This window comes from Myotis yumanensis, unplaced genomic scaffold, assembly GCF_028538775.1.
Source record: "Myotis yumanensis isolate MYYU_CA2020_CCGP unplaced genomic scaffold, mMyoYum1.0.hap1 SCAF_8, whole genome shotgun sequence".
Taxonomy (NCBI): domain Eukaryota; kingdom Metazoa; phylum Chordata; class Mammalia; order Chiroptera; family Vespertilionidae; genus Myotis; species Myotis yumanensis.
The window spans coordinates 13,849,960-13,994,138 of NW_027223759.1; the positions used below are offsets into that span (position 1 = coordinate 13,849,960).

General features: G+C 42.1%; 1 protein-coding gene across 4 annotated transcripts; it reads right to left on the reverse strand.

Moving 5' to 3' along the window:
- Positions 1–5,950: 5,950 nt before the first annotated feature.
- KLF7 (KLF transcription factor 7) lies at positions 5,951–100,889 on the reverse strand. 4 transcript variants are annotated; one of them, XM_070421968.1, is made up of 5 exons: positions 100,786–100,889; positions 100,333–100,572; positions 52,713–53,346; positions 17,049–17,172; positions 5,951–12,265 (listed from the first exon to the last, which is right to left on the reverse strand). In XM_070421968.1, the coding sequence occupies exons 2-5, from the start codon at positions 100,432–100,434 to the stop codon at positions 12,214–12,216; spliced, it is 912 nt and encodes a 303-aa protein (XP_070278069.1). In that variant the 5' UTR covers positions 100,435–100,572; positions 100,786–100,889; the 3' UTR covers positions 5,951–12,213. The 4 variants fall into 4 exon arrangements, with proteins under 4 accessions (XP_070278069.1, XP_070278071.1, XP_070278070.1 ...); XM_070421970.1 differs by having other exon boundaries at positions 52,918–53,346; positions 100,333–100,889; XM_070421969.1 differs by having other exon boundaries at positions 52,716–53,346; positions 100,333–100,889.
- Positions 100,890–144,179: the final 43,290 nt, after the last annotated feature.

Genomic DNA, 144,179 nt, shown 5'->3' on the forward strand with positions numbered 1-144,179 from the left:
TTTGTGCCCCAGGCTTCTAGTACACACACACACACACACACACACACACACACACCCAGGGAAGGTTAATGTCAGCACACTTTGCAAAGAGAATTCCTGGGACTTCACTGGCCAGCTAGCTCCTGTAGGAACTGGTGATAGAGCAGTTCACATTGTGACAGATCCCACACAAAAGCAGTCTGACATTCCACACTCTAAGCAGATCATAAGCACATCTGAGAATCCACATTTTCACAGAGTAAAAATCAGAGAAAGCTTATTTGCATTTTAAAATGTTACTTTGTTTTATGTATGAGTGTTTTTCACACTATGAGGTGCTCTGAAAATGCCCCCAAGAAAACCTGCTAAATGCAGACGTCTAGTTCTTACTCCCAACGAATGAGACTCAGAAAACTGCAGTTTTAAAAAGAACTCAGTGATTCTGATGCATGTGGTCGCTGGTCCGCACCCTGAGAAACACTCCACACTGCATGCATGTAAACGGAAGTCACTGTCAATTTGGGGGATGATAATGTTGCATAAACCAAAACCCACCTGTATTGTGATGGACAGGACTGTGAGCTGAGAGAGAACATTTATATTTGAGACCTCACAAGTTACCTGGGATTAAGATTCACCAAGCAGTTATTTTATTATTGCTTATGGGTCTTGACAAGAAACATTCATATGGGTACGTATGTGGCTGACACATTGTACATGACATGCACATCCCAGTGACTGACCACTCAAGCCTGGCATATGACAGTGTTTAACACACAAGGCTGTGCTGGGAGCCTGCCCGTCACCTGCTATTTTCTGTTTCTAACTGTACCTAAGAAAACCAGGGAAACAACCAAAACCATTCTCTTAGCAGCACCATTTTAAATAATGTTGAAAAATTTACACCCTCCAACTGGGAGACAGTGACATTTAAAGGTATAGAGGAGGCGGAGAGGAGGAAGGAGCACCTGGGGCAGGTCACTGAGGCAACACCCGGGAGGGAAGTCCAACATGGGCTTTGGAGCCAGTTCCTCGCAGTGTTTTTTGCAGATATCAGGAGGCAGGAAGGGAGAAAAGAAAGAAAAAAGAGTGTAAATGGGAAGAAAAATGAAAACAACAAAAAAAGACTGAGAACAGAAAGGTGTAAAAAGTTCCCAGAACCACCCTAGCTGGTTTGGCTCAGCGGATAGAGCGTCGGCCTGCGGACTGAAGAGTCCCTGGTTTGATTCCTGTTAAGGGCACATGCCCGGGGTTGTGGGCTCACTCCCCAGTAGGGGGCGTGCAGGAGGCAGCCAATCAATGATTCTCTCACATCATTGATGTTTCTATCTCTCTTCTTCTCGGAAATCAATAAAAATATATTTTAAAAAAAGTTCCCAGAACCAAAATTAAGATTCAGATTTTGACCATTTATTAATATTCTCATCATATTCTATGTACATTAGAAGATAAATAGATATTTGTAAGTGGGGGTGAAAAATGACTTGGTAACAAATTTGACACTGAGTCAGTTCATTTATGATTTCAAGTAAGGCAAATCTTCCAGTCTGGTCTTTTCATGAGTCCATTTGGACATGGAAATAAGATCAGGGTGTTTATTTCTGGTAGCCTGGGGTCCTTGACTAGCAATCCCATAATCCCAGCCCATGTACATCTCAGAACAGTCTGCAGACAATCCCAAGAACACAGCCTATTGTGTAGCTGCAGAAAATATATCATCATTGCTTTGCCTCTGATATGAGAGTCCACAAATAATGTTCCTTTAAATATTCCCCCAGGGACACATGTCCACTCCCATCTTTATGAAGGAACCTTGATGTTCCTCTCGCAGGACCAGGACCCCGGAAGCTGTTGCTTCAGGAACAGAATTAGGCCCGTAACTAGAGATCTGCCATGATTCTCTAACTAGAGGCTGCCCGTATACTAGCAGCTGTTTCCTGTGATAACCTCTGCAGACCCAGGTTTCTGTAGACCACTCTTTTGATCACGTAGGAGGCTTTGTTGGCAACAAAATATTGCTTCAGTGCCTTTATGAAGTCATTTGATAGCCTGTGTCTCTACAGTAATGAGCAAAGAGCTGCCTGCCTGGCTGCTTAGCCCTCCGCTCCTCCTGCCCCAAAGTTGGCCACCTGCTTCTACATTTTTTTCCCTATCCATAATCCCACATCTCCCATCCTCCTTGTACTAAAGCCCTTTCTTGTGAAATGATAGAATAAAATGATTCACATTATAGTACACATGATGAATAAAACATAAACAGTTACCTCTTCCTGGCCAGTTGTAGTTTAAAAATAGGGAAGCCTTTAAGCTACAAAGAAATATTTAATAGTAGAGTATCAGGTGCCTGAAAGCTGGCTGGAAAAACACCTTGGAGTTGAGATGTATGTATGTGTGCATGTATAGGGGGTGGCCTGGGGATCTCAGGAAACATGTCATAAAGGTGAGCACATTTTTGAAGCCATTTTATAGCATATGAAATGCATTTTTACAGCATTTGTGTCTGGGCATTGACCATTGATTGGGGGACATGAGGGAAAAAATGTTGCAGCCTATTGGTTAGGGCTCCATTCCCAGAATAATGGCATGACTTGGCCACAAGCCCACCCACTGGGAGTGCCTTTCCCTGAGGGAAGATGGTTGTCCCAAGGATGGGAAGGCCAGGCAGAGGATGCATGCTCGCTTCACTTATGGCCACATTATCTTCTTCCTCCTGAGAGACCTCTGGGTCCTTTAAGTAACTTCCCAGTCATCAAATCAGTCTTTATTAAATTTTCACATGCACTTAGTTTTAAATTCAATTTGAAATGTGCTCCAAGGAGCATCATATGGACTAAATAATTAGCTAAAGAGAAATGGCACAGAATAGGTTTTAGCGAATGGCACAGAGCAGTGCCTCTCCCGTACCACCAGTAGTAATTGAGTCTTTTAATGTAATACAAAGATAAGTATTTTTATTGTGAGTCATATATTAATTTTCCATTATATGCAAAGGAAAAACAGTCAAATGAGTGGTTTTAGGAATATTTTTGCTTTGGACAAAGCTAACACAGGGTACGTTTTTTAGAAAATGGGTCAATTTAAAGAAAAATGTTTTAAAAATAATGATACAAGGACATTGCAAGAATTTTGAAGGTTCTACTCAAGTGACTAAAGTTTAAGAAACCCACCCAGACTAGTAGATCATATCTGCATATCAACAACCCTTGGTTGACTCCTGTTACGAAGAGGATGTGCTGTATGACCTTGGGCAAGTTGCAACCTCTCTGAACCTCAGTTTCCTTCGGTACAATGGTGGCACTGAAGGGAATCTCCAAGGTCCCCTCGAATTCTAGCATGTGATGACTTATCTATATTATAGGTTACCTTCTGTAATGAAGAGGAGATGGAGAAATTAAGTCAGTGTGGCCAATGGTGATGTCATGGCTAGACACACATAAGCATTGAGTTAGCTCCTGGTTAACCTCCCAGAAGCAGTGAGGAACAGAGGAAGGTGCACTAGATTGGGAGTCAGGGGACCTATGGGTGAGCTCTACCACTTACTATTTCCTCTGGGCCTCCACAAAGTCACATGCTTTCTTTAAACCCCCGTTTCTCTATCAGTGAAGGCGAAAGGGTCATTCCTGTGCAGCCCTGTTGGGCAGCTCAAATGCAGTGTGAAGTGACAAATTCTCCACAAACACAAATCTTGTTCTCCCACCCTCTTGTAACCATCTTTGTGTCATTTCATTCTTTTTCAATAGTGTGGTGATATGTGTGACTATATTGTGATCAGACAGAATTTTTTTAAAAAAAAAAAAATAGGTTATTTTCAAGCCAGTGAGGATTGATAGTTTCTAAGAGTTCAGATGAGATGGTTAATGTTGAAGAAGGAATGGTGAATTTTGGGCTCATCATGGACAACCCCGGAAACCATCACCTACCAGTCACCTCAAATTATTGTCTCAGGGAAAAGTTGTACCCATCTCCTCTTCTAATCCTATCGTCATAAGTGGAAGATGAGCTAGATGTACTAAATTATTTATCAATCCCACTGAGCCCTGCTTTTTGTGAGATTTCTTTCCATTAGCCCGAATTCCCAATTGGATAGGCGACCTCAGATTACAGCTGTCTCAAGGTTTGTACACTTCACTCCCCTAGAATAGCCAGGTTACACTTTCAGATTACTGCTTGTTAAGTTCAAATTATAGTTTTTATACAACTTACCGAGATTGATTCTCGGATATCTGCTAGTTGATGAGGAGAAAAGTATTGTTAGAAGGTGACACACAGAACTTGCAACTTCCAAATAGGGGAAAGCGCAGCAAAGATAGTACAGCCCCTCAGTATGAAGCGTGAAGTCGTGTAGCGTGGGGTCAAGCAACCTCACAGCTTGGAGTCATCCCTGAATTTATATTATGTTGCAAAAATGGATGCTCAAAAAGGCTTGGAAGTGGGTAGCTTATTTTTAGGTATATTTTAAGTAAAAGATGTTTCTCAATATGAAAGCTTCAGTCATCTAGAATAGAGTACTCACCTATATAAACCATCACGTTTCCTTATTCCAAATAGGTTAGACTTACCTCCCTCTCTGAACATTTCAGCACAATACAGGTTGTCCTCCTCCTAACATGTCCAATTTGACATCCTTTCACAAGTCAGGCTTACTTTTACAGAATAATAAGCTTTGTGCTAAGCAATGCCACAAAGTTGTCTTATACTTTCTCATGCCAAGAAATTTCTAGGCAAACAACTTTGGTTTTGAGATGGTTCCATCACTCATCTAGTCATGGATCTACGAATGACCAGGGACCAGTATGCAGGACTACAAACTCCGGGTCCTCAGTCTTTCCCACCAGATCCCATAGTTTCTTATCAGTTAATCTTGGGTTGCCCTTACCTGCTCACTTACCTGCTTGAAAGATGTGACAGCTGATGTGTACAATTTTCAAAACCATTTTCCTGGCCCCTGCGGCATCCACTGTTCTCTTCACCTTAAGTTTCATTAGGGTGAGAACACAAACCCTCAGCTTCCGTGACAAACCCACTGCAACACTCCTTACACCTGCTTCCCTGTTCCCAGACATGACTGTACCAATGCAGACTTAGTCGCTGCAGCCAGTCTTGCACGTAAAAATCTATTGCAAAGTTGGTCAGATTCATTTGACGGAGGATAGAAGTGATTCACCATAGTACCCTTTCCCGTAAGTCCAAAGTGTGATAAGAAAGCTTGAGTAGTGCTGTGTCCCATGAAAATAACAGATGCGGTTATTGTTTCCAGTGAATGATGCACCTTTTCTTGGGGAATCACCCTGCAAGGGATGCTGGGATAATAACACCAGGTAGACTCCCCACCGTCCTCCTTACTTTGATGTTCTTTCCTGGAAATCACTTGTGGAAGAGATTTTAGCCCGTGGTCTTTTAGTTCTGAGCATTTTCCCTACGCCTTTCCTCTTCCTCTTCTCAGTGTTTTGAGGCAGCTTATATTTGCACCTAACTTTCTACCGTGGATAGGCACCCAAATTCCTCTGCCTCTGATTAGTCAGCTCTTCCCCACCTGGCTACCCACTGCCTCCTGTAAATGGGACTCCTCCCACCTCTCACCTAAAGTATTGCCTCACCTGTGCCCTTCTTCGCTCCTCCACTAATGGCTTCGTCATCCTTTCCAAATATACTTCCACTCAACACTATCCCAGAACAAACTTTACCCCTCGCTCACGAAATAAACTGCTTTCAATAAGCCTCCTCTAACCCCCTAAACAAATAACATCCCATAACCCACCTCGCTCTAAAATATTGCTTTTCATAACCTCCAACAATATGCTCCTTTCCTCCTCTCGAAGAAATAAACCGTCTTCAGTGTTCCATCCTATCTGGCACTGAGCCACCTCATTGAAACCATAAAATACATACCGCCCCCCCCCCCCCCGACACACACACACACACACACACACACACACACACAAAACCTCCCAAACAAAGAAAAACGACCTCATATGGTCTTTTGCCTTCCCTTTCTCTCTCTGAGAAAGAAAATTCTCATGAGATATATAAGGACCCATTTGTGTCTCTGAGGATTTTTCTTTCCCAATTAAATAAGCTAGGGAGAAATAGAGTAAGGCATTCCAAGGCCAAACACATTCTACTGTTTATTACACATATTACATTCTTAAATAAAAATGCGTCACATAACATTTTTTGCATAGATATCTTACAATATACCAATTTAAAAAAGAATTATGAAACAGACCAGTAACAAAAATAAATTTTTTCTTCATTAATAATTTTGTAACATTAACATACCACCATCATATAATACAAATAATAGTTTTAAATCTTAAGACTTTTGTACAGCAAAAAAACTCGACAAAGTAATATATTTATATTTATATATATATAAAAAGCTTAAAAAAAATAAAATGTCAAAAAAAGGCATAACCGAGGGCTATAAGACTGGGTACTTCTGTGATATATTATAAATACCAGAGAAGGCCTGAGAGAATGTGACCGGGGAGGTGGGGGAGGGGAGGGGCTGGGAGTAGGTCTCTCCAAACACACTTGTTAGACACATCTGGCAAAAAGAAAATGTATAGTGCAAAAATAAATATTTTCAAGCCAACTGTTGGGAGGATAATAGAGATTTGAAAGAAAAATGGTGGTGGCTGGGAAGTCGAGTGGTGGGAGTAGGGAGGGGATGACGAGAGAGAAGGAGTTTGGGGAGATGTGTGGAAAGGAAGGGGAGGCTCCAAAAACATGAAACATTTATTTTTGCCTCTGTGTTAGCAAGGAGATCTTGGCCATAACAGGTGTACTTTTCCTCCCTGGAATGAAGCAGAAGTGGAAGATAAGAAACTTAAGTCTGAGTACAGGAAATGCATGCTGGGGGAGAAAAAAAAAAAGGTTGAGAACCAGCCAATGAGCCCAAAAGCCTCTGAGGACCTAGATTTGCAGAATTTACTCTGTCTGGTCCAAAGGCCTAGGATGAAAAGGTCCCCTCTCCCCACCCTCAGCCCTTCCCCTTTATGTGGAACTCCCAGTGTGGTTTCAATATACTGGCAATTGTAAGCATCCATCCCCCCAGAAAGATATTAGGCACTGGTGGCTACTCCTCTTCAACGTCAGTAGCCTGTTTTCCTTCTGCGAAGGTACAATAGGTACATGTGCACACATCCAGGTGTGTGCAGACATACCACCCTCATTATTCTGACGTGGGGTCCATTTTATGGCAGTAGACAGAAGCTGGAGTCAAAGCAATTGACGATTTCAAAGCTCACAGTTGAAAAAAATTGTATAAACAGTCCCCAACAAAGAATGGATCGACCTTCCCTCATGACCCTTAGAGGGAGCCCTGTTTGAAAAGAGTTATCTTGTTTGGGATATTTGTGAAGCGATGGCCTAGGATTTCTCTCTCCATGTTGGATACCTGCTTCCCGAGGACTTGTACTTAAATGGAAAACACCTGAAGAATACAGTACTAGATCGGAAGGGTGCACACAACAGTTAATTGCAGCTTTGTCATCGCCCTTTCTGGGATCTATTAGGTACCCACAGAGGAGGTTTAAGAGAAAGTGTTCAAAGCAAGAGAAAACCCTGAAGCCTCAGGCAGTTGGTCATGGGATCGCACACTGAGAAGCAGTTTTTGCTTCCTTGGACACTTTTTGTTTCATCTCAAGTATTCCCAATGATTCTCACTGAGGAAAGCAGGCCATCAAAGAGGCACTGACTAGACGCAGGCCCTCTCGTTTTCAAACTGAGACATCACCATGTTTACCGAAATTTAATCCAGACCCAGAATGCAAATTCTCTCCTCCTGCCCCACCCCACGCTTGGCAGGTGGTCACTTCCGGAAGATGCCAGGTAACACTTCCGCAACCAGGTCTACTTAATGAATTTTCACTTTGGCAAAGATCTGGGTGCAAAAGTGGCCAGATGTGCTGGCCCTCCTAAGATTTTTTAAAAAGAAACAATGAACCTGATTTTTGTAATTAAGTAAGTTGCATCTCTCTGACTTTCCCCTCCCTTCTTCCTTCTAAAACCAACTTCTGCAACAGAGAAGACAAAAGCACTTTGCACAGTATTTTCTCTTTTACGAAGTGCCTTCCATAGAGGAAACCATTTTGAACCAATAAAACTAATCACTAGGTTTTCTTGTTCTTGCCATTCAAGTTCTTTTTTTTTTTTACTTTGCCATAGAATTCAGGAGTGGGGCAGAATGCTCTCGGGCCCTGGGTGAGTCACCCTGAAAGTATCCATGTCCCCTCTGATGCAAATAGACATGGTTCATCTGGAAGTTTATCCCAAACTAAAGTCCTTAAAAAATCTTCTCTGGCTTCTAGATTCAAAGAAGATTTTTTAAAACACAGGAATCAGTTCTGCTATCATGTGTGAGGTTGGCTGTCTTTTTACCCTGTTAGAATCAGGCGATCAAAGATGTAAAAAGGGCACAAGAGGTGCAGGAGGGGAGAAGGTGGGGATTTGAAGGGCTTTGCAAGGGAAAGCACGTAGAGAGAAGGAAATGGTCAGCACGAAGTTCATTTTGGGGTCTCCAATCTTTTTATAAAATGCAGCTTTGTCATGGAATCCGAACATCCAAACGTAATAGTCATCACCACCAGGCGTTAAGTTGGGCAGATTAACCGTTAGTGGGGCAGGAGGCCAGTAGCTAGGAGCAGCATATCATTTCAGGTTTCCACATCTTTGACTTACAGCCGGGTGGTAGGAGACAGAAGCACAACTTGAAATAAAGAAAATTACCAAAATTTGTCAGTGGCTTAGAAACACCGCTGTTCTCTACATCGGACTCTGAACCCTGGATTAAGTGTGCTCGAGGGACAATCACAAGAAACACCGCGCCACGCTTCTCCTTTCCAGTCTGGGATCCCCTGGACTGTCAGGAGGTAACAATGGAAGCGAGAAAGCACTTTGATGTGTTTCAAATGTCCATTCAAGCACCGTTTTAAACAACCTGTCCTTTTGGGAGCAAAACATTTTCAGGCCATTTCTTGGAAAGCCTGCTCACTCCAGCAGGCTCTTTACCCGCCATCTCTGCCATTCTGGAGATGATGGGCATTGTATCACAAATCCGCTTCCAAATGATTGGGGCTGTACCCCCGCTCCCGTGGATAGGACTGGTTATCATTCATAGGTGTCAATTCCGCTAGAGAACAGTTTCCAAGCCATACCCTTAGCACCCACCAAATTCTCAGGCCAATTCTCACCATCAACAGATGACTCTGAAGCAAGCAAGCAAGCAAGCAAGCCCGACCATCACGGTTCAGCGCCCCCTGCTCTGAGAAAGGTCAGGGGCAGATTACAAAGGACCTCACTGATACAAGAGAGAGAGAGGAATTCCAGAACAGTTCAGACACTGATGAGGACCAAAGGGCCTTTGTTCCACCACATTCAAATAAGGTCTTTTCCAGACTGCAGATGACAACAGGGAGCAAACAAGCAATGATTCTTCTTTTGCATTCTTTAACTTTCTTTTTAAGAGAGCCTTGCATTGGTCGGTTCAAAAATTAAATTAAATATTCTAAACCCTTAATAATAGCATTTCGAGAGGCCAGACCAGCTCCCGCTGGGGAAAGAACATTTGTAAATGGTGGCAGCCACAGCCAACGCCATCACCAGTGTGTGTGTGGACACTCCTGCTAGAGGCTACTATGGGAAGGGAGACCAGTGAACCAACACAATCTGGGGTATCTAAAGTTTCATCTAGTACACTGACTGGAGGCGCAACAGTTTAATACAGCCGAGGTTCAAGGTCCCCCCCCCCCATCCTTCATCCAGAAAGGATGCACCACACATTCAAATATAACCCCATGGCACGCCCCGATGGACTGGCCACAAAATGCACTCAAATGCAGTAGAGAACTACGAGATTGTCAGCAAGCAGTGCTCCAGAAATTGTTTCTAAGTCATGTCTAGTTTTAAATCTTTGGAATAAAACTGATTTTTTAAAAATACCCTTCAACTAACATATACATAATTGCCTCTGGCAAATGGGCAGATTTTGTGTGTGTGTGTTTTAGGGTGGTTTTTTTATTGTCATTATTTTGTTGTGGGTTTTTATTTATTTTTTGTTGGTGTTTTTTTTTTTTTTTTTTTTTTGGTCTAAATTGAAAAAAAGGAAAAGGAGAAAGTAAAGGTTAAGGGCCAGACCTCAGAATGCCCCATTTGTCCAATTGGCAGCTACAACCTCTGTGACGAGGAGACTCCTTTACCCTCAGATGAGTAGATTCAACATTTCAGTGAAACCAAAGGTTGCAGAAAGCTGAGAAACCAAATGCCAAGGATCTTGAAGGTTGCTGTCATAAATGTATTTGTGTTTCTTATATTATTATTTCCTTTTAAAGACTTCAGTTTTGCATCCCAAATAGGTATGGGGTGGCATTTTAACAGTCAACGAGTCAAACAGTCAAAGGAGGGCAGGGGGGGTGCCAGCTGGTATGAAGGAGCAGCAACCATGTGTGGACCAAGTGCCATTTTTGTTTTTTTAGACGTGTCTTGAAGGGATGGTCCCAGAATATACAAAATATACAATCTGTCCTAATAACCACCCCGCTTGCTTGCATAGGCCATGTAATGGTCCTAAAGGCAGTCTTTGGAGTTGAGGCCAGTGCCAGCTAGCTAAGAATGCGGGTAGATAGAGACCGATATTGGATGTGTGTGGGGGATGAAAAGTAAGGAATGTAACCCCTTCGGAGTCAGTTTGCAGAGTAAACGTGAGGCCTCTGTTGATCCTGGGTGCTCTAGGTCACAAGTCATGAAGGGCCTAGCCAGAAAATAAATTAGAAATATGTCTCTCCTTTTAGACAGACGGTTAGAGAAACATCTCAACCCTTTCCTTGAATGTCCACCCTTCATTCCCACAATGGCATTTCTAAATTGTGTGTTTTAACAAGTGGAGTAACATGAGCTCAGTGGGCATGAGAGAGGAAGATAGATGATGTTTTTGAAGTCACTAGACTTGGGAGGCATCTTCCACTTTCCCCACTCCTGGAAAGAGTGATATTTTTGGCTTTTTGTCAGGTCATAACCCAGAGTTAGGTTCAATATGCAGCTGCCCTTTGAGACTAGCAACATCTATGCTGAAACTGGATACAGGGCAGCAATGACACACAGCACGGGGTGGACCACTACGAGCTGAGGTCATGATGCCTCAAGGGGATGAGAGGACTGTGATGTCCCATCTGATTGGCTGCTTTGAGAGCTGGACATCCAGGTGCTGAGAGAGAGTCCTGGTGAGGTTTAGTCCATGGAGAAAAGATAAAACATTTAAGCTTCCAAATAAGCTTTTCAAGTTTTCATTAGCAAAAACAGAGAGATTAAAAAGAAAAAAATCTAGCACTGGCAATAGGTGAGGCTCAAGGGATAGACTGTGATTTATCATCAAGGACTTTATTCTCTTGGCCACTTTGCAGTCATGCTAGAAGTTTCCAGAATCCCTAGTGCATATGGTGTGCAAGAGTCAAAAAGTAAGAAAAGAAAACTCCTCCCTTAAGAGTGAAGTCTAGAGAAATGCAGGCCAGAAAGGTGTAAGGTGTATTCCAGAGTCTGTCGCCGCTAAGGCCGTTGGTATCGACTGGAAAGATCTCAGTGGTGCTAAGAAGAACCAAAACTGATCAACAGTTCTTTGAGCAAGTCGGACGCATGGGATAGTAGGACTTTTCACACACAAAGGACAAATAAACCAAGAGTTAATTTTGGCTACCAAACTGCAATTTGGTTTTCTAGGTCATTTTCCCCCAACTATTTAAAAAGAAACAGTGCTACACATATGCAACTTTAAGACGCTGTGTTCTCCTATCAAGTTGCACTGAGAAGCAAGTTAGAGATAAGCCCCTCTTACGGCTGTCCACCTGCAGAAACGTCACATTCATTTGCTTTGATTTCCATTGGCCACAGCGGGAAATAATTCCAATAGTGCTGACGTGAGCAGCCAGTCTGCCTTGCTGAGTTCACCTGGTCTCCTTTTTCTTCGTTTTCTTCTATCTTCTGGCTAGGGCAAGGCATGAAGAATAGCCGTATATATTTTAAATATAGCTGAGTGCATGATAGTGAGTGTGTGTGGGGGGGGTCTGTGCGTGACAGCTTGTGTGTAAGTGTGTGACTGTGTGTGTGTGTACACAGAGGTGTAGAAGTGAGAACTTTCTTCTGCGAGGCAATGGGGCCCCGCCTGAAGTCCAGCCCCCTGCCCCATGGCGTTTCCTTCAGACAACGGCCGACGTTGTGGCAACTCTGGCCTTTAGGTTTTTTTTAGATATGTCTCTTCATGTGGAGGGCAAGATGGTCCGACCTGGAAAAACACCTAAGAAATATAAACAAGAACAAGGATATTAGAGAGGGCTAGGTAAGGAAGTCAACTTCCATCACCCTTAGAAAATGATTAACCCTAACTCTATTTTTTTGAGAAACAAGGCAGTGTGTTAGGAAGGTGAGCTCATGGGTCAGATTGCTTGGGTTCAAATCCCAGGTCGCCCAAAAGTTGTGTAACTCTGAGCACCTTAACATCTCTGGGCCTTAATTACTCCTCCGTATAATGGTGATCATTATGGCACTCACCTCATAGCTTGGTTCTAAGAATTAAATGAGACCATCTATGTAAAGTGCTTAAACTATTGCCTGGCATGTAGTAAGATCTCAATGAATGTTAACTATTGTTATCATAATTGTCATTATTTAAAAGTTTTTAAAAAATATATTTGTATTTCAGAGAGGAAGGGAGAGGGAAAGGGAGATAGAAACATCAATGATGAGAAAGAATCATTGATTGGCTGCCTCCTGCCCACCCCACATTGGGGATCGAGCCTGCAACCCAGGCATGTGCCCTAACTGGGAATTGAACCGTGGCCTCCTGGTTCATAGGTCAGCACTCAACCACTGAGCCATGCCAGCCAGGCATAATTGTCATCATTAAAGAAGAAATGAATATGCAAATGCTTTGGAAACAACGTGTGAGAAAGAAACAAAGCAGAGACAAAGCAATCTGCCTGTTTAAAAGGGAGACACGGGGATCTGAGAAGGTAAGAAGTGAAGGCGAGGACTAGGCAGTGGACAAAACTTCTTTCATTTCCTTTCTATATTCTGGGAACTTGGAGGAAAATAGTATTATTGCTACACCACTTCATTTGAAGTAACTGTTCAGTAATGCATATGATGTTCTGGACTTTTATTCTGCCTTTACCAATCGCCTACTCTGTGCTAGGTATCTAGCAATATATGTAGAAGCCTTCCATTTCTTTCAGGAAAAAAAGTGGGGGAAAAAACAACAACAGATCTTTAACATAATATGAAATGTAATTGCACCCCAGCAGAATCAAACTAGCATCATTATTTGCTCAAATTCTAAGAAGCACATGATACTTAGCATTAGACTAGGTTCCTCACCATTGAGGTTTTATTTAAATGCAATATACCAGCAAGCTACTTACTTGTGATTAATTTACATTTGTTAACTTATACCTACTCCTCATAGGAACAGTAAAAGGTAACAGATAAACTCAGCATCAAGAAATGCAGAATCAAATAACTCTAAGGGTAATAGAACCCCAGAGGGTATTTCCGAGTATATAGCAGGCAGATGACCTTAAATAAGAAGGTCCTTAAGGACTGAAATTTGTTCATTACAGAGAACCCTATGGTCGTTTCTCTTGCTCATGAAAAAGGCACACGATGGGCAGGTGAGCAGTAAACCAACAGCAACTCTCTAGGGCACCAAAGAGCGAGATATGGGCTGATAATTTCTTAGCACCGATAAGTGGGCTGATTCAACCATCAAAATGCCTCCTCTGCTACCCTGGGGCAGTCTCCCTGGGTTATGTCTGTGCTGAGTCAGCATGGCCTGCCTATCGTGACTCTCGGAAGCAGAGAACTTTCACTGCCATCGGCAGCCGAATGCTATGGGCTGAGAGACAAGATCCATCCTCTAGCACAGTGATGGTGAACCTATGACACGCGAACTCATTTTTTTGGTTGATTTTTCTTTGTTAAATGGCATTTAAATATATAAAATAAATATAAAAAATATAAGTCCTTGTTTTACTATGGTTGCAAATATCAAAAAATTTCTATATGTGACACGGCACCAGAGTTAAGTTAAGGATTTTCAAAATGCAGACACGCCGAGCTCAAAAGGTTCGCCATCACTGCTCTAGCAGCTGGGCACTCGGTGGGCTGCATGGCTCAATCCAATGGTAAGGAAATGGCAGAGCTGCCCTCTTGCTTCCTCCCCCAACCCAAACCTGAAGCCAGAGGTCACAAAACCCAATGTCTTCGGGGGTCAGGCAGGTAAAGTGAATGCGGGCAGAGGGTCCAGTGTAAGAAACAGCCCTATCTGACTCCACTGTGGATAAGGCGAGGAAATACTGCTTTCTGTGAGAGCAGACAACAGAGCAGGGGAGATGATCCATGTCAACGGACGGTCTGCCTTCCTGTTGGGAGACCACAGGGAGTGGCGGGAACTTGGTGGAATTAGTGATCACATGGCCAGTGCCAGTGGGTACTGATTACTACTCGGCTCCAGGATATTATGGGCACATCGTCTGATTTTTCCAGACAAAGCCAGAAATACAGAAATTTTTTAATGGCATCCAGCAATTTTAAATGTTAGCAAAACAAACAAACACATGTCTGTTTTATTCTAGCTTATACATCAAAGTATACATGGTCCATGCTTTCAGGAAAGGTAACCCCAATCCTAGCTTAGCTTCTAAATAAGGCGGTCTGATTGCTCCAATCAGAAGAGGCAAGAAGTAGGTTTCTCATGCTCATACACCCCGTGGTGCCAACAGGACCCCGTGTCCTGTGAAGGGCTACAGATGCCCTCTGTCTCTGAAGGTAAACGTCGTCTAAGGAAGACTCCCCGGTCACCCCAGGCTTTCCTTTCACCTGCTCTGGGACCACTCCACTTCACGATGCCACCGCCCAGACCTGCTCTATTCTTAGCACAATCCCTGCGATGGAAAGGCAAGGTGCTGCCCGTCCTGAGACACCAACGAGGGTCCAGCCCCTCATTTCTGACACCGTTGAAAATGCACGGGCGACTGGCAGGACCGCAGGACTTTGGGCTGTTCACAGTCTCTCCCAAATACCATGTCACAGAGTGTGCACCATCTGCTTCGAACATTTCTAGCTCCAGAAGCCATCCTATATTTTGATGAAGAAAATAAAGCAACGAGACGGCCCATCTCTGACAGATCCTTCCCTGAAATATCTAGTGGGTCTGAATTATTTCTCACATAAATCACACAATCGGATTTAATCTGGATATGTCAACGGCTACACAGTTGTAAATTTCACAGTAAGCCAGTTGACTTGAAGACAGAAACACTCTCTGCCCATTTCCAAGGATGATGGCAATCCATAATGTGCAATCTCAATCGTCAAGGACCGGGAACAGCCTCGCCACCCTTCAGGGATGGGAGTGGGGTGTGTGTGTGTGTGTGTGTGTGTGTGTGCGCGCGCGCGCGCACGCGAGCGTGCGCCTTCTATACCATATCTGACAGCTCACTAAGTGGATGTAATGCTCTTCCTCAAGGGACTGTGAACAAAGAATCCCCATCTACGCAGCTTCTTTATCAATGGCCAGGGCTAGAGAGGAATAACCTTGAGGTGGGAATTGGGGGCAGTTGTCAAACAAGGAGGAACATGACTAACTATAGATACTTAGGAGAGCGGCTGGGACTTCTAAGTGATGGGGGACAGAAATGGAAAAACAGGTTGTGTTCTTGGGTAGCAGGAGAAAGCTCCAAAGAAACGAGGGACAATAGCGTCAAGAAGTGGACTTCCTCAGGCCTGGGGGGGAGGTTATCTCTGGGCTCCAGAAGGCATGGGGGCTTTATTTAGTTCTTAAAGAATGAAGATAAGAGGAAAATAGCCTCTTCAGGAAGAAGGAAAAAAAAAGGAGGAAAAATATGAATGCTCCTTTATAAGCATCTTAAAGGAGCACCAAGCCAATGGGCCACCTGGGAGACGTGGCCACCCCTGACCTGGTCTCCAAACAAACACACGCTGCTCCAGAGGAAGGCCTGGGAGGGGAGGGGCCGGCACCGGCCCGGGAGGCAGGAAGCCATCACGTTTCCTCCCGAGGAGAGCCAGGCCTCCCTGGACATCCTGCGGCCCCTCCTGCCACCCTGTGAGCGGCTGGCCGAGCCGGGAACCCTGAGGCTCTCAGGGCTTTTATCGTATTAGAAGCATTTTTCTCATCATAACCGAGACCTTTAGGATTGCATTAAAAAGATGGTTAATTTTCTTAAGCTTCCTTCTAAACACAGAAATAGGATTAGAAGGATAACACGCTCAGATGCAAGCCCATTATTTGATTATGTCTCAACCTAATCCTGCCTTCACCTTGGCCTGCAGAGTCTCCATTTTGGGGTTTATTGGTTGATAATGCCAAGGCTGTCAGATACTATTACTAGTGTAGTTTTCTGCTGCTACGTGCTCTTTCTTCCACTATCAAACGCTGGAGGTTTGAGATGGAATTACAGGATAAATTCTCAAAGCCTCTCCGTCGTTAAGACCTTTGTGCCTATTTTCAAAGGAGAAAGAATGGTACAGGCCCCCAAAGAGTGGGAACTGTCTTCAGTAAATTCATGTCTAATAATACTTCAGAGGAAGGCCTTATACCTCACCGTTCTTCTGTTAAGCAGGCTTTCTGCTCTTTCGAGTTTTAAAGGATGAGGGAAAATGGTATTGATGTTAATAAAAAGATCAGAGAATCAGCTACAGGTAACCATTCTCTATCCTATTACTCTTCACATTATACTAAAATGATCTGTCTCCTCATTTCCTCAGGGGTAGGAGTCGTGTCTTATTGATATCTAGTGACTAACGCGGTCCCGGGCCCAAAGCTAACATTCAGGTAAATGCTTGTCTAACAGAACCAAGAATTCACATTATCTTTTGACTACATGCAAGAAGCACCCCTTTCTCAATGGTTTTCTCAGTGAAGAAGTAAAAGGCACCCCCAAATCCAAGACTCTGAGAGAGAAGTTTGAAGCTTGTGATGAATCCAAGAGCACTAGACAGCCCCCACCTCCAACCCCCCATCTTTCCCCCCCACCCATCCAGAAGCTTCAACGTTTCTTTACCTGTCGCAGTGGTTGCATTTAAAGGGCTTTGCACCTGTGTGTTTCCTGTAGTGCCTCGTGAGCTCATCGCTTCGTGCAAAACGCCACTCACACCCTTCCCATGAGCACTTGTAAGGCTTCTCACCTGCAAGAAGAGAGGGAATGACCATGGTCAGTGGCGGGAACAAGGTGGCCACATACCTGCTCAGACTCGGCTATCTGGGTGCCCGTCTTGGAAAAGGGCTGTGCACATCATCCCTGAAAGACTGCATTCCTGTACACAGCATGCCACACTTTCTCTGATCTCCTGGTGTTTTGGTGGTGGTTGCTGCTTTTTTTAACCTTCAAAAGTGGTTTCACAAGATCCCCAAATCTGGGGCTGTCACTGCCGTTCCCAGAGTCAGAGCACTTCCTTCGACTGGGGAGGGATCAATTTTTATTTATTTTCTATCCCCTGGAGCCCTCTGACCCCCACAGTCCAAGCAGACAGGAAATGTGCTATTTTCATCTGAACCACAAATGCTTCTAATCTATTTTTCTCCAGAACCTACAGTAATTTACCATTTCAGCCCTCTCAGCCTCCTCCCTCCTCTTCTCTCCCACCACAAACTGTGCCCAGGTAGCTGCCTGGCCAGGCAAACAGCCCAGGTCTACCAGAACCACTGCTCCTTCCAGTAAATGTGAGTAGACGACGGTCACGAGAAAGGGCTACAATTTGAGAGTAAAGCAAAAAATCACTTGGCGATTCCTGGCATTTCTGTGAAACACAGTCACAAAGTCCTATTTAAGGAGTCTGTAACTAATGACTCCAGAGCGCTCACATTAGAGAGAGGTACACATGGTTACAAAATAGGTTTCGAGTCAATTTGAAGAGCAGGGGTTTTAGCCACAGGGAAGCTGCTTAAAAGCACGAAATTTGAGCTCTTGTACTCAAGTGACCTTTCGCACAGTAAATACAGATGGAGGGATACAGAAAGGAAAGTACATGGTTTTTCCTGCGACTTTTATTATTTTTTTCTTAGCCCATCCATGTCCGTCACCCAACATGACAAATATTTACCCTTCCAACTGTATGGTTTGTTGGTTCAAATTAAGGGGGAAAATGGTCTTTTAAAACCACATGAGCCGAAACCGGTTTGGCTCAGTGGATAGCGCGTCGGCCTGCGGACTCAAGGGTCCCAGGTTCAGTTCCGGTCAAGGGCATGTACCTTGGTTGCGGGCACATCCCCAGTAGGAGATGTGCAGGAGGCAGCTGGTCGACGTTTCTCTCTCATCGATGTTTCAAACTCTCTATCTCTCTCCCTTCCTCTCTGTAAAAAATCAATAAAATATATTTAAAAAAAAAAAAAAACACCACATGAAATCATGAGGGTTGGTTACTGAGCCCTGAAACAGAGAGGCAGGTGAGCACAGTGGTCAGGAGCTGAGCCAACCTTTCTCCTCGGCTCAGCTTCCAGTTCTGCTCCTCATCGTCCAAGTCAATGAGCCTCCCTTTGCTTCTGTTTTTTTAGATGTAATAGTATGTAGCTCCAAGGGTTTGGAGAGAATACATTCATATCATGTGAATTAATATATATTATCTATTCACTAGAGGGCCAGTGCACGAAATTTGTGCGGCGCACATGGGGGGTGGGGGGTGTCCCCTCAGCCCAGCCTGCGCCCTCTCCAATCCAGGACCCCTCGAAAGATGTCCGACTACCGACATTCGGACATCTCTCACAATCCGGGACCGCTGGCTCCTAACTGCTCACCTGCCTGCCTGCCTGATCACCTCTAACAGCATCTGCCTGGCGGCCTGATCGCCCCTAACTGCCCCCCCGCTGCAGGCCTGGTTGCTCCTCACTGCCCCCCCCCCACCAGCCTGGTCGCCCCACGCAGCCTGCTATTCAGTCGTTGCATGAGGGCGTCCTGACCAATTTGCATATTACCCTTTTATTAGTATAGATTAGAGCAGTGCCTGACACGTGGAAGAATCCCGTAACTTGTGATCGTTATAAATCGCCAAACCCCACATTTCAGGACACACAAGGGCCAAAGGATGATCTCCGGCTGCCCCATTATTTCTCCATCTTTCACAGCTCACCTTCCCTAGGTGGCACTTAAAGGGACCTGGCCCAGGACTATCCTTGACTCACTTTCTTCTTTCCACCTTTTCTCTTCCCTTTAAGCCCGACTACAAAGTGATCACAATTCTTTATTTGTATCACCTGGAATCAAACCAAACACGGTTGAAAATTGTATTTCATTAAATCGGTGCCCTAGTGAGCCCCGCTCTGTAAGATCGGCGGAGAAGAGGAGCGGGAAACACACACTGCTCTGAAAGGGAACCAAGGAGACTCGAGGGCGCTGGGCGCACAGGAGGAAACCATTCAGCTCTGGAAACTGGGGAAAATGAATCACCGAGCAGTGTCAAAAGTTCACCTTCCCCGTCCTTAAAGCCAGATTTTTAGAAAAGTGCACCTGCCGAACGGAGGATGGAGAGGGGAGATGTCAAATCCACTCTGGGGTGCGCACACCTGGGTCTTTCCGAGCTCATTACAGAGCTGAGCCTCCGTGTCCTCACCTGTCAGATGGAGGTGAGCACCCCATGTTCATGGCGAGGCTTAGATAAGCTGTCACGTGTAAGACACGTTTCCTGAGCCTGGCACAGGTAAGTGTTCCATTAATTTGAACTCCCTTCCTCCCCAGTTCACCTGTGCGCCCAGAGGCTGCTGAGGAGACAGGGCTAACCGGATGTCAATAGAAACATTCAGAGCTCAGGCTCCAGACAGCTGTGCCACCGAAATACTGGAAAAGAGTCTGTTTAAGCTTTCAGTACGTTCTCGGTGCACTGATGGCGGGTGGGTCAGGAAAACCGAGCACCCTTTAGATCTGCTCTGAATGAGCAGGATGTGGCAGGGGAAAAGAGAGCCCAGCTGGAGGGAGAAGTGCTCTCTCCGAGTGGCCGGTCGGCATCCTTCTTAAGGCTATTGATTGCCCACCAGGCTTTGTTACTTCAAGGAAATCTAGCACGAACAAGAACAACACAAAGAGAGAATGAGGCACCAAAGACTTCAGAAATTCAAAACGCCCTCCACCCCCAAAGGCCTTCAAATGCAGGTAAAATTGGAGGGCGCTGGAACCACGGGGACCAAACAGCCCCAATGCAGCCAGGCATCGGGAAACCCTATGACATTCCCCTGCAAGGAGCAGCGACATCCAGTCCCCAGAATCAACCCCACAATCAAACTGGCCCGTCCATCACAGGCAACCACATTCTGAAGGACAAGGAAGGGCACGGAGGAAATGAAAGACAGAGGTTCGAGTGGATGTCTTCGAGTATTTTTTTTCTTTTTCATTTCAAACTGTGTGCTTTTCCCCTGGCAAATATTTTTAAAATTAGTCCTGTTTGTTTTATTGTGACAACCAATGTCCAGGATTTAGTTACTTCCCATGAAAGAATGCAGGCTCTTAAGTGAACTCTGGCAGAACCCAGCTGTCCTATTCAGGAGCTACACAGTGTCCCTTTGGCAACTATGGAGACAGCAACTACACAGGGAGCTTGCCTCGACTGAGTCATGTCACTAACACTGCTTCTGGCTTACCGCTAGGTGCTATACAGGATCACGCCGAGGACAGTCCCTCTGGACCGGACAGTGTAGCCAAGTCATATTATCAAATGATTCATCGAGTTATTTTTCCAGTGTCTGCTCAATTTACCTGCAAGTTGCCATTTCTGCAAATACTCACGAATAAAGAATTTAAAATAGCCAAGAAAGAACTCAGCCAAATGAAGGAGTGGTGTCTGAAATAGGCAGAGCTAAGAAATCAGAAGAACAGGGGGGAAAAAAAGAGAATTAGAAATATGACTTCATATTTAGGGCTCAGGAATAGTGGGATGAGGCTGACTTTGTTTCCGGGTTCTATACCCACTTCCATAAACCAATTTCTACTCAAAAGCAGGCTAGTGAAATTGAAATATTTTGCGTAGCCGAGATTACCAGCACCGACTGCTTTATCTTGGGGGTGGAGCCACCTATATCCACAATGTATTCATTTTCATCCTAACCGCCTACCTGAAGATTTTGCTCATTTTATAAAAGCTTGAGTTTTTTTCTTTATAAAACAAAAGAAGGGAGGGAGGGAAGGAAGGAAGGAGAGAATGAGGGAGGGAAGGAGGGAGAGAAAGAGGGAGGGAAGGAGGGAGGAAGGGAAAGAAGGAGGGAGAGAAGGAGGGAGGGAGGGAAAAGAAATAGGCAGTTCAGTCATAATTGGAGATTTCATGCAAAAATCTGCTCTTCTCCCTCACCCTCCCTTCTCTCCTTGGGTATAGAACAGAAAACGTCAGACCCCTGCACAATACTATACTGCAGAGCACCTGGGATAATGCTGCCACTCAGCTCACTCACCTCAAGAGTGAATGAAAATGTTCAACTCACTCACCTCAAGAGCGAATGAAAATGTCAAAAAGACAGGCAGATGGGACAGAGGCTTAAAACATCAGGACTTCAGTCCAGGAGAGTGTGAAGGAAGGCGGGCACACCCCAGAGGATGGAGGAGGGAGCACGACCGTGCCCACAGCTCACAGTGCCAGAAGCAGAACACACTCTTCAGAGCCCCCTGGATTTTAGGAGGAATGTCAACAACTACTTTTCCTTTCTGGAAATTAACCCTAGGAAACTTGTCTCCCTAGGGGAGCACATGTCACCTCAGTGGTGACAGCAGGTCTGATCAGGCATAAATAGGTTTATAACCAAACGAGGGCTCTTGGAGAGAGTGAAGGGTGCTTGAGAAACGGGCCTGACATCTGCAAGGCTGAATCATGGCAAGAATTCATGCTCTCCCACAAAATGGCCTCTAAAATGCAATGGGGTCTAAACCAGTGTGGCCTTTATTAGTTAGTTTCTTACAGAGTAAGTCTCCCCCTACATCATGATCATCAAGTTTGGTTGATCAAAAACACATACTTTCTGGACATGCCCCTTTGGTATACATAGATTTATTCACGAATTATATGAATGTACTTATGGTGCCAGGTGGATACTGAAACTATTGGGGGAACACTTTGTAAAATATATGATTATCTACCCACTATGCTATACACCTGAAACCAACACAAAATAATACTGAAAACAAACTATAATTGAAAAGGAAAAAGATAAAAAGAAATACACTTTACACTGGAACACGCAACACACAAGGGAACATGCATATGCATGTTTGTGTTTCATGAGACAAAGGTTACGTGAATCAAAACCTGCTGTCTCATGGGTTAGTGAACACACTCTGCTATTTCTATTCAATTCCAGTTCATTTACCAAAAACAAAAAATACCGTGACCCCCGAGGCCAGTGGTTGGCAAACTGCAGGTCACAAGCCACATGCGGCTCTTTGGCCCCTTGAGTGTGGCTCTTCCACAAAATACTGACTTCTGAGCATGGGCCAAAAAGTTTCAATCGCACTGTACATGAGCACCCGCATGTGGTATTTTGTGGAAGAGCCACACTCAAGGGGCCAAAGAGCCGCATGTGGCTTGCGAGCCGCAGTTTGCCGACCACGGCACTAGGCTGATGTTTTAAAAAATTAGGGTAAATTAAATATAAATAGAAGTTATAAATTTTCCCTCCTGCATTCAGAACGCTGTGCCGTGCACTCTGCCTTAGAGAAGCCTGTCCTCTGGTATAAATGAAAAGAGCTTGGCCTCACGCTCGCTGGCCTCCGTGCGTCCATCCTTGGTCCCTCCAGTCTGCTGTCTGCAGCAGTCAGAGCAGCCCTCTGCAACGTGAATCAGAACACGTGTGTCCTTCACAGGAGGCCTTATTCTTTATATTCCCACATATTTGGTTTCTGTGACATCCTCTGGACTTCATTTTATGCATTTAAAAACATTATTCTGCAAAGGGTTCCACAGGCTTCCCCAGACTGCCAAATAAGCTGAAGAGCCAAGAAAGGTTAAGAAGAAATTAAAATGCAAGTGCTCCAATGACTTCCTATCACTCTCGGAATAAATCAAAAGCATTTAAGGCCCTTAACCCTACCAGACCGCTGGACCGATTTTTCGGTAATTTCCACACAAAGGTGGAATATTGGCGCTAGATGAAAGGTAGATGAAAGGTAGACCTATTTTCTACAATGTCTCCAAGTTCCATCTTATTCTAACCACTTGTTTGCATGTAACTAACATTTTTCTATATCATATTGGGTTTTTCTCTTTAATGCTCAGGAGCCCAGGTATGGGGACAGTTAGATTCACGGCCTCAGGTCTGATAGGATTAAAGCAAGCATGTCAAACTTGCGGCCTGTGGGCTGCATGCGGTCCACAACAAATATTTTTGCGGCCCAGGCAATATAACGGTATGTAAGAAACATTTTAATAAAAATGTAATAACTTAATTTTTACAATATCCTGTTATACATAATTATTAATAACAAACGACAAGGTTCACTGACTGATTACTATAATCGTGTTGCATTCATTTCCCTTATGTGCAGGAGCACCATTTCTCTCCACTAATACCAGCAGTGAATATTTTAGCAGCCGATTGCCACGTCATTAGTCTTGGACTGACTTGTTTGGTATGTGCAACAGGAAATATTTTGCTTTCGGAAAACAAGAAAAATAGGTTTATTTGCATTTTGCTTATTCATTTATGCAGTTATTCAGTGTCTGGTAAGTTAATGTTCAAGAAAAAATACTATTTTTATTAAAATGTTCTATTACTTTATGTTAATGATGACTCATTTATTTCAGCTCTTTTTAATTCAGCATGTCTCTATCGAAATAAACCTATGTTTCTACGAAAATTGTTTTTTTGCAGCCCACATACACTCAAACCTTGTTTATTTGGCCTGTGTTAGCCTTTGAGTTTGACATGCTTGCCCTGAAGTTTACATTTGCATCATCTTTCTAATCACACCTCCTGGAACCCCACCCTCTCAGATTCACCCGACGCTTCTCACATGCTCCATCTCACATGCTCCCATCTCAGGGCTTAGGCACGTGCTCCCCCCTCTGCCTGGAACACTCCGGCCCCCTCACTTCAATCATATCACTGCTCAAATGCCTCCTCCCTAGAGCGCTGACCTACCCTCACCATCCTCTAACACAGCAGATTCTGCCACCTTCTCCATGTCAGTCACTTGAAAACAAGATCGCATCCGGTTTGTATGCACTATTGTCTGTTGCCCCTACAAGAGCATAAACTTCATGCAGGCATCTGCTTTGCTCACTGTGGTACCAAAAGCACTAAAGCAGGGCTTGGCTATGGAACACATGAAGTGAATAAAGCATCCTGATTTGCAACAACAACAACCCAAGCACCCACAGACAGGCAAGGCAGCCTGTGTAGTTCAGTCCCTCTCATTCTAGGTGTTAAGCAGGCTAAAGAGTAGAAAATTCTTGCTTGCTTGTTTAAACCTGGCCCCTCTTCTGTGGCAGGGGCTACAATGTGAAACTCCATACGGGGTTTAATTATTCCCTCAATCAAAGGTCCCTTCCACTTCTTCCTATCTGCCCAAGCCTAAAGGAGTATCCTGAACATCTTCCTGAAACCTTCATCTTACACCTGGGACCCCAGTCTCCCAGGCAACAGGCCCTCTGGGAAACCAAGTGCGTCATTTTGTGAAACTCATTGGTAAAGGCTCTCACTGAAGATGTGTTTGGGGAAGCATAAGAGAGATGTCAAATGTACTGCAGTATAACTTGCCTTTAAGATGCAGACTGTAGCATGAAATATGAACCTGTGTCCGACTCTTGCATTCCAGGTTTAAAAGTCCCTTGAAAATAAACATCACTAATGCAAATTTTCTGCATTCATTTCCTGATCTGCAACATTTCAAGTTCCTAATCCAATTCCTAAGGAGACTTAGGGACTTTTGGTATGCCCAGTTTTCTGTTAGAACTAATTTTATCTATTTCTTTTTATTTATTTTTTAATGTGGTTACTAGATTTCTGTTATCTGGGCATGTCAAGGTCCTAGTCTCGTTAGGACTTGGATTAAAACGTGACATTTTGCAGATCAGGAAATGGAAAAGCAAAATGGAAAGGGGGAAGAGTACTTTGTAATGGGTTTATATTGCCACTGAGTCCGTCTACAGGAAATCAGCAAAACCCGGCCATTGCTCTCACAGCACACTCGGCACTAGAGAAGGTGAGCCACCTGGGGAATAAAGACATCAACAGAGAAAACGTCACCATGCTTTCTTACCCCTGGAAAAGTAAGCCGTAAACATCGCTCCGTCACCTGGCAACCCCTCCTCCGGTGTATGTGCTGTCACTGAAAAGGACCCTAGGATTTTATCTCTGCGTTGGAAAACTATCTCAGAGTTCCTCTTCGTTTTCAGCTGAATTTTAAATATGTTCTTTTTTCAAGGTTTTTAAATTAGGTGATTGATGGAAAACGACACCAGGGCTTTATTTCCCAGAATTTTTCAAAGGCATTTATTACTATAACATAAGATAGAATGTACGCTCATTACTTATGTTCCACGTTGATTTTTTTTGTTTGTTTGTTTCGTTTATCCATGACTTGCTCACCCAAAGGCCTACTAGGCTACTTGTTGAATTTGCACAAAGCATAAGTCCCTTTATAGATTGTTTGGGTATTTACTCTATTTTTTTATTCATAAAACAATAACTGGCTGAGGTAAGGTTAACTCCTCATAGCCTGGATCACCACCTTAAAACGGTTGTTTAAAAATGCACACACTAAAATGTAAGTGATAAACTCATGTGAGGTGTAGCTCCTACTTCAGAACATGGAGACAGCAAGAAGAGATGAGGACTTAATCCCACAACTGCTGACAACCGTGGTGTCCAATACAGAAGACACCAGCCACATGTGGCCACGGGCCTTTGAAACGTGGCTTAGGTGACTAAAGAAGTGAACTTCTAATTTAATTTTAATTAAAATGTAAAAACTGGACCAACAGAAAGAACATTTTATTCTCTTGTTTTGGTAAAACTACACTTACCATTAACCATTAAAATATTAGCACATGGATTTAAATATGCTGTAAATGTACCACACACACTGGGTTTTGAAGACTTAGAATTTAAAAAGTTTGTAAATACAATCTCATTAACAATCTTTTCATATTGATTTTATGTTAAAATCATGTATTTTAATGTATACCCACCTGTTTCTTTTCACTTTTTAAAAAATGTGGTTCCTAGAACACTTTAAATCACATGTATGGCCTGAATGTATTTCTGTTTTGTTCAGCACTGGTTTCAAATGCATACTCTATGTGGAAACCCCACCATCAACTGAAGCATAAGGGCTCATCCCTCCTACACTTTTCCCCATACCCAGCCCCAAAAACTTTGTTATCACCTTGCCTTCCAGGTTCATAAGCCATAATATGCAGTATTTCCAAAACATCTCATCTCTTCATTGCGACAAGCTGCATTCGACCAACACTAATTGTTGTTCTAATCTGTGCTGAGCAGTGACCCTGCTGGAGACCGAAGGTCAGAGGTCTCTGCATCAGGCGAGCCCCCAGGTGGGAAAGCCCCACGCATGCATGCAAACAGCACCAGGCCCAATGTGTCTGATACATGCGTGTGACTGACGTGTGGAAGAGGCAATCCCGAAGACTTTGTAGGGCCTCAAGGCAAGCCTCCCTGATGCCTCAATGAAGCTTGAATCACTGCTCTAGTGCAGGGGTGGGGAACGTGCGGCCCGAGGGCTGTATAAGGCCCATGAAATCATTTGGTCCGGCCCTGCAAGGCATTAAGGGTGAGCTAATTAAATGTTTGACCAAATATAGCAGGCTTATTTTTAAGTTGATAATTTTGTATGGCCCCGAATGATGTTATAAATATCCAAATGGCCCTTGGCAGAAAAAAAGGTTCCCCACCCGAGCTCTAGGGGTTCAAAATGGATTAGTCATTAAAAAAAAACAGGCGAATCCTCCAAAAAAAGATTCTTCTAGTTCTCTCTTTGCTCCAAAACAGCAATGTGGCTTTGTATAGTCAATTAACTTCTTCTTCGAGACTTTTTTGTCCTTAACTGTGCGGAGAGGGACTAAAAAATAATCTGCTTCCTTATAGCTAGGAAGATTCAGCGGAATCTAGCACATACGAGTGGTCACTTACAAAGTCCCAAATGGAAAAACGGCGTTAGGATGATAATGATGATATCAAAAGGGAGTTGGCAGGCCTGAAGGAGGTCAGAGGAGGCTATGGGACAGAGACATCCATTACCTCTGGGCAGGGCAAAAGGGCTTCTCCATGAGACTTAAACAGGAACCCAAGCATCACGGTGAATCACGTCTCACGCCCACCTTGCCTTGTGACGCACAGTCAGGAAATGCACAGGATTAAACAAATCTTTGGGGCCATATTCCATTTTTAGTGACTGTTAACATTTCCAAAACGTTCCTTTAGAAGTGAAGTGTTAGATTCTTGGTGAATTTGTTTGAAATGTTGGAGGAAGACTGGGTTGGTTGGTCATAAAAACTGGCAACCATCCCAGGTGCTAGAATAAGTATAGCTGTTGGCAACCGGAGGTTTTGCAATGTGCGTGCAACCTGTGAATTCAACGCATGTGTTTTTAGATGCCACGGCATGTTTCTCAGAAGCCTAGGAGTATCGTAATATTTTCAAAGTCAAATTGATTTTTTATTTAAATAAAAATGTATACAGTACTCTAATATTTTTTCAGTGGGCTGAGTGAGGTACAACTAATCCCCTCCCTAACAAAGCAAAACAAAGTCCCACAACTCTTTGTTTTCCTTTAAGATGGTAAATTTTATGTCATGTGTATTTTACCACAATTGAAAATTAAATTAAAAACCCAGCACAGGTCTAGTAGAGAACAGAATGCACCAGTACCTGAGATTTCCAGGAATTCCCACAACTCTTAAAAAAGCAATTCTCAAAAACTGTAAACTCACTAAGAACTTCAGACGTCAACACTCATAACCGGAATCATTACGTTCTCAAGTTGTGAAACAGGTGAGCGTGACCATTAGGGGACACAAAGGTTTTACTGGCATTCTGGGTAATTTGTTTTGAATTTTTTTCCTTGTTTTGTTTTTATTCTTTTTTTTTCTTTGCTTTCATTGTTGTCCAAGATTAATTTTAAAAATTATTTTTATTAGCTTTTTAGGGATAATTCCTAAGAAAGCTTAAGGTCAACTTAAAAACTTAAGTATATTCAATTTGAAGAAGAAAGTTGTTAAAATATTCATCTTTTTACTGTCAAGATAACAACTGTACCATATGATTTTTTTTTTTTGAAACGATTCTGTGAGACGTTTCTCCCACTTATTTGTAAAGGTATTACTTTGTAAGCCAGGTTCACACAATTCAATTTGATGTATATAGGGAGAAATTTTATTATTAAAAATGTGAATTTTTAAAGTCATAGCCAATCTGGGTTTTGCATTGAAATGTAAAAATAGCCACATTGCAGGGTAAACATACAGAAACAGTCTATCATTACCGCAATGACCAAATAACTAAATTTTGAATTACTTTTAAAAATTTAATTTCACGAATGAGAAAAGTTGCTTTAGCTTCACACAGCATGTTCCAAGCTAAGTTACTATCAAAAGTCTCACCAAACCACTCTGAAAGTGATGATATTTCTAATGCAGAAATACGCCCTTCAGAAATAAACCAACACAGAATGGGAACCCCCCCTCCCTCCCCAAAGATGCAATCAAATTGCAGAAGTTGGCAACTCAGGTGTGTAACTTCAAGTGGATATAGCCAATAATGTATTCTTCTTGCATGGAGACCGGTAGTAGTAAGACAAGAATAATTGTGGAGCACACAGCTTTAAGGGAGAATAGGTCTACCTGACACATGCTGGGGGGGAATTAGCAGAGTCTGAGGGCAGTGTGAGAGGACTGGAAGTCATGGAAAGAAGGGCATGGAAGTCCAGTACAAGAGGGTGGGGAGGGGAGGCTAAATCAAACCAGCCCCAATCCAGGACCCACAGTAGTCATCAATTAGCACATGACGCATTAGTTGATGCCTCATAGTTGTCCTAGGTATGTTGATTTTTTCTCTTTGCTAACTAAAAATTGGAAAATATAAACTTGAATCATTTACTATTAGGACGCAAAGTTAACTTTCTGCTACCTATCTGATATACATTTAAAAAAAAGAAGAAAAGAAGGTTCCATGGTATTAAAAAAAAAAAAAAAAAAACCAACCCCATACGGGTAGATAATCCAAAACCACCTCACATTTGATGTGGGAAGTATCAAATGATTGGCTTCAGCATCCTGAATTTATTCTGATTAAGCTAATGTTAATCTTAATTGTTATTCCCTGATTACGTAAAGGCAGATGAAGAAGTGGGCTAAGCATATCAATATTTTATAAGGCAATTTGTCCTAACATTAAAAAGAAAAAAAAAAGGTAACTTTATCAATCCTCAAGAAGCCCAAATTGGATCATTTACTAGTACATAGGGTTGATGGAGAGCAGGACCTAGGGACCAGCTACCACTCAGCTTGAATAGGTAAGATGCAATTCCCTAGAGATTTTTAGAGGTAAATATTAAATCAGTAAAGATTTAAAACATCAATTTGTCTACATAACTGCCTTCCGAGATGATCAAACACTTTTTTAAGATTGAATTGCCCCATTCGCTAAAGCAACCCAAATATGTACTTTACCTAAGTATGAAGTCTAAAAAAAAATAGTAACCCCAAAGAAAAATTTTAGTTTCTTATTTTGACAAATAATAACCTAAGACAGATGCTTTTCACATAGCATTGCCTATGTATTTAGGAAAAGATGTCCACAAACCATCTCGCTTTATTTTTCTACTCTTTTTTATTTTTGTTTTAATTCTTTATTATTGAAAGTATTACATAAGTCTCCTTTTTCCCCCATTGACTTCTCCCCAACCGTCCCCACCCCAGCACATGCCCTCCTCCCCGCCCCCTAGTCTGTGCCCACTGGTTATGCTCATATGCATGCATACAAGTATTTTTCTACATTCACCCACCCCATCACGCCCCTGCTCCTTACACAAGCCTCTCACTCTCCAACATCCCTAAGCAGCCCTCCCAGCCTTTCCCACTTACTAGGATGTCCTCTCCTCAGAATGTGTCTGTCTTCTACATGTCACACTGGTCTTACATGGAAGGCACTTCATAAACTTTAATTTGGGACATCTGACATCTCCCATTCAAAATACGATTATCCAGGCATTGGGCTGGATGCTTTCTCACTTGCCTCCTTGTCATCACCCACAATGCCTAGCACAGGCTCAGGCACATTCTATATACTAAGTATAATGCTTGCTAATTAACAGGTCAGTGAGTAACCAGAAAGCAACAGCACAAAAAGCTTCGTTACCACCTTGCCTTCCAGATTCATAAGCCCTAACATGCATTATCTCCAAAACACCTCATCTGTGCCCACGGGTGAGCAGACAAAGTCAAATACTCAGACTTCCGGTATAATTCACTGATGGTGAAAATACAGCCTCCTCAGTGTGACAAGTTGGATTCAACCAACATGAATTGTAGGTTCTAATATGTGCCGAGGAGTGACCCTGCTGGAAACTGAAGGCCAGAGGAAAGGGCCTTTGTATCAGAGGAGCTCCCAGGTGGGAAAGCCCAGGCTTGCATACAAACAACACAAGACCCAATGTGTTGCATCAGGTAAATGCATGTGCATGGACGTGTGGAGGACCTTATGAGGTGTAGAACCATCAGGGTCAGCGTTCCAGAGAAGATAAGCCTTAGTGAAAAGGAAGGATGCAGGGACAAGAGCAGTGGGCATTTCAGGGAGAAGGAATAGCATATGCAAAGGCCCAGAGATGAGCCAGTGGTTTGTGACAACTGAGATGAAGGGTGAATATATGAGGAGGAACTTCAAGAATGGACTGGAGAGACGGTAAGAGCCACACCCACGGGCCTCCAAGGACAGAAAGCCCGGTTTAGTGACCTTAGTATTCCCAAGACTTAGAACGTTGGAGATAGGTCAACATTCTTGATTAACTTGATTGGACCAACATATTGCATATATTACTAGTCCTTTTTCAAACCTTCTTCTAAAGCACTGTAACCTAAACCCTCCCACATCCTCTCTCTGCTGCTCCATAATAAAAATAAACGGGAAGAAAACACAATGATTAAAGTCACCCATGGAATCCACATCAACACACACACGAGCTCCCTCTCCCCCCAAATCTGCAAACAATTCAGCACAAACATATTGACACCCACATATGTAGAAACACCCTCATGCAATCTGTCAGCCTCTATACCTCAAACCTCAAACAGTCCTAATTTTGTCAGAGCTAAACCCACAGCTACAAAATACTGTCTCTTCATTCTTCTACTAAATGTTCATCTTGCTACAAAAATGTCAACGCAATGTGACTTTACACTTTGTAGGGGGGGGAGTGCAAGAAATATTAAGATGTGGTCAATTTGACCCTTGCTCTGTCAAGTTATTAATTTCCTAGTCATTTCATAGTATTCCAATAATGCAATATTCTCACAAAATGTAAAATGTCCGTTGTTTCTATTAAAAACTTCTGGCAGTCCACAGGAATCCAGTTTTCATGCAGTTATTTTGATTTTGCAATGAAGTACGATTTTTCCCTTATCATGCACACATTTAGAATTTCAGATGTCAAGTGTTTCATGTTAAAATGTCTGCATTACAGGCTAAAAAGAAACTTCTCTTAAGACTAAGAGCATAGCAGCAACCGCCACATGTCCTATATTCATTCTCTCCTTTTCTATAATAAGAGATCCCCCAAATTTTAGTTGGGCTCATGGCCACCCATAATGAAGACTCTATTTCCACGCTCCCTTGCAGTTGCCGGTTGACACAGGACTAAGTTCTAGCTGATGAGATGTGAGTGGATATGACAAGTGCAATTTCAGGCTGTACTTTTTTATAGCTGCATGAAAACTGGGTTCCTGGAAAGCAGGCCTGGGGGTAGCCATCCTGAATTGCATGGACATGGGCAATTCCTTAAGGGTGGAAACCCTTAGGATGGGTGACCAATGGGATGGAAAGATATGGGCTTCTGACAATTTCTCAGAGCAGAGCTTTCTGAGAACCTGGACTTCAATGTGAAAGAAAAAAATAATCCTACATCTTCTTTAAGCGTCTGTTGGCTTGTGTCTCTGTCACAAATAGTTTCATTCACGTTCTTATTAATTCAGAGGGTAACAGAAACCGATGAGTGAAAAGAACACATGCCCAAATGGCCAAAACTTGCAATATGTAAACATTATTTCACACCTGGATCTCACTGCTTTTATTCAGAAAGGTCACCAGAGCTGCTATAAATGGTGTTTAGTAGAAACACACACAACGTGCAATCAGGAGACCTGGGTTCTAGTCCTAGCTTTTGCTCTGACTCTGTGATCTTAGGGAAGTTACATATGATGAGTCTCACTTTTCTCCTCTGCAAAGTGGGGTTTACCTCTCCTTTAATGCTGGCCTCACAGGACAACTGTGAAGTCTGAAGAGAGATGATGTCTGTGTTGGTGCTTTGTATACTGTCAAGCACTGTACAGACAAGGTGGTCAGTAAAATTCCCCAAACAAAAATCCTGCTTTATTCAAGCTGGCTCACATCAGATATACCTCCCTAGTGAAGAAAGGGCCTGCAATCACCTATTTCTAGCTAAGATGATTAGAGATCAGTGTTAAGGTGTTAGAAGTGGGCCACCTCCTGGGGCTGGTCTTTCATTTAATAATCGGTGATGACACCCCAAGCCTCAACTCAACTAGCAATGCCTCATTGTTTAGAAAGCCGAAGGGTTCAAACCAAACACCGCAACCCAACAGATACAGAAAAATCGTTCCAAAGCCTGGGTACCGCTACATATGGTGTATATTTCAACATGCCCCATATTCACCGAAATATATTGGCTTTTCTACTGGGTATATGGAGGTTAGAATCAAGCCCTGATGTCTATATTTGCCTTCTCCCAAAGGTATACAAAATGTTATATACAAACAAACTATATAATAAATGTATTTTTTCAGAGACTATACCTTGAATGATTATCCTCAGCCAAGACCATGGCCCAATTCCACCCAACCATGACCGATGAGAGTGTTTTACGAACCCTGGGGAAATGTGCTATTGGCTAATATTTATCAAGCATTCATGATGTGCTGGGCACTGTTAGACACCAATGGCTTTATGTATGTTCTCTCCTTTAACCCTCAATAGCCCTATAAGACACACGCTATTATCTTCTGCCATTTTATAGATGAAGAAACCGAGGGTCAGAGAAATCAAGCCCCTCCCCAAGTTTGCCAGCTTGTAAGTGTACAGTTAAGATTTAAACCCAGTTTTAAACAGTCCACAGGCTTAACCACTACCCCACTCTGCCTCTTATTTAATTGCCTACAATTAAAACAAAATAAATGTTTACATTTCCTTTGGAAACATTTTCAGATAAAATACATCTTTACTGGAAAGAAAGTCAGAACTATTTACATGCACCCAGATAATAGCTGTTCTTTTAAAAAATAAGTGAAAGAATGACATTTACTGAGACTAGAAACCAGGGGTGTGTCCAACAACTCGTTCTTCCTGCCTCAGGTCCCATGCTCTCACCTTTAGCTCATTTAACACTATTACTCGCTAGTATAGGGCCTCACTACGGGGTAGGCAGTCACTGTTCCTCAGAGACGGAGACCACAAATTAACATGACCAGTGTTTTTCCATTTCATTCCCTTCACTTTCTCAAAAATTATCTGTGCCACCTGACACAGCCCTAGATAAACAAACCAAAGATGGAAACCCCCGAGGCCAAACTGCAAAGCAAGGGCTTCACCCCTGAAAGTCCCACAGGGTAGAAGGTAGTATGAAGATAGCTATTTCCACAAAGTCCTTAGCAGGGGTGGGGTTCTCCACCCTCTGCCACATCGGCTCCCACACCGCACCCAGAAACTGCAAAGAGGAAGATCTGGAATGTGTGACCTGCAGGGAGAGAGACACACACAATGAGGCTGGAGAGCAGGTCTCTGCACAGGCTCAGAGACCTGCTCGGTCCAATCTGAGTTCACATATGGCTCTGGAGCACTGGAAATGTGAGCAATCCAAACTGGGATGGGCTCCAAGTGCAAAATCCATGCCAGGCTTCAAAGACTCGGAAAAAGAAAGAATGTAAAATAGCTCATTAATCATTGTTTATATTGATTCCATGTTGAAATGGTAAGTTTGGATATACTGAGTTAAATAAAAGTCTAGTATCAAAATTAATTAATTAGCACCACTAATTACCCTTTGAATAAAGCTTCTAGAAAAATTTAAAAGTATACACGTGGCTTCCATTCTGTATTTCTATTGGACCGTGTTCTTACGGACCACACTTGAGAATTTGGACTTGATCCTAAGAACAATGGGAGCCACTGTGAGCTTTTAGGCAGAGGCATAACACGACTGGATTTAAATGTTAAAAATATCTTTCGGGCTACGAAATAGAGAGTGGGCTGCAGAGGGAAGTGAGCTGATGTTGAGGGGACCCTCCAGGAGGCTCTACAATAGTCTGACAGAAGCTGAAACATGGATGGCGCTGCTCCTAGCAGCAGAGATGGAGGGGAGGGGACAAATACAAAACACAGAAGGTGGTGCCAACAAGATATGGAAACTGATGGAATCGGGGAGACATACAAGGGTGTGCACCAGGAATGCCTCCCCGGGTTCTGCTATGAAGCGTGAGTGGCCATTCAACCTCCACGCGCCACCGTAGTAATTATACCATGTAGGTAAAAGTGGCCCATCAGGTCACCCTGGGGTCGCAGTGGAGTCCCCTGCAAGGGGCCTGCATCACGGATGCTCGGGGTACTTCGGAACTGGTGCCTGCTCTTCCAAAGTGCTCTCCTTCTAAAGAGCTCCCAGAGCAAGTGACTCAAGATTCTGCCCAGACAAGAAACACTGTGGAAAGCTGTTGGAAACGGTGATGGTAATTGCTGCTAAGACCAGGAAATGGGCTGAAAGCGCAGCAAATGGAATGGGCTGTGGTGGAAGCACAGAGGGGGGTGGGGGTGGGGGGTGGTCTTTACTCCTGTGCCCCTTTCCTGGCTTCCTTCCTAGGGAATTCCAGCAAAATATTGCAGGGGAAGGGACAGACCCAAACTTAAGTGCCAGTTTGGCCACTGAGTAGCTGCGCACACCTGGCTCTTGCAGGCGTCCGTATTCTCCTCCGAGGATGGGAAACTGACCTCCCGTGGGAGGGTTCAGGGTGATGACACAGGTACAGCACCAGCCTGATTCGTAGAAACAGTGCCCCCAACTGGGACTGGGACCCCTCTGCTTTCTCCACCTTCTTCCTTCGCCCCAGAAAGGGACAGCACCTGAAGCACAGACCTCCCGCCCTCCAGCTCTGCCTCTCCCAGGTACAAAGGGGTCAATCTCAAGAAAAGCTGGGCAGGCCTCTGCTCTGGACACGGAGGGCACACTCCTTGTAGGGCAAGTGCTATCATGAATAATTAAAGGAAGCTCAGCTCATTAAAATAGACGCACAAAGGATGCCTCTGACAGAGCAGCCATCTTTTAATTTTGGGGGGGCTGTTGGTTTAGGAAACCATTTTTTTCTCAATTAGGGCTCCTTCCGTTTTGATTGCCTTCAGAGGCCTCCCTATCAATTTGGGTAAATTAGCCAGCTTCTCCTGCGTACGGAGCCGCAGCCATAAATCATAAATATGAGTGTGTGTAAAAGTCTATAGCACGGGCCCAGTGTAATAATAAACACATTTATATTTTATCACGGCTGTTTTCTCCAGCTTCCAGCGGCTCACTGCCTGGGCCCCAGGGGCTGGCAAGCACTCCCCGCCGGCCTGCTCCGCCGTCTTGCTTTGTGCGCAGTTTTCCTGCCTCCTCTGCTGAGGCCGCGACCGAGATCTGCCAAGTGCCAGCAGCTCGTCTCTGTGCCACGGCGGCGGGCAAGGCATCACCCCGCTCACTCCCGGCCCAGGAGAGACACAAATGAGCCGGCGACCTTTCAAACTGTGGCGAAGCGGGCCCTTGACCCAGAGACCTCCCGACGTCAGTGGCTCCACTGCCGAAGCCAGCCAGCCAAGAGGAACGATGTTTGCACAATGTGATTGTGTTTACACAAAGATTTAACGCCTCAATAGAGCAAAGGCTGTTCAGTTCATTTTAATTATTGCTTTATTCTTCTCACAACCGATTAAAAAAATGTTTAACAGGGAGCTCGTGGTAATTGATCCCGTAAGCTCGGTGCCTATGGTCCCTCCTAGCTCACGCGATGACAGTCGTGGGGAAAGATGGATGAAAGGTTCCCTTGAGCTGAAAGGCTTCTTTCCCCTCCCTGCCTCTGCTTGTTAAGCATTCTCTGTGGGGAAGATGGACGCCAAGGAAAACCACAGAAAAAACGACAAGATCTGACCGTGGGAGGGGGCAACAGACACGCGGGTGGGTTCGAAAGGGGCCTGAATGCTGAGGGGCTAATCCGAAGCAAGGGAAAGGCGAATGTGCAATGGGCGTGGGGGCCTTGCCAATCACAATGATTTATTACGGTTATTTCTCTGGCAGGCAGAATAAATAAAAGGGGGGATGTAAATCTGAAAATACAAAGATGCACAGGAACACAAGATCGGACAAAGAAAACAATCTATGTGTTTGAGGCAAACAATCCTTAGGAGTCAGTCCTATGTGCTATTTCAGGAACTTGTCTTTCGGTGCTAAAACCTTTTCTTTCTCAGATCTCCGGAAGACAATGCAGATGCCCATGGCTGGGAGGTTCAGAATGTTAGAAAGCAGCTCCTAGGCTTTCGTGAATACGGGGGAGGGATCGCTGCACACAGCCGCAGAATCTTAACCTGAGTTTGGGGTCTTTGCTCACTAGGGAATGTATAATTCCTGTACGGAGCAAGTGTTTTTCTCTTAGGACATTTAACACACCCATAAAAGCAGGGCAGAAAGGAGATAAAACAGAATTATCTTTATCTCCACACTTATTATATAAATTTTAAAAAACATTATTTTTTTTCAAACTCTCCTAGAAAAACTAGTATACCTAAGACAGGTATACCTAAGACAGCCAGGCACAGCTTACACACCAAGATCCATCCACCCACAGCTTCTCCCAGATACTTCTCTAAGGCACCTCCAGTTGGATTTTCTAGTTTAGTGATAAAAGAGGACTAGCTAGGTGCAATCAAAGAGAAGTTTCATTTCCCAAATTCTCTCCACAAATGTTCTAAAATATGCAATGTACTGGTACTGAGATATCACTCTGAGAATCAATAGCATGCATTGGTTTGCATCTTCAAAACTAGCTTACTTGCTTTTTTTTTTTTAGCTTGCTTTCTTAAAATAGAAAAGAAACTAAGGCCAAGGATCCTTAAGTTCGATCAAAATAGACAGAATATAAGGATATATAAGATAATCACTCAATTTTCTTAGCTATTCTGAATTTGTTGTTACATTGGAGAAGTAAGATAACTCACAAGTTACTTGGTGTATGTGTGAAGTAAGTAGAATGGCAAATACTAAGCCATTTATTTTGCTGGACTATAAACACAACTAAATTAATTTTTATCCTTTCTTAATTTAAGCACCCCTAAAATATAGCTGACTTTTAAAGGAAATTCTGTTGAATGGGGTAGGCTCTACAGTTTGGCAGAGAAACCTTTGGGGGGAAAAAAATCACTCTGAGCCTCAGTTTTCTCATCCATAAAATGGGAATAATGAGAATCTTCTCCACACAGGGAGGTGGGGGCTACGTAAAATGAGGTACATGAAAGCAGTTGGTAAGCTATAAAGAGCAATACAGAGGGTATTATCATTACTTACTCAGTTGGGTAAAGCCTTATGTGGGAGCAGCCATTCCCAGGCTTGATACCCAATTGCCTTCTCATTCCCAAAGCCAATCTGAGAAGGAACACTTCAGCGAACCCTTTCTTTAGCACATCTGCTCTGGGGAGCTGACTAAACAACCATTGCGTCGTCAGGTCATCAAGATAAATATGACTAATTTGCCACTGGGCCTAAAACTAAGGCCAACAGCAACTGTGAGCCCAAACATGGCCCTTACCATGACCCCGGAGGCCAGCTCACTCATCGTAACCTCTCCAAGGGGCAAGGGATAAGCTAATCCGTGTGAAAGACACAGAAGTCACGCACTCCCTACAGCCACACTCACATGTATGAGAAGAATAATGTCAGCAGTATGATCTCCAAACAGTTAGGACAATGACACACAATTATAATCGCATACTGTCCATTGTATCTGGGGACGACATGTCTGACAATGTTATTTTCTAGACATGTGAACGTGGCTGAAAGAGCCAATGTATGATTCCCATCTCCTGACAGATTCAAGCATAAAGTCTGTGTCCATTAGATGATGCCATTTAAATCCTTTTACCTGAGATACCCCTTCTCCCTGGAACCAGACTAGTGAGTGAAGGGAAGTGCATTGAAGTACCACATTCTTTAAAAACCATTTTCCCAATAAAAGTTCTATTTTCTGACTGAAAACACTTTCCCTCAGTCTTATTTCTGCCCTACCAGTCAATCTTCTTTTCAGTTATAAGGTTATAGTTGAGCGAGGCTGCTATACGTGAGAGGACAGGTAGAAAGTGATGACTGGTCAGCGAGGCCCACTTCCTGGCTAGAAGCCTCCTTCCACCTACCAGCCTGGCAGCTCCTGTGATTCAAACACCTGCCTCAGCAAACCCTCACATCGTTACCGGTCAGGGGCCTCCAGCAAGAGGGGACTGTGTGGCTAGCTGGTTTGGCTCAGTGGACAGAGCATCAGCCTGGGAACTGAAGGGTCCCAGGTTCGATTCTGGTCAAGGGCACATGCCCAGGTTGCAGGCTCGATGCCTAGTAGGGGGCGTGCAGTAGGCAGCTGATCAGTGATTCTCTTTCATCATTTATGTTTCTATCTATCCCTCTTCCTTCCTCTCTGAAATCAATAAAAATGTATTCTTAAAAAAAACCAAAAAAACAAAACAGGGGTGTCTGTGGCTGGAGAAGAGTCTCTGTCACAAATGTTAAGCCTAGACAGCGAAGCACCTGGCCGTGGTGGAGCTATCCCCCCATATCACAGGGGTAAAACAGCACAGCTTCTAAGTCCCGACAGAAATAACAAATCACACAGCTTTTATATTTTGTGGATTTTTAAATGATCATAAAAAGGTAGGCAAGACCTGTTCGGTAGTCTTGGAAGGACGAGGAAGGACTTTGCTGGTGGGGCAGCATGATCCAAACAGAAACCGTGAAGGGGAGCTAAGGTTCACAGGCCAGCCGGGGTTTCTCCTCCTCGGCCGCTGACATTCAGGCCCAGCGATCGTGTAGGGACTGTCCTGTGCCCTGCAGGATGTTTAACAGCATCCCTGCCCTCCACTTACCAGATGCCAGGAGCAAACTCCACTCCCCTCCAAGCTGTGACCACCAAAAAGCGTCTCCAGACATTGGCAAATGTCCCGAGGGGCAAAATTGGCCCAAGTTGAGAATCGCTGCATTAGGCAACTAATGGTCTCCCATTTGGGGAGAACGGCTGGGCTACAAGTTTTGCTCTCATGCATAATGGCCTCTTTAGCCACTAAGAGGAGGTCCCTCCACCCCTTTGAACAGTCGTGTGACTTTCATGTTCCTGCTGGAACCTCATTAGCCTCACAAGTTCTTGGAGGGTCAGGGAGGGCCCAGCGGAGTGGATCGGCTCCTGTGGTGAGCAGACGGCCACGTGAGGTGGTGAGCACAGGGTGTCCAGCTGAAGGGCTGATAGGGCTGGATCCAAGGCAGCTTCCGCCCCCACGGAAGAGGCACCTTTATCTGGCCAGCACAGAGGCACAGTATGGGTTTAGCAGCAGCCCTACTCGGCAGCCAGCAGACAACGGATTCCTCTTTCCCGGGCTTGTCCACTGGTTTCCCTCATCTAAGATGTAGTGGCTTGGTGTGAACATGAGAATTAGCAAAGCAGGCTTTTGGGACTGAGGAGAATCATAAGGTTGAAGCCGGTGGTGGAATATCTCCTTTCTCAGGCCCCAAAGCATGCCTGAGCTTCCACTATCACTTTAAACATGAAGTCATCCCAAGAATAAAGATCTACCCACCAGGAAGAGCATAACGAGAGGAAGCTTGGAAGCAGGTACTGGTGTTTGCTTATGGCTGGGGCTAACCATGACTAACCTTTTCAAAGACTCCACCTTGGGTTTCCCAGGTCTTACCAGAGCCAGCGTGCAGGTATGTAACCACACCCGACGAATGCTGGAGGAGTGGACGAGACAAACACCTGGGACTTCTCTGGACTGTTCATCCTATGTCCTGCTTCAGTCAACTAGGGACAATCCATAAAACACACTGGAAAGTTGTTATTCTGACAGTCTGCCATCAACAAAGACGAAACACCGAAACAATCGAAACCACCCTCTCCCAAAGTCAGAATGTACAACTCGCCAAGCGGTGAAGGAATGTTCTGACTTCTGGTGGCTCTTCATCATCCAATGGCCAAGTACTTTAATGGACACAATCTTCTGAGTGATTAACAACTAGTCCACTTCATAGAAATTGCAGAAATAGGACTACACCTGCTCCCTAGTTATCCTCTGATAATAAGGTTTTCTCTGCAGTTTGAACGTTACTAGTGGCTGGCTGGTTTCCTTAAGAGCTATGGAACACTGCAATATTCTCTCCAACATCCTAGCCTCGTTCGGGCCTTCTATTTTAAGGATACTTTAAGCAGAAACGATTCCATAGAGCCTGATCTGATCTTAGAGCGGCAGGGCTTACTGCTCAGAACAGCGCTCCTCCTGCTTCACTTTCCATAGGGAAGATAGATCTCATTAGTATGGGAAGCCAGTACCAGCCATTAGCGTCAAGTAAGAGTTGCCTTTGCTAACTATTTCTGTGCACAGTCACCAACATGTTCCGAGTTTTCTCAATAAAACAGCTCCTTCCCAGGGGGGATGAAGTTGCCTCCTTATGTAGCCCCAATTTACATACACTTGCTCAACCTCTTGAAGCATCATTTCACCTTTAAAGAATCCTTCTCCCCACACTTCCAGTGAAAATTTCAATATTGATGAAATGGAAGCCCCCACTTAAGTAGGAGATACAAGTATATGGAAAATAATACACTATTTTAAATCACAAAACTGATTTTAGGTTTATTTTGCACCACATGTGTTGCTTGTGGTAGGTTTGCAAAACATGCATTCTTTCTAGGTAAGTGAAATGCATCACCAAAAGTGTCTGAGGCACGCAGTGTGCATCAGAGGAATGAAATCTATAATGCAAAGTCATGGGCCTGGAAGCTCCCCTTTGCTCCTTCTGAATGAATAAAACATTTGGGAAAATCCCATAACTGCTTTTAGTCCACTTTATTTCTTACTTTATACTCTGTATAATAATAAGAATGGTAAAAAAGGAATTTGGTCCATCTAAGAGATGAGTTGGTACTCTCCTTAAGATGTTAAAGATGCTGCCTTGTTAATAAGTTAGGAATTTTAATGTTTGCACAAATTCTATCATGTCCATGACAGACAGAGATGTGTAATAATTTGCGAGTTCTTTCTTAAGAAGACCAAATCCATCATTTAAGTAATAAGTCTTGAAATGTCCTGTTTCTTTTAAACCCTATTCAGAAGGTATGCAGAGAAAAGAAAGACTTCAAGATTCTAATGTTTTCATAGCTGAAGGATTTAGTTGAGAAAGCAGGATGAGGGGACGCAGGTGCCAGACATTGTGTAGAATTTGCACTTATGCTCCATTAATTGCCAGCATATCCTCCTTTCCCTTTTCCCTCCCCTCCCCCCATTAAGTCCCTTCGGGAAAACAGTAGAGCAGCAGGCCCAGACTGGTACCCAGCAGCAACACCAGGAGCAGAAGTAGCCAATTAGCCTCCAGAATACAAAGGGGGGAGTGGGGGGAATGATGCAGTTACCTAGCAACCAGAAAGAGCAGAAACAGCTGTGTAGCAGGCCCAGGCTGGTACCCAGGCAGAAAGAGGATAGCCAATTAGCACACTGTATTTAATGCTGATGTGGTTTCCTAGTAACAGGCTGTACAAGTCTGTCTGATGCATTTTCTTTCTCCCTTCCTCACATTTTCCTCAATCATGCACAGTATTACTATTTGCCCTAATTACTGTTTCTCCACTGCTTCAAGGGGCCATTATTTTGTCCCTAGAGAAATGGGAAGAACTCAGAAAAAAAATCTTCTGTAATGACAGTATTTAGTTTCAAATTCAAATTAGTTGTAAGCTTTGAGACACTAAACAACAACAACAAAGAATGAAAAAAAAACAACAAAAAAGCTAGCAAATCGCCCGATGCCTAAATTTCTAAGTAGCCTATGCTACCTTTTCTACATGCTAATTCTACATGTGAGTGAAGCAAAAAATATTTAATAATGCATACTGTCATTTTGCCATTCACCACATTTTCGAATAGGCTGAATCCCATATACTTGAATTTATTCATATTGATTTTCGACACTCTCTGCTGAACACTAGGAACATAAAATGTCTTATTACCTTTATCAGAGAAGGAAGATGTACCTTCTGTTGCTCTTTTTAAAATACCAATACTAGTTTCAATAGGCTCATGACCAACTGAGAATCCAATATGAAGAATCATTATTTCCTTTCTATGATAGATGTTGAGTACAGGTGAAGAGTGTGCATATCCTATAGTCAGGGGATTCAAACACCATGTTATAAGTTCATAATCACACTAATGAATTCAAGTGAGGTGACATTAAACCATGTGAACCCACAAAATGAAGACAGACAACTTTTAAATAGGACTACTGCACAGCTATTCTAAAATATTTCCTACTGCATCTTGCTACTCTTTTTGGGGGGCGGGGGGCAGCAAGTCAGTTTAATGTACAATGTGCCGAGATTTGATGCCTGACGATTGATTGATTTCTTTCCCGTTTATATGACAATGAAAGACCTTTCACCTCTAAAGGTTAATTTCTCACTCTGCTGGGACACTCTCATTTATACTAGAATATGTGTCAGACTCATCCTTTTTCTTGGGCTCTATTCTTCAGGGCACTGATTATATAATTCTACAGTAGACAACTAGAACCTCTCTCATAACAGTGGCTTTAATATTGGAACAATCTATAGTCCTCCTTACAAAATCTTGGTATGAACACAGCAAGGGCTCTAGAGCAGTGGTTCTCAACCTTCCTAATGCCGCGACCCTTTAATACAGTTCCTCATGTTGTGGTGACCCCCAATCATAAAATTATTTTTGTTGCTACTTCATAACTGTAATTTTGCTACTGATATGAATCGTAATGTAAATATCTGATATGCAGGATGTATTTTCATTGTTACAAATTAAACATAATTAAAGCATACTGATGAATCACAAAAACAATATGTAATTATATATGTGTTTTCCAATGGTCTTAGGCGACCCCTGTGAAAGGGTCATTTGACCCCCAAAGGGGTCGCGATCCACAGGTTGAGAACCACTGCTCTAGAGGAAGACATTACACACCAAAGTACACCTCTCTGGGCAATACTCTTCCAAGGAGGAAAAGAACTTTGTCAGCTGAGGATGGCTTCTGGCTTCCTGTCCGCAACAAAAGGATTGGTGGCTTTTAATCAACTTCAGCTCACCTAGTGAAATGGTTGAAACTGTTCTGTCCCAATAAACTTGGGATTTTTAAAAATTTTACATTGTTACCCGAAAACAGCATGCACAGTACTGTTTTACTTTACTGAATTCCATAAATTAGGTCAGTCATAGTAATGGAAAGAGGATATATTCTGAAGGTAGAGACAACAACAAAAACCTAAGTTATATTTTATGATACTGGATGAGTGGTTTTTATAACATAAAATGAGTTTTAAATTATATATGCATACTATTCTGCAAACAAAATAAAAGGGGTCTAACCTGAATGCAGATAACCTTTGAAGGAAAGAAAGGAAAAGATGAAGAGTCCAACTCGGAAGGGCGTCTGCCAAGTGGGCCTGGTTTGGGACAAAGCTGGACTGAGGTTCCATAAGGAACTGGTAGTGGGGCACCTGGTCTTCCATCCCTGAAAGCCTATAAGGTCCAATGGCGGGTTAGTCCCCAAGACTTAATAAGCACAGAGGATAAAGAAGGTACGGTGAACAGACATGTGGGACAGTCCATGACAAACTTATTCTGACTACAGACACTCGTAAATAATTTCAGTGGCTTGACTTTTCATTTGTAAGCTAGTGGGTCCTAACACTGACCATGGGAACGGTGCAGGAGGGGGGAACAATGCCACCACTGGTTGGCCAAATAACCGGCACATTCAAGTCACTAGCTTTTGATGACTTTGAAGGGTCTTGCTGCTACTGACATTTCGCTTAATAACTGCCATGGCACTCTATTACTTTTTTACATGGTTGTAAAGAAGTTACTCTTGGAAAATGTAAAAAATCTAGTAGTAGGGGAGAGGGTCAGGGTGGGAGTAGAGGTGGTGGATGCTGCTCTAGCTCCATCACCCCCCCACCCCCAGCTTGTCTCACAGATCCCTGCAAATCCATGGAGTCTCCCACAGTTGAACATTAAAAATAGTAATAAAGAAAGATTTCAATATTGTACACTGGTTGATGGATGTGTAATCTACTGATCCACAGTGCACTGCTGCCAGACCGTTTCTGCTGCAAAGGAGGGTAAAGGAAGGCTTCAGAGGCAGGAAGTGGCTCCGTGCAGGAAACAGCAGGTATAGGTGGGGCATGAGAAAGGAAGGAATTGAGATTTCAGAAACAGGTTTGCCCAGGGCCATCCACTTCACCTCCATTAGGGTGGGGACAAATCGAAACTGTCTGGTTAGAAAGAGCCTGGCTCGCTCCGTTGGTACCGGAGTCGCTGGCAGAGCTGGAGTCCCATTACACACAGGCCCATGTGGGCTGGGTTCACTTACCAGAACTAACTTCCTTAAATAAAAAGTATGTTTGCTCATGATCCATTTTCAAGGTTTTAACTCTAATTTCTACTCAGTTCAAATTGGATCGTCTTCAAAGAAAAATACACCATTTTACAAATATTTTTTACCTGTCCTTATATTTTTTAAATATTTTTTACCTGTCCAATTTTTAAAAAATATATTTTATTGATTTTTCACAGAGAGGAAGGGAGAGAGAGAGAGAGAGAAATATCGATGAGAGAGAAACATCGATCAGCTGCCTCCTGCCCACCTCCTACTGGGGATGTGCCTGCAACCAAGGTACATGCTCTTGACTGGAATTGAACCTGGGACCTTTCAGTCGCAGGCCAACACTCTACCCACTGAGCCAAACAGGCTATCGCTTAACCAATTTTTAAAAAAAGAATTATTACAAGCCAATGTGGCTCAGTTGGCTGTGGCATCATCCAGTACACCAAAAGGTGGCAGGTTCAATTCCCTCCATCGGGGCACATACCCAGGTTGTGGGTTTGATTCCTAGTTGGGGCGTGCTTGCTGGAGGCAAACTGATCACCATTTCTCTCTCACATGGATGTTTCTCTCTCTTCCTTCCTCTCTCTAAAATCAATTTTAAAAATGTAAAAAAAATAGATTTCTAAAAATAAATAAATCAGTACAAAGCTTTTTTTAAAAGGGTTTTGTTTTCACTCTTATTTTTACATATGGTTTCCTTAAATTCCCTTTTTTTGATTCAAACAGAATTATTCCATTAATGTTTCAACTGAAGGAGACATAAAAAATATATTGCCTACTACAATTAATTTTTATATAATTTTAGTCTGCACTCTTTAGAAAGCTCCATTTAACTTTCCTCAAACCTCCTAATATAATATGTACTGAATGGCTATGATCATCATGGTCATTAACATTCGTATTATCACAGAAATGCTTCTGTACATCATCTAGTTATTAAAGGGAAGTTTTCTTTAAAGTTCACGCTGGCCTTCCCCATGTCATTCCTTCAACTATGCAGTCTCCTCATGGCCTTCCTTTTCTCTTCTCTATCAGGGATGACTTCATCTTTAAATCCTCAAGTTTATAAAATTCTATTGCTCCTGCTGCCTTTTTTGAAATGAGATTCCTCTATTCTCTTCCCTCCATCTTACCTCCCACCCACAACCCATGCTCTGTTCTCTTTTGAGATCAGTTTCCAAATATGACTCGATGAAAACGTATTTCAGGCTTTTGCATCAAAAAGCAAGGTCCTCAGAGATGGGGGAAGGAATAGTGTCTCATATAGTAGGTTTTCAATAAATAGTGTCTGGTGAAATATGTATTAACTTCATGTTTTGACTTTCTCCTCCATCCTTATTTTAACATGTTCATTTACTTCATGACTACTAATTATCCATTAAAAGGACATCTGGAATAGGAATGTCCCAAAGCCTACATTTATTACCACATTATAATTATAAAATAAATGTGCTTGCTGTGTATATGCTGAGTTTAAGTTATACCCAATATATGTTTAGCTAGATTTATCTTCATAAATGTTAAAAGCTAGCATATTGCTAAATTATCATGGGTGAAACTCGGAAGATTTTCTGATTCATAAATTCTCCCATCAGTTGTTTTCCACCACCTCATTCACACTCCTTCTTTGCAAACTCTTTTAAATCTTGAATACGCTAAATCCAAGATGCCAAATGCTCCTATTAAACTCTCTTTACTTTGTGAACTGAACAGTTAACTCGTATTCTAGTTTCCCTCCCATAATCGGGGTGTAATGAGTTTCTGCCTCAATACATGGATAAACATTAGCAGCCCTGTGTCTCAGAATATTAAAGGCCCTTCAGTGTCTTAAAATTGCCCTATTTCAGTTGCTATTGTATAAATTCAAAGAATTCTTATCTATGGCACCAAGGAGGTTGAAAGTGGTTGATGGGCCCCCTAGAGTTCTAGACTAAAGTATTTAATTTTGTCCTGCTGATATGCCTGACCTTGAAACAGGGCTTCTATTTATATAAATTAGTGTTTTATCACATTGGCATCATTTAAAAACATGAACAGCATCCATAAATGCCCTGTCCAGAAAGAGAAAAGTGACTTTTTATCTCAGAATCATCCATGCTGCTTCTGACTAGTGACAGGAGCCTCCCCCACACCCACTTAACGCTTTGTCTTCCTTTAGCCTTCCCCCCCTGCCCAACCCAATTCTATAAATTCTGTGTCCATGGCACAGCGCCTGACATCTATGGGCACTTAATACCCGTTCATGGAATGACTGAATGAACAAAGTAAATAGGAAGCAAGATGATCTATTAAATAGGATGCAAGCCTAAGCGACAGGAGATAGTGGTCAAATTTTACTTCTGTCCATGGCGGGTTGTATAACTTGAGCTAAGACATATTTACATTTTTTGGTCCTCAGTTTCCCCTGTATGTGATAATGTTTGCCTTTCTTATTTCACAGGTATAGGGTGTTAACACTTGTCATTTTAATGAGTGTATTGGGGCTGTGACAAAAAAGTCTCTCCTTAATCCTAAGGTTAAAAAACTGGTTTAATAGTAATGATCACATAACAGTAGCTACAGTAGTAACAACAATGGGCCTGGAAATGGAACACCATTTCTTTGTAATTTCCTTGTTCTGGGTCTTAGTCATTTGATGATGCACTACGTTTTAAAGACCTGCCCAACTTTTATCTATTGAGGAGACACTTAAATTATTTTCCATTGTCAATTTGTATTTCAACTATATGTTTCTCATTTCTTCTTACTAATGGGTTATTAAGAAAAATATCTACTTGACTTCTCTTTCCTTCATTAGCTAGCATAACAGAGCTTGGATGGGAGCAACAGTGTTTTATTAGCATCCTGGACCAGCCACCTAAGAGTTATGTGAAGTTGGACGAGTTACTTGACCTCTCTGGACCTCATTTTCCTCATTTATGAAATAAAAATAGTGCCTATGTCATTATGTTAATATGAGGATTAAAAGGGTTATATTTTTAGAAGACTTCAAAAAGTGCACTGCAAGTGCTTTATGTTTGTTGAATAAGTAATGTATATTTCACCTTTAAAGAACTTTCATTATATGTATAAAATAAGCACTTTGTTTGCCTCTTAAACACAACGCTCATCTTTTTGTTTGTAATATTTTTAGACACCTTTTCATTTAAAAGCAAACTATTTCCCTAAATCCTAATTAAACTTAGAGATTGTACCACATCTTAATTCATTATGACCTGCCCCAAAGCAGATATAAAATGCTAATTGCACACTTGTATTACCTTTCCACCTGAAAACATCCCTTTATGCCCTCCATTGCAAAATCTAGAATGTGCTCATCACCACCTATATATTAGACTAAAGCAAGCCCAGTCCCTAGAGAGGACCCTCCAAATAGCACATGTGAGAACATGGCCTCTTTTCTCCCTCCTCTGTGACCAACAACCAAAGATTTCATTGCTGGCCTTTGTCCTAACTACCAACAGGATTCGTTCTTACTTGTGTAAATGTGAACAAGCTTTCATATGAATCTCCATACTAGGAAAGTCTGCTCATTGAACACAAAGCATCATTTCAATCAGATGCTTTTTTTTCCATCTCAGACGTGATCAAGAAGAAATGTAAAAAATAATTATTTTTCTTTTTGCATAGACTCTACTAACAGTTTAACAAATTTGATTTTTGCTAAAAATGAGCAAAATGGTGATTTGGGGGAAACTGAAAGTAAAGATTTCTCCTGCATCAAAATATTAGGATTACTTAGCTGACTCCGAGAAGATGGATAAAATTATGATCATAATGGCTGAATTACTGAGAAAGAAAAATACATTATACAAAGGCCAGCAAACAGAGTGGGAGAGAAAGGTCTGAACGGCTTGGCTGCTGAAGGACATTTATACTCATGCCAGCACTAAGTGCTCTTCCCAATGAATAAACCATATGTCCATTTTTATGTGCTTCCTCTCACTGAGATTCTGCTACTTCACAATATTTCCTTTGTCCCAGGCTCTGCCTCATCTCCTTCCCCCCCACCCCCCTGAGTCCCCCATCCATAACTTCACCTCCTTAGGTAATCAGCATTTGTGCCCAAGCTACCAACTTGAACATCTGCTACCTGGGAAAAAAAAAAATCACCTCATTGCCTAACATTCTCCAGGGCAAAAAGTTTAAAGGATTCAGCATCCTCAAAAACCAACCAAAGGGTTTGGGGTGGGGTGGGGGGGGGGAGCATACCTTTCTTTTCCAGCTCAGTAAATTCTAAATTCTAGCTATATAAAGATTAAATGAATAACACTTGAAAAATTCCTCAATGCAAGCAATGCCAGCTTACTAACAAAGTATTGTCTTTCTTATGCATAGACAGAGACCCGCACACTATTTTATTTCATTTTTGCAACTGTCTCCTTTTCAATATATGAATAGATAAAAGATATATATATATGTGTGTGTGTATATATATATATATATATATATATATATATATATATATAACTCTAGAGAACAAAATGCCAATATTTCCCCTATTTCTCTTGAATAGTTTTCTCATTTTTTTTCTGTCCCAAAACACTTCCCCAACTGAAAGATAAGGAAATCTTTTCACTGAATTAAAGTGAGCCCTGTGTTACAACAACTTGCCTGAACCCAACCAGAACCCATTTTTTAAACTGTATTTCAACCTTAGGTCAGCCGCGCTCCCCAGCCCACTCACTCATATCAGCAGACTCTTCCTGAATTCCCATCACCATATACCTTTGCCCTCGAGCTTTTACTAGTCCATTTCCTTGATATGCTTGCACTTAATTTGATTCCATCCTTCATGCGTTCTCCATTATTCTTAGTTCATCCACACCACATAAATTATCACCTTTGTTTGCAGTTCCCCACGTGCCCCATTCACACCAATTCCAAATAAATACTTCTGATTCTCATCCACTTAATCCAAATTAATTCATATTCCCTCTCCCTATCCCTCATCCCCACCTCTGCCTCTCTCCTGTCTGTTTCTCTTTCTTACAGCAGCTACTTTTCCCTCCATGCTTGGCTTTGAGGATGCCAGGCAATTGCTTCCTATGTTGTCTTAGAAAAGCCCTGGTCACATTAGTGACAACGTCAATGGCCAATGCTTGCATGTCCAGTCTCACCCTCCACAACCAGTGTCTATGAACATCATCAGCCCCACACAGAAAGTGCGGGAGTGAGGACAGAAAAGCTTCTTGCTCTTTGCCTATATTTTACTTTGGCTAAGTGACTTAAAGTTGCGGGGCTTTATTTTCATGCAATCATCACTAATCAACATCAACAGCAATAGTAACATCTACAACTAACCATATGCTATCTATAATAATAAAAGCATAATATGCAAATCGACCTAACAGCTGAACAGCAGAACGACCGTCCGGATGACTGTCCTGTCCGGACGAAGCCCAGCTGCGAGGGCTGAGGCAGCCGGGGCTGCGCAGGCCTACTCTTGCACGAATTTCGTGCATCATGCCTCTAGTCTTTTAATAAGTTTTTACAAGTGTTTTGCATGTAGTTTCTCATTTAATCCTCAAAGCAATCTAGGAGTGAACACAGCTGTCCCCATCTTCCAGATAAAGAAGATGAGACTCAGTGAAGATAAATAACTTATCCAGGTCATAAATCCAGGAAGCGGTAGAGCCAGAGCTCAAAGCCAAGTCCACCTGCCTACAAAGCCCTGCTCTCAACCATTCTGCACCGCTGCCTTTGCAATAATGCGTGGTGCCTCCCCGGGCGACTTCCCGACGTGGAGGCGTCCACCCCATGTAAGTGGGCATAGGTGCTGGGGAACACATGAGCTCCACCTTGACGATCACCGAGTACACAATGCCCCCCAATCAAAGCACCAAATAATACAACACTCCAAAGAGTTGTCCTTTTGACACATCTTTTGGGAAGAAGGGAATAAAAAAAGAGAAAAATGCTCTGGGCTCCCCCCCAAAAAGGAATCTCTGCTTCCCCAGAGCTGTCCAGCCACCACACAAGGCAGGACGTAGCCTGTCTTACTGTCAATAATTCAGAAATGTGTCCACCAGCATGCATTCCACAACCCAAACAAAACTGGACATTCTCACCTCATCCTGCTTTCTCTAGTTTCCTGTGGGGAGCGGGAGATGAGTCACGACTGAAGTCTGGAACACTGCAATGGCTTGTCATTGCTTTACTCATTGACTTGAGAAAGAAACGACCTTCAGGACAACATCAGGGAGAAATAACGCTGACAACAGGAAGCCTTAGCCTTGGTGTATGTGGAGTGGAGAACTTGAACCCAAACTCTGATGGGAAACTGTGAGTGGAACTCTGCACCTGAGCCCCAGGACGCAGAAGTGATGTTAGGAAACCTTCCCATGAACCGAGCAAGAGCCACGGGGAATTAAGTACAGAATCGGAGGAGTGCCATGCCTAAGTCCAGTGCTCAGAGGAAACAATGTCAGCCCTCAACCTCCCATGGGAATACTGTAACTCTGTGGTTCAAAACGGTGATTTCTTCTAGTCACATTATACATCTCTATTCAGGAAAGTTCCTCTGTGCTGAACAAAGGCATTCCACAGGCCCCAGAACGGTAGAGCTGACAGGGGCTTTAAGAGTCAGAGTATATGACAGGTGTGGACAATGAGGCCCATGAGGCAAAGGGACACATTCAAGGTCACTGAGCGAGGAAGTGGCAGAGTTAAAACTAGAACCCAGGTTTTCTGCTATCCCAGCCAATGAACTTTGCACTGCACATCCCCTTGGTGGCACAGCCCACAAGCCATCAAAGAGCACCCGAGAGACAAGCGGTGAGTCCCGAAAGAACTCTCGCCAGACACCTCCTAACTTAGATGCATCACCCACTTCTCTCCAACAATACTTACGTTTGGAGGGTTCCCTATTCAGCTTATACTGTGCAAGAAGCAGGCAAAGCCCATACAGGCAAACACACTGCCAAGGACTCATTTAAAACCCACCAACGACAGTAATTGCTCCGAGGATGCTAACACCAAGAAGAGACCCCAGCCCGACGCTTCCATCTCAAAGCAGAGAACAAAGACCAGTTCCAAGGGAAGCGCCAATGTCAGCCTTTTCTTAGTAAATCCCACTCTTCCAAATTATCCCGTTTGCTCCAAAGATCAATCTGGTTCCTGGGAGTCGCTACACAAGTCCTGAGGAAAATACAGTCCCCATCGGTCCCCGCCCACCCCCACCACACACATAGCAATGTAATCACTTCAGCAACTCCTCGGTAACAAGCTCATTAAAAAGCCATTCCGCCATCTCTCCATAAAGCATGCGCCAGAGAACAATGCAAAAGAGGAGATGCCAATTAATTATAGAATGATCGCATCTAATGAACTCTGAAACCCTCCTGCTGTTGGTGACTTTGATGAAAAATCAGGGATGCTGGGCAAAGAGGGAAGGGGGACACCCCAGCTCCCTTGTTTAACTGTGAATTCTTTCCACTGTACCTCCTCGGATGCCGGGGTTGATCGAACGGCAGAACTACACTCACAAAACAATGAAAAGTGTCAGAGAGTGACAAGCGCGTGTGTCACGGAGGGCTGTGAGTCACTACGAGGGCAGGGCCCCGCTCCGGCATCCTGGGAACTGTTTGATCCTATGCTGCGGGGGGCATGGCCTCTGAACGGATCTCACAGCCTGCGAGGGACACACCCGTGTGCTGTGCTCAGGGCAACCGGAGATCTTAAGGCAACAAGTGAGTCATGTGCATCCCCACCCAGGCCCTCCTGCCTCTCTATCACCTCCTAGTTGGCAGGGATGCCATTTCTTGGAACAGAGAGAAGCCCTTCCCACCAGGAGGCTAAGGGAGGAAAAAGAAGAAGCCACGTGCGGCCGACTTGTACCACTACCTGTGTGAGTCCTCTGGTGGGCCTTTAAGTGGGAGCTTTTTGTATAAACTTTCCGGCACCCGTTAAACTGACAGCGGTGAACCCTCTTCTTGTTTTCGGGGCATGCCTCGGCCCCTACCCCTCCTTGTTCACTGTCGCTCTGTCCACTCTTAACTGTCCCAGCTGCCGCCACGGCTGCTGCCGCCGTCGCCACCCCTCCCACCTTGACCGAGCTGAGCGCAGCCTTCTTGGCCACCAGTTTCAACGTCACTGTGCCATCCACGGCTGAGAGAGTCTGTGAGGTTTTGACCAGATGGCGGCTGAGCTCAGGGGACGATGGGGGCGTTAATGAGGTCACTGCGTTGAGCTGGGCCTGGTTGACGGCTGTGTAGCTGTCCAGAGAAGAGCTGGTTGGCTGGAGACTGAGGCAGGTCTCCGAGAGCAACTTGTCCCGAGAGAGCAAAATGTCCACGGCCGAGCTCTTCTCGCAGATGGCCGCTTCCACGGGGAGCAGCAGGGGGTCTAAGCGCCGGAAGCTCTCCTCGATGCACGGGGGAGGAGAAGCCCGCAGGAAACAGTCCAAGTCCTCACCAAAGGTCTCCGAGATCCTCCTGGGCTCCGTCTGCAGGTAGCGTTCCAATTCAAGGCATGTCTGCAGGAGGGGGAGAGAAACAGCTATCAGAGGCAAAGAACACCAGGAGGCCACATGCTGACAGGCACAGGAGGCAGATTCAGGAAGACACCGAGAAGGGTTTCATGGCTCGGACGTGGAATTCTCCTACTGACAGGTACGACCTTGCTATTCACTCCCTGAGTACCCCTGAAGGGTTCAGAGGGTCACATTCTAGGAGTTCAACTGCTAGAGCTGATGGGGAACTCGAGGCCCGGAAGGGCCATCTCACACCATCAAGATCTCAGAGAACATTCAATGTTAAAATGACCTCCTGCCCCACAGTCCAACTCAGCAGATGAGATCCTCCCTAGGAGCTCCCATCTAAGCACAAAGCAATAGAATCAGACAAGGTTTTCATACCAAGACAAGACTCCCCACAGTGCAACTTCGTTTCTCCACTAGATGAGCAAACCACAAAACTAAGCCACTTTCCAACTTGCTCTGAAAAACAAAGCGTGTCCACCCAAACCAAGGGGTGACCTAAGCCACAAGCAGCCGACGTCAAGGCCTGCCTGGAACATGGACTGCCTAACCATCAGGAATGAATACTGTTCTCAAAGAATGCCTTTGTAACACCTTTGATGTACAAGACAAAACCCCGTGTTTACAGGAAGTTGTTAAAAATATAATTGCTACCTATTTTGTATCAAGGAGCACGAGTCCATTACCATGGTTTAACATCTCTATGTGATCAAAACAAGTTCAAACACAGCTATTTGACTGGTCAATGATAAAACCCCATCTGATTTCACCATAAAGCTTCCACCTGGTAAAGAAACAGAGAAAAGGGAATGAGAAGTTCCGAATTTCAACAAATCTTCATCCCTGGTACACGTGGGTCTTTGTAAGATGGTGGAAGCACTTCTATGGCAAAAATGGATATTTACATTTCTGGTCTAAAAGCTCTCCTCACTTAAAAATCCTAGTCTGCCAGAATCTTGTATAAAACCATGGTGCTAACTTACACCAGCTCAATTTGTTCTAACTCCTGAACTTCAACAAAGAAATACTGATGGCAAATTTAAAATGTGACTAGCTCTTAATTTACTGCCTCCATAGAGCTTCTATGTTTTCAACCAATGTTCTGATTCTAGGCTTTTATTCTGCTCAGAATATATTTTAATGATATACCTAGCTGTGTTGTATCTGTCAAAGATTTTACTGTGGTGACATTTCAAAAGATTGGTTTTGTAATCAACCTCGGGTAAAACTCTGCATTACTGAATAAGAAAAACAGATTTTTAGCTATGATTCACCTCTGGGTCTCACTACTGGTTTTTAATAGTATAAATTAATGACTGGTTCCAGTCTTCATTCAACACTCAAGTCACAAATGTTCATTCAACTACAGTGTCCAGAGCAAGGTTCAAGGTTCTCTCTGTGTTAGAAGGAGACAGTAGTAGGTCCATATGATGCAGGGACAGAATAAACAATTACAAGCTAAAAATGACATGAGTTTACAAAGCAAGGTGATAGCAAGCAACATAAAGTGTGGTGATAAGTTCTTAGGGGATGAATGGGCAAGGAATTCTACACTCTATCATGTGGAGGTATTAATCAAGGAAAGCTTATTGGAAAAGTAACTTTTGATTCTATTTTATTTATTAAACAATAGCTCTTGCCAGTAGCTTCCGACCACTTTATATTTGAAAACAGCACTACCACCTTCTCAGGCTAGAAATCTGCATTATCCTCACTTGCCCCTTTTCTGAATTCCATGTCTCAAAAATTGACCTTTCCTTTTTCTATCTCATTGCTGGAAATTATAACTTTATTTTTTCTAGTATTAAAGCCCTCAGTGTTAGCTCCAGTCAGTTCACTTCTGAATTAAAAGATCTTACTCCTGAAACCTCCCTTAAACCTCCCCTTCTCTTTTCAAACCATCACCTCCCAAGCACAGTGTCTGGCACTCGACAGGTACATAATGACTATTAAACAAACATAAAATCAACTTTACTTTAGTCATGCTACTTTACTCGGATCTACACAGAGCCATCCGCTGACATCCTATCCTGGACCATGCTGACGCTAGCAATCCTAGAAATGGTCACCAATACATGTGTTCTGGGACAACTGTAGTGCTTCTTCAGCTCTGCCCAAAGGGCAGAACCAGACCTTTGAGACACAGGTATGTTCCAGGTAAAAATCAGCTGAATCATGAGTTATAAGCAGTACTTGAGGCAGTTCCCTGCCTCACATGCAAGTACTTATTTTATACCCCCAGCCACCACTGTCTATAGATAGAGCTTTTGTATGCCATGTCCTCTTATATACTTTGTAGCTCAAATATTTGAAAGTCACTAGACATTGCTGTGATTGTTAGAAAGCTCATATTGCTTCATGTTCAGAGTTCTGAGGAACTGAGATATTCTCAACACATTTGCATACTCTTCTGGGAGGATTAAAAAAATAACCTATCTGCCCTCGCTGGTTTGGCTCAGTGGATAGAGTGTCGGCCTGGGGACTGAAGGGTCCCAGGTTAGGTTCCAATCAAGGGCACATGCCCGGGTTGTGGGCTCGATCCCCAGTAGGGGGCATGCAGGAGGCAGCCAATTCTCTCTCATCATTGATGTTTCTATCTCTCTCTCCCTCTCTGAAATCAATAAAAATATATTTTAAAAAAATAATAACCTACCCAGTATGCTCTAGTTTGAGTCCCAGGTGAACATGGGTCACACTAATGATCTCAGTATAAAGGAAAATCTGGACCACTTATAAGAGGCTGTCACTTGCAATCCTAATACAGGGCATTCTTATTAAAGCTAAGAATTAGAAAAGCATGAGTAACCATTAGGATGTGCTGGATAGCCCTATGAAATCACTGTGGAATAATTTTTGTTTTCAGAAATCTGCTTGTAATATCTGCTAGAGATATAGCTTAGATAGAGAAAATTTGTCAATCAGAAACCCATAAAAAAATGTTGGAGATTAAAATGTTAAGAACGAGGAGGGTTTTAATATTAGATTATTTCTAAGCCAAAAAAAAAAGTTTGTCTCCAATGTTCTTTTTATAATGATTATAAGAACTCCCTTAAGAAATGTCTATGATGTTTAATTAGAATTTTAGACATCATTATTTATAGATTCTAATATACCCACACAGAGGTATACATAGAAATAAATGTGTATATACATATATGAGTCTATATACATCTATTGCCTACTTCTGTCTATGGGAAGAATCTACAAGCAAAGATACCCCCACAAGCAATGAGAACACCTGGCACCGTGATCTTGGTTTCTAAATGTCATTATCCAATAAAGGAAACAGGACTCCTTGGAGAAATAGTTGATTCAAAGGCTGGGACAAAGACTAGAAAAGATGAGCCTAGACTATCTGGTGGTATATGTCAAAGAGACTCAGAAGCCAACTTGAAGGATCTCTGAATGACCAAATCTGGACAATTTGAACAAAAAAAAAATGAATGATGGCAATAATGGATGCTCACCAATGGAATAAAATGAATATCTATGAGTCCATAATGATATAAATAATTAATAGGATAAATAAACAGATAAAGAAGGGCCAGCTCCTCGTTACAGTAAAATTACAATTAATAAACATAGAAGGAAGGATAGCTATAGAAAAATCTCCTTTAGGCAAACAACAAAGTAATAATGACTACAGGCAAGAATCAACAATGGATGTTAAAATTAGTAGATGGAAGTATAATGAGAAACAAGGTATTTGCCTGGTCTCAACATGTACCTCCCAACAAATTATTAATTACAAAGACAAAAAATAATTGTACAGTAGAGAAACCTGGCATGTACCACCTTAACCATATGATCAAAGTTGGCAGCACTAGTAATAAGAAACATTTAAATCATGCACCCCTGATATGATAGGCTGTCAAGGGCACAATGTTTTTCTGTGTCATTCCTGCTAAAAATAAATAACCTCAACCTAATCATGAGAAAACATCAGACCAATCCAAATTGAGGGGCATTTTACAAAATAACTAACCAGTACTCTTTAGAAGTATCAAGGTCATGATGAACAACGGAAGACTGAAAAGCTGTCACAGATTGAAGGAGACTTGTAGAGAGACATAACAACTAAATGCAATGAATCCTGGCCTGGATCCTGGATTTTAAAAAGGACATTGGTGGGGAGAATATGAATTTCAAATAAAGTGTACAGATTGGTTAATGGTATCGTATTAGTGGCAATTTCTTGGTTCTGATCATTATGCTTTGGTTATGTAACATTAGGGGAAGCTGAGCAATGTGTAGATGGGACTGTATGTACTATTTTTGCCACTTTTCTGTAAGTCTAAATAATTTCAAAAGAGAGAGAAAGAAAGAGAAGAAAACAACCCAACAGCAAAGGAGGAGCATCTCCAGATTGTAAATTGGGATATAGAATTCAAATATTTGTCTACCAAAACCAATACTCTCAACAAACTCCAAATCGGAGCTGGCATATCTCAATGACAAATATGTCTAGTACCTCACCTTGGAGAAAGGAGGCTTCCCTCAGCCCTCAGCCTCACCTAACAATACAACTAAATGCTTGAGCCACTGGCTCAACCTCCACCCCTTCAAAAATCCTTCAGAGTCAGCAATGGGAAGGAAATGTACCCAGTACAAAGTGATCTTCTTAGTGAATCACAGATGAGCTTTTTGAAGGCTTTCTGATATCTTAACTTTGAAATGCATGGTTTCTTCTCCCAGTTTCCTAACAAATATCACATGAAATTAGTTTTGAAATGATCATCCTTAAATCTTTTTAAATTCCTTCTCCATTTTGTTCATAGCCTTATTACTAGTTGAAATGCTTATTAAAAGAGAAATTCCTCCTTTCCCCCACTAACCCATCTTTATTACTTTCAACAATAAAGATAATTTTTTTAAAAAAGAGAGATAATCCTTGGACTTGTATGCATACATATAAGCCAAACCAAAGGACACAGACAACAGGGGGATGAGCATGAGGGGGGGGGGGGGGGGGGGGAGTTAGTGGGGGGATGAGGACACATTTGTAATACCTTAACCAATAAAGAAATTAAAGATTAAAATAAATAGATAGATAGATAGATAGATAGATAGATAAATAAGAGAGAGATAATCCAAGACCTAGTTAAAAAAAAAAGTTCAAACCTATTACTGTCAGGCTTACTACTTCCATGATAGGTTACAAAGTCAGAAGTTGATGGAGAACAGGATATTCCAAGTCTTGTAGCACAAATTAAGTTCACCAAAATCTCCTTGCTGTTGGCAAAAGGTAGTTACTTTCACGGAATCAACAGATATGTAAGAAATTAGGTCATATACGGGTATAATGATGCCAAGAGTACAAAAATGATTTTCGTTCAACCGATCCTTATCTCATCATAAATTACTTGAAACTTGCCAGTCAGGATTACAAACATCTCTAGACTCTTTTGCCATTTCCCCTTTAACTCTCCTGAAAAGATATCCTTAGCCTATTTTCCTTTACTTTCTGTTATGCCCACATGCTTGGCACAATCTTTCATCTTCCCTCCCACTAATCATTTTCATTCCGAGTTCAACATAAAGTCTATCTCTTGCAAGAAGCCTGGTCTAGAAAAAAATGGAGTTAAGAAAATACACTGACTGCCAAGTGTTGAAAGCCACCCCTCTTCAATCCTGGACAAATAAACAGAATCTCCAAAATGAATCTAAGAGCCCATAAACTGGTGATATGGCTCGTTTATTAAGATCATGATCTCCTTAAAAGCAATGATCATAGTAGTTATACCACGTGAGTTCTCAAACAGTAAAAACTATCATTTAGAGCTAAACTTGTACCTGTGTTATCTCGGATGGCAAAGCTGTCTCAGTGTCTGAAGTGGCATAGAGTTGTAAGAGTTAGAACTTTATGAAAAAAAAAAAATGAGCTGGAATCACCTCACAACCCCATTCCATCACCACCACTGTAATTATATCTATGTTCAGTTGGGCAGACTCTAGTCCAGGTTCCTCAATGCCATCCCTCTAAAACCAAGTGTTTGGAACACAAAATATTCTAGGTTTTTATTTGTGTTTTTTCATTTTATCAGAAGACAAAGTCATTGGTCCAATGTTTTTGCCACCACTCAATAATACTGCCTTGAGTAATTATTTGAAGTCTTTGGAGCCATGTATATTTGAGTTGGTGAGTCAAAAAATAAATAAATAAATAGATAAATAAATAAATAAAAGAAATTGCATTTTGCTAATGTGTCGTTCCCCCCCCCCCCGCCCCCCTCCCACCACCCCTGGGATAATACAGAGCCACTGAAATAAAATGCCACCCTATGTTTGTAATCAATTATTAGTCATCTGTGGTCCCTTTAGCCAGCTGCCCTTAATCCCAGATATTTCACCTATTTCATTCACCTAAAATACCCAAGAGTTAAAAGTGCAAAGAGAAACCAATTGGAGAAAGAACACAGATGCAAATTTATGGGGAAATACAGCTTCCCACTTCATGGAAATTTTCAAAGCCATACTTCTGAGATGAGACCTTGACCTGGTGATGATGATGATAATACTGATGATGCTTTTCCCAGTGAGGAAGGGATGCACTTGGGTTCCCAGAAAGAATGCTCATCCAAGTAACTGCACACACAGGTGCACTGCACGTGGCTGCCCATGGGAGCCCCTTCCTGACATTTATTATGTGTGGTTTTGTCACGTGCTATTAACCATGGTGCCATAGTCCCCAGAGAGGATGAAGCACAGAAACAGAGAGGTGAATCTCTTACTTTTCTCCTGGGAGTGTCCCAAAGCTGAATCACTCTTTTATGCTTTGAAATCTTCATATACATCCCAGAGTAAAAATTTCAAGTGACACAAACAAACTACTGGTAGCACGTAGTTGGGGGCTTCTTTTTAAAAGTGATCTTCTAAAATACTCATCCTTTTCTAACTTAAAATATTTATTTATGTGACCTCTGACACCAGCGTGGAAACCTCTGTAAGATTGCAAAGACTGGTATTTATGGGAACTGTATGATTTAATTTCCTTCCCAAGGATGATATGATGTAATGGTTCAGACACATTTCTCGTCTTTTAAAATTAGATCCGAATTGAAAGATGGGAAAGAAGTAAACTACATGGCTAGAGAGTTCTGGTACCATTTCTCCCAGAGGTTGCAGGAGGGGAGAGAAGCCCTCTGATTAAAAAGCTCAGTAAGCCTTTGGAAGAACCTCAGATACCAAGCACTTAAACTTTGATGCCCATCTTCCGAGGTTTCAACATTTCAAAACAGGTTTGAGAAGGAGAATCTAACACTGAACCTGACTCAGGGCAGGGAGCATATATGAACCAGTGACAACCATCAACCTTGTAAGCTCTAGAAAGTGATGCCTGTAAAAATTTTAAATAAATATTTACTTTTTCCTGGCTTTCACTGCCAAAGAATATTAGGGTGAAAGGTTAGGAGAGAATGAATTTAATCTAGAAAATGTGGGTAAGCAAGTATATGGGATAAGTGAAAATCTCTTGCTGCATTTCTTAGCTATTAGGTTAAAACACACACACCATCGATAGCACACTCCAGAGGTGCAGCAGGATTACACATTACTCAGAACTGCTGTGCTCTGCAAAATAACCACAGCACTGGAACCGCCAAGATCGCATTCCTTTCCACTGCTTCTCACAGTTGCTGGAGCTGAAACCCAATTAAATATTTTTCTCTAGTAATTTGTATATTCTGAGAGACAATGCTGTGAAAATTAACTGAATTCTAAATAAACGTGAACGTTGGGGAATTTCTACTGAAACCTCTTCAGGGTTTCTCCTCCCCTAACTATTCCAACATAATGGAAAATATTTGTTCGTATATACAGGGTGTCCCCCCAAAATGTATGCATGCTATAAAGGTAGTGTTTATTAAAATACACTTCATTTTCTTTTTTTATTGTCTAAAGTTTTAAATATGTCTCCTTTTTCCATGCTTGACCCCCCCACAGCCATTCCCACCCCAGGCAAGCCCCCACCACCCCAATATCTGTGTCCACTGTTTATGCTAATATGCATGCATACAAGTCCTTTGATTGCTCTCTAACCCCCGCCCCCACTCGCCTTCCGTTTGTCTCTGGATCTATTCTTGTGCATCAAATTATGTTGATCATTATATCCCACATATGAGTGAGACCATGTGATATTTATATTTCTCCAACTGGCTTATTTCGCTTAGCATAATGCTCTCCAGTTCCATCCATGCTGTTGCAAATGGTAAAAGTTTCTTCTTTTTTATAGCAGCGTAGTATTCCGTTGTGTAGATGTACCACAGTTTTTTAATCCACTCTGCTGATGGGCACTTAGGCTGTTTCCAAATCTTAGTTATTATAAATTGTGCTGCTATGAACATAGGGGTGCATATATCCTTTCTGATTGGTGTTTCTGGTTTCTTGGGATATATTCCTAGAAGTGGGATCACAGGGTCAAATGGGAGTTCCATTTTTAACTTTCTGAGGAAACTCCATACTGTCTTCCACAGTGGCTGCACCAGTCTGCATTCCCACCACCAGAGCAAGAGGGTTCCTTTTTCTCCACATCCTCGCCAGCACTTGTCATTTGTTGATTTGTTGATGATAGCCATTCTGACAGGTGTGAGATGGTATCTCATTGTTGTTTTGATTTGCATCTCTTGGATGATTAGTGACTTTGAGCATGTTTTCATATGTCTCTCGGCCTTCTGTATGCCCTCTTTTGAAAAGTGTCTATTTTGGTCCTTTGCCCATTTTTTGATTGGATCTTTTATCTTCATTTTGTTAAGCTGTATGAGTTCTCAGTAAATTTTGGAGATTGAACCCTTATCTGAAATATCCTTGGCAAATATGTTCTCCCATGCAGTGGGCTTTCTTATTGTTTTGTTGATGGTTTCTTTTGCTGTACAGAAGCTTTTTATGTTGATGTAGTCCCATTTGTTCATTTTCTCCTTAGTCTCCATTGTCCTAGGAGCTGTGTCTGTAAAGATATTGCTACGACATGTGTCTGCTATTTTGCTGCCTATGGAGTCCTGTAGGATTTTTATGGTTTCCTATCTCACATTTAAGTCCTTTAGCCATTCTGAGTTTGTTTTTGTGTACGGTGTAAGTTGGTGATCTAGTTTCATTTTTTTGCATGTATCTGACCAAATTTCCCAACACCATTTATTGAAGAGACTGTCTTGACTCCATTGTATGCTCTTGCCTCCTTTGTCAAATATTAATTGAGCATAATGGCTTGGGTCAATTTCTGGGTTTTCTGTTCTGTTCCATTGGTCTATATGTCTGTTCTTGTGCCAGTACCAGGAAGTTTTGAGAACCGTGGCTTGGTAATATAGCTTGATATCTGGTTTTGTGATCCCTCCAACTTTGTTCTTCTTTCTCAGGATTGCTGTGACTATTCAAGGTCTTTTTTTATTCCAGATGAATTTTTGGAGAGTTTGTTCTAGATCAGCCGTGGGCAAACTACGGCCCGCGGGCCGGATCCGGCCCGTTTGAAATGAATAAAACTGAAAAAAAAAAAAGACCGTACCCTTTTATGTAATGATGTTTACTTTGAATTTATATTAGTTCACACAAACACTCCATCCATGCTTTTGTTCCGGCCCTCCGGTCTAGTTTAAGAACCCATTGTGGCCCTCGAGTCAAAAAGTTTGCCCACCTCTGTTCTAGATCTTTGAAGTATGCAGTTGGTATGTTAACGGGGATTGCATTGAATCTGCAGATTGCTTTGGTAGTGTGGACATTTTAATGATGTTGATTCTATCAATCCATGAACATGGTATGTTCTTCCATTTGTTTATGTCTTCCTCTATCTCTTTTTTCAATGTCCTGTAGTTTTCCAAGTATAGGTCTTTTACCTCCTTAGTTAAGTTTATTCCTAGGTATCTTAATTTTTTTGGTGCGATGGTAAATGGGATTGAGTTATTTTTCATTTCTCTTCCTGTGAGTTCATTATTGGTGTGTAAAAGGCCATAGATTTCTGAGTGTTAATTTTGTATCCTGCTACATTGCCGAATTCATTTATTACGTCTAGTAGTTTTTTGATGGAGTCTTTGGGATTTTCTATGTATAGTATCATGTCATCTGTGAATAAGGACAGTTTTATTTCTTCTTTTCTAATTTGGATGCCTTTTATTTCCTCTTCTTGTCTGATCGCTATGGCCAGCACTTCCAGTACTATATTGAACAGGAGTGGAGAAAGTGGGCATCCCTGTCTTGTTCCCGTTCTCAGGGGAAATGTTTAGTTTTTGCCCATTGAGAATGATGTTGGCTGTAGGTTTGTCATATAAGGCTTTTATTGTGTTGAGGTATGACCCCTCTATTCCTCTTTGCTGAGAGTCTTTATCAAGAAAGGATGTTGGAAAATACATTTCATTTTCAATATGTAATAGAATCTGCAGCTATCAGCTGTTAAAGTGTGTAGGTTTTTTGGGACACCCTATATATTTTTCCTTGAGGAGGTGGGGAGGGAAGGAGACAAGATTAGAGGCCTGGGAAGAAGGTGATGTCTTTGAAGTAAGTGGCCTCAAAAACCCCTTTCACCTTCCAGGGATTCCTTAGTTGCAGCATATAAAAGGAATCCCCAAAACAACTCAAGTCTGAAATAAATGTTAAAGTAAGTTTTAAAGTCATGTAACCTGGGCAGAGGGGGTACCCAGGTCTTATGCTCCTTCAAAGAAGGCAATGGGCTCCCCCCACACTCCCATCTACTTGGAAAAGCATTGTCTTCCTTCACAGTGTCTGTGATCCTTAAAATTAACAGTCTCCACATGGGACAAGATGGCCCATGCACTCAGAGGTCTTTGTATCTTGGTCCAGGGTTGTTTTTCCATATGTTACTTTTCAGAACATGCCAATTTGAAAGCTATCACTCTGGCCTCTACCCACAATTGCTGCACCTATCCTCCGTCAGCCCTAAAGAAGAGCCGCTCGCTATTACTTGGCCAGTTACTTGACCTGTAACTAGATTCAATCTTCTGAGTGGTCAAGGGATGCCACTGCTCATGTACAGCTGGTTCACACACTTGGGTCTGCTATACCTTATGTCCCAACTAAGCTTCTATTTATTTCAGCGATAGGGAATCATTTTTCTGCAAAGGGCCATTTGGATATTTGTAGCATCATTTGATTGATACAATTCACATCATATAAATTTATGTTGCTATGAAAAAAGCTCCTAGACTTACTGAATTTCAAGTCCCACCTGCGGTTGCCTCGGCAGGACCAGACCAAATGATTTTGCGGGCCTTATACGGCCCACAGGATGGACATTCCCAACCTGATTAGGTTGGACATACACCGGAGAAAATCCCATTTATTTCTTTATAACTTGAAAATAAAAAGTTTCATTCACTGTCCCTGCTTTGGTCATTGCACTTTCATAGACCAAATTAAACTCATGCCTTAAGTAAAAACCCATCCTACTCTAAAGCAAAGATCTAGATCTGGGCAGAAAGTGAGGCTGCAGACTGAAAGCAGTGTAGAAGATGCACTCCTAAAGGATAAACCAATCCCTGTGCATGAGGGTGCCAATCAGTCTTTGCTGGGGAAGGCGGGCACTCTGTCCTATCAAGTCGTGAGAGCCCAGGGACCTGGGAGAAGGCCTCCCCTCAGAGCAGTGATGGTTTCCCAAGAACAACAATGGCCCTGACAGTTTTTCAGCTTCGCCATTAATTTTCCATAAAGAGCAGTTTTCATGGGAGCGCTTGTGTGTCAGGCAGGGCCTGATGCTTCAGAAACCTGTAATTATTCTTGGCTCCCCACCCCCCACAGCCTCTGCACCTGTGTCAGTTCAAGGCACCAGCTGGCCATGTCTTGCCTCCTGCCTCTTAAGAGAGTGGGGAGAGGGGGACAGGGGACATTTCATTAAAAACCCAAACTCACATTACTTACCTCTTCTTCCAAAATGCAAAACCAAAACAAAAATTTTAAACTCACCCTCTCATCCCTACCCCAACAGGTCTTGCCAAAGGAAACAAACAAATATTAATTGGCTAGAGAGCCTTCATTCAAACCAAAATTACTGAAAACACAGTAACAGGGAAAGGTCTGACAAGAGGTGATTAATCCTGTTTTACAACCTGCTCTTACTCACCCCCACCGGCTCCGTTAACTTTGTACACACCCTCCCAGAACTCCCCAGGCCCTTTTGCATAGAGTGGCCAAGATGGGAACATGCCGAACCCATTACATCATCTCCCCTTCCTCTCCTAAATCACTTGTGCAGCCTGGCTCAAGCTATTGGGATTTTTTTAAAAAACAAACTCATTTCATTGACTCCCTTCTGAAACAATATGATAGCCTTCTCAGTTGGGTTAATTGTTAATTAATATACCCTCCCCTCCAACTCCACATGAAAATATATATACGCATGCAATTGCTTTTATTACCCCAAGCGCAGCTGTACACATGTACAATGTACAAACATACACACACTGAAAGTTTGAATTTACCAAAAACAACAGGTTCTAATCCCATTGGGGTCCTCAGTGGCAGATGCAATTTAGTGGCTGGTGCTCCCAGAGAATATTTTCAAAACGGAGAGTTTTCAACTTCCACTGTGGAATGTGAAAGACAATGTGGAGGGGGAGGGGTGTGCTAAGAGGAATGTTTGTCCTACTCCCCAGACTGTGTAAGATGGCAGCCAAAAAAATAATGAAACCAAGACCTAGACCGCTTTTCCTGACATGGATGTTTGTACATTTACTTAATTTGAGGGATCTGGAATTTCCTAGTCTTGAAGATGGCTGTGTGGGTGTGCTGCTAAGGAAATAGACTAGTCCTGTATACAGAGGGGTGCTGGAGGGGTAAGGTTATTGGCCCTGGAGCCAGACTGCCTGGGTCCAAACTCAGGCTACAAGACTTACTCAACCCCTGGGTGCCTCAGTTTCTTCACCTGTAAAATGAGATAACACAACCTACCATGCAGGAGGGTGCGAGAGTTCAATCACTTGATATGTGTTAAGTGCTTGGAATAGGGCCTGCTACACTCACTGTGTATGCCGTAACTAATATATAACTAGTGTAATTTTCATTACACATCCAAGAAGACAATAACTATAAACAAATTTATCAAGGGCACAGAGAGGGAACATAAACAATACCAAATAATTGTCAAAGTAAAGTACAGTTGTTGTATATACAAGGTTTAGTAAGCAAGAAAGTCTGGCTCAGTGACTTTCCTCCCTAGGATCAGGTTTTCTCATCTACTAGGCCCGTGGTCGGCAAACTGCGGCTCATGAACCACATTCGGCTCTTTGGCCCCTTGAGTGTGGCTCTTCCTAAGCATTAGGAGTACCCTAATTAAGTTAATAACAATGTACCTACCTATATAGTTTAAGTTTAGAAAGTTTGCCTCTCAAAAGAAATTTCAATCATTGTACTATTGATATTTGGCTCTGTTGACTAATGAGTTTGCCGACCACTGTACCAGGCAAATGGGTTGAACTTCTAAGGAACCTATGAGTCTGGAGTTCTATAATGCCGTGAAGTCGAAAAGTAAAGACTGCAAAATGAGAACAGCTCATTCAGAACAGAACAAAAGAAACCAACATGCTTTGCTCTCCAATTGGGTGGTGAAAGGAAAAGGCTGGAGAACCTGGAAGAAGGTGGTCCATGGACCTTCCTCTGCACAGGGGCCACCCGGCCTCAATTATAAAGCCCAAGACAACTCACCAATCCAAGTTAACAAGAGGCTATAAAACGAATTCTCTGGTTCATCATGGATATCAGCCTCACCAGCAACAAAATGTAAATTTCACTAGGATGTGGGCTCTTCAAAGACACCTAGACTTATGGTCTGCCTCAAGCATTTGTCAAATGGATGATGGATGGATGGATGGAGCAATGATCAAACAATCCAGTTGAAAAGTCACAGTGAGCACAATCCTAGTCAGGCAGGGGTCTAAGAGGATGATGAAAGCCAAAAATTCTTCCTTTTTCACCAAAAGAACGTTAGAAACAATATGCATACATTTATTACCCACATTTCTTGTAGGAAACATCAGTATTTTAAGATTTAATTATAGGTGATATTTATCTATTATCTCTTCAGTGTTTTTCATTTGAAAAAAATGTAATGCTTGCTATCTGGCACAGATCCAGTATTACAAACTGAGAGGAGGCACATTTGGGTTCATAAACGACTATGGGGCAGCCCTGAGAATTTCCCAAAGTACTGAAGATGGCTGTGTGGGTGTGCCACTTTAATTCCTATGTCGGAAGTAAAAGCCATTTCCTCACCCTAGAGAGTGTCCTCCTCCCTTCTGCCACTTCCTCTGGCCTCCAGAAACCACCAGGAAGAGTAGCAATAAAGACAAGTGGACAAGATGTTATCTTCACCTCTCTATGTTTTTACTGATTTTTAGAAAATAGGAAGGGAGAAAGAGAGATAGAAACATTGATGAAGAGAAATATAGATTGGGTGCCTCCAGCACAGCCTCCACTGGGGATGTGGATTGAGCCCGCAACCTGGGCATGTGCCCCACCCGGGAATCGAACTGGTGACCTCTTGGTGCATAGGTCGATGCTCAACATGCTTAACCATTGAGCCACACCAGCTGTGCTCATCTCTCATTTTTTACTGGTGAAAAGAAGTGACCTGGGAATCAGGTTCAATAGCCCCCGTTCCCACACCACCTCTCCCCTCACTACCAAACTACTGAACCCAAGCGGGAAGTTTGCTTTGTTCTCTGTAAAATGAGTGAGCCACACTCTCAAGACCCCTTCCAGCTCAAACTTCTTGCAGATAATCCTTAAATGACTTGTCATCACACTTACTTCCTTGCCATGGCAAATCAGATCCTCCGAGGTCTGGCCTCGGTTTCTTCAACTCTTTCCCCTCTTCCACTCATACAAACCCACCAAGCTCCTCTCTCTCTCAGAGCCACAGTGCCTTGTGCTCCTGCACCCCAGAATGCAGATCCCAGTTCACTGCATGCTTCCTTTTAATCTGTTAAATTTGGGCTTAATTGTCATCAGTTCAGCATCCTTCTTTGATCTGTCTAGATAAAGTAGCCTGAACATTCTACTCATTCTCTATCATACTACTTTACTTTGCTTGCTTTTTTGGTACTTACCAAGCCCTAGACAGAGCTAAATTATTTATTTGCTTGCATGTTTATTGTCTGTGTTTCCCTATTAAGATGGAAGTTCCAGGAAAGGAGAGACTTAGACTTATGTACCAATGAATCTTTAGCACGCAGCACAATGCCTGGAAAAGGCATCCAAAACCTACTTAGTTGAATGAATAAATGGATCAATTGATTAATCAATCCTGGAATTCCAGAGAAGATGTTACTTGGTCTCTCCGCCAGGAAATTTATCCTAAAATGTCTACCTCACTAGGTCAAAAGGCTCAATCATCATTTCTCCTCAGTTCAAGTTTTAAAACTGAGGATGCACTTGCTGATTCATACTCTTCAGACAGGAGTAAAATGGAGCCTCTTCTCAAGACAAAGAGAGAGATTATTTTGGACCTCACACCTGCCCATTTCAAACAGATGCAAAGAGGGTATTTCTTCTCAGCAGTCCATATTGCATCATAGGCCCTGAGTGTCAAGAAGATTAACAAAACCCACCCCTCTTCTGGCCTCCACATGAGGTGCTTATTAACCAGTGTCCTGGGGGAATAGATTAAAGCTAAAGGCTCAACCCACTTTATATCATTTATTGCCATTTCCATCACCCAAATGAACCTCCCTGAAAAAGGCAACTCTAGCCACTGGCCTCAGAAGCACTTGAGGGTCACATCAGTTTGGTACCCAATATTAGCATCCCTACATTCATCATCCCTCAAATGAAGAGCCCATTCAAATCAAAGTTCATCACAAACTTGTTTTCTGTTCTCTTAAATAGCCACACACTCTACTTATAGAGGTGAGGTCCTTGGAAATTCCTGTTTGGGCGCATTTTGGTGACTTTCCTATAAATTCCTAAACACAGAAGCATTTCTTTCCTCTGCATTTCCCTTTAAGAATTTTACATAAAAGGGCATCTCTACTGAGAGGTGCTATTTATTTCACAGATACTGAACCTCACACACTGAAAACTGGAAGTGAGCCAAAATCCAATTAAGAGAGTATGGCGTTTGAACTGGGCAAGAGTGGAGGTGGAAATACTGACTATAAGCTTTACTGGCTTCATGTGTCTGTGTGTGTTGGTGTGAGTATGTATGTGTGTGGACATGTGCCTCTGACAATGAAATGTAGATTCTTTTTAAGGAATTTCGGATGCCTTTTTCTAAACCTGCCGCTGTCCCCACAGTCACAAAGCTGTTCCCTCTCCTGTTCATTAACAGGAATCTGTCACATGCTTGCTGGAAACGAAGAGGGAGAAAGGAAGAAAAGGTTTTCCATCATGTAAAGAAAAGCAAAATTGTGCGTGGCTATTTCTGAGCCACATTACAACGATGTAGATTTCAAATTGACAATTTGATCCAACTTGCCAGGGACGAATCAGCGGCTGAGGCCCTGGAGTTTGGATTCCAGTAGCTCCGGCTACTTAACCTTAGGTGACTCAGCTGATATTGGATGACATGCACTTTGAGGCACACCAGACACTCGCTGAAGAAGAGACACTAATTTGAATCATCACTGCCATCCCCTCTCCCCTTTGTTCCTGTCTGAACCAATTTCCATACAGTTTCAAAGAAATCATCAGCCCATGCAAAGGGGAAATCCCAATGGAACAAGAACTACATTAGCAGCATAAGGGGGAAAATCTAATTTCCAATCCAGTTGCTTTGTTGTTTCAACCTCCAAAGAAGCTTGCTACATATGCACAACATAAATTAAGATTTAAAACACTGCCATGGTTTAAAATTAATAAAAACACTCATGGGGAAAAGGTGGTTCTTGGAACAAATCTCCTTACACAGTGAAGGTCAGGTCCACCAGAACCTGTGGGTGGGCTGGATCTTTGAGGTCTCAATCATCTCGGCCAACATAATATTTTAGAACAGCATATACTCATCGAAACCAATGCACATGCTTCTTAATAGTTTAGGGCAGGGGTCGTCAAACCACAGCCCACGGGCCACATGCAAATACAAATACTGTATTTGTTCCCGTTTTGTTTTTTTACTTCAAAATAAGATATGTGCAGTGTGCATAGGAATTTGTTCATAGTTTTTTTTTTAAACTATAGTCCGGCCCTCCAATGGTCTGAGGGACAGTGAACTGGCCTCCTGTTTAAGAAGTCTGAGGACCCCTGGTTTAGGGTAAAAGGATTCTCAGTCTCAGGCAGTATGCACATTAAGAATTCTTAAACTACCTTGTTGAAAGACCTCACTCAGATATATTTTATTGGTCCAAATTAAGGATTCCTATTTGGCATAACAGGATATGCCAATGCGATTTCCTTGTGCCCTCACTTACTGGAATAAAACTCATGGCAAGACACCAGTGTGACTACATCATTAATTAACCTGAAGCACATACCGGAACATTGCTGCTAATAAAACTCCCCTATAAAGAAAACATGTTTTCTCTGCTGAGAATCCTGGAATGTGGGCCCCAGCAGAGCCAGTGCCTTAATTAAGGAGATATTTTGATGTGTCTAGATTTGAGATTGCCACAAAATTTGGCCTTATTTGGCTTGATCTTGAACAACTTGAGTTCTTGCATGTGTTTTAAGGGAAAAGAAAATGACATTCACACTCTCAGGATTTGCAAACAACTATGTGAATGAAAAGAGCACTTTTGCTAAGGGAAAGGGTGCTTTATCTGGGCTGTTCTTAAAAGCCCACTCTGGGCTCTCCCCTCACAATTCATTGAGTCAGAGCTCTATGGAAGCCTTCCACCCAGTTTCTCTAGAAAACAGGCTGACAGAATCAGGAACAAAGTCAACCAGAGCAGCCAGGTGAAACCTGGACTTTTCCAGTCCAAGCCATATGAAATGACATACTATTGTACTGAGAATTCTGTTGTGAAAAGCTCCTGAAAATGCTCATCAGTAATCTCAGAATCCCCCTGTGAGACCATCTAGGCTACAAGGATTAAAATCCTCATCCTATTTGTGAGGAACCCAACCTAGTAGAGAAAATTGGGTTTTCTACAGTTCTGTAGTCACCCTATCAATAATACCAGAAACAGAACCAAAAGTTTCTTGGCTACTAATAATGAAGCTTTTTCTGGTCCAACTCTGCACCTTCCACCAGAGTCTCAAAACATTCTAAAAATTCAACAAACTATCATCCCGCAGTAACCTTGAAGGAATAGGATTCCTGACAAAGGTTCAAGATCTTCCCAAACTGGAAACACAGCAATCAGCCCCAAACTTCAGTTCACAAGCTTTCCAGCTACATAGCTCTATGTAATTCTCCCAGGGAGATGGGGGCAAGCGCTCTTGGGTTAGCCAACACCCTTTATTAGGAGATTTCTGAGTTCTCCCTGGCTATTCCTTATCTTGTTGGTTTTTTTAAAAGCAAATAGGATTTCAGTCATTCCAACCTGTCAACATCAAGTGTAATCATTGAAGCAGAAATAAATAGAATTAGTGTCTTTTTTTTAAAGATAGGAACTGAGAAAATGTATAAGCACAGTATACTGAAAGTTTAACTTTATTTATTTATTGGATTAATGCCAAAAATATGGAAACTAGAAGTGATATACCTTTTAAGAGGCATGATTTGAATCTGTTATACAACATTTTTAAAATTTACCTAACTTTAATAAACATAAAAATACAAATTTGATCAAACCAGATTCAATATTCCTCCTCCCCATGTCCTTCAGAGGAGTAGTGGTTCTTGGCTCATTTTCAACGCCTGTATTAGCAATCACTCATCGCTTTGTTCCAATTCAAATGGAAAATGCAGCTAAAAAAAGGGACATGGAAGGAATAGCAGTAGCAAGAGGAAAGAGAGGGGAAAAGCAGCATGGAAACAGGTGAATTGCAAGCATCTCATGCCTGTGGAAAAATCCTGGATGCCAACGGCTGGCTCTTATCAGGTAACACACCTCCAACAAAGGGAATCCATCAAATTCTGGGCAGCAGATCAGCTCACGGGCAAAATTGACACTTGGCCCTGTTCTCTACATGGAACATAAACATTAATTTTAAAGTGGTTTTGTCTATAATCATCTGGTAGGAACAACCTAAAAGGAACAATGGCCAGTGGGTGCAGATTATTGTGATTCAGAAAGGTGTGGTGGTGGAAGACCATCTTTGTTAAAAATCAAGTAAATTAGGCATTCCTTAGCAAAAGTGATTAAGCTCTGCCTACTCAATCTTGGATATTAAAATCCTTCCACTTTGGGTACATAGGTATATAAAATCAAAGGCAGTGTGATGTCATGGAGACCGCACAGACCAACCTCAGGGGGAATTTTACCAGCTCCTCCTACGTATTAACTTTGTGGCCTTCCTCAAGTCACTTCCTCTTTGGTCCTGGTTTCTTATGACCAAATCCTACTTGCCTAAGGGGAGCGAGGCAAGAAAAAGATGGAGTTTCCTACCCGGATCACTCTGCTTATTTTAGAAGTGCCATGCCTCCAGGTATCTCAATTCCAGACTGGGGACTGCGGTTTCTGTCTAGTCTCCAAGATACAAGGCCACATGGTTGTCCTTGTGGTAGACAAGAGGATGCTTTCCTCTAGAAGTTCGCAATGCCCTTCCTGATAAAACTAGGTTAGGATTCACAGACTCAAATTCCGGCAGGGACTAGATATCATGCATTAGTGAAACAGTCCAGGAACATGACAGCAGAGACTGGTGGGCTCGGTGAGAAACACATCCCACAGTTTTCCTATGACATTCCTTTTGGAGGAGAGACCCAGCTGGAGGCAATCTTACATGACCCGCATTGTTGTTAGTCTTCTGCTCAGCTACTCTAGCCCAGTACCATCCAGCTTGGATCCCTGCTCTGAAGAAGAATCTCAAACAAAAAAGGGAAATTTGCAGGAACGGCACCATGAAATGTCAAGGAGGAGGAAGTAAGTACTCTGACAAATCTACAAGAGCCTAGAGGTCTGGCACCAAGTTTCAAACTTCCCCTGGGCTGAGCACACTGCCTGTCATAATCACGAGCTTCTCAATAAATACTTCTAAGTGAATTTTTTTAAAATCTCAATGAGGAGCCACTATTACCTCTCATTACATGCTCTTCACTGTGGCAAATGGACCAGACCAGTAGATTTGTCCAATAGGGTAATGGACAAATGACCAGAGAGAAAGAACTCTGCCAGGAGAAGCAGGTTATACTCACCTGAATTCTGTTGGCCTTTCAGGGACAGTACTGTATCTTATACCTCTTTTAAATTAATGTAACAATTATTTATTGAGCTTCTACTTTATATCAGACATTTTCCTTGGCACTTCAGGGAATCCTGGGGCTCAGTCTGCCTACAAGGTGCATTGGCATACACACACACACACACACACACACACACACACACACACTGAGTGGCCAGATTATTATGACCGGCCAGATTATTATGACCACCCCATCAGTACTTCATTGACACTTCCAAAAATACTGAATATTGAAAACTTCCTAAGCAAATACTCTCAAGGTTTTATTATTATTATTATTTGCATAACTAATTCACTTCATTGTACTGATGGGGTGGTCATAATAATCTGGCCACTCAGTATACATACACACACACACACACACACATCTATAATAATAAAAGCATAATATGCTAATTAGACCAGACGTCCTTCCGGGATGAAGCCAGGGCTGCAGCTGTGGGATCGAGGCAGCTGCTATGGCTGCGAGGGAGGGATCCAGGCAGCTGCAGCTGAGAAGGCTACTCTTGCACGAATTTCATGCATCCGGCCTCATATATATATATATATATATATATATATATATGCACACGCACGCGGGCATACACACACACACACACACACAGGGATAGAAATATATCCAATTAAAAATAACAGGGTAAGTGAATGACTAATAACTAGAGTGAATGAAGTATTATGGCAACACACAGAAGGAACCAATTCACTGTCCTGGACAGGTCAGTGAAGGCCATATGAAGATGTCACATTTGAGCTAGGCTTTTGCCTGTTAGAGAAAGAGAGCAGTCACGTTCTAGAAAGTGCATATGACATGAGCAATGGTGTACACACATGAAAGCCCGGCTATGTTTTTGGAAATTAGGTGTTCTGCTGCATTGGGTACATGTTACAGGGCAGCAAGAAATGTATCCCCAGGGCCTAAAAAATGCCGAATATTTCTGGCTGACAATAATGTTGTTGGCTTGCTCTTCGCTCAGCTTTACAAATATACTTACTAAATAGAAGTCACTTGTTTTTCTGGATAATAATAATAATAATCGAGGGAAAGATTAAGAGCTTAAAAGATACTAGTGAGCCCAGTGGTCAAATTAATGTTGCCAAGTAATATACCTGAACCTGAGTGTTTTAGAAAATCATCTCAGGTACTTTCCTTTTCACATTTACACGCCTAATTTAAAACACACATACAACAAACTTAGAAATGAGAACAAAAGTAGAGATAAACATAACTCCCAAAAAATATCTTAGCTAAAATGATGCTGCTGAATCAAGCCCAGAATTAAACTTGGGCCTGAGTTTCCTGGTAGCCAGGGCAAAAAGCTCAATGAATTAAGAAATTCTCACCATCAAATAAAACAGTTCCTCAGAGATGGGTAGACGTGGGCACACCAGGTTTAAAGCAAGAGGAGGAGGAGGATGAAAAACCATAGAAGAGAAGAACAAAAGGAGGAAGGAAGGTGATTGAAAAAATATTATCTCCCACTTAAAAAAATAAAAAAGGTGAAATTCCCTCATTAAAAACAGTGCCTGGGTATGTTTTTCTCCTTTGTAGCCTCTCTCTGTTGATGTTTTTCTGGTTTTCCAAGCAAAGGAGAAACCTCACTCATTCCTGTAGACATGCATTTATGACCACATTCTCCCGGCCAATAACCCTCCATGGCTCCTCAAGGGTGGATGTCAAGCAATTGGATCTGGTTACGAAGCTGCTGCTGCTACTGCTCAGGCTGAACAGTGCCGAGTTCAGTGAGGGCTCCAGGGCAGAGCCAATTCATTAAGGACAAGATGTGCAGGCACACTGACCTTTGGAAAGCCAGCCCTGGTCCGGAAGCTTCCAGATTCAAAACAAAAGCTCCAGGGCTGGAAAGAGAGCTGGAGGAAGCACACTGGGAGCGCTGGGCCCATCCCCCACACATTCCCCGACACCGAGAGGCTCATAAAATCAATAGAGCAGCATTAACTCTGCAAAATCATAAGAGAGAGGGCTGTGCTCTCTGCCTGGGTGGAGAGGGAAGACAGGGGCAGGCAGGTTGGCTCCAAGGGAAAAGGATGCTTCATTAAAGTCTTAACTCTGGAAGGCAACTGCCGTGTAAGCTTAACAGGGGAACCCGTTGTTGATATCTCCCATAAAAATCATGCCCTTGGTCGAGGCGTTGTCATAGTGGAAGAAAAGTACAGCTAAACCGAGCAAGCTCTGGATGGCAGAGAGTTGTTGTTTATTGTAGACTTCCAAAAAGTCGTGCCAGGGGCTAACCCAAGGCAAAAGATTGAAAGCCATCATACCAATCTGCAACGGTCCTTTGTAGCCACAAGTATTCTGTTGTTGCTAATTGTTCCTCTGCTTTCCTGAGTCCCCTACCAAATAGCAAAATGAACATTTGCAAATGTTTTCACCAGAAAAAGATAGAGTGCTATTGCTCTATGTGGGAAGCCTGGAAATGAAACCACCATCCTAACCTTGTGTCCCTTCAGACTTGCCTAGGACTCCTCCCTCCCTTCCCTTCCAGCTGAGTCAAGGCTTCCCTCTTCTAGGTGCTGTGACCCAATCCCATTGCTTCTATCACCAAATCGGCACCACCACCAACTCTCACGCACACCCAATAATGACCAGCGGTTCACTGCATCTTGCCCTTCTTCTGAAGATATGCCATGGTCTCTCTAGTATCCTGCCACCATCCCTCAGTAGTGCCAGTAGCTCCTTTAGGCTGTAAATCAGTAGACGTTAAAGGTAAACACAGTCAGTTTTCAGATACATCTTAATCCCCAAATATTTCCTCTAATCATACAAATCAAGCAACAGTCTTATCTTTATAAAATCCTCATTGTCTTCTGGCATTTGATTCTAGATAGATTAAGCATCCCTGTGCAAATCACACTTACGCCAATTCAATCCATTTGCTGTTAAAAAAAAAAGCATCATTCTTCCCAGAAAGTTTTTTCCTCTAGCCACATACCAAGCCAGAATCAGACAATCTTGGCCAGATAAATTTATTAATCTTATTTACGTCTCTCAGCAGGGAACAATGACGACTCACCAATAAATCCTGGGGCAGAATTAAGAACTGGAATGCTCATATATCTGTATCTTTAAAAATTGCCACCACTGATGATCATAAACTACCTACTGCTTCTAAATATACAGGCTTTGTTAGGGAGTGCTACACAGCAATGTATCATTAAGATCTTAGCTGATAGGCTTAGTCAAATCTCTTGCCCAAGATGATATGCTATGTGACATGGAAAGACCATTAACTTTTCCTTTTCTTTAATTTCCTCGTTATTTTTTCCAATGGGAGGAATAATACAAATCTATTGAAATGAAGTTGAGGTTACATACAGACCTTTAAACAATAGTGCCTTTACTCAATGCCCACAATATATATAGAATATGAAGTGTAACAACTTCTTTGCCAGCAGGATAAAACTCCAGCGTCATATATATCACACATAGCAGGAGAGGTCTAACCCTGAGAGACTAATAAGAAATGGTGTCTACCAGTTTTAAGTGTTCTCAATTTCAAACGTCTGTTCCACTTTAGATTCCTTTTGAGCCGTAACTGTAAACTTCCAGGAAGAAGTTCTGAAAACATTTTGGGGAAATATATAAAATAGCTGTGAGATGAAGAGGAAATTCCTTGACTCCTTCAGAAGTGACTGGGAAAATCACTGAAGAAATATTCTCTCCTGTTCTTTTCCTTACATCCCAGGCACCATGCATATTCCTGTATGTGTTTATTGATATTCTGGGTTCCCTTCTAGACTCTAAGCTCCATGAGAGCAGAGACAATGTCTGTTTGGGTCACCACTGCAACCTCAGACCTAGCTCAGTCCTTGGCATATCGAAAGTCCTCAAAAAAGGAAGAGAGGAAGGAAGGGAAGGAGAAAGAGAGGGGGGAATTAAATGAAGAAATGAAAAAAAAGAACCAGCAGAGTGATGTCACCAAGATGTTGACATAGGTCATGGCTGACTTCACTTCCCCTCACAAGAAGAGCAACTAACAATTATTCATCGATGAGAAAAGAAAGAGAACCAGAACCAGAAATCACAGAATGGAAATGGAGCATAGCCCAATTAAGCATTCTCTACTTCCTTGACTATATAATAATGCCAATGGTTTGTTATGAACAAGTGTGTTTATTCCAATGTCTTCACCCCTTGCTGACAAATGACATACCCTCATCAGCAAACGCTAGTTGACTTCAGACGCAAGGAGTGAGTTCTGTTCCGATGTGCAGTGGCCAAGAAGGGACAAGTGGACAGGCGAGGCGGGCAAGTAAAGGACAAAGCAGTTTCCAAAGCAGAGTGCCCTGGAGACATGGGCTGCTTCTGTTCTAATCTCTCCACCTATACAGTGGTCCCCTCCACCCCCGCCACTTGTGGTTTCACTTTCTGCCATTTTAGCTCCCTGTGGTCAACCATGGCCTGAAAATATTAAATGGGAAAATCCAGAAATAAACAATTCATAAGCTTTTTAAATTGCACGCCTTCCTGAGTATTGTGATGAAATCTCACACTGTCCTGCTCAGTCCCACCATGGACATGAATCATCCCTTTGTCCAGCGCATCCATGCTGTATAGACTCCCCACCCATTAATCACTCAGTAGCCTTCTTGGTTATCAGATGGATTATGAGAGACAGAGGGGCACATTCACATAACTTTTATTACAATATATTGTTTTAATTGTTCTACTTTATTATTAGTTACTGCCAATTTCTTACTGTCCCTAATTTAAAAATTAAATTTTATCATAGGTATGTATGTATAGGGGAAAACATTGTACATCCAGGGTTCAGTACTATCTGCGGCTTCAGTAATCAACTGGGGGTCTTAGAATGTAACCCCCGTGGATAAGGAGTGACTACTACTATACCACTCTTCCTGTGAGGCTATGGGTCTACAGTCCTCAAATTCTTTCCATTTTTACTTGCTCCCAGTCCCTTTCTGGCCAATGTTCCTCAAGTATCAGGGCCTCGGACAATGTGCCCAGGCCCCCTCCACTGAGAGCAATGCAATAGCATCACTGCTGCTTCCTGTCCTCTCCTGCGCCCCAGCCCCTCCCCCTGCTCTGCTGGGCTCCTCTGTCCCCTCCTTGGGCATCCCCCATGGGCACTTGCTCCCTCTTCCTCAGTCTTCATTGTGCACAGGGGAAGCCTTTCCCTTCTCTCGTATTTCCTTGGGGAGCCTCCACTCCCAGAGTAAATCCCTCCAAGAAAACCCTGGAAGTAACACTTCCTTTTACTTTCTTCACTCCCTCCTGCCCGAAAGAGAAAAGTGATCAGTGATATTGAAAGAAAAACAGTGCAATGCACACTCATCTCTCATTACCCTGATCCCCGGGGGCTTTGCATTGCCCCTTCCATGGGGGGAGCACTCCGGCGGGCAGGCCATGGGAATCCCAGTGACTGGCTTTCTGTGAACAGACACTTTCCCACAGACGGGTCAGCTCATAAGCTAGCAGGGGGTGGGAATGGGGTAAACATTGGGAAGCCAGAATGAAATGGCTCTTCCCAACTGGGTCTAAATGCAGCTTTGTCATGATAAATAAACCTGGTTTTAACCTCTATCTCTTTGGTTCCTGTACATATTTTCTCTAATGGGTTAGAGAAGGGAGAATGGGGTTCATATACTAGCCCCACTAAAAGAACAACTGTTAGCAGTCCAAATTATTGATGGTCTCAAGAAGTTTGGTATATATTTAATTAGCATATATTTAACAAAACCATATTGAGGAAAATATAAGTGCCCTATTATTCCATCACCTGGATTGCACTTTTAAAAAAATAATGAACATACATGAAGGCCAAAAACATTTAAATGGAATAGAATGTATACAAAGTTAAAATCTCCCTTTCCTCTTTCCCAGCAGTCTCTCCTCTTTCCCTCCTCCCCAAAACTGTCAAGTGTACTTATATATCCTTTTATTTGAATGTTATGTGTATCAGCATATATGAGATATTTTTACTCCTTTTTCTCATTTAAACAAGAGATAATTAGCTTTTCATTTTTACAGCTGAGAGGCCTCAGGTACAAAAGGCTGCTGTGAAGGAGGCCGGGGTTCCTTCTTGCGCTCCTCTTTCCCCCTACCCACAGCTCCCTTTGCCTTTCAAGAACTTCATCCTCCTTTTTCCACATTCCCTCCTGCCACACCCACCCCACCTCCTCAGAGCAAGTGCCTCAAAATGAACCAGGTCATCTGATAGCTATATAAGATGTCGCCATTTGGGGAAGCTGGATGGAGGGAACTCTGTATTATTTCAAAATAGAAGTGTTTTTTAAATGATAGATATAGAGACACAGAAACATAGAACAGACTGACGAATCTCAGAGGGAAGGCAGGGATGAGGGATGGAGGGGAGAGATTAACCAAAGAACTTATATGCATATATGCATAACCCATGGATACAGTCAATATACATAACTCACGCATATATATACATAACCCATGGATACAGTCAATAGTGTGGTGAAGGCCTGGTGGGAGGGAGGGGGCAGGCAGAGGGGGTCAATGGGAATAAAAAGGAGTCAGTGCCAGATGGGGAAAGTCACAGTGGAGGAACCCTAAAGTAAGAGGAGGAGGAGGAATGGATGATGACGAAGCTCTCTGATAACAATATGAAGGCCAACATCAGCCCCTGGCCTCTGCCACTTCCATGGTGTCCACAGGCCAGGACTGTAGCATCAGTTCTTGAAATGTTTTAGTACAGGTTTGATTTTCTTTAAAGAACAAAGCAATGTTTTTCGATGAAGCTATTTGTTACGAACTTGGAAATGTTTCCCCTTGATCCTAAACATTTCATGGTGGTTGGGTTTTTTTTTAACAGTTGAGTGAGTTTCTATCTTCTTTTAAAAAATCAAAACTGAACCTTAAAAGTACATAAATATTTAATTTTGCAGAGAAAGGTATGGCTCTCCAGATGGGGAGTCCGTCCAACTCATGATCTCAAGAATTTTATGGCCACACTTCCCTGCAAATCACATCGATGGCAAAAACCCAGCTGCATACTCAAGTGTTTTGTCACATTCCTGACTCCAGAATCAAATTTCTCATGTGGGAGGTTGAGCCAAAGGTATGTCCTGACAAATCCCTACAGAAGTGGGTCAAAAGGCTGACATTCCTGTCCCTCTCCATTTCTACTTCCCCCTTGGAAGTCTGGAGCCAGGGCAAACTGGAAGCTGTGAGCTTCAGGGACCCCATCCAACTCTACCTAGAATGAGGGGAGAGCCGTGTCTGTGTTTTGATCCAGGCAGACAGAGCAAGAGAGGCCTGTGCTTCTCAGACCACATGGACTGCTCCCCAGGGCCATCCTAGATGCAAACTTTCACTTCAAATGGATGTGGAAAGACAGAGCTATTGAACTCACAATAACAGAGAGGGACTAAAAGCCCTTCAGAAAGGGACTAAACACCCTTTCATCGACAGAGATCCAGATGTGCCCTCATTTCTCCCTGTGCCCCAGGTGAAGCTGCATGAGAGTGGACCTTTGGACCTGACACTGTGGGTTCCCAAATCCTTGTCAATATGGCACCGGTCTTAAGTAGCATGGAGATCTGAGCATCCTCAGTTGAAGAGTTCACGGGACCTGACCAACACAGGCAGTGTGGTCCTCATGTCAGAAAGACCAGCCTCCCTTTTATCTAGTTATCTCCTATCAGAGTTGTCCTGAGATAGGATGAGTCCGTGTCCCCCAGAGTACTCCCCGTGTAGCATTAGCTGGGTTCCCCTGGAAGTCAGGCTAACAGGTCTTGGTAAGTCTAGGACTTCCTACCCAGGTAAGTCCCCATCTCATCATCTAATAACATGTGACAATGCATTGTTAATGAGTCATTTCAGGCACAAAAACTTCCACTTTCACAAGCGAACTGTCCTCAGGTTCTCACTTCTACATAAAACCCAAACTTCCTTCATCCCTGGATACCAAAACACACACACACACACACACACACACACACACACACAAATGTACACTACTATGTCATGAGTGTGATAAAATATTTTAATTTTTAAAAATGTATTTACTGGTAGCCCAGCCAGTGTGGCTCAGTGGTTGAGCATCAACCTATGAACCAGGAGGTCATAGTTCGATTCCCAGTCAGGGCAAATGCCCAGGTTGTAGGCTCAATCCCTAGTCTGGGACTTGTAGGAGGCAGCCAATCAATGATTCTCGCTCCTCATTAATGTTTCCATCTCTCTCTCCCTCTCCCTTCCTCTCTGAAATCAATAAACATATTTTAACAATAAATTTTTAAAAATGTATCTAAAAATAATTAAGCAAAATATATTATCTTTAGCCAAAATTTTTGACACACTTCATCCTATAGACTAATTTTACTGTTTGAAAATTTAAAAGCTAACACATGCACACACATAAAAACAAATCAGAAAGTTTTATGCCCCGACTTTTAGACAACCAGTAGGAAAACTTTTTTCAAGTTCCATGAGTAAAGCACAAATAACAACCCCATATAAACAAATAAGAAGCTACTATGTTTTTGCTCAGAAAAATGAATAGAAATCATGAGGAAGAAAGCCAACAAAAAGTACTAGCTTAAGGCGAGAAACAAAAGCCTCCCCTACCACAGAATAGAAAACAATAACACTGCATACCATGTGACAGTTTACAAAGCATGTTCACATCCATATATCATTTGAGCATAACAACCCTATTATTATAATCCCCACATTGCAGATGGGAAAATGTAGCTTAGCAATTTGCCCTAGTTTATATACTTACTTACAAAGTCAGGACTAAATCCCAGGTTTTCTGACCCCAAACCCCCTGAATTTTTTACCACACCAGTATTTCTCAAACTTCATTTTCATTCCACCATCATTCATTTTTACCAAGTCAGCATTTCATCAGCACAATCATTTCCCTATTATTTTTATTTTGAAATTGCCTCACTGAACCATTGTGTATTAAGGTTGCATATTTTTAAAATACTTTTCCTATAAATGTCCATCAATAAAATATAATCATAAAATTAAAAACAACAACATTATATTAACATTTTGCCGGATATTTGCCTGTCAAAAGTTCTCAGGCTGTCCTGGTCGGTGTGGCTCAGTGATTGAGTATCAACCCATGAACCAGGAGGTCACGGTATTATTCCTGGTCAGAGCACATGCCAGGGTTTCAGGCTCAATCCCCAAGGAGGGCATGCAGGAGGCAGCCGATCAATGATTTTCTCTCATCATTGATGTTCCTATCTCTCTCTACCTCTCCCTTCCTCTCTCTGAAGTCAATACAAACATTTTACTTTTTAAGTTCTGGGTCTGAGATAGATCTATTCCCTCTTCATTAGAAAACAAAAGAAATCAGAGAAAGAGGAAGAAGAACAGGAAAGATTATAAAACCTTAGGTGTTAAAGACATACTACCACAAAGCTGAGTCTTTCTCCTTGAATCAATCAGAAGGTTTGGGGGGAAAATACTGAAAAGGTCATAATATTGCCGCCCAAGGTGATTCTGGTGTTATTTAACTCTGTGCTAAAGAAGTGTTGGGGACACCCTTTAAGAAGCATTGCATTGTGCATTGTGTCAACACGCAAATTCATCTAAAGCATTGAAAAGGGGCCCCCAATTCTTGAAGGTCCACTACTGACTCGGACTTAAATAATGATCTCTAAAGTTCAGGCAGATTATCTACAAATTGAGGAAAGACTGCCAAGAGATGTCAAGTGGTCTTCAAAATGTAATATTTGTAAAATCCTGGTCTCTATGAATAGGGAGCATAAAAAAGAAATCACAGATGTAAAACAGGAGAAAAAAGTAGTGCAGGCACATGTTGGGTAGGAAAACAAATTCTTTGCATTCTGCTTCTCTTTCACAGGAAAACTGCAAGGACATTAAAGTCCACATAACGTCTGCCTTTCCTTCCTTTTCCTTCCTTTCCTCCTCCCTAGAAGTATTTTTTTGAGAAATGTTTTAATAGTAGTTAATTCACTTAGTAAGATAAACAGCAATTAAGATATATGTTAACAAGACAGTGCGCTTGGACCTTTACTTAGCACTCAGATGTATTTAAAAGGGGGGGAGGGGGAAGTAATTGCATATTGGAGAAAACAAGGAGGGATGCCCAGCACCAAGTAATCCAAAGGAATGGCTTTTATAACAGGAAAAGAATGACCCTGAGAATCACCATCTGGTCTACCTAAATGATATCCTTAGTAATATAAGGTAGCCAATAAAAAAGAATACATTTTTTTAAACATCCCTAATGTAGAATAGCATCCTGAACGCATGAGAATATAAAGGCCAAGTGTCTTGCTGGCAGTATTTGAGTGCCGAGGGTGGAAAGAAAGCAAATTACCTGAGTCTCAGGAAAGTACTTTATTCTAATGCCCTGGAGTTCTTCACACAAAAAGCATCACTTCCTCTGTGAAACGAGTCACATAAAAATCCACTTCCACAAAAAGTAAGTAGTGAAAGCAGTTAATGGGATTCTATACAACATGCCTACATGTCAGACTAAGAAACCTCAGAACCGTTCACATGCTTTTCTTCCACGAAAAGGAGCTTTTCTCACTGCTGACCACTTGGGCCTCTGGGAGTGAGAAAAGAAACCACGACAATAGTGGTCATTTGTTAATGAGGGCTGTCCCACCGAAAAAAAAAATTTTTTTTGCTTTGTATTGTCCCATTCGCTCACATTTAGACTGAAAAGAGGCTGTGTGCTCAGGAAACTTAGAGTCAGTTTCCAAATTGGACAATGTTGCAAATACCAGCCAATAAGGAATGAACATGCTCTGGAGCAACTGCTCGGCCCAGGAGGGGAGAGGGGTAAACCAGATGGTCTTTTCCATCCCAGATTTCAATGATCTACAACAGAACCTGGATAACTAGGAGAAATTGACATGCAATTTGGAAGCTGCTTTATAAAACAGGGATCTGGACAAAGACATTGAACAAGGCAGAGAAATCTAAAAAGAATTGAAAACAGATTCTGGGTGAGAGTAGAAAGCAAGTCAGCTTGAGATGGAGAAATGAAGGGTGTCCTCGAATCACAGCGTTATGGAGAAGAAGGGACCTGAGAGGCCTGCCAGTCTGAGGGTCACAAACTCCAATGCATGCTCACCAGGCCAGAGATCAGAAATGAAGCAAGGTGGAAATAGTGGGGACAAGGTTAATTGAAGAGTGCACCATCTGTCTAGAAGCATTCAAGTTAAAAAGAAAATTGAAACATGTATGTTGGCCAAATAAAACACCTCTCCACTCCAGTTCAGCCTAGGCGCTTCCTGTTTGTTCTCTGATCATGTAACTGTTCCCAACTCTACCCCACAATATACACACGAGGACATTGAGTATCAGAGAAGTCATATCAGTTGATGAAAAGCACAGAAGAGTGAGTATATGTAGCCGTACCAAAGTTGCACACTGAGATGCTGTTAAATAGAAAAAATTAAACATCATTAGGTAAAAATCCTCTGCATGCCTTTGGTTCAGATGTACTAAACTCACATGGTTTTTATTACTTCAGAGAAAAAACTGAATTATCACCTAATTAAACACAAAGCGATTGAGAACTGGGGGAAGATGTATGTAAGGAGAGGTTGTTCTAAAAAGAACACAAAGAAACAAAAACCCTAAATAGTCATAGAGTCAGATATTCAAATTTTCAAAAAAAATAGTTAAATTTGTCATAATGGCCCCAAACAACATATGGCAAATGGAGCATCTGACTTCCATTTTACAGATAGAAGTGAAGTACTTAGAACCCTCACAGCTTGTTTTTGAAAATACATTTTTTAGGGAGAGGAACCAAGATGGCAGCGTAAGTAAACACCTGTACTTGCCACCTCCCACAACCACATCAAAATTAAAACTAAAATACAGAACAACCATCATCCAGAACTGCTGGAAAGCTAGCTGAATGGAAGTCCTACAACTAGAGAAATAAAAAAGAAAGCACACTGAGACTGGTAGGAGGTGCAGAAGTGCAGAACCAGCTGGTCTGGCACCCACATGGGCCACTTTTTTAATCAGGAGAGAGACTGTCTCTGCAGAGGCCATCAAGAGGAGCAAGGGGTCCCAGCCCCACACCAAACTCCAACCAGGAGTCCCAGAGCTGGGAAAAGAAGTCCCCGTAACTACAGGGTCTAAAAACCAGTGCAGATTGGGGCTCAGTGACACAGAGGCTATTGAAGACACAGCTGTTCCTCTTAAAAGGCTGGCACCATGAACTGAACTTACAAGGTCCTGCTTCCTCTGAGCTCCAGCACCAGGGAAAGGCTCTGGGGGACACATTTGTCTGGCATCTGGATAGGAACTTGGGGGTGGCTTTCTCCCAGGAGAGATGGAAGTACTCGCAGAGATCATTGTTCTGGTGCTGGGACTTCCCTGGTCGCAGGGCTGACTGGCAGCCATTTCTGTTTGTTCCGCCCTGGTGATACCCTAAGACCCCTCCCCATCCAATTTATAACCCCAGCTAAGCTGCCTGCAGCTGCTTTTGCATATGAATGGCCTGTCCTTAAAAATCTGAAACAAGCTGCAGCTGGGTCAGGGAGCCCCAAACCAGCCCCAGCCTGCCTTGCTTCATAGCTGAACCTCATCTGGACACTTCCAAACCCGATACAAAGAGGAGGAATCTGAAGATCTCTCTGTAACTCCTGCTGGGTGGCCCCAGGCAGTGGCTGACTTTGCACCTCCCTGGAGACCCAAGAGCCAGTGTACCCAGTGGTCAGTGTCCGACCATATCAGATTAAAACTCTACATATCCATAAGCAACATACTCAAGGGGAAGATTCAGTGAGCACCAAAGCTCCCCCCTGAAGCAAGTCCTGCTCCATAGGGGTGTCTCCTGCACAGCAGCTCTCCCACTGTAGTCACAATTGGTCCTCACAGCCAATTGGCCTGGAGGTCAATTCCCCCAGTGATACCAATAGCGATCAAGGCTCAACTATAAGAAGACTGTGTTCACAGCCCACAAAGGGGTGCACCTGGAGTTCCCAGCTCAGGTGACTGGGGAGGCTGAGCCACTGGGCCCTATAGGATACCCACTACACAAGGCCACTCTACCAACTCAAGGAGACCACACCAGCTCTAATACATAGAAACAAACACAGGGAAGCAGCCAAAATGCGGAGATAAAGAAACATGTCACAAATGAAAGAAATGGAAGAAAGCAAACTACTGAATATAGAGTTCAAAACCATAGTTATAAGGTTACTCAAGAATCTTCTAGAAACTTAGTGAGACTTTCAAGGATCTTAGTGAGAAGGCCAAACACATGGAAATGGAGCAGTCAGAAATTAAGCATACACTGACTAAAATAAAGGATAACATACAGGATTCAACAGTAGAGTAGAGGATTCTGAGAATCAAGTCAACGATTTGAAATATGAGGAAACAAAAAATACCCAACCAGAAGAGCAAACAAATAAGATTCCAGAAATATAAAGATAGTGTAAGGAGCCTCTGGGACAATTTCAAGCATACCAATATTCATATTATGGGGGTGCCAGAAGAAAAGAGAGAGCAAGATATTGAAAACCTATTTGAAGAAATAATGACAGAAAACTCCCCCTACCTGGTGAAAGAAATAGACTTATAAGTCCAGGAAGCACAGAGAGTCCCAAACAAGAGGAACCCAAAGAGGACCACACCAAGACACATCATAATTAAAATGCCAAGGGCTAAAGACAAAGAATCTTAAAAGCATCAAGAAAAAAGCAGTTAGTTATCCACAAGGGAATGCCCATAGGACTGTAAGCTGATTTCTCAACAGAAACTATGCAGGCCAGAACGGAGTGGCAAGAAATATTCAAAGTGATGAATAGCAAGGACCTACAATCAAGATTACTCAAACCCAGCAAGCTATCATTTAGAATTGAAGGTCAGATAAAGAGCTTCATAGATAAGAAAAAGCTAAAGGAGTTTGTCACCACCAAACCAGTATTATATGAAATGTTAAAGGGTATTCTTTAAGAAGAGGAAGAAGAAGAAAAAGAAAAAGATAAAAGATATGAAAAACAAAATGGCAACAAATACATACCTACCAACAACTGAATCTAAAAATCAAAATAAACGAATAAGAAATCTAATGAACAGAATAAACTGGTGAATAAAATGGAATCAGAGGCACGGAAATGGAACAGACTGATGATTCTCAGAGAGAAGTGGAGTAGGGGGGAGGGAAGAGATTAAACAAAGATCTTATATGCATTACCTATGAACACAGACAATAGGATGGTAAAGGCCTGGGGCAGGAACCAGGTGGAGGGAGGCAATGGGGGGGAAATAGAGGGGCTTCTGTAATAATCTCAACAATAAAGATTAAAAAAAATAATAAAATAAAATAGTTCCTTCAGTCTTTTAAATGTATCCAAAGAAATCTAAATACCATAACAATTTGATGCCATTTATTCTCTTAAAATAAAAAAACATTTTTTAAAATTTATAAGTTCAGGGTTCCTTGTTAGATACCCTCAATGAGCAAGATTTTTTAAAAATTATTTTTGGTATTGGTTAATGTGCATTTTTTAAAATTGTATAAGCTTAAGACTTTTTTTTTTTTAAGAGAAAAAAATCTCATTGCAATCTATTAAGTAGTATGAAATCTTCCCAGGAAATCCAGGAAGTGGGGAGAAGGATGAGAACATCTTCCCTTGGGACAACTGAAAACATTCTTTCGGGGAGCCCTCCACCCCCACCCCAGCCAGCCAATGGTTTCTATGTATCTAAGAAAACACAAATACATACCCCTGGGAAGGAGGGAATGCAGCCTGCACACAGGGCTGGCATCTCTGAAATAAATCTCTCCATAGGTGCTGGGCTAAACCTTCAATATGAGGAAATAATCTTTGAGTTTTATAGCAACATATGCATGATTCTTCCCCCTCCCCCACAGAACTCCCAACACGAACAACCACATCAAATTATTGCTTCTCAGAGGCCAATTCTAAAACACCCTACTTTATCACAGAAAAAATATTCCTTGTGTATGTGAGTGCTTCCATTATGTCTTATTTGAAGGGGGGAAATGAAATAAAAATCCTATCTGAGATATTTATAGATCTCATAAAACCTCATTCACTCTCATAAGCTGCTGTAAGCTCAGTCATCAGGTAAGGCAGAAATGGCAGGTATAGTAACCAGTACTGTATTATGTTATATGTGCCTAATTCTGGCCCTTAAAAAAATAACTGTATGCTGGAAAAACTTAGCAGTAAGTCATAAGTAAAACTGGAGAGGAAGAAAGGGGAGCGGGTTGGTTATTTGCATGAGCAGGCCAAGCAAATTCCAAGGATGTCTAAGGTCAGTTCTGGGGATAATGAGTATTGCTTGTTTTTCCCCAGTTCTAAATACAAGTCTTCATGAGAGCCTCTCCTGCGGATGGATAAAAGAATACCATGTCCAATGCTCAGCACACTCCTTTGCCTCGCCCCCATCATTCACCTTCTCTTAGATATGCCAGAATCCCTGGGACCTTAGAGCAGGGGTGGGGAACCTTTTTAATGCCAAGGGCCATTTAGATATTTACAACATCATTCCTGGGCCATACAAAATTATCAACTTAAAATTTAACCTGCTAAATTTTGGTCAAACATTTGATTTACTCATCCCGAATGCCTTGGCAGGGCCAGACCAAATGATTTCCTGGGCCTTATACAGCCCACAGTCTGGATGCTCCCCACCCTCGTCTTAGAGAGACAAGTGATACTATTTAGAAAAAGAGCACTGAAGGGAGGAAGAATAGTTGAAAATAGGGGAGAAAGGAGCATTTGTTGAGTGGATGCTACGTGCCAGACACAGGACCAGCGAGCTTGCCTGGCCTCATGTAGGCCTGATTAACTCCATTCCACAGATGATGGAATGGGACTCAAAGATGTTATGTGTCTTTCTCAAGGATCCAGCTCTGCCAGATTTCAAAGCCTCCAAGTAATGTATCTACTACAAAACACTGTGACCTTAAGGAAATTTAGCACAATCTAGTCTTTTTATAGTAAGAAAACCAAAGCCCAGTAAAAAGACCAGAGAACCATGCAACTCCCTATAGGTCCATTGGTTGCCAGGCTTAGGCTTCTGGCTTGGTGCCTACTACCTAAGGAGGAGTGAATATAAACGTAAAAATTCAGTGTTGAGCTGACTTCCAGGGTCTGGATCCTGGCCCAGCCACTTCCAAGTTGTGTGACTTCAGGCAAGCCATTTAATATCTCTAACCTCAATGTCTCCGTCTGCAAAATGGGAATAAACAGAATATGTAATGCACAGGGTGGTTGTGAATACTGAATGAAATGCTGCATATAAGGTGCTCAAAAGATATTATCTCTTTGAAGTATTTGATATATATTAGGTATTATTATGATGCTTATCGTGATGATAGGAAGATTAGCCAAGTGGAAAGAGGGAAGGGGAAAGTGTGTTCCACCACTGGTTTTGCAAGTCATTTGCTTTGTAGCCACATTAAGACAACTTGCTAAATCTTCCTCTGCCCCATGTTCTCACCTCTGAAAGGGAAATTCTGTAACATCTGCCTGCTCCTTAGTTACAGAAGGAATGTGCCAATGATGAGATTGTGAGCAAAACACCCTAAGCCTTTGAGAACAAAAAGCTCAATAAAGATGTCTGTTAGACTTTCACAAGCAAACGAGAGAAATCATCTCTTGGTCCATATTAGAGAAAATGAGCACCTTGACATAGAGAGGCAAAGGCACAGGCCAGGGCTGAACAACCTTGGAACACAGTAGTGAAGTCAGCGACTCAAATTTCCATTGAGTAGCCCCTCAGGTAGCTCACAGGAGAATCATATCTGCATTGAGACCTCCTCACAGAAGGCATCTTCACCCTCATGGGCAGGAGCTGCGCTCTATTAACAGGGTCTACCGTGACCAAATGAACCAAGAACAAAAGCTCAAAAGGTAAAAGTAGCTGGAATGTAATTCTATTCCTTTGTACACTGAGCAAATGTGCTGCCTCTCCAAAACTAAGAGCCAGCACTGTGACCCGTCCATTGAATTCCTGCTAACCGGGCTCTGGAAGGTGAGGGTGGGAGTGGGGTCAGGAGCAGAAGCAGGAGCAGGAGCAGGCGGGCACTCCCTGCCAGAGCAATTGCTGCACGGCTAATTGTCGTTTTCACAGCTGGATTGAGCTTCCCAAAAGGCATCCTTCAACCCTAAGCTCTGAGCTCTTCGCATGATGTTCTTTCTTACCCCCATCAAAGACAGTTTATAGATGAAAGGATGTAGCTACAGTACATGCATTTTGGCAAACATTACAGTCTGAAATAGAGGCATTTCTATGGCTTCTTTGTGAAGATCACCACATGCCCATGGTCACTGCCACAAGAGTTAAGCCTTCACAGACGGGGAGGCAGCCTCCTTGCCTGAATGTCCTCAGTGGCAATTCTCCCACCGTTTATTTTTGCTACTCTTACTAGAAACATGGGTCCTTTGAAATTCCTTATAAACAGAGTCTACTTCCAAATAGTGAGGTCAGTAAGAAATATGGAGAGCTACTACCTAATGCCCATCCGGCATCATCCAACATATGTTCATACATGCATCTATCCCTTTACAACCAAAGCGCAGGCTGAGGTAAGTGGAAAATCATGGTCAAGGGCCTTCCAAGAATGAATTATTTGAAGCACAGCATGGCCAAAGTTTAATGCCCAACATCACAAAGGTACCAGAAATGGAATTTGACCAGGTTAAGCAAACCTCTAGTGGGTCACAGGAAATGTGAGCCAAATGAGCATTAGATACTATAAGGTGAGGAAAACCAAAACAAAAAGGATGAAATAACACTTAAGCAGTCACTATTAATCAATGAGCTACATGAACTATATCAACTATATCCACCAGTACTGCCCGGCTTTGTTATAAACCTCTGTTACACTTACATTCAATTACATAAGAAATGGACTATTTCCATACATGGAGTAGGCGCCTACAACTCTGATATATGTGATATTAATGCTATAAGCCTTGGCTACATATTAGAATCACCTAGAAGCTTTAAAAAACATTGATGCCTATCCATTCTACCAAATGGATACTGATTTAGTTGGTCTGGGGTACCCCACAGTTGAAAACCACTGCTATAGACACAGGCAAATCTTAAATCAAGTCATATGATAATCCTTAAATATCCATTGAATCCCTAGCACAACACTCTTTAAGAACCTGATGAGTTCTGTACCAAAAGTATATTATCAAAATTATAACCAAGGTATCAAGTCTGCTCTAAATCATACAATCCAACTGGGAAACTAAGATAAGAAGGAAAAAAATAAAATAAAAAGGAAAGCTATACTACCAGACAAAACTTAAAAGCAGCAGGAGGAAGTAAAAAGTTCTACCCAAGAATGTAATAGTAGCAATTATTGTTGGCCAAGGAAAAGGGGTGGAGTTTCCTAGAAGATGGGACATCATGTTAAAGGATGGGTAGAATTTGGACAAAGAAAATCAGATGTGAAGAGGAAGGAAGGAAAAGGCTGACGGAAATGACATAAAAACAGAAACAGGAAAAGCACAGTCATATATTCGGATGGCATTTACTACACATGAAAGGGGGAAACTGGTAACTATTCTCTAAACGTAGTCTTGGAATGTCTTGACTCTTAGAAGTTTTGCTGGATAATCTGTGTAATAGGGCACCGCTGACAATTTGGAACCATGGTGATGGAAGTAGAAAGTCAATCTAGGGGAGGTGACAGGGGCTGCCTTCGGGCAATGGCAGAGGGAATAGAAAGCTGAAGAATATGAAGTATGGGAGGAGTCAAATCAACAGGATTTCTCAACTGATTAGATTTAAGAGAAAGAGAGGAGCCAAAGATGACTGAAGCTTCAAACCTAGATACAGGAAGAAAGCTCATATCAAGAAATCAGAAAGCCAAGAAAAGAAGGAAAGAGGTTGATGAGTTTAAGCTAGTGATCCTGGGACAACCCCAAAAGCCTGTCGTATTGTCAGTCTCGTGTTTCCAATTCAAACATGTGAGCCTGAAACTCAGAAAAATATCCGAAGTTGGAGATGTAGATTATCGCTTTGAGGAAATGAAGTAGCCTCCATTTGGGATGGAAATTTCAGTTTTGAAGGAAGATCTTAGAGGTGAAACAAATTCTTGGAAATCAACAAGAATTTTCACCACCATAACTACCACAGATTGGGTCGAGAAGGGCAAACACTCGCTGGGCAAAGGAGTGGAAAGCAACCCTATGTTGCCTTTCCTCGCTGGGGACATTGTGAAAATGAGGCCTGCTTCAACCTCTAGCCTCAAAAGGACTTTTTAAAAAAGACTCCTAGAAGCTGACTTTCTTCCTCAACTGCTTATCACAATATTCAGTATTTTCTGTTTAAATCTGTAAAACATTACAACCTCACGGCCTATCCAATCCTCTCAAGAAATTTGAAAACACTTCTAAAAAGGTTTTTCTGAATTGGCACGTGATTGCTGTTACAGTTTCCTGCAGCCCCTTTGTTGGAAAGGGGTCAGAGACAAAGCCATTTCACATTTGACGCTTTCTAAACAAAACCCCAGTTCCATCACCCATCCAACTCCCCACCACAATACCTCAATTACCCCCCACCCCCACTTTATTCCCACTCCATTGGTTATTATTCAAGTGACAGTACTTTTTTTTTTTTTAATAAGACTCAAGTTATAATTGGGAGTTTCTGTTATTCTGTTTTGTTATTCAGGACAACATACATTTTCCAGGTTACCACACATTATTGAAAGTGGAAAAGGGATTAAGTTACATATATAAGCCTTCTTCAAGATATTCATTTAGGGCCCAAACAATTCCACAATTCCATGTACTAGTACTGTCCAAAGTCAAAGCAAGATTTTCTTGCCGCCCTTTAAGGGGAGAGAGAGAGAGGGAGAGCGGAGGAAAGAATGATAAATGACTAAAAGTTTATTTAGAACAGGGTGGTGAAAAGCAAGCGGTCTGATCTCGGCATCCAAAAGAGTCCTGGGCCCTTTGGTGATAACAACAGTAGGTGATCTTGGAGGATCAATGCCTTGTCTGGCTTTAACATCCACTTGGTGCAACCCTCGTGTTTGAAGACCCTTTTAGGATAAGAAATTCTAAAAACCTATGCTCCTAGCTCTGGTATAAGGCCTGGGGCCTGACTTTCAATATGACCCTCAGGAAATGTCAATAAACCCATACTCAGAAATAGATATTGCATATGGCTCCACATTAATTATGTTAATTACCTCTATTCACTTCCGAATGACACAGACTGGATGCTGTTTCCTGGCCATTATGGACAGACATGTGTTTCCACACTGTACACTCATCTGTTCTAAAAGGGCCACCAGCCCCTGACATGCCATTAGCTAAACGAACAACAGAACTTGGTAAAATTCAGGCATGTCTTATAAACAAGGTTGTAACAAAGTGGTAAGTACAAATACACAGAGTTCAGTGTTCAAAAACTCAGAAGACTTAAAATTTCTTTATTTTGGCATTTGTATTCTAGTTTTTTATCGCTTAATTTTGAACATGCTTGTTCTCCCCCACTGGAGTCAAGCCCATCGAAGGCAGAATCCAGATCCAGTTCAACTTTGCATCACCCAAACAGTACTTTGCACATAAACCAGATCAAGGGATGAAGCACTTACTGCGAAATATTGTCCACATGTTAGTATAAACAAAGAAAACCCCACAAGGTGTGACTGGGTGCATCTCCCAGGTCAGTCAGGAATGGTTTCAGTATGAAATGAGAAGTCACTCACATCGCCAGCAGGCTGATCCTGGCCCCATATCCCACTGCTGCTCAGCTGTAACCTGGACACAGCACACATGTCGTGGACGAGAGCGCAACAGACACAATACATTTAGCAGGACCAAGTTCTCAGGGTCACACCAAAACACCAAGTGAGGAAACCAAAAAGGACTCACTCACAGCAATAAAAACAGTTCTCCAAATCAGCAGCAGAAAATAAAGGCAAAGTAGGGGGAGGAGCAAGATCATGACCAACGTTAGGTAAACGCATGTCCTGTTAACGGCAATACTTTGTTTATTGCGGGGACTCTTTTTTGAATTGTTGACAGTGTTACAGATGTCCCCCATTCCACTCTCCTTTCCTCCCTCCACCCAATCCCTTTCCCACCGCAGGCCTTCACCACACTATTGTGTGTGTCCATGGGCTATCGCTATATGCATGTAAATTCTTTGGTTAATCTCTTCCCATCCCCCTCCCCCCCTCCCCTCTGAGATCTGTCAGTTTGTTCCATGTATCCAAGCCACTGGACCTATTTTGTTGATCAGTTTATTTTGTTCATTAGATTCCACATACAAGTGAGATGGTGTGATAATTTGCCTTCCTCTGACTGGCCTATTCTGCTTAGCATAATAATCTCTTACACTAAATTGAATAAGGATGTTTTCTCCTGTGGATGTTCTAAGATAACACACAATGTCACTGGGCGGAGGAGTGTTTCTTAACTTGTCAGTGTGACCTGTAACTTTAATGATTAGATACTAGCACACATGGTTGTGGAGCTTCCGAATCACTGTACTTGGTAAGATTTGATCATCTAGGTTAAAATGTCTCCACCTGCTTATGCTAAGCAAGCACTCACTGACTGATCTGGGAAAGCAAAGGGATTTATTTGTAGAGACTAAATCTCCACCCCTCACCCTCCTGGCACCACTCAGGTTAAGTTGGGGAGCTGTCCTAAACTTTCAGCAAGTCCCAGTCCCAGCACACATGCTAGCTGCTATAACGGAGTGAACCAGAATCACCAAGGCGGTTTCTGCATTTGCCAGTCTTGGGATTCAGCAAAGGTGATTTTTTAAAAAAAGCCTTACACGTGCTGCAAACTGCAGAGAGAGGGGGCATCTACTAACCCGCGTGGTCGGCTATCCTACCAACACCAGCCAGCTGAGACCGGCCAGAGTAAGCTGCGTTCTTCTTCCCCCAGTAGGCACGGAGTGATTCAAGAAGACTGCAATGCCTCCTTGTACTCAACATTTAAAACACAGGAATTCTCTGAAGGGAGCAGAACCTGAAGATTTATAAGAGAATGGCTACTAAAAGCCCCATTAGGACCCTTGCTAAACTCTTCCCGTTTAACTGGACAGGCAAATAGGCCCCACTGGCACTTATATTTAGAATGGGCTGGAGGGAGCAAGAGCCCCATTTGGAGCTGAAGGTCTCTGACATGCCCATACATAAATCATTTCAGGGTGAGGCTGTCACAGTGCATCTTCTGTCCTGCCCTTTAAATGGATTGGACCCCAACATCACATTCTCCATCAGGGTAAGAAGTGGGGGTGGGAGTTTCAGGGAGAACAAAGAAGTCACCACTTCCTTTATACCGCCCCCCCAAACACACACACACTGCCCACTAAAGACAGATGTAGCAAAAATATCTGCATTGTAACATTCACCCACTAGCAGACACCAAACAGCAAACAAGTTGAGTGAATGATAATGGTTGAGAACCCCTACACCTACACAAAGATGTATCTATTGTAAAGAACATGGGAGTGAATCTATTAAAGAAAGGCTAGGAGTGTGATTGATTGCATTCACATGTGCTTTCATGTGCAAAGCTACCTTTTATTTAGTGATTGCATCCTTATACAGAAATTCTAGATAACGGGCAATTCTAATTTTTTTATTCCATCTACCAAGACACTGTTTCAAATAAAAACAATATATAGACTTATGGTAACTGAAGAGCACACAAATCACTTTTTTTTTTTTTTTTTACAAAGCAACAGCTATTTTATCCTTTCAGTGTGGTTAGCAAGGCTCCTTTGTGTCTACAAATTTCCCTGGGTGGTGCTGTTGCCAAGAAATTCTAATTCATGACAAGGGTTTCTGCAAATTGGGGACAGAGGCAAACCTGCGGATGCAGGGACCCTCCGGTTTGCTTTGTCTTTCTGGCTGAGACAGCACCTGGCTGCTCGGGCCTACAGAAGGCAGTGTGCAAAGGCAAGATCACCTGAGAGAGGGAGAAGCAACACAGCTCCCAGATCTAATCCCCTCCCTTGTACCACGAGGCTGTTCTTGGAAGGCAACCATTTTTGTAGGTTGTCCCCTGGAGATGCCTCGTACCGAAGGCCCTTGTAAAAGTGTTTCAGGATGTCTGAAGCCGAGTTGAAATTGCAGTGCTATGGGGACGTTTTAGTTCTTACAGTAGCCAAGTATGCCATTAGTTTAAAACAATGGGGAAATGGGGGAGGAGGGAGGAATATTCTATGATTTATTTATTTGTTTCCAGTAGCAGTGGAAAATTTTCTCTGAGCAAAAGGGAGGTCTGAAACTGACCCCATCTGCCAATTATGAATCAGCATTAACAACAAGCATAATTCCATAAGAGATTTCAAGTAAACATACCATGCTCCTCAGTGGCATGAAGCACAGCTAAGTGCAAAAAAAGATGTAGACAGCACAGCTAAGTGCAAATCATTACTTGACCTGCACTGATGGAATAGCAGGCTAGGGATAAAGAATATATCCAAATTCTAAAAGTCTCTGTAGCTTTCCGAAGGAAAACAACCAAGAAAATTTTATTAAATCCTTTTTATTTGTAACTCAACAGTGGGTCCAGAAAAACATGTTTTCTATTGCCAACAAAACTCATGAATGGCTCTTCTTTTATCCATCGCCAAGTGGTACCCCTATAAGCTACTCTAGCTTCTGTCATACTTTTGACTTTTTCCTACTTTTGCTCAGACAGCTCTTGGAAAATTTTCCTGCAAGTTTCCAAAGAGGTTAAGACTGGTAGCCTTAAGACTTGTGCGTCAGCTGAATTCCATAAAATAATAGACCACATAAGCACAGTGTAATTTATAGTTATATGACAGGCAGAGATGATGTTACTTGGGCCAACTGCTTAAGTATGCAGTCAGAGCCCAGGAGTGGAGAGCAGTTAATGTAGGAAGTCCATCTGGATTTTGAAATTATACCCGCAATGATTTTCAGAGTTGGAGTTGTATGTGGATAAGGTATCATTGCCCGAAAACTCAATATCAAAATATGAATCCGTGACAGGAGGGCCGTCGAAGGCTCACTGACTATTAAGCAAGACAGTTATCTCAGACCATATGTTTAAAATAAAATCCTCAAATAGTTCATCCTCAATTTTCAAATGCACAGATGTTCTTGGGTTTATCATCCAAGCCATTCTTTCTCTATAAACGAAATCAAATCAGATTATTGGAATCTCTGTATTTCACTCATCTCCTCCAAACCAGGTACACTGCTCACTTTCAGAAGAACATCTCCTAATTGCTCCTTATTTGACCTCTAAAATCTGATTACTCCAGAGCATGAGGAAACTTCCTCCTGCCTGGGGTTCTTTGTAGCAACCTTCTTGAGCCTTTTTGAGCAAAGGAGCCTCAAAATTTCACCATCTGATGGTTGATTTGGAACCAACAGTGCATATAAGTACTCCCCCCTCCTTACACTCAGAAGGAGGAAAGGGGGGGTAGGAAAAAGGGGGAAGGAAGAGATAGAGGTTGGAGGTTTTGTCATCAGTATGAACTTAAGAGTCAGAGTCACCTTTATATAGAGCAGCTGTGACTCTAGAGTCCATAGCAGAAAGCTCCTCGGAGCCATATGCTATTTAGGACTGCTTCCCCACGAGTTATGTTTCGGTATGTGTGTGCCTCTGGCACAGCTTGGCAAAGGCTTTTAAGATGAGGGTAGTTGGCAGTTGGAGAGGGTTAAGGCAAGACATAAGGAGGGAGGCGCAAGGGGGGGTGAAAGAGGTTCCTGGAAGGGGGTGGGTTGAGGGGGGAGGGAGGGCAGCGGGTAAGGAAAAGGCTTCTGAGAAAACAATAGATGGAAGACTCCCCTAATTATCAAACCAATGATGTTTGTTTACAGATCTAGACTTTCTCAGAGATGGCCTAACCCACTCTAGAAAAGCAAGTTTCCTCTGGAGAGGCCTTCCCCCAAAAGCAGGCTTTACTACTGTGAAAACTTGAACCAAAACAAAGTTGTGTGATTCATCTGGAGGGAACGTTGAAACAAATAAAGCCAACTTTCTTCCCTCCAACACAGCTTAACAGTTAGTCACAAACAAGAGCTGCCTTAGGCAGGCTGACTAAATCAACAGATTCCCTTCCTAACCTGTCTAGACAGTTGTTAATGCCCAACCATTTGACACCAGTGGGGCTGACAGTGGGAAATGAAGGCTAGTTCAGAAAATGAAATTCTGGCATTTCCGTTTAATTGGGATGTGAACTAAAAGGAGGAAGAAGATGTAGCGAGACCCTTCCGGAGATAGTTTTATTAAGGATGGGGGAAAGGATGCCCTGAAGAAACACGCCTTATGCTAAAAACGTGCGAACTGTGTGTGCATTTGGAGGGAGACAAAGTCAAGGGTGTATCTGCCAGCATCCTTGGGCGGAATGCATGTGTGGACACACAGACACCAGAGGCCAGTACCTGGAGGGAAACTGGCAGGCTCTCATCGGGGTCCGCAGCGGCTAGCAACAATAGTACAGTCAGGATCAGCTTAGCCTCCCGGCCGGTTGTACCAAAAGCCAAACCTCACTCGCTAAAGCAGCCACTGTTACAGCCCAGCCTCAAACTGGCAATCCTGCTTTGGATCCTGGCAGAGGAAAATCAGCCGTTCATTAGCCTTAACAAGCTGCTGTCACAGAGCGAAGTTACAAGAGCAGCCACACACCAAGCCTCCGTAGCCCTCCCCAAGGGCAAGCGGGCTTCTCCGAGAGGCACTGTGCAAGTTCACACTTCCCATGTGTAAATCCAACCCGTTTTGTTGGCCTTTCCTTCGTGCACGTTGTAGAATTTTCAAAAAATACCCATGCCCCCCCCCCCCAACCTCCCACCTCCCACCCACCATCTTTCCTGCAGAAGGTCCCCCTCAGCAGCTCCTAATCCTGGCTGAGAAAACCACTGTTTCCGCAGCAGATCACTAGTACTTTTCGCTGACCAGCACTTTATTCCACTTCACAAAGCCCAGCGAACTTGTCACCAGCTCCACTGAGCCCTCCCTGGGACACCCAGCCAACTTGGCATCGGTGCCCTTCAGCATCCTAGGAGTTGAACGAGTCCTCCAAGACAAAGTCAGAGGCACGGAAGCACGGACTGTCCTTTGTCGGAGGTTGTGCTGTCCAACTGGAGAGGGACCCCACACAAAACAAAACAAAAAGAGAGAAACAAGGACACACGTAGGGGCTGTTTTCCTTCTGGGGGCATGGCTCTGGGGAAACCGACAATGCCCGGTCAGCGTTGGAGACACAGCTTCCCGTCCTCCTCCCGGAGTATCTTTTATCCCCGGGCTCCTCTCTCTCGCTGCTGCCCACCTTCCAATCCCCAAATCAAGTTCCCCTTCTTTATTGATATTACCTCCCCTCGCCCCCCCCCCCCCCCAATCTGATGGTTGTCAGCACAAAAAAATGCACCGGGTTGAAGGTTCCAAGCTCGTGCATGGACGGACGCGGTATCCTGTCAGCCACCGCTCGTAAAACCCTCAACCGCGTCCCCACTGGGCTCCTCCGAACCCCAGAAGTTAGGCAGGTCTCTGCTGGGGGACCGCGAGCCCGACAATGTGTGCGCAGGGATGTGTGTTGGTGACTGAGACGCAGGCAGCTCGCCCGGCTGCTCCGCTCGGCACAGCACGGGGTTAGGGGGTGGGTGGAGAGGTAAACGCAGATGACTGTTTCCAAAAACATTTTAAACAACAAACAGCCCCCCCTTTAAAAAAAAAAAAAAAAGGTGGGGTGGAGGGGGATCAAACAAACCAAAAATTCAAACCCGAAGCCCACACCAACGCAGCTGCCCCTGCGTCTCCGCCGCCACCGCACGATTTACACAAGTAATTTAAATCATTCACCTGCTGCCAGGTCTCCTCCAGGGATGGCAAAGCTGAGAAGTAGCCGGTGTCGTGGACAAGTTGTAGCTCCTGGAATATACTATAACTAGCCAACACGTCCATGCTGCTGCTGCCGGGCAAAGCGGGAGGAGAAACCCTCCCCGGAACACAGTTGGGTCTGTTTGTTTGTCAGTCTGTCTGGCTCACCCCCCAAGAAGGCAGACATCCAGTGGCCCTTTTGTTTTGTTTTGTTTCAGTCAACTAAAAAGGGAAAGAAGAAAAAAAATCAATGCAGAAGAGAGGGAGAGAGGAGGTGAGAGAGGGGAGAGTGAGTGGGGTGGATGGAGAGAGGCATCCAGCGTGTACAGTGCAGACGGCTGCCAGGAAAAGGGGACTTCTCCACGGGAGTAACAATTCCCTTCCCGGGCTCCAGTCACTCCAGCGCGTGGACCGGGAAGGGGGATGCAAACTCACTGACACGAAGCTGCCATCTATTTCTGCAGCGCTCTTCGCTCCTAATGCAATCTTTGCTCTTTATTTTGGGAGGTTGCTTTTTTTTTTTTTTCTCTCGCGATCGCTTCTCTCCCCACCCCCCCTTCCCTTCCCTCCCCACCCCCACCCCATCCTTGCTAGTTTGTAGTCTCTCCCCCTTCCCCCTCCTCCTCCTTTTCTCCTCCTCCTGCTCTTCCCCCTCCCCAAACCCCCCCGCCCTCCGCCCGGCTCTGCGCGCAGCCGTGGGATCTCGGAGGAGGGCGTCCTTTAGACCGCGTGTGACCATGTAAGGTAAACAGGGGGCTCATGAAGTCACTGAGGACCAATGGGCAGCGCGGAGCGGGGCCCGAGGCGGGGCTTGGCCCTGGCGGCGGGCGCGGATTGGCGCGCGGAGAATCTCCCTGCTGCCTCACAAGGCGGCGCGCGGCGAGCTATTTTTAGAGGGCTATATAAGGGGCCCGGCCGCCGCTGCCCGGCCGGGAGCGCGAGCGCGAGGGACGGGGAGGGCCCCGGCGACGACCGCTCCGGCACCGGGACGCCGGGGTGGCCGGGCTCGGCCGAGCACCGGTCTCCGACCCGCGCCGAGGTGCCCGGTGGAGCCCAGGGCTCCCGGAGCCGGCGCCCCTCGGAGGGCATTCTGGACGCGGCCGCCCCGGAGGTGGACGTCCGGACCGCGGGGTTAGGATGCCTCCTGGAGGAGGAGCGGGCGGCCGACCGGCGGAGACGCCGTCGGCCGAAGGCAATGACACTTCCCCGCCCCGCCTCGCTCCTAGGCACTGGGGCCTCCGGAACCGCGAGGGAGAGGCCGTGCCGGGGAGGTCCTCCCTTGCTAAAAAGTAAACCGAAAACAAAGAAAAAGGCACCAAAAACCCCTTCACAAATGCCCCACGGGCTGCCCGGTGCAGAGCGCGAGCGCCCGAGGAGGAAGTGCTGCACGCAGGCTCCTAACAAAGGCGAGCGGCGCGCAGACCGCCCGGCCCGCCCCGCGCTGCGCGTCCCCGCCCCGCGCGCCAGTGCGCGCCACCGCCCGGGCTCCTGACCCCCCGCGGGTGCCAGGCAGGGAGTCCCTCTCCCAGTGGAGGGGCATTTGCCTTAAGTGCGTTAAAAAGAATAGAGGGAACCTGGGCGCAGGCGGGAGCCGGCAGCTTTTTAGGGGGGTTCAACGTGAGGCTCCCCGTGTGGCTTCGGGAGAGGTGTCTGCCCGGAGGGGAAACCGTATTCTGGAGCCGGAATAACAAAGAGATGTACGGACCAAGACCCTGTTATCTCTTAGGTGAAAACCCTGCACAGCGCTGGTGGTTAGGGCTGACCGATTGTTTTCTTGACCTTAAATGGTTAGTGCACTTCACGCTTCCCCCAAATGCACTGTGAGCTGAACTTCCACTTTTGGAATGATTGCCGGATTCGGTACTTATTCAGAGACGAGAAACTTAATTCTTCCCGGAATGGAAGAAACACATCCCCCTTAATGGCCCTTCTCAGCTTTCCCTCCTTCTGACTCTGTGGGACTCCACATCACGGTATTTGAAAGGTTCTGCTTTCTAGAATGAGCACAATTTGAAAATGCAGTATTTGCTAGGGGACATTAAATAGAAATTACTGGGGTTGAGGAAAGGCTCGTTTACTTACACTTTGATATCTGGCGTTCTGTTTATCAGGTCTACAACATTGTATAGCCGGTGCATTTATTGCTGTGTGTATGCATGGTATGCATGAGGACCTTGGTACATTTAGTATTATGTATACACGTTGGTGGTGCCGGGCGATAAATGGTATAAAAAGGTTAAAAGTGCCCTGCCAGGGTGGCTCAGTGGTTGAGCATGAGCCTATGAACCAGGAGGTCACCGTTGGATTCCCATTCAGGGCACACGCATGGGTTGGGCTCCATCCCCAGTGTGGGGCGTGCAGGAGGCAGCCGACCAATGATTCTCATCATTGATGTTTCTCTCTCTCCCTCTCCCTTCTCTCTGAAATAATAAAAAAATTTTTTTTTTAAAAAAAAGGTTAAAAGTCATAAACGAATAAGATGGTATGATAGCACAGATATACGTTAGTGCCAGCATGAGCGGGCCTCTGGCCTCTCTGGAAGACAGGACAGGCCTGTCCCAGAAGCAGAAAACCACTTTGAGCCATCGCATCCCAATTAATGCATTAACTTGATCCTTATGGTCATTGGTGCTGCCATGACCATAGCTGTGTGACTTGGAGCAAGTTACCAGCTCAGACCCTCTGCCTACCCATCTTAAAAATAGGGAAGGTGGTATCTACTTTGCCTAGTTGTTATGAAGAGTCAAAATAATGTTTGTAACTCACCTAGTGTATACTCTCTGGTGCTATTAGGTAAATACCAAATGTCAACCATTGGTACCTCCTGGCTTTAGCTAAGTAAACGGAATAATAACTGAACTAATCAGACCCATGGAGGTACATGCCAGAGTCTTGGAGAAGGAGAGGACATAGAATCCCGTTACCAATGTGTAATAAGGTCTCCCCACCCCCACTGCCCCCACCCCTCGCTGTTCTTGTTATGTGCGGAGGTGGGGAGGAGGCCATTGAGAAGCATTGGGGCAGAAATGAAGTTCATGGGGAAAGTAATAGAGGAAGGAGAGGAACGCTCAGATATAGGAAACTCCAAGGGCAAAAGACCAAAGCCTATAATTTGATGTTTGAACCTCAAGTGAACTTAATTTTTGTTTTTGTGTTACCCTTTTATTTTTGAACAAAACATGACATACCTGTTAACTTGTGAATTTGAAGATTTTACAAAAAAAATAGTTAATAATTATTAAGCACCTTTTATGTGCTGGGCTGTATGGAAACATGAACATTTATATGAAACTAGAGGCCTAGTGCACGAAATTCGTGCACGGGAGGCGGGGACCCTCAGCCCAGCCTGCACACTCTCCAATCTGGGACCCCTCGGGGGATGTCCAACTGCCGGTTTAGGCCCAATCCTATAGGCGTAGACAGTTGGACATCTCTCTCACAATCCAGGACCACTGCCTCCTAACCGCTCGCCTGCCTGCCGGCCTCATCGCTCCCTAACTGCTTCCCTGCCAGCCCGATGGCCCCTAAGTACCACTGCCTTGGCCCCCACCACCGTGGCTTTGTCCAGAAGGACGTCTGGAAGATGTCCGGTCTAATTAGCATATTACTCTTTTACTAGTATAGATAGCCTCACAACAACCCCAAGATAGGCATTATTATTCTCTCCAACTTCATGGGTGAAGATAACCAGCTTAGAAATATTATGTAGGTCAATTGGGGTCACACAACCAAGAAGCAGTTGAGCAGGGGTTCCAACCCAGAAGCATCTGACTTTGAAGATTGTGCTCTGCTTGGGTCTCTCTGTGTGACAAAAGACAATTTCTTGCTTTTAAGTCAAGATTTGTTTATAAAAATTGTTTGAGTATGGAGAAAGGGGGCTTTCATTGATGTTTTCCCCATGTAAATATCAACCATCAAACTTACAGAAGAAGTCATCCAAATTTTCACAATGTAGATTCTGAAAACCTCATTATGACTTTTTCAAAACTTTACAGGTTAATTTAGAATTCATTCTAAGAGATTTATACAAAAAGGCGTTCCTGAAGGTATATTTTCAATATTAGTCATATTTAGTCATACTTTTAATATAGCCTAGCTACTTTTTATAGCCTAGCAACCCTAGATGCACATTGCAAAACACATGCAAAGATTCTGAATATATAAAATAATCAACAAATTAAGATCACAAAGGAACTTTGGCAGTCAAACAAATAAAAAACAGCACTGCTACAACTGCTGCATATTGAATGCCTTCTCTGTACATGGCGATTTACACACGTTCACATCTGACCTTCACCGCAATCTTGTGAGGGAGCTATTTTGCTTCATTTTCACAATTGGAAGATACCCAAGTTCAGAGAGGACACATAATTTGCTCATTACCATATATGTCTATTTAGTGGCAGAAGCAGATTCAAAGGTAAGTCTGACTCCAAGTTGATTCCAAAGTGTGTGTCCTCTACATGAGTTGCCTTTGGAGACACTAATATTACTTTTAATAATGTCACCCTTTGGAAGTGATCCTACAGGAAACACCTAAGCGTAAATAAGTTACCTCCCCACAAAAAAATGGAAAGAGGAGGATATTTTATGAACAAAGGAGTAAAATTTTAATATGTAAATAGACACAATTAAGGCATCAGACAGTTACTACTAGAAAAGTTCTGCCTCATTAGTATAGGAAGTCTTTATTAGCACTGTGTGATTAGCACTAGTAAAGCCTCCTTAAAGAAAAGCTACTTAAAACAGGAACCACGTTTCAGAGCAATTAGTGAGAAAAGGGTTTGCTGGGGACTTTTTAAAAAAATAAAACGAAGTGTTACTAAAATACATTTATTCAATCCTATATTAAACAAAATTTATGTTGTAAGTACAACTATGTGCATATTAGAATGAATAAGTAATAAATCAAGGAGATTATTGTTGGCTTAATTATTTTCTACAAAATGTGAAGCACCTTATAACATGCTTTATTTCACATTTGACTTTTATACCATAATCAAAAAGAGGGTCATTTTGTAAAAATTTTTGAGGGTTTCATCAGTTTTCCCAAGGGTCTCAATTATTTGATATTCAAAGTATTCTCTTCTAAAGCATCAGTATAGTCATCGTCCCTGTTAACTTACTTTCCTTTGTTTAACTTTATAGATCATTTGCCAGCTGCTTTACCAAATTCACTTTCCTTGATATCATGAAGCCTTCCACTTTTGTGAGATTTGCAGTCTTACTTTGCAATGGAATCAAATGTATTTGAATTGTATTTTAAATGTTTGCCACCATGGGGGGTATGGTGGTGAGGGAGGGGGTCCTGGGGTTTAAAAGAGATGTTTGAATGGGAGACTAATTTATAAGTTGTCATATCATTAATACATACTTTTGTTTCCCTTCACAATCTTACATAGTGGGGGAAAGTGTGAACTTGGGAAATCTGCTTTGATCGTATCATAAAAAACAAGTGTCAGAGAGGGGGAATTTGGTAAACATGACTTGTGAGAGATCGGCTTTGAATCTGGAAGAAAATGTATGTGGCCATACATACAATGACATACATGCATCTATACAACCAGAGAATTATTTCTGGTTGAAGAGAAAGATGGCAGCTTCGTCAGGGCTGTCATAAAATATTCCTCGAGAATAGACATCTTTTGTTTTCGTTCTGTACTCAGCTCATAATTTGGCTTCCCACTCTTTCTGCCTGCAGGGAAAGAATGTGCTGGTTACAAACACGGGAGCCTGGGGGTCATTGTTCCAGTTCTGGTTATTATTGTCCATACAAACACATTTTAGTTATAACTGTGGTCCTTGGGCATTTAGTTAGCATGGGTCTGACGCCCTGGGTGTGTCAGTTTTGAGACTCTGACATGTTGACGTTTTTGAACATATGATGGGGAAACACACACACACACACACACACACACACAAAAACTCTTGGTCTTGGTGATATAACCAAAAATTCTTGGCAGTTTGCCTGCTGATCTCCAGAAAATATCTCAAGTCTTGCTATATGGACTTTTCAGAATTTGTGAGTATGTTATAGTTTAACAAACATTTATTTTTTTAATAAAATCTTAAATCCAACCCTGAATGTTGAATTTTGCATTGCAAGGGGTCATACAAAAGGGGTTAAACAGGGACCTGGGGGGCATTGCTGGTGATGAGCATGTGGCTCTGACTCAGGTAGTCTATTGCTTAACAAAGATTGCCTTCCCACGATGATAAGGGTAAGGAATTCAAGAATTCAGCAGAAGCGTACTGTCCGGAATGTCCTGCTAGACCTTAGAATGCTGGACATTCTACGCTGTTGTGACCTGGGTGCATCATTCCTATGGAGATTAGTATCCGAGGTCATTTGTCCAGTTGAGCTACCAGCACTTAGAAGTGTTAGTATCCTCTAATTTAGAACAAAATCAATATTTAAGTTGAATCAGTCATTCAATATATTATTGTTCAAAACATTTGATCATTTAACATAAATTATGAAGTGCATTGGTTGAAAATAAAATGGTAAACACAGACACATTACCCATGTTAGATAGTAATACTATGTCTCCGGAGTGAGGAAAGGCCTTTGAAGTATCTAGTTCATCCTTCAGAGATCCACATTTCCCTCTGCATCACCCCTTCCAGGAGAGGCCCAGTTGCTCCAATGATGGGCAGATCCCAAGAGTGTGTGTGTATGTGTCACTGAATGAGCTTGGACTCCTGGCGGCCCTGTGATGGAGCGATGTCCATAATGTTCTGTCCTCAGCAGTCCTGCTCAATTCCTATAGACTTAGGCCTATGGCTTCTCTTATGGAGTCAGTCCATCTCCTATCTGTCTCTTTTTTCCCTGCTTCATGTGTTTTTTCCCAGCTTGACTGTCTTTCCCAGAGATCCCTGCTTTCTCTTGATGTGCTCAGAGTAAGACAGCTTCAGTTTTGTCAGTTCTGCCTTTAGGGATGTTCCCGGCTTAATTTGCTCTAAGACCCAATAAATCACCATAACTGAATTTGGCTGGCTAATTTTCCCCAACTAAGAATAACATCACAAGCTATTCAGGAGGTTCTAGACCAGCCGTGGGCAAACTACGGCCCGCGGGCCGGATCCGGCCCGTTTGAAATAAATAAAACTAAAAAAAAAAAAAGACCGTACCCTTTTATGTAATGATGTTTACTTTGAATTTATATTAGTTCACACAAACACTCCATCCATGCTTTTGTTCCGGCCCTCCGGTCCAGTTTAAGAACCCATTGTGGCCCTCGAGTCAAAAAGTTTGCCCACCCCTGTTCTAGACAAAGATTTTAGGAAAGAGAACCAGTAGAAAATGAGAACAGACTTTTAAAGAATAATAAGAAGAAGTCCTTTGGCTATATAATGATAGAAATGCCAAGACAGTTGTGAAACTAGTGAGAAATTAAGTTGCTGGTGTTTGGGGAATTGTTACCCTCTGCAGTATGTGAGACACAGCTCGTAGGATTGTGTTGTATTTTATCCTGAGCATTTTTGGTTGTGACATGTTGAATACAGCACAGATACTATTAATATATTAAATATCACTGTCAATGTTTTATCAGAATATCCTTTTTTTTCTTTTAAACATGCCATTTCCAAAGGGTTTGGTACACGGTTAATGGGATTTACCAGCAGAATGCATCTCAGATTTTGTAGTGGAAATCAATGGGAGAATAAGATTGATTTGATTGAAAGTCTCTGCACTTCAAAATTTGCTGACAGTGACCATTCCTTTAAGTCAGGGATACCTACTCCACATGTGCCCAATGATGAGTTTTCATGTGTATGATAGATCTGGGTAGTTTGGAAGATGAATAATGTCAGCAGCAGGTTTTTGCTGACGAGTTGCCCACTTGAATTACACTGAATTTTCTTTACCAGAAGGATGCTTATGAGAATGGTTAGGAGAGTTAGCTAAGTTATTAATACTGGTTGCTGTGCTTCTCAGGGGTAAGTGAGGCCAATGCCCCGCCCTTGCCTTTATGCAGCCTAAATGGGGGGAAATGCTTCAGTGTCCATCTCAGAAGGCTTCGAATCCTCTACCAGCTCGCTCATCTCTCCCTTCTGCTGTGCAATGTTCAAACGCTGTTCTAAGCCAAGGTGGTCATGCTTTCCACAGGGTTATTTCATTTTGGCCTCTCCCAAGCTGGGTCCCACATACGGCATGCAATTCTGCTTCCCTTCAGTGTTAGTCATTATTTGAGAAGCTAGGGAAACCCCATTTGATGAAGGCCAAAGGGCAACATAACTCATAAAGGTCCCCTCCCTCCACCCAACTTGTCCAAATGTGAAATTCTACCCAGCTCCTCTGTACCATACATGAACCTATCCTTTGCTTTTCTGTCCTTCCCACATGTTCATGTGAATCATTGCCCTTTTGAGGCTATAAATTCCTAGGGAACATTTGTCTGTTCACACTATAGGTCATCTAATATCTGTTTTGGTACATAAACTTTTTTAAGCCAACTTAAAAAAAATCACACAAAATAATTTTAGTAAAATTTTTAAATAATATTTTCGGTATTGTTTGGGCATACGTCTCTATGTACCTATTATTATAACCTCAAAATGATAAAGTAAACTGGAAGAATTAAAGAACTAGAAAAATCTATAGTCATACTGATAGTGTAATTTTTCTTGGTAACTAAAAGAACAAACAGACATAGATCAGTAGAGATATAAAAAATTTGAGCAACAAGAGGTCTACCTAATTGTCAAATATAAGATATGGCACTTAGTGCCATAAAATTACCAAGTTGAATCATATATAGTAGCACTGACAACCCCTGAGAGTTGTGTGAAATGCAGACTGGCAGGGCACACCTTAGGCCTACTGAACTGCAATATACATTTTTAATAAAATCCCCAGGTAATTTGCGTGCACACAATGTTTGATAAGCATTCTTATAGGCCAAGGACACATGACCTCTCTTTTTCTGAACTTGTTATAAAGCCTAGAACCAATTCCATCTGGCCACACCCACCTACCTGACTGCTATTTACTCTGAGATAATGGGGCTGTTTCTTGTGGTGTCACTTCCACTTCATCAATTAATAGCTTCTTATCAGTAAGAATTTGATTTAGAGGAATGGTTGTTGACCTTCACTTCCTCTAATTTCTAAGAGAAGGCTATTTTATTCCAACTTCATTTCCAAGCTGAATTCTTTCCTCTTTAATTATTTTTACATCTGAATAGACTGTCATATTTTCAAAAGTAGTTCATGTCTGCTGTTTTACTTGGTGGTTCTAACAACTGTTCTATGATGTAACTAGTGTTAAAATGTTAAGCAAATAGATTAATATTTCCATTTGTGAGATTAAAAGGTTGAGGCTTAGAGATTAAACTTGGGCAAAACCATATAGCAAGTCGCAGCAACATCCGTGCTAGTATCCAGAACACCTGTATTCTTGCACAACTTTGTCTCCAAAGTATTATTTCAAATCTCTGAACAGTGTTGGAGGGAGAGCGATCCTTCCTGGCACCCCTTACCAAGCATATGCACTTTCTCCCCAGTGGAAAACGCTCTTGGTTATCCACCCAATATCTAATCTCCTTTTCCAATTTGCTACAAGAATTCTACTGTTTTGGTTGGGATATGTTCAGCTACATACATACTTGTTCAGCTTCCCTTATGCTTAGGGATGGGGCATAGTTCTAGCCAATAATATGTAAATAGACGTTTTGTGAGATGTATTAGTTTGCTATAGCTGCTACAACAAAGTACCGCAAACTGGGTGGCTTAAACAACAAAAATGTATTCTCTCAGAGCTCTGGAGGCTAGAAGTCTGAAATCAAAATGTTGGCAAGGTTGGTTTCTTCCAAGGGCTCTGAAGAAAGGCCTGTTTCAGGTTCCTCTCCTTGGCTTGTAGATGGCTCCCTCCGGCTTGCATGGTGTTCTCCCTGTGTGCGTGTCTCTATGTCTCCATGTCTCAATTTCCCAGTTAAGTTGGGTTAGGGCTCATCCTAATGACTCAATTTTAACTGAGTAACCTCTGTGCATAAAGACCCTGTCTCCAAATAAGGTCACATTCAGAGGTACCAGGGGTTAGGACTCCAACATATCTTTTTTGGTGGGAGAGCCACACGGGTGGTAGCAAGATGGGTAGCCATAACATAGGGAGGAGGAAGGGATGTGGGTTTCTTGGGAATCTTTTCCTCATAAAAAGGGACAGTCATAATGTACCATCCTTCCACTGTCCCTCCTTCTTTCTGCCTTCAGTACTGCCTCAGTAGCTGGAGCCGCCTGGCCTTATTGGGATGATGAGGTAAAGATCAAGAGAACTAAGGAGTTGGACCAATATTAGGAATTGTCTACTATTCATATCATGTTAAATGAGAAAAATTTACTCCTTTGCTAAAAGTTCTATTGTTGGGTTGTTGTTGTTATTTAGAGCTGAACACATTCCTAATATATCACCATTCTAAACAAACAAACAAACAAAAAACTGGCTTTACATTATTTTATCCAAATATACCAATTAATCCAGAGCAAAAGTTATCATCAAGCTTCATTTATCATCAAGCTACATTTACTTCAATTGAGAATGGGGTTGATGGAACTAAATAATGCCATTTTGAAGATTATGACTAAGAAAAATATCTGTTGGAGGTTGTCTACCAACTTCCATCAAACTCCCTTTTTGCTAGTTCTTGAAGGTGATGGTACCTCCCAGTCCCCAGTGCTGTTCTTGACAAGCCCATAGCAAAGGTCCTGCTTGTATCCTTAGCATTTCTATGAAGGCTCTGGAGTTAGAGAATGAGGTCATGACTTCTTACCGTCAACACTGGAAATTTTAGCAAGTCCCTCCATGTGCTTCTCTAACAACTAAACATAAGATCATCTCTGCAGTTAAAATGTATAGTCTTGCCCGGCCAGTGAAACTCAGTGGTTGAGCATCAACCTATGAACCAGGAGGTCATGGTTCAATTCTCGGTCAGGACACATGCCCGGGTTGTGGACTTGATCCCCCGTGTGGGGTGTGCAGGAGGCAGCCGATGGACGGTTCTCTCTCATCATTGATGTTTCTATCTCTCTTTCCCTCTCCCTTCCTCCCTAAAATCAATATATACATATATTTAAATGTATAGTCTTGAATGTACCTCTGTTCCCTTTCACGTGCCACGCATCCTGGAAAGCTCTCTTTTGGAATTCTCTGAGAAGTGCAAGTCTAATAACAGGCAGCTGTTGTGTCTCCAAGTAAAGTGAATGTGAAAGAAATGTTGAGCAGAAAGCAAAGTACAGGTGCAGTGAGCCAGGCAGGACGTCCTCTGAACTGGGCAGGGACTAGGAGAAGGCAGGAGAGGCATCCTGGGAGCAGAACTGAAGGAGGCGCTCACTCTCAGCTCGTGCCATGCAGTGTAGGTTGCAGCACTTGCAGGGCCTGGGGGAGTGGGGGGAGAGGGGGCCTCAATGTGGGCCCTGGGCACTTCTCCTGCCTCCCGGCTAAAATGATCTCTAATGGACACTCTTAGCCCCTTGAATTTCAGTTGCTACATGTCTGCTTGTTGGTTCTAACCTGTTATGTTTTAGAAATTTCAGTTGAATAGCAGGGCTTTTAACCATAATCGTAGTAAGAATACATTCACAGAAAAAAGAGAACTTTCTTTCTCTCAGACGCAGGCATTTAATTTTTTACAATGATAACTCTAAATACGTGAGTACCTATGCACTAACACTATTTAGGTATTTTACATAGACTCTGCATTTAGGTATTTTACATAGACTCTGCGCAGTACTCACGAAGAAATTCTGCAACCTACTCATCAATATCCCACTTTGTAGAAGAGATCAAGACAGATGAAATGACTGGTCCCTGCACCAGAGAACACAGGGCCACACCCCGGGTGTCCATCTCGCTCCAAGTCCACACTGGCTGCCTGCACCTGCCCTCTCTTCAGGTCTCAAAATGCCTGCTTTCTAAGGTCTTCATATTTTAATTCCCTCAATCACTGCAAATAACCTCTTTATCTCCTGGCCAGATTTTTTTTTTTTTATTCACCTAAAAGATTTTATTATCGCTTTGCTTTTGTGGTTTCTTTCTCTTTTCCAGCTTAAATTTTTTTTTCACTGCGTTTGAGAGTAGATCAGTATGTCAAGTTTTTTCAAAACATTCTTTAAAGCCATTTCTGACTTAAATGCCTAGAGGGCAGAGCTAAATGGGGCCACCAGGTAAGAAAGCAGGCCGGCTCCACACACTTAGAGAAGATGAGGAGGGAGAAAATGGAAAGGAAAAATCTTATTAGGTTTTGTAGGTCAGGGAAATCCTTTCTAGCCTGGATTTTTAAACCTTCTGAATTTTAATTGAAAGTATTTCTCCAGGGTATTAACTTTAACATGACTGTGCACTCTCAAAAAATATTCCCTATCCACATTAGAAAAAAATATTACAAATTCCAGAAAGACAAGATGGCATTAGAAGGAAGATTTTGACGATGTGCCCTTTCTGCTTCGGACAGTAAATGTGAAATTGTTGGCAACCACAAAAGCTGCCAGTCCTCTCTGCTGGGAAAAACTCAGTGTCCGTGGGTGTGATACATGACTATATGCTTCCACCTAGGAATCACTATTAATTCTTTAAGAAAAGTGAGCAATGTTTCTTTTGAGATGTATGACCAGTCACACCAGAAAATATCCCCAAATTAGACAGTAAAAGATTGGTTTTAACATATCATGGGGTTATTGTTAGAAAAGAATAAAAATTAAGGAACAAAATTTGAAGTTACCCTGATTTCCAGTTCTGACCTTGAATGCAAAATATTGCCATATATGCCCTAGCCAGTTTTGCTCAGTGGATAGAGCATTGACCTGCAGGCTAAAGGGTCCCAGGTTCAATTCCTGTCAAGGGCACATACCCGGGTTGCAGGCTCAATACCCAGTGGGGAGTGTGCAGGAGGCAGCCATTCAGTGATTCTCTCTCATCATTGATGTTTCCATCTCTCCCTCTTCCTTCCTCTCTGAAATTAATTTTAAAAAATATTGCCCTATAACAAAGGCAAAATCAATTGATAGCTAAGTGTTATTACTCTTTTCTTAATTCGTATGTACATCTTCACCCAAACTAGAAATTACTCTGTTCTCTTCTTTCTGTTACATAGATGTATTACTATAACTATAACTGTCATGATTAGCAATAATATGGATTACATAATACACTTGTTTAGTACTTTTTGTCTTTCCGGCTCAATATATGTTTTACACTGTATCTTCTCATCTTCATTATGTTCCTATAATGGAGGTTATTTACTTTTACTTATAGACATTAAAAATCAGGGCAGCAGGAAGGAAGATGACATAATGTGAAGTCAAAGAGTCATGAGAGACTGATCCTTCAGCTCACTTCTATATTCAAATTATTCAGCTCTCTTTAAGGACCAAACATGGAGTATACTAATATATGAGTTTTCAATTGAAAGGAGTGCTTTATCATTAGCACACGTTTCCAAATTAGCAATCTTTCCAAATGCCTGCAAACACAGTCCAGGGGTTCGGAGGGTTTTCACGCTGATCCACCTGAGCCAGGACATTTACTGGCCAGCCTTTTAAGGACGCTGAGAGGAATCCTTGGGATGCTGTGAATAAGCGATCATGCCTTGACTGCTTCACCCACCTCTTACTCACATTTTCCCAGCACTTTGCTGGTGAAGAACCACTTTGGCCTCTCCCTGGGAACATACTTTTCCACAGTCTTTCAGAGCCTTTGCTGCGCTCTGCTGCAATGTCCCCGCATGATCCTGTGCTCCCTGCTGTGGGCTTAGAGGCAAGGTTCTCTTCCAGGAGACCCCAAGCTAGCAGGGGGTCTCAGTGCTAACAGAGGATGCACAGCCTGCCCATGGCTCAGCCACCGCTCCGATCCACTGCCTCGGGCAGAGGTGGCCCTTCTCTCCAGGTTGCTGCCTGATCCAGAGAAACCACCCCCCTCCCCACCTCCAACTCTGGTTCTGTTCTGCAAGTTTCAGGGACCTCTACAGTCGTGGGAGTCTCAGAAATAACAGTATGGCCATGGCAACATTTAGCGTACAGGATGATTCAGCCCAGCCATGAAATGAGAAGGTGGATGGGCGTGGAACCACCCACCCTCTGGAGCTGTGGGACAGCTAACCTCACACATTAACTATGGCACCAATCAATCTAACATCGGGCTCTCTGGGCTCTGATTCTAGCATACTTTCTTCGCCTCACTTCTCACATTCAGACCTAACAATGTCTTCCTTGGTGATGACTATGCACCGGGCGCATGTTCCCTGCTTTGTAGATAAGATTCCTATCAGGCAGTTATTAATTTTGGGTCACCTAGCATCCTGAATCCACTGCTTTGCTACCCCTACTCCAACTTCCTCTGGAAACGAACTCTTCTCCAGTCACAACCCAGGAGCTTTAGGAGAGAGTTGATTTCTTCTCACCTCCAGGGGTGAAGCATGAAAACTAAGCCTGGCCCATTAGTATTCCATTCGTCCCTGAATTATGTGGGTGGTTCAGGGGTGGACAGCCAATCAGAGTGAATCTCAGAACTTTGCTGCCTGAAGAGACTTGCTCTACCTCGATTGACCTGAGTGTCAGGCTTGTCATGCTAGAAGCCTAAAGCCACTGAGCCACACACCACATGGAGCCTAAGAATGAACCAGCCCAGAGGAAGCAATGAGACAGAGCCAGGAAATGGACCTTGGCAGCCTTGTTGAAGACTGAGTTACGCTGACCTGAAGCCGTACCTATCCTGACGCTTTTAGTAATAAAATCCCTTTTTAGCTTAAGCCAGTTTGAGTTGGGTCCTCTGTCACAGTTTCGATGAAAAACATTCAGTAACTGGTACACTATCTCATTTCTTCCTCACTGCTTAAGTTTGCATGAAAACTGGCTGAGCTAATACACTATTGTTGTGAACAGCAAATAAAATAATACATATCAGATAAATTTCAAGAGTATAAACAGAAATACAAATGGTTATTGTTGTTCTACCATAAAGATAACCCCTTCTTGCTATTTTCTCTCTTCAATCATGATGTTTAAGATCTGATTCCTGTGAAGAAATCATGCAAACTGTGATTTATGAAAGACCTAGTTCATTAAAGTTTCCTTGCCTTGATATTTCTTTCCTTCCTTTTGGAATTGGGCTAAATAAAACCTAAAACCTAAATAAAACCAGTGAACAAGACTCTCACCTTAAACTCCTGCCATTCCCTAACCCCTGCCTCTTGTCACCAAGTTCTATCAACTATTTCCTTAATGTATATTTAGTCCATTCATTTCTTGACACATCTATTGCCACTATCTTAAACAAGGTTCTCACTATTCTTGTGTGAATTGCTGAAATTAGATTGTGGTGGACACCTCTGAGGAAGAAAACACAGAAGTTTTTGGTTTTGTTGGAGTTTTGGTTATATATTTTCTAAATGACTCCCAAACTTAGTGGCCCGATACAGTAAACATTTATTATTTCACACAATTTCTGTGGCACAACTTGCAAGAGTGGCTTAGGGACATGGCTGTGATTCAAGGTCTCTCATGAGGTCACAGTCAAGATGTTGGTGGGCGTGCAATCAGATGAAGGTTTGACTGGGGCTAGAGCTCTGTGTCTAGTTCAGCTCTCTCACATGCCAGGCAAGTTAGTGCTGATGGTTGGTAGGAGGCATCTTCCATGCCCCACAATTCTCTCCCTAGGGCTAATGAGTATCCTCATGATGAGCAGCAAATGATCCAAGGGCAAATGACCCAAGAGAACATAAAAGAAGCCAACAGTGTCTTATAAGTAAGCTTTGGAAAGCACACCCTGGGATTTCTACAGTTTTCTTTTAGTTATGCAGATCAGCCCTATCTAATGTGGGAAGGGGTACACAAGGGCATAAAAACCAAGAGGGCGGGGATCATGGGAGTCATCTTGGGGGTTGGCTACCACTGTTGGGGACAACGAGCATAGTCTTGGATGTGCAGTAGTGAACGTAGAGTGCTTATGTAGTACTTAGGGCGGGGTAGACAGTAGAGAGCTGGGTTTATGGCTGTGGTTCAGGAGGCAGATGAGGACTGGGAGTCATCAGCATAAAGACAGCAGTTGAAGCTATTAGAGTGAGTCAGATCACCCAGCAAGAGTGAGAAGAACATGAAGGACTGAACTACCAATATCTGAGGACGGACAGAGAAAAAAAGGCTGCACAGAAGAAAGAAAAATCAACTAGAGAGATGGAAGGAACACCGAGATACAGGGATATCACCAAAACCAAGGGAGTTTCAAGGAGAAAAAAATCTCTAACTTCCCATTGAACTCTTGAATTCTATGAACCCAATTGCAATTGTAATGATAGTGAGTTTTGCTAAGGGATTGATAGTGAAATAGAAGGGGAGGGGAGTCTTTGGAAGTTGATGGCTAGCAGAGTACTTAAATTTCTCATTGTTTTTGGAAACACAAAATGAATAATTGTTTTATTTTTGGTGGAGGTGATAGATTTTGTTTGTTTTGCGTTACAAGTTGAATATTTTTTTTCTATATACATTCCATATAGTTCCATATATTTCCTCAAATTATTTCCTGGTCATTAAAATAATACTCATTATTATCTGGAATATCAAACTTGGTTATCAACCTCTTCTATTCACCTCTGTCTCCGGAGGCAGCAATCATTACATTGTTTTCCAGGATTTTGAGGGTTCCAGAATCTCTAGAGTTCCTCTGTGGTCTATGACATCATGGGCTCTCACAGTTTGTAAAAATTCTGTCAGGCTTGTGGTTTGGGGTTGGTTGGTTGGTTGGTTGGTCGGTGCTTTGTTTACGTATAGTTGTGAGAATAAAGCTTTAGGAAACATATATTTAATAGAAATATGAACTAGTCAGGCATACATTAAATGTTTTATTTGTTTGTTTGTTTGTTTTACCTTTGAAAGCCTTCAGGTTGGATCTGTATGCCTTAGAGATTTGTTTTGTTTTGTTTAGGACTATTTTAATCAATCTATGAGCTATTTATCCTGCACCTGACCAAATATATTTGCTTTGACCTATTTCATAGATAACTGTTTGGTGTTTACCTTTCAGGGAGAAAAGTGCTTGGTCAGCCAAGGAAAATACAGCAAATGCTAGCAAGAGAATCTTATGTGACAGCTTAGCAAACTAATTGTATTTTGACCCTCCTCTATATTCTGAAGAGTTCAAATTCAAGTCCCTGCAAGTGGAACTGAATCAGGAGGAAAATAAATTAAATTTATGTTACTATATAGATTAAATTCTATGAAAATGAAACCCATGAGTAGGACTAAAACTTGTACTCCTAAATACTTATCATAGTCATTGACAGTATTAATGTCCCCAATTTTCTCTCCTCTCCTTCTTCTCCCATTATGGAAAAGGCACAGAAAACATTTCATTCATTTCTGGAATATAGCCACCTCTGGCGTGGAAAGCAACAAACTTTATTTAACAGCTACACAATACAACCTTTCACAGTGGCGTATAAAGATAGTCCTGGCCAAAGCAAGCTGCTGTCCAGTGTGAATTTAGCTGTAGCTTCGCTGGAATGCTGTTGGGATGGCTGTGCAGCCATCACCTTGGGGAATGTCACTATTTATGTGTTGAATTGTATTCCCTAAAAAGTCATATGTTGAAGTCTTAACTCCCAGTATCTCAGAGTGACTGTATTTGGAAGTAGGGTCTTTAAAGAGGTAAAATAGTAGAGTTAAAATGAAGTCACTAGGGTGAATCTTAATCCCTTATGACTGGTATGTCCTTATAGCTGTCCTTATAATATGATATGTCCTTATAAGAAGAGGAGATCAAAATCACAGACACCCAAGGAGGGGAGACCATGTGAAGACACAGGGAGAAAGTGACCATCTGTAAGGCAAGAAAGAGGCCTCAGGAGAAAGCACACTACCAACCCCTTGATCGCAGACCTCCAGCCCCCAGAACTGTGAGAAAATTAATTTCAGTTGTTAAGTCTGTGGTACTTTGTATAGAAGCCTTAGCAAATGAATACAGCACAATATTGGGCATAAATAGCTTGCAGATTTGTTAGGTGAATCCCAGAAACACAAGATACATTAGGCAGTGTGGTTCTTTCCATTTTTACCCTTGACAGCCTCTTCTCCTGAGTCTCACCTCAATTCACTCTTGGATTTAGTTAGTTTTTAAAAATATGTTTTTTTATTAATTTTAGAGAGAGAGGGAGAGGGAGAGAGAAACATTGATGAGAGAGAAACATCCATCAGTTGCTTCCTGCACATCCCACACAGGGCATCGAGCCTGTAACCTAGACATGTGGCCTGGCTGGGGATTGAACCAACAATCTGTAGGTGCATGGGGTGACACTCAATCACATGAGCCATACCGGCCAGGGCTGGATTTAGTTTTTCAGCATGTATAACACATTAAAATTTTACCTAGCCCCAACAATAGGTAGGTAAGAGAACCACATTTCTTTCAGCACATGCGCACACACATGCAAACACACTTTCTGTGTTAATAAGTAATAAATATTCTACTAAGTGTTCTAATGGCCAACAAGAGGCAAATTCTTAGCAAGCCGATGCACTCTTATAAATGAGTTACATGGGAGAAATTCAGAGTCCATTTATGTTATTCCCCTTCAGTCATATATTAAGACATAGGAATTTAATATGAATCTGTCAGGTATAGTGAAAATCTTCTCCTAGACTTTTTTTTTTTTTTTTGCTTCTTAATTTAGTTCAGAATATATATTTGGGAGAATGCCCACAAACACGAATTAAACATAGGAAATGGAGCCATTAACATATGAACTAAGTGCAATAAAGCCATTTTTTAATCCGAATTAAATTACCCCAGTTAATGCAGAATGTTTATGTAATTTCTGCTCTGTAGGGCAACAGGGTCCTCTCTGGACCTCCAACTTCTCTGGAAGGGAGAGGGCAGAACAGCTTACGTTTACAAATGGAGAGACACAAACACAAAGAACGGCGGGCTCTGCTTCCACCATGTAATGCTCGGGTCTCTAAGTCTTGACTGGACTCCCCAAAGAAAATCTTAAGCATGCACCCTGAAAATACATCTTTTGTTCATTTCTTTGTAAATGATATACGTGTACTACTGCAGTAATGTACTGTATACATTCTAAAGCATACACCAAACATAGAGATGTTGTAACGATGAATTTAAAACCTGTTTTCTGCTGTAACTGGTTTGGCTCAGTGGATAGAGCGTCGGCCTGTGGACTGAAAGGTCCCAGGTTTGATTCCAGTCAAGGGCATGTACCTTGGTTGCAGGCACATCCCCAGTGGGTGGTGTGCAGGAGGCAGCTGATTGATGTTTCTCTCTCATCGATGTTTCTAACTCTCTATTCCTCTCCCTTCCTCTCTGTGAAAAATCAATAAAATACATTAAAAAAAAAATAAAACCTGTTTTCTTCTCACAGATTATCCTGGGGTTTCTTTGCTTTGAAAACTGCAGAATTACTGAGTGGGTTGTGGGAGTAGGGGGCAGATTCTTGGGATCCCTTAAACACATCTATTTGATCATCCTACTTCTCTCCATTTTTAAAAAGTAAGTAATTTTGTGTGTGCAAAGGAGTACATGCCATGCGTGCAACAGCTTATACTCAGGGCCACCATATCATCACGCTAGGAACTCTGTGAGGATCACATATTAAGCACAAACTTATGGCCTTTCTACCCACCCCACCCCCTTTTTAGCTGGGCTATACCTATCCTCATGGTACCATTGACCCAAATACTCAAGTTCAACTAGAATTACACTCTAAGGTATGGGCCTGTGTTGGACTTAAACCTCACAATGAAGAAAGTAATAAAGTGATGCAAATGAGTTCCGCATCAAATTTTTTGGTCTCTCTACCTTCTTGAAAGTCAACATAAATGTGTAAAGTAAACTAAGTAAAACCCACACCTCAAACCTAGATGTCCACGTTGGCCAATGTCACCCCCAATAAATTTAATTTTTTAAAAAGAAACTAAACAAAGTTCTTCCCCCACAGCTGATATTTGAGAGCAAACATTTATTATTTATTTACTTATTTCTTTATTTCAGAGAGAGGAACGGAGAGAGAGAGAGAATGAAAGAGAGAGAGAGAAACATCGATGATTGCCTCCCGCGTGTGCCCCAGCGGGATGGAACCTGCAGCCTGGGTATGTGCCCTGACCAGAATCAAACCGCCACCTCTTGGTGTGCAGGGAGGATGCTCTAACCAACTGAGCCACACCATCCAGGTGGGATTAAACATTTGTTTTAAGCTCAGTAATGCTTTTTATTTCAGTTTGGTTTATTTGTATTAAATTTGAGTTAAATTAAAATCAGTTCTTACCACCTAAAATGGTAAGTATAATATACGTGGTATTATAAAAAAACATTTCGATTTCCCTATTTTCTCTTAAAGAAGCTTTACCTGAGCAATCCATGATTATACCTTCTGGATTGGGGAATTTAGTGTGGTTTTTCTCTGCATGTGTGTTTTTACTTTCTGTCTGTACTCTTCTGTACTGCCTCAAATATCATAGTAATGTAAAAATATATACTATAGCCCTGGCTGGTGTGGCTCAGTTGGTTGGAGCATCAGCCCTACACCGAAAGGTCTTGGGTTCGACATACCCAGGTTGCAGGTTCAGTCCCCAGTTGGGATGCATCCGAGAAGCAACCAATCAATGTTTCTCTCTCTCCCTTTCTCTCTCTAAAATCATGGGTAAGAATTAAAATATATATAATGAAAACTATAATGTTCCTTAAAATGAAATAAGTCATATGTTCACATTTACATGAATGAGTAAGTAAATTTAAAAAATTGGTTGCATCGAAAGCTGTAAGGAGGCCTTGCAGATTCTGGCAAAGCAGGAAATAATTGTATTTTGGGGGGTTACCTGCACATGCTGTCCCTGGAAACAAAAGCACGGTCAGCTTGAGGCTCACCTCCACCCCCCAGTGGAGACATCTCCGCATTCTCTTGCTCTGTCTGCATCATGATCAACAGTATCCCATCCACAAGTTAACTTGCTAGACTTGCAAGATACTCCCTCAGCCCTAAAATCAATATTTTCTTTTTACTTAAATAAATGATTGATGAAAGCCCCTCCCCCCTCCATCCCCATCCTGGAAACCTGGAATTTTAAAGATGATGATATTTCGGAAATAATCCAATAACGCAATCCCCTGTACTTTTCTAGCTGCGGAAGTCACAGCCCAGAGAAAAGCAGCATCTTGCTCAAGGTGAGCAGTGTGTTAGGGACGGAGCCTGGACTGTAACGCTGTCCTTCTGACTTCAAGCTCAAGAACAGCCAAGTATGTTGACTCCAGGCTTAGTACATTTCAGGTTCTCATCTCGTCCTGGCGTATTACTTCCGTTTATGGCTTTATTACTGTTGCAATATTGTTGTTAGAAGTCTCAAACCATTTCTGTCAAAAGGCGGGGGACTAAATATTTCTGTTGTAAAGTTCAGGACAGTTCTCCTAACCTTCAATCCAGTGCTCTTTCCACAGAGGGTAGCATGTCTGAGTCGGGCTCACTGTTACTTCACGGGCACGGACAGTGCTGCTGTCTCCCAGGGGGCCATGAAGACTTGCAGTCCCGAGCACACTTACAGGCTTCCTTCTAACTGGGAATTACTAGACAATGATTTCTTCAAATGTTTTTACAGGTAAAAATAGAGGCAACTCAAGTATCTATTCAATACAATTGCCAAAGGTTAGAGTAGAAATCTTTGTCAGAAACCATGACAATTTGGACCTTTGGAAAACACGCATCTATTTGGGGGAAGGGAAATCTGTGTAAAGTAGTTTTGTCTTGAACTTAGAGATAAAGGCTGAAAAAGAACCATTTGTAAAGATGGTCTGAGACAACATCAGTAAATGTAGTAGATGATGCTTAGCAGAGATGTTCTTTACAAAAGAGGTACTCCTTTTTGGGAAACACACTTGATCTTCTATCACTTCACTTTCCATGGAAATAATCTGTGATTTCAGAAAGACGGGGGTGGAAAATTGCAAGGGCTACCACTGACTAGAGAACCAACAATAAAATTTGTAAAAATGTTTATCTATGTAACACTTGAATAGTGGACAAAAAAAACTTACACTGAATATTTCTGACCCTGAAAAAACAACTAATTAGCCATAACACCAAAAGGAACAGTAAATTGAGCTTCCGGGTTATTAAATTAATAATGATGTGTAAAAGTTCAGTTCTAATTCACTTTCTCATGCTAGATGACTGCTCACAATGGGTGTTGGTAATCTTTTAGGCAAGTAAAATCCTAAGGAGAAAAAAAACTCTTACATTAATCCATTACATGTTTATATTTTTATTATCTATGTCTACTCTTTGTTTGAAATGCTATAACTAAGGTTGTGAATTGTATATATGGTATAGATTATTTACATCCTGCTTTATTATTGAAACAGAACAAGGTGAAACTGATGCCATGAACACACATCCATCAATTGCAAGTCAAGGAATACGAAATCTCTGTTTTAATAAGGCTTAGAGATAATGCAAACCTTTTCATGGTCAAACACAGAAACAGGACTCACTCTTAATTATTCTTCTTCTGCAGGTGGGTGGTTAGATACCATGGGAATCAGAAGCAAAGAAATGCAAATTCAAATAAAAAATTTTTAGACATAAAAATTATATTGAGCAATAGCCTATTACTTATTTTATTTTCTAGATTAAAATAGAGAAGAGTTCATTATCTTGTTTGAAAAAATAAAAACCTCATCTGTAAAAGAATATTGATTTCATCTCAGTAACAAGATCAACAGTAAAAATAATAATTAGATAGGTGTCACATAATAAAGGTTTTATGTTCTGTTTATTTTCTAATCATCATAATAGAATCTCAAGGTGTAACTTGAAGAATTAGCTTATTTTAAAGCAATTATGTGGGAGGCATCTAATAAAATTACATTGACATTATATACACTTGTCTTTCCATAAGAACCACAGCAATCAAATAAAATGAAATTTAAAAGAATGCCCTAAAATACTCACTACTCAAAGGTGATCAACAGATCTTCCTTAAGCATCTAACTGTGATAATTAGGAGGGGAATGTTTGATTTGCCCATAAAACTCATTATTTCTTTTTCTATTTCTGGGATTCATTTATCTCACTTACCTGTGACCCGTTTAGTATGGATCTGGGTCACTTGTAAATTAAAGAGTATGCATTTTGGGGTAATGAGATGTCCACAAAAGGACTGTGAATGTAAATAAAATGCAGGCATTTCCTAAGTTACAAATATCCAACATAGGAATACACATACACAAGAGCAGAGCCCGGGAGAATGAAAAGTATACCCAGTCTTGCCAACCCCCATGCCTACAGGATCATGCAGATAATAAGAATGAATAGAGCCAGTCTCTAGATAAAGGAAGCTGCTACCCAGGACACCGAATTATTTCGGGTGGGAATAATGAGCAACAAATCCACATTTGTATAGAAAATCTCTGAATGTTTCAGTGTTGGACACACCAATTCAAAGTTTTTAAAAATGTATGTTTTTATTTATTTCAGAGAGAGGAAGGGAAAGGGAGAGAGAGATAGAAACATCAATGACGAGAGAAAATCGTCAATTGGTGCCTCCTGCATGCCTTCGAGTGGGGATTGAGTCTGAAACTCAGGCATATGCCCTGACCGGGAATCCAACTGGTCAGGTTGATAGGTCGATGTTCAACCATTGAGCCACACCAGCCAGGCCCAATTCAAAACTTAAAAAAAAATACTGTGTAGACCACACAAGAGACTTTTATCAGCCACCATGAACCTTCTTCAATGTAAAACTCATGATATTCAAGAGGAATAATTCTCTAGACCATCTTTATTTAAAATGTGTAAGTCTAGTCTATACTGCTTCTAAACATGTTTCCAGAATGTAAAAGAGCTCATCTATGATTGGTTAAGAAGGGAATTATGTTAATAGAACATAATCGACACTTTGATTCACACAGAGTTTTCTGCCAGCACATTGATGTTTTGTGTCATATAGTGATGGCAGCTGGATGCAAAGTCTATTAGCCTAGCTCAGTGCCACCAACCACAGAGTATTGTTCTGTCCACCCTATTCTGTCTTAGATATGATTACTTACACAGCTTTCTCCAATCTTTTGTATTTTGTTCTCATCTCCACCATCTGGAGGCTCACTACTTCCTTTAACATCCTTTTTAATTAACCTATCTTCATTTTTTGAAGTCTTCTATATACTATGATATAGATAAGAGTTAACATGACTTTGATTTATGAAATACTAGAATTTAATTAAAATTATTGTTTTATTGGTCCTCTGTTTACAATGTTGCCTCAGCATTAATTGGTCTGCCTCAATCTTATTTTTCCCAAAAGTGCTGCTATTTTTGGTGTGGGATTTTGCCGAATACTTTTTTCCCCCAGGAATATATGTTTAACACTATTGTAGAAATGTTACCCCTCATTGAGATATGGACATAGGATTTCAAGTTAGATCTGTTCACTAATTGATTGGCATCATGTAAACAAACTTCCAATGGACAGCAGTCCCCCTTATCTGTGGTTTCACTCTCCACAGTTTCATCAGTTACCCAGAGTCAACTGCAAAAAAAAAGTCAAATCCAAAAATATTAAGTGGAAAATTCTAGAAATAAACAATTCATAAGTCTTAAGCATTGAAACATTCTGCGTAGCGTGATGAAATCTCCGGTGGTCCACTCCATCCCGCCTGGGACAGGAATCATCCCTTTGCCTGGTGTATCCACGCGGTATATGCTCCCTGCCTGTTAGTCACTCAGTGGCCATCCATGTCTGTTATCAGATTGACTGTCAAGGTATCTCAGTGCTTGTGTTCAAGTCAACCTTATTTTACTTAGTAATGTCCCCAAAACACAAGAGTAGTGACGCTGGCAATTTGAATATGCCGAAGAGAGGCCGAAAAGTGCATCCTTTAAGCGAAAAGGTATAAGTTCTCAATTTATAAGACATTATATCATCTCACATTATCACAAGGAGAAGAAGGGTGAGTAGAGTATCTATAATAATAAAAGCATAATATGCTAATTAGACCGGATGTCCTTCCAGCCATCCTTCCTTCCAGACAAAGCCTCAGCAGGCAGGAGCTGAGGCAGAAGCAGCAGAGGCCCCCAGCTGGTGGCAGATGGGGACTGGGGCCAAGTTCCTTGCACGAATTTTATGCATTGGCCTCTAGTAATAAGATATTTTGAGAGGGGAAGAAAGAGGCCATATTCACATAACTTTTCTCACAGTATACTGTTATAATTATTTTATTTTATTAATAGTTACTGTTATGAATATCTTACTGTGCTGAATTTATAAATTAAACTTTATCATAGGTATGTACATATGCATAGGAAAAAATATAGTACAGTGTGGGGCAAAAGTAGGTTTACAGTTGTAAGTAGGTGAAACAAAGACTTTATTCTTGTGTTATTATTATTTAGTAATTATATTATTTTCCATACAAACAACTGTAAACCTACTTTTCCCCCACCCTGTATATAAAGGGTCCAGTCCTCTCCACAGTTTCAGGCATCCACTGGGGTCTTGGAACACATCCCCCCCTTGAATAGGGGGAACTACTGTGATTCATTTTTTTGGCTAAGCCTTTTGGTTTTAGTCAGTCCATGGAACTATAACAAAAATACCATAGACTGGGTAGCTTAAACCACAAACACTGATTTCTCACAATTCGGGAAGCTGGGAAGTCCAAGATCAAGGCCTTGGAAGATCTGGTGCCTTTTGAGAGCCCACTTCCTGGTTTGTATATAGCTGCCTTGTTACTGTATCCTCACATGGGAGAGAGAGAGAGAGAGAGAGAGAGAGGGCTCACCTAAACCTAATTACCCAAAGGCCCCACCTCCAACTACCATCACGTTAGGGGGTAGAATTCAGCATAGGAATTGGGGGGGGGCGGGGGCGGGGGGGAGACACACAAACATTCAGTCTGTAGCACCTTTCCATATATTATTTAATTTAATTTTCTCAAGAACTTTATTATCCACTCAGCAGCAACATACCAACTGGAAATGATGCCAGGCAGCCTGCTAGGCTCTGAGGACATAGTGGTGCACAAGACAAATCTGGCCCTTACTATCACAGAGCAAAGCTCCCTTATTAGGCACATGTAATTATTCCTATTACAAATGCTTACCTGTCCTGGACTAAAAGGTTGTCTACCTTAAAGAAGCATGCTCATCCCCAGAGGCCAAGCCAGTGAGAGGGAGCCTTTGGTCACTGCATTTCCTGCCAGTGCTCCTGGGAGGAGGGATCTTCTCATACCACATACTTGCCACCTCCACCCCCCTCAGCACCACTTAAAAGAAGCCATCAACTCCCAGGGCTCTTTGTTGCCTGATGTACTCTTGCCTCACACTGAATTCTCAGCTGTATGATCCTTGCCCTCTGGCCTCAGAACTTGGTGGTATTTGCTCTTTCTGAGGTTTGGACCTCAGTTTTCCCTATATTTTCTAGCTTAAATTGCTCCTATGCTCATGGTTCTCTGATTTCTGTCTTGCCTGAGGCATGCATTCCCTGTTCCTTCTCAGCTGTGCAGAACTAATGTCTGCATTTGACCTGCAAAGGAGGTGTTTGGATTGTGGGCTCCATTCCTACCAAGTCTGGGGCTCCTGCTCAAGAATTCCTCAGTCTCCCACAACCCCTCCTTGCCATGCTGTGGAACCACTGTCCACGGAAACAAGGTGTCTGCATGCCTAGCTAGTTCTTTAAACCACATTCGATTTATAATCTATGCATTGAAGGGTGTGATTTAGAAGGGAGAAATGAATGGGGCTTTTGAGCAGTGGGATATCTCACAGAAAACCACAGGAGAAGGGACAGACTTTCCTTAGGAGATAGCAGAGAGCACAATGGAAGGAAAAATGCTGGTGATTAAGGAGAGGGGTTTTTAGCTGCAGTGGGAGGAAGTTTATGAGGGGCATCCCAGTTGATGTTAGACTGAAAAATTTAGACCTATTAATGTAAACAGTAGGGAATTCTTTTTTTTAAAAAAAAGAAAATTTTTATTGATTTCAGAGAGGAAGGGAGAGGGAGAGAGAGAGAGATAGAAACATCAATGATGAGAGAGAATCATTGATTGGCTGCCTCTTACATACCTCTTACTGGGGATCAAGCCCACAACCCAGGCATGTGCCCTTGACTGGAATCAAACCCAGGACGCTTCAGTCCCCAGTCCAATGCTCTATCCACTGAGCCAAACAGGCTTGGGCAAGTAGGGAATTCTTGAACAGAGGAGTAACAGAATGGTCTCTGTACTTGAGGACAGTTGCATTACCCGCTAGTTTTAGCAGGGTTGGACCAGAGATGAAAATTAGTATAATTAAGAGACCCATTCTATCTATCATCTATTTATCTATCTATCAAATCATCTATCTACCTATCATCTATCTATTTATCTACCTATCACCTACCTATCATATATTTAACCACTTAACTATCTATCTACATATTCTATCTATCATCTATCTGTCTGTCTATCTATCTATCTATCTATCTATCTATCTATCTATCTACCTATCTATCTATCTATCTCTATCAAAGAGGACCCAAACAACAAGGGGAGTTGGAAAATTAAAGGAAGGAACAAACTCAAAGGACATTGTAAGAGTTTTTAGGAAGAACTTTGTCATCCAGATCATCATTCCATCTTCAGAATGATGACCTCAACCTAAGGAACCTTTCCTTTGAAAACCTTTAGAGAAAAGTCATGGGCACAAAGGAATTTCCATAATGAATCAGACCCTTGGCCTTTTCCCCATGATATCAGGGATGCCCTGAGAGAGAGCACCTGTTTCTCCTCCAGGATCCAGATGCAAGGTTGGAAGACCACCAAGGATCTGTATGTGTACACATGGTATCAGGCTGTCGAAGTGCTAAATGCAGTTTAGGGAGGTATGTTAAAGAAAGCATGCCAGTGACAAATGACATGAGTGTTCTAGAACTAGCTCTTCCTGTATTGAGCAACATCCCCTGAGGAAGGAAATGGAGACCTGATGTTATCTTTTTTCTGCTTTGAGCATGTGGGAAGTTTGGTCCTCACTAAAATCACTACCATCATGTCCTTCACTTTCAGCATCTAACCCAAAATTCAATTCCTATAGGAAACATTCTGAAGTCACTTGGTGTTTTTCCTGGTTCGGGATCCCATAGTATACAACCTACTTCAAGGAGTAGAGAGATTCACAAACTTCAGAAATTTTAATATCAATAAATTAGATTGTGAAAGACTATTAGGCTATAAAATTAGACTATAGACACTATTTACCATAAAGGACCCCTGTAAATAGCTATTTTTTCCAGTGCTTTGTAAGAGTCAGTATGAATTCATCATTTTAAGAATATAGCTAATGTACTATGTATGTGACACAACTGAGTATTAATTTGACACCTCCTGTTATTTGTTCTGTAATTGTATTGTTTAATCATTTTATGAGTGCTTCTAGCTCTATTGTAAATTCCCCGTGAACATGAACTTAGTGTATTAATTTCTTGGTATCATCCTGTACCTTCCACTGCTATTTCTGGGTACACAGTGGGCATTCAATAAACGGCCTTCCCATTAGATCAAGTTGTTAAGTCAGAAGAGAAGTCAATGGTTTAGAGTTATGTCTAAATCTTTTGTGACTGGAGAAGAAAGGAAATGGGAAGGTATTTCAGCTTTAAAATGGCATGGGAAATTTGTGTGTTTTTTTCTCTGCAGCAATTTGAGTAGATGATATTGGATTTACCATATAGTAGGGATCATGGAAGTGCAATACAAAACCCAGATGACAGTATGAAATGTATTTTGTGTGTATTTACAAAATTCCCCAGAATCAATCACCATCCCTTTGACCGAGTTAATATGAATTCCAGTGGCAGTAACCCACGGACCTCTAATAGAATTCGCCAATGGGAAATAGTACCAGTGCCCATGGAGGCATTACCTTCACTGCCGACTGTGATCTATGGATGACAGCCTCCTAGAAAACACATTGACACAATAGGCTGTAATGGCTCAGATGGGGCCTTAATGTGGTATCGGGCCAGTGATCTGCAGACAATGTCTCTCTGGGAGGTTTCTCAATTGCCTTCTCCCAAGCTTTCCCTCCTGTTTCAGGGCCTGTCCGGGTACTTTCTGGAGCTCAGGGATGACTGCGGTGCTCTAAGGCTATTGAAGCTTGCCTCAAGGCATCTCCATTACTCTAATGAGCCACCACCAAGTGATGAGAAAATGAAGAATAGCTACAGAAGGAAGGCTTTCTCCCATTTGCAATAATGAGGGTGTAGATGTATTTGCTTTAAAATGTGATTAAGCTCCAACAGTCAGATTTGGGCTTTCTTATCAAGCCCTGTTCACCAGTTACAAAATCTGCTTTGTTTACACCTAAAGAGGCCCTACTACCCCTGGGGCAATGTCTGTCAGTCGAGGAATATTTGGTAAATGTACTCATCAGTTGTGCAAGGCATTATTGTAGATGTAGAAGAATTTGACTTCTGCCCTCAAGGAGCTTTTGATAGAGTTAGAAGAGATGAAACTGACCCAGGTATAATTAGGGCTAAACTGCTAGGTGGTGTGTTCTGCACTCTGAACTGTTTGATGATTATGCGTTCAAAGCTGCCTAATAAACACCTGTACTCCACTTATCATTACTTTATACAGTGACACAATGGACATGTGAGCTGGCACTGAGCAATAACTCAGATAGGGAGTACATGGCAGGGGAAATCATGGATTTGCCAGCAGCTGCTGAAAAGACCAGAACCTCACATTCTTACAGTAAACAAGGGCATATGGGAAGGAGGACTGGGGAGAAGGTAGGAGATAAGGACTGACTAACATTTACAAATACCAACTATGTCCCAGACATTTCACCGGTTGCCTCATTTTCCCTTGACAAAGGCCTTGTGAGGTAGACATTAACATCATCATCCTACACATAAAGAAATAGCAGCTCCAAGAAATGATAAGCTTTGTCTCAGGCCACACAACCAGGAAATGATCCAGCCAACACTCAAACCCAGATCTGGTCCAAAGTTCACACTCTTTCCACTCCACCATCATCCCTATCACACTATCATTTTGACCTAAGCATTTGAATAACCACTGTCTTTTGAATAACCACTTCTTCAAAACGACCTCTGATTCTGGGTTGAGTGGGGAAAGGAAGAGATCAAGCACAAGATGACAAATGTGAAGAACAGATTCAAGACACTGCCTTCTGCCAATTCACAAGCTAAGGACAGGGCTGGTGATCTGCCAGGATGCCCCCATCTGGCATACCGGCCAGCATCCATCCGACTGGTCACTGCAAAAGCCATTTAGAATGGCTTTTTAAAAAATATTATGACCCATAATGTCATTAATGGGTCCCTAAAATTTGAGGACATTGACTGTTGGTTTTTGAGAGGAATAATGTCAAACAAGACTACAGCTCTAGGTTAAAAGAAGGCAATGTGAATGACACTCATTGCTGGGAGAAAATTTACACTGAAAAAAAAATCAATTATTTCAATCAAATAATTATTTAAATCTCTAAAATTATTAGGAAATAAGCAAAAGGTTTTGTTTGTTTGTTTGTTTTTTAAAATATATGTTATTGATTTTTTACAGAGAGGAAGGGACAGGAATAGAGAGTTAGAAACATCGATGAGAGAGAAACATCGATCAGCTGCCTCCTGCACACTCCCCAATGGGAATGTGCCCGCAACCAAGGTACATGCCCTTGACCGGAATCGAACCTGGGACCCTTCAGTCTGCAGGCCGACGCCCCATCCACTGAGTCAAACTAGTGAGGGCCAAACACAAGGTTTTATGTAAAAATTTAAATACATATTATAATTGGCTTGTGCTCTGGACTAAACTTATGACATGGAGAACTTAAGATTTTTATTTATTGAATAGATACTTAAAATATATAATAACTATTCTTATAGCTACCCTAATCCATTTCCCATACCTAACTGCTCAGACATAAGCGCCTTTAATAGTTTAGTGTGTCTCTATATATTTTTTTCTATCCATAGAGGAATATGAAATATATTTGAAATATGTGTTTGTTTTATAAAGATTTAGTCATATGTATTACTCTGCAGCTTGTTTTTTGTACATGATTTACCATGGATAATATTTCCTTGTCAATACATAGAGGTTCACTTTGTTTTTTTCCCTTAAGTGCATGGTATTCTGTGTATAGATGTAGCATAACTTCAAGCCTTAGTGACATATATTTCGTGTTTTCAATGTTTTGATGTTATAAACAATGGTACCCAAAACTTCCCTGTGCATTTTTGCACATGTACATGAATATTTTCATAAGAAAAATGTACCCTTTAAGATAACTTAATCCCCTCTTAGCAAATTAATATCAGGTATTTGTCTGTGTCTACTTCATAGAAATTCATGCATATATTTACCATTACTCTGTATGATTTACTGACATATTATTACACCAATATAATAGGTTGGTATTATTCTTACAGTTCTTGAATAGATACAACGACCAAATATAAGACTGCAATTATAGTTGTGTAGCAACTCACTTTCAGTCACAGTTCATGGGCATCCATAGCAGTGAAAATCAGGCACTATCCTAACGTTTCAAAATGCACTGTCAGAATTCAGAGTAGTAAATCAATGGGTACTGGAATCATCGGAGGAGGTTCCTTGGAAAAGTTGAAACTTCAGCTGTGCCTTACAACCTAAGAAGGATTTGGATAGCCTAAAAGATGGGATAGCCATGTAAGTGAACCTGAAAAATCAGAACCATCGACAGCAGAGGTGGGCCAATGGGAAAGTACACTTTGAGAGGAGTTGTGAGGGGTGAGAGAGACAAAGTAAGGCTTTGAAAAACAGATCAGAAGGCCTAGACTTGATCTAGAAACAGGAAATCAGGACCAATGAACAGTTTGGGAGAGTATTTAACAAAGCTGACAGCTATATGAAGAAAGGCTTGAAGAGGAAAGAGAATGAAGCATTAGACCAGTAGTAGCTGCGGGGCCTACACCAGGACAGTAACCCCACAGATATAAAAGGAATAGTTCAGGGAGACATTGCATAGAACGAACCAACATGACTCACATAGAACTACTGCATTGTGAGAGCTTACTTTGTGCCAGGCTCTGTGCTAAATCCTCTAGTTACATCATCTCATTTAATCCTCCTGTGAGGACCTTTTGAGTCTGTATGATAACTAACCTCATGGATAAAATATGCTGAGGCTCAGAGAGTTTAAGGGACTTGCCCAAGGTCACAGAGGTTATAAAGTACAGAGTTGGGATTCCAACCCATGTTCAAATCCAAAGCAGGAACTGGAGCTGAAATGAAGACGTACGTCACAAACATTATGAAGATTCCATTTCGTATGAGCTCATAGCTTCAAAAAGGAGATGGTCCTTCTTTTTCCCTGTGTTTCCCTCCTTCCATGGAAAACTATAAAAAGGCAGTTTCCTTAAAAAAAAAAAAAAAAAAAATGACCGAGTTCAAATCATCCCTGGGACAGTTCCACCCAGGCTGATGAAGTTTTTGAGACTCAAAATAACCAAATTCTCATACCAGTTCTGTCAACTCACTGAGTTACCTCACATGATGTCACCTAACTTCTGGGAACCTCATTTTGTCATTCAGATAGAGTAAATAACATCACGGGTGCCTCCTAGCTCCAAAATACCACAGTGCTCTTATTTTTTGTGTTGTTGCCAAATGACAACAATTAGATGACGGAACTAACAATGTAAGTCTTACTGGCCCCCCAGGAGCAGATATAAATCTTTTATAATTGCCTTATGCATTCACTGATTTAATCCTTTATAGGATTAATATTTCTTGAGTACCTACTATGTGTCAGTCACTTTTATAAATGCTGTAGATATAGCAAGAAACAAAACATTGACCTCATCTTTTAGTGGAATAATGATAGCTAACTTTTAGTGTGTCCTCTATTCTTAGGTGTGATTTAAATATTAAATCATTTCCATCTTGACACCAACTCTTTGAGGTATTTCTTCACAAGAATGATTCACAATGACAGTAAGTAACTTCTCAGAAGCAGGCTTTTCTCAGGCATTTTGCATTTTGCTTCTCCTAGTCGCCTTGGCCACCATCCTGACTGAAATGTTAAAGTAGCTCCATCCTAAGTCAGTCTCCCCTCCTGGCCCAGTGCTCAGCTCTTAGGACAATGCTCTAACAAGACTCACCCACTCGGAAAAGAAAGGCCGACATGAGCATGTTTATAGATGTCTTTCACCTCGGACACTGGCCATTTTGACAGGCGTATCTTAGCAGGAAACAAGGTAGCTGGCTTTCCAGAGTGCCTGCTCACGCGTCTCATAACCCAAGGAGGAGAGCAGCCTTTTTTTTTTTTTTTTTTTTTTTATTGGCCCATAACCTTTTAGTTATGTGAGTTTGGCACAAATGACAGCTGTTAACACAGCAGGCCACCTCTTGGCATTTCAGTGATGGCTATATTAGTGCCACCACAGGCCCAGGCCTGTCATAGCCTTTCGTGAATCAAAGTGCCACTAATTTTCCCCTTATAAAGACCACAAGATGGTATCCAGGCTGTGCCTTTCAATTTATATTGTTCTGCCATGCAGCAGCAAGGTCATGAATTTTAAATGACTGCTGTGATTTGGTCCTATAACTGCACCGTGGGCCCAATGCCATTACTGAGAGAATGGTGGAAAGTAAGTATAATAGTATTTTTACAGTGAAATCTACTTATAACACATCCTGAGGACTGAGAATAAATTCTGTTGAGGATCCTCATTAAATACGTGTTCCCCTTTCTCCTTCCCCACCTCCCCCTCTCGCACATTCTACAAGCCTCATCTTACAGGACTTAGCATAGCACCAGGACAAGGGAACATGAGCACATTCCTGCCTTGGGTAGATGCTGGTAATAAAGGGGAAAGATAGTGAAGATGAGATCGAGGAGAACGACAGAAGAAGGAAGAATTGGAGGCCAGTTGATTGTGGCTTCGCTAATAATTCCTAATCTGTCTGTCCAAACCAAGGCTTTCTTCTAACTTTCTTCCTCAACTGACATTACAATTCTTCAAAACATCCAGGCTTGAAACAATAAAAAACAAATCTTTGCCTTGTCCTCACGTAGCCCCTCACCCTCAGTCATTAGGTCTGTGGATACTTCCTTCACAACATCTCTCACCTCCAACCTTCATTTCCATTCCCTCTGTTATCACTTCAATAGCCATCATTATAACCTAACAACTAAATTGTTGCAATCGTTGATTCATCATAAAGTAGATAAGAATTCAACTCTGGATGCAAACAAATCTGGGTTCCAATTGCTAGCTGTGTAACCTTGAACAAGGTTCATCCATTCCCAAGCCTCCCCTAAAAAATAGATATAACAATAAGTAACCATCTCTAGGGTTGTTAAAATAATCAAGCTGATGTGTGCAAAGTGCTTAAGTTATTTTTAAACTATTTTGCATAATCAATTTCTTCCCTTTTTACTTTGCTCAATACACCTATTTCAAAATAAAATAAAACAGCAACAGGACGTTTTCTGTTCCAAAACCAGATCCCTAGCATCTGATACAAACACCAAACACTTTGGCCTCTCATTCAAGGCCCTTTGCTATCAGATCCTAAGTTACCTTCCTGTCCTACCTCCGTTTCATTACTGTTCACTGGTCATATTGTGGCAGGCAGTGAGACAGACATGAACAGAGCAAGGACGATGGGCCAGGTACAGAAGGTCACCAGCTGGGAAGCCCCAGGTGCCTCTCCCCCTCGGTGACTTTTCCTCTCTAGCGCGTGGCTGACCTTTCCCCCCTAGAGATAATATTTAGATCTCAATTGTATTTCAGCTCCAGGTCCAGAAAAGCAGCAAAACCAGACCAGTGACCCCCATGGCTGACCTCAGGACCTGGTGCTGACTAATCAATCAGTGGAGACCTAGATACTGAAGAGACACACCTGGAAGACTACTGAATATTCTATTAAGATCTTTCCCTGAGACCTCCCCTAAAATCTCCACCCTTAACACCTTTAGGTTGTCCTGTGAGCACCCCAGGGCCTTTCCCTTTCCCTCCTCCCCCCCCCCCCCGCCCCCCGCCCAGGCATGTTACCATAACCTTCCTCACTCCCAAGCTCCAAGAGGCCTTCCTTTACCTCTATAATTCATTTCCTCAGCCTGTTTCTCCTGTGAATTACTTTCTCTACCCTTGTGTTTCAGCAAATAAATGTTCTCTTATAGTTGGAGTCTTGGCTCTGAATTCTTTCCTAGCCAAAACTCAGGTACCAAGGTTGCTGATCACAGCTCCAGCCTGACCCCATAGGTCTAACACCCAATGCCTACAACAATATCGATCTTTCCCACCCTCATCTCTATCATTTCTCCACCATTCAAATGTGCATACATTTTAAGGTCTACCTCCTATCCAGCATCCTTCCTAAATATCTTCTTGATTCTTCAACCCAAACTAGTCTCTTTCTCCACCAAACCCTGTAATTGACACCTGTTTCCAATGTCATTTATGTTACAGAGTATATATGGCCAAGCTTGAACTCCTTCTTTAATGCAATTACATCTTAGTTTTGTAATTCAACAAGGATGTCTTTTGTTTCCATCCCAAGGGACCACCTTCCCAGTGAAATTGTCTTGGAACAAGACTCTTCATTTCATTCTGTAGGAACTAATTTATTTGGATGCAGCCCAAAACATACACATCTCACATGAACCCCTAGACTGATAAATTCTGAAAGAAAATGCCTTTAAACAATGTGAACTTGGACCCAGAAAACACTGAGAAGATTCAGTGTCCTTAATGCTGGGTTGGTAGCAGCTGAGGTAAAGCCAACAGTGAATATCTGGGTCAGAGGCCCTTTCTCAGGGCAGATGCCTGAGGACATGTCCCTGGAGACAGGAAAAGGGTTCCTTGGGCTATGGCCATATGTCAGTGGGTAGAGGTAGACTTCATCTCATGGGGCAGAGACCAAGGAGTCATATCCCACCTTATATGTTGAGGGACCAAAAGGAGGGAACCCCATCCTAGACAACATCCATGAGCTTCTCACAGTATTCCTGTTTCTAATAATGGAATTCATACCACAAAGCATTTGTTTGAATGGAGCCTTTTTGTACACAATGAATCATAATGAAAAGGAAATAAATAAGGTACCAGTGTGTGAATGGATTCTATTTTATAAGGAGATGAATTGTCCTTATCTTGGATGTTTTTCTTCTATCCTTACTAAGCAAGCCATCTGTTTTCCCCAGCCAAGTTGAACAACAGAGTCTTTGTCCTGATATATTTGACAAATAGAAAAGTCAAGTTCCTCATTCCCAGAAGCCTCTGATGATTGGGCCCAGAGCACCAGAGGGTGAGAGAAATCAAAACCAGGAGTGTACAGAGCAGTACCAGGAACCAAAAAAAAAGTGGTGGTAGGTTCTCAGAAACTGTGTCACCATGGCAGCAAAGGAACAAGATGGGGAGGTCCCTGGGAGATAAAGATGCAAAAGTCAAAAATCAAATATCCTAACCAGGAGAAGCAAGCTAAAGAGAGACAAAAGTGTTGGGACTGTCACCATCTTTCATTGTTGTCATCGCAGTCCCCTTTGGAACACCTTAGCCCTAGATTTGTTTTGGAATTCAGAATTTTTGGATTTTATATACATTAATTCAATTAATTTTAATAAATTAATATTTCTGCAGCAAATCAACTAAGTGGGATTCAATAGCACCAATAAATAGCCTAATATTAGTTCAGGTCAGACTTTGCTACCAAATGAGTTTTGACATCAATTTACAAGAAATGAAACAAGTTTTGTTGTTTCAGAATTTGGGACATTTCATGATGACCAAGGTGACCATGGACTGAGAGGACATTTATGTATGAAGTATGAAATTATGAAGTGTGTGAGGACCTGGTGGATTGAGTCTTGGAGGATGGGCATCATCTCTACTGCAAAATGAGGAAACTGAGGCCTCAGGAGGTTAGCAACATTCTCACAGTCATCTCATAACTCATTTACAACTTGAAACCACAGCTAAGGTCATTATAGAATTTGGACACAGGCATCTTCCTTTTTAAAAAAAATATACAGAGTCACATGTCAAAGCCATTCATGTACAGTAAACCCAGATTTATAAGAAAATTTTGACTTGATGTGGATTTAATTTAACTATATTCTGGACTCTGTATTCATCTCATTTTGCTTTGTTATGGGCATTGGCCTCTCGCTATTGTGGAATTCTTCCTTAATGACCTTGAATTGTATTGGAGTAAACAGGGCCTCTTATGCCAGCGGTTCTCAACTTGTGGGCCGAGACCCCCTTGGGGGTCGAACGACCCTTTCACAGGGGTCGCCTAAGACCATCGGAAAACACATATATAATTACATATTGTTTTTGTGATTAATCACTATGCTTTAATTATGTTCAATTTATAACAATGAAAATACATCCTGCATATCAGATATTTACATTATGATTCATAACAGTAGCAAAATTACAGTTATGAAGTAGCAATGAAAGTAATTTTATGGTTGGGGGTCACCACAACATGAGGAACTGTATTAAAGGGTCGAGGCATTAGGAAGGTTAAGAACCACTGTCTTATGCTGATGTTGCTCATTCATACCAGTGACTCCATTTCCTTCTAATGACCAATTTTAGGGAATACATCTAAAGTTATTTAAAAAGTCATTTGCTTCCACAATATCCCTAGCAATTACCTGGTGCCATGAGGTTTATAAAAGAGAATTTTGTTTACAAAACTAATTTTTTAAAATGGTAGAAGAAAAGGAGATCATGTGGTCCTCCCATAGTTTGCAGATCATATGTGTGCATAACTATTATGGAAATGCACTCAGACAATCGCTCGTCTACCCGAGCATGCAGGGGTCAGCTTTACTGACAAACATCACTGTGCCTGCACCCTGGTGCTTTGCTCTTTCATCAGATACTCATGCCCTCCTGCAGCCACCCCTCTGTGCAGGGTGCAGCTCCAAATTAGTTCTGCGGTGTTAGTAGGGGTGGCCTTGGCTCCCACTCCCATAGCCACTCTAGGGGTGTCTCTCCCTCAATCATTTTCTCATGATGACCAACTCAGCTGGGACCGTGTGGGGAGGAACAGGAGAGTAGACGGGGGTGGGGGTGGGGACGAGGACAGAAACTACCCACCTTTCCTACCTTCTCCCCTGTGCCTACTTTCTTAAGCTCTTGGGCCCATCAATGACCTAACTTCTATAACCAGGCACCATTCAGAACAATTTTTATAGCCAAGAATTTATCATCCAGAAGCTTTTCCAAGTTTCACGGTACCCAAACTCCCTCCCTCAAGTGGATAGTCCCTTTTGGAAAATAAGTACCTATTATTTAAGACTTGTTTTCCCCAAGTATTGGTTTTCCAGATACACATCATTAAGTAACTTGTCACATCTGTTCCCCTTTGGACTTGAATGCTCTGAGAAGTTGGTTTCTCACACTGGAACCTACAAAGATGTGGTCTGAAGAGAGTGGAGTATAGATGGGCTGGGGAAGAAGGAGCAGTCCTCTTGCTGATGTAGGTGAAGATTTTCATTTGGCTACTATTAGTACTAATGGGGTGATCTGCCGAAATCCCTGTGCACTGCGATGAAAATATATGCTTGGGTATAGAGATTTCCTGTTACTCTGTTGATAATTCATTATATGATGTGATCAACTTATACTATCATAATGGCACTTATACATCACACTTTGAAAATGCTTTTTATTGACTTAATGTGAATATTATTGCCATCGTTTATTATAGAGAAGTATGTTGAAGTAATTGAAATACAATATGGTGTCATTAATCATCCTGAATACAAAATGTTAACTTTAAACTGGTCACACTGTATTAAATGCTCCTCTAACCATAAAGCAATTTGATTTGCAAGTCTGGGAAAAGCTGTGTGTTTAGGGTTTAGTGTAACTAGCACTTGGAACACATTTCTCCATTAGATTTCTCAACAGTTTGCTTTAACTGAAATAAGATTTATTGTTTTGTGTGGGTAAGTCTTCTCTGCCGATGTGTACTTCCCTGGATAGAAATGAATGTTTGAAGTTATTTTCATACATGAGAATAGGATTGCTTTCTCATCTATCTGGATTGACCCTGAGAACTAGTTAATAACCTTATTCATATTTTTAATATTTTATAGACCAGGACCTTCAATAAAAGAAGTGACACTCTCAGACCAAAACAACAACAACAACAAAAAACCTGAAGAGAAGGGATGACTCCAGATCTCTGCCCACATGTCATTCTGGTGTGCTCTGCTCCAAAAGCCCCATTTGTTAGCAAGTAGTGACTGAAATTTTATAGGTTAAATGATTTGGGGGTCTCATGTTTCTTTTCACACAGCTGGGTATATCTAATTACAAAAAATTGCTGATAACTTGCCAACCACGGGTGTAGGAAAAAAAATGTCTTTTTTTCTCTTTGGGCTGAGTGATTGATACAGAGAGAGTGTTGTTGTTTGGTTTTGGATACAATCTTACGTTGTAACTAAGAAGTATTTCAGCCCATCTTTAATTCATCTTTTATATCAGAAAATATTTCTTAGGTATATGACAATTTATCTACATTATGAGACAGTTCAACTTTAAGAAGCTGCTTTCTTTATTCCACTCATTTATGAAAACAACTCAGTAGGTAGTATTGTCATATTTTAAAAATTTGTAATGTAATTCCATTTTTTTGAAAGTCTTTTTGTGGATTAGAGAAGTAATGCATGCTCATTATAGGTAATCTGCAAAATACAAAAACAAAAATTAAATCAATCATAATGCCCCCAGGCAATATTTTCAAAGGACCATGTAACCATTTTGAATGGTGCCAATATGTTTAAAACATTCATTAAAGATTGTTTTCTTGCCTTTTTATTTGGAATAAACTGATAACCAGTTTAGGACCCTCTGTGATAGGTAATAGAGTGATTCTATGTCATTTCAAATTCAACTTTTGTCAGAACTATAGTACTTTTCTTCATAGAGACATTTATTTTCGACCACTTTGCAAAGAGATTAAGATGGAAATGTATGAAGAGTCCCAGAAGGTAGTCTGCTTTGAAAAGCTGCTTACTTGCCTTAGGCTTGATTTGAGAGGGTAAAGGTCAAGGATGAGTCACAAGAAAGCCCCAAGGGCTGTCCATTCAGACCTGCTCAATACTCTTTCATCTCTCTCTGTTTTTGTTGACACCAGCTGTGTCTACCTTAATCCTCTCTAAGAGTTTACATCTTTTTTCTTAATAATCTATAAGCAAAGCATAGAAAAGAGGTATGTGCTGACTAGAAAGTAATGGTTGGGGAGCAGGTGATGGGAAGCAAAGGCAAAGAAAAAGAAATGTGATGGGTAGCAAATTCCTTTTTATAAAATGTCAGAGAAACCAAAGCATATTTGACAAAACTTAATTTGACACAGAGCCTCAGTGGAAGCTGATTCTTAAACATTATCCAATACCTGAAAACAAGGAATGTTAATATGCCAAATTTCTTGTAAGAATCTCAAAGTGCTTGCCATAAATTATCTTTTTTGTTAAGTGTGATAGATGGCAAATATGTTTCATGATTTTGAAAGCTTTAATAATCATAACCTTTAAATGCAATTAGTAGATTATATGTGATGATGGTATTTTGCATGTATATTTCCAATAAATAGCACTATCTAAGTAAGATGTTCTGCCTTAATCTCCCTCTCCACTTTTCCTAAAGCATAAAAGTGGGGGTGAAATGGCATTTTAATTTTAATGGATTTCTGAACCCTTTAGTGTGAGAAGTAGGTGGTAGAAGGAAAATCAGTACATCTTGGTCAAATCTCTTGGTCAATGGGAATGGGTGAATACATTGATAGGATAAGAGGGGAGGGTTTGCATGAGAGAGAAAGGAAAGCAATAACAAAGACAACAAAAGTCCTAAAAACAGAGTCATGGCTAACTATCTAAAGAATCCAATTAAGAATATATGAATTGGTTGACATCTAGATTGGTACATTCATTGATGGACAATGCTGATTGGTTGGGACCCTGTGTTAAGGTTTATAGAAAAGTGGTGCTGATGCTGTGATCTACAAGGAAAAACAGAGGGCAACAAAAACATTACAGGCAGAGAATACCCTAGGTGACATCTAGGGAATTTTCAGCATATTATTATTTCATTTCTCCTTTAAAAGGAAAATAAAAATTCTCATATGAAACCACCAAGGTGATGGTGGGGGTGGGAAAGGAAAGAAGGGTCATCTCCCCAGAGAGACAGGCGCCCAGCCTAGAAGTGATGGGGAAGGCCGAGCTGCTGCTGAGTGCTCTGCAGTAACCCGTGGCAACAGCCATTCCCAGAACAGCTGTCAAGCAGTGACTTAAATGGATGACCCAAGTGCCGGGTTTGTTTTCATTTGGTTGCTTGTTTTTTAACCCTGATATATGGCTTTGAACACCAAGGGACTCTCTTTTTTGAGGGGGAAAAAAACCTGGCAAATATCTTAGGTTCAGAATATACCTTTTCTTAAATACCCGAGGGAAACAATTTCAATTTCAGGATCGCCAAAGACCTAGTTAATATATTACTGTAAAAGCCCAACTCTAAAATTTAGTACATGCCTTGTCTGAGCCCTACATTCTAATTAATGCTTCCTTCCGCTTTTTTTAAGAAAATAGTGCTGCAAGCACCATTTCTCCCCTCCTATCCTAACTTAGCAGAAGCTCACTACCTGCTCCTGAGCCCTAACTCCTCTGTCAGGTACTAGGAATCTAATTCAAGGTAGCCCGGGCCTCTCCATACCTCTATACATCTACAGAATAGGGGTAACAATAGGACCTACCCCCTAGCAAGGCACAAGAATTAAATGAATTAGTGTAGGTAAAGCACTTAGCACAGTTCATGGCTCATGATTAATTTCCAGTAAAAGTTAGCTACCTATTATTACCATATTTGAGCAAATGCAAAATGCTATCCATTGTATGATATACCATCACTTTATGTGTCACTAAGAAAGAAAAATTGGTGTTGATAAATTATAACACATGCTTTGTATTTAGTTTTCATTTAATACTTCCACCAAAGTTCTTTTAAACTTATTAGATATGTATTTTATCATATATCGCTCTTTGCATACATTAAAAGGGAAATAAGTTAAAGGCTTTAATGTGTTCCTAAAAGTTTTTAGCAGTAGAGCCTGATTCTACTGTATTCCTTTTTGAATTATCAAAGTTCTGGACCAAACCACTAGGGGAAACTGCTGATCACATAAAACAGGGTTTATTAAACTTGCTGAGCAAGAGAAAGCACCACCCTGATCATGTGTCAGCAGTATTTTCAAAAGGGGAGCCAGGGAAGGGTAGTTGTTGGGTTCAGGGAAGTCTGTGGGTAGCCTTAGTGGCAGAAGATAGTGAGACCTGGGCAGGGATAGGTCAGAATTTGTAATGAGATGGGTTGCTGGAAGACAATGGTTTTGGCATGAATGGGTCTGAACAAGCTGGTTGGTGTTAACCCACTTTAACTTAGTTTGTTGTGTGTGTTTGTATAGTCTGCATTGGCAATCATACTACAGTTTTGCAATCTGTGGTTTCTGTTTTATATCTGAATCACTGTCATCAATGTGCACATTCTTCCATCCAACCGCATTCTCTGTGCCATGAAGCACACTGGTCATGCAGTGTTTCTTTTTGCCTCTGGGATTGCCTTTGCAGTAACTAGCCCCAATCTGAAAGTGTTGATGCCCATATATAGTATTAACAGCCAATTCACAACTCCACCCGGTTTGATAAGGCTGCTGATTTGAGAATTGACAAAATGTGAAAAAAAAATGTGCATCTTAGAATCAATGAAATACAGTAATAATTTGATAATAAAATCCAATTCTCACCTTGGAGAGTAGAACCAACTATATATACTTCCATCAGAGAACTAGCCAATTGTAGGAGATAAGTGAAAAGATGTGTCATCTGGAGAGTATTATGCTAAGCGAAATAAGCCAGTCAGAGAAAGACAAGTATCACAGGATCTCACTCATATCCGGAATCTAATGAACAAAATAAACTGATGAACAAAATAGATCCAGAGACACAGAAGCATGAAACAGACTGTGGAATCTCAGAGGGAAGGCGGAGGTGGGTGGGAAGAGATCAACCAAAGAACTTGTATCATATATGTGTATCTCATGGACACAGACAATAAAGTGATGAGGGCTTGGAGTGGGGGTAGGGGGAAGGTGGGCTAGAAGAGGTCAATGAGGGAAAAAAGAGGACATACGTAATACTTTAAACAATAAAGATTTTTTTAAAGGAAAAGAAAAGAGTGGCATAAAATTACAGCAAAAGAATACTTATCCCCCTGTAAATGGGCCCTTCCATCTCCTCTATGAGTGCAAAGGGGAGTTTTTATTGTTTGTTCTGTTCTGATCCTTACAATTTTAGTATCCATGTTGTTTCTTCAACTTAACAATTCAGTACATTTTCAAGTGTTTTTCTTCCAAGAAGTTTCCTGGTCACGGAAGACATGAGGTAAATCATATAGACAGGAAGTGTCCCGTGGACATTGTGTTTTGCCTATGGAATTGCTGTGCCACAAGACAAAACTAGAAAAGATAGACACTTAAACATACATTTTTAATTAGATTTTTTTTTTTTTAAAATGGACACATTTGAACTTTGTTCTAGTATAACTTTTCAATGACAAAAACTAAAAATGAGCACAATGGCAGCTCCAAAGAAGGTAAGTCCGGGAGCAAACAATCCATCGGGACCCTGGCCTCTAGACTCACTGTGCTTCCCCAGCAATAGTGAGTTTGTGTCTGTGTGAGTCCATTCACATGCTGGGTAGGGATGCAGAGGGAGAGAACTGAAAATCTGTTGATAGTATCAACGTTAGTATAATAGCGTATCAACCTCTGAAAGACTCCCCAGTGT

Coding starts and splice junctions, on each gene's coding strand:
- KLF7 (XM_070421968.1), bottom strand. CDS start 100,434: ATGGACGTGTTGGCTAGTTATAGTATATTCCAGGAGCTACAACTTGTC. Junction 17,173..52,712: donor CCAGAGGACTCACACAGGTA/GTGGTACAAGTC, acceptor CTCTTCTTGCAG/GTGAGAAGCCTTACAAGTGC. Junction 12,266..17,048: donor AAATGCAACCACTGCGACAG/GTAAAGAAACGT, acceptor TATATTTCTTAG/GTGTTTTTCCAGGTCGGACC.